We start from the raw sequence: 144,179 nt of genomic DNA, 5'->3' as shown, positions 1-144,179 counted from the left end.
GGGATCCGCCACTACGATGACCCTTTTTTTATTTCTAGGTTTTAACCCTTGCTATATTTTTTATGTTTAATGCAACTAAAAAAGAGGTTTTGGGTGGTCAGACATTTTTGTCTTGAAAAATATTGAAAAACACAAACACAAACATATTTTCAGTTCCACTTCACATTCTTTGTTAGCATTTCACCCTTTAAAACAAGGCGTACATACATTGCCACTCTGTTCACACGTTACTTTTAGTGGTTATATTCAGGGTGCTACAGAAGAATATACATTGTTCTTATGGGTTTTAAGATATATCTGGGCTCACCGGATCCCTTAACCCAAACTACACCACATACCTTTTTAAAAGTATTATTTTTATAAGGTACTATATAACTTATGATTTAAAACAACATGTTGTCACAGAAGAAGATGATGCAGACACCCTATCAAGCTTGTTATCTGGGGACAGCAGAGATGAATACATCCCCTCTTCACTAACATCGTCATCAGAGGATGAGGAAGACTCCTCCGAATACACAACTTAAAGATTCCCGATAACAAAACCATCGAAGACCTTCACAGGAGGCCTTGAAAGCTCCACATCTCAGTTATTAGATTCCCCCCCCCTCAGGAAGTGATCCGGGTGTGCGACACGTCGATGGAAAAAACACCGGAGAACTTCTCCGTAGGCATACAAGAATGCATATCTCAGATTCAAAAACAAGTATCGCCCAATGAGGAAATTTCCAAGTACGACACAACTTATGTCTTCAAACCATCAGAAATCTCGGAACTTCCACAAAACACTGGCCATTTAGAAGAAGAACCTACAATCCAGCCTCAACAGATTTCTAATGGTACAACCGAAACCACAGAACCGACGTCAAAAAGAAGGAAATGGGACAAGAAATATCCCTGCCTTTATTGTAAAAAACTAATATCAAAACTGCCACGTCACTTACGTAGCGCCCATAAAAATGAAAAACTTGTGAAAAAGTTAGTTCTGTTGCCAGATGGCAGTGAAGAACAAAAGAAAATACTAAATGACATTCGGAACAGAGGAAATTATCAGCACAATATTAAAGTAATAACAGACGTAGGTGAAGATGGTGTGCTCATAACAAAAAAGTTGCAACCGAAAATCCTCGGATTGGTAGATAAAAAAAAATTATTTACCCTGCGAACATTGTTTAGGTTTCTTTAAAAGAAAATACCTATACAGACACAACAAAAAATGCATTGGCAGTCATAAAACAAAAAATTGGCCAAACAAAAATATCCAATCACGTAGCGCCTTGTTACTTCCAGCATCCGTTGCTGTTGATAAAGTATTGGCAGAGAAAATTCTATCGAAAATGACTAACGATACCGTCTATAACACCATTCATTCCGATTCACTAATCCTAGACTACGGGAAGAAGCTGTATAAATGACACGGTCATGAAAAACATCTACATCAATTTGTTTCGCAAAAAATGAGGGAAATCGGTCGTTTTGTCCAATGTGCAAAAAATATCAATCATGACGTGAAAAGTTTAACAGAGTTAATTGACAGCAAACATTACAAAACCTGCATAGAAGCAGTTTATCAATTAGCCTCATTCAATTCTGAAAATAACACTTTTCAAGTGCCATCACTTGCTTTGAAAACAGGTCACGCCCTAAGAAAATGTGGGAATATATTGAAAGGGCTACATATTGCCGAAGGAAACGAGATTGGAGTCAAAATGGTGGACAACTTTTTATCTTATTTCAATCTTAACTGGACAGACGATGCGTTAACTCATGCGTTAAGAACACTCGATGAGCGAAAATGGAACGCTCCAAAGCTGCTGCCTCTAGCCGAGGATATGAAGAAATTCTATACTCATATGCGAAACAGAATTTCTCAATTAAAGTCCGAACTTATTGAAAATCCAAACAGGGATACGTGGCATGCACTTTCTAAAGTGACATTAGCGCATTTGGTAACATTCAATAGACGCAGAGTATCCAGAATGGCAGAAACGAACCACAAAGCTTAGGGTATGTTAAGACTAGGAAAAATTATAAAAATGAAGCAAGAGCATCAACATGTGGCAGAAGCTACGGGAGTGTCCAAGGCGTCAGCGAAGTTTGAAGGAACGAAGAACCGCACCTGCGACAGGTCCCAAATTTTCAACACCAAACAAAACGTGGCGTAAAAGAAATAAAAAAACTACTTTTGACGACTTTGAGAAGACCGTAATCAGACAAACTATCCGTGAATTCCATAAGGTTAATTGTCAACGCCCTGCCCTAAAAACTTTTCAACCAGTTTTGAGAGGGATTATCGAGTTTAAAGGAGGTGTATTGGCACTGCAGCAAGTAAGGAGCTTATCTTTAAGTTACGAAAATTTGCCGATAATAGGAAGGTGCTGACTGAAAAACACGAAATAAGAAAACAAAGGGTTCGTTTTATTCTACAAGTTACCCGTTATAGAGAAGAGTGTCGACCCATAATTTACACAGATGAGACATATGTGTATGCTTCCCATACAATATAAAAAAATGAAAAAATGGCTGAAAGAAAAACTGATCCCGAACTTATCCCTAAAATCAGTGCTCGACATTACAACGCATCATACCATAGCAAACAAGTAAACCCTGCTCCAACTAGCAATTCTACAAAAGCAGCATAGTGCGGCGGCTAGTCAACCAAAACATTCCGTTTCATGACAGCATGCTAAAAACAGAATTGTACCAACTTGTAAAACTAAATAAGAACTCTCACAAAACTTTCAAAATTCACTCTCTACTAGCTGAACATGGCCACTCATTCTTGCGCCTTCATCCCTATAATCCCGACCTCAACCCAATAGAAATGATACGGACCCTGATTATAAACCACGTTGCACTAAAGAACGTGAACTTCAAACTGAACGATTGCATACCGGTACAACTTGTACGGGAAAAAGTTCAAGATATTGCACAAGACGACAAGTTTAGTACGTTTTATTTATTTTTTTTTTGTAATTAAATGTTTATTTATATACAGCCCCAAAAATTTGTGTGTTCAGAAGAATTGATTTGTTCTTTAGAATCTAGACTGATGGTTACTGTTGTAATAAACTGATTTTAATATTAGAATAAAATAAATATTATAAGACACTGTTAGAGAACCATTTTAATAAATTGGAAGTTAGTTTACACAACAACTTAATCAGAAGACATTAGAATAACCAGAATTAAATATACAGCGGAATTAAATATTTTTTTATCTCAACACTTCCTCTACAAAGTGACAGATCAAACAAGAAAACTGCTGCTCATCAGTTTTCCCAAGTACTCAAATCGTTGACTAGCCAATGGTTTTGTTAAAATGACTGCCTGCTGAGACTCAGAAGAAACTGTTTCCACAATGATCTGGTCGGACTTGATTTTCTCCCATACAAACTTCGCTCGCACATCAATATGTTTAGTAGGGCTATGAAATGCAGAATGTTTTAGCAACTTAATTACACTGTGATTGCACTATGATTGTCCACATTTAGTTTAATATCCATGTCGTGAATATATGTCCTCTAGTATTTTCTTGAGCCACACTGCTCCCCTACATCCAAACTTGCAGTAATCAACTCAGATTCTTTAGTTGACAATGCTACACATTTCTGCCGTTTACAACACCAGAACACTGAACCAAGCCCCTTTATTTCCTTATCCATCACCTTGGCCCTATGATCCTAGCATGTCACCGCTTCCTTGCACTTAGTAGGCTCTACAACACATATCTGAAGAGCACAATCAGCAAGTTTCAAAGGAGGCTTCAATTTTGATCCGTATCTGAAACTGTATCGCTATCCTTCTTCCTCGGGTAAACTTTTAGTTGTTAAAAGTTGCTTTCACTTGTGGGACACTTTGTTTTGTACCACAGGTGCTGGGATATTCTCATCTTCCAATTCAAAAACTGCGTGGACTGTTTTCTCATATTTGAAAACAACGTCTCGAGATAAAACTACCTCTGAGTTTTCAGGAATCCAAGCACGGTAGCCATCCTTATCTCCGCAATATCCAACAAGATATCCTATTCTGATTTTCTTGTCAAATTTCTTCCTCTTCCCCTTCTGAACATGCACAAAACATTCAGTTCCAACGCTAAAATTATACGCTAATTATTATTAATTGGTAGTTGGAAGGAGATGGAAGGCATAGAAGATTTAGAAGACTTAATTCATGCTGTTTCAGACAAATATCCAGCATGTTCAAGACTGTTAAAAAGCCAGACTAAGGACACAAACCCTAAAAGGTCTACTGCAAAAGATGATGTTAATAGGCCTGTTCCTGTTTGCAACACTGTTAATATACAGTGAAATTGAAGATAGGCTGCTGAAGATCCTGATTTGATCCCAGTAGAAAATGATAGTGAAGATAAAACTACAGACAAGGACAATTTTGAAAATATTGTAGAGGAAGAAGTATTTAATGAAAATGTTGAAAATAATGCAAACCAAGAACAACATTTTACATTTTATAATTAGCGAACCTTAGTAGGCCTACGGTATTGCTTATATTCATGTAGTATTAAATAAATTGATTGATTTTAGTAATGTGGTTACTCTCCAGATACTGATAGCAATCAGGTCGATTTGTGTCACCAAAGGTTTGCTTTACTGGTAGCTTTAAACAATAATGCGGACGTAAATTGAAAAACAATCGACTTCGGTGAATTTCAAATTTTTTGAAAAATTTTATAAAAGTAGGGGGTAAAGGGGAGTTCTGCGCCGGTAAATAGTAGGCACCTTGAGAGTTTAGGACCAGCCGGCCATGTTGAATTTTATTTTTGAAACTGACCAGCTGAGTGATCTTGATGCTAAATAATTAAGTAATAAAAAAGATTTTTGTCAAAATAATTGAAAAGCGAGAGAGAGAGACGTTAAAGAATTTAATAGATATTTTAATGTTTTTATTTTAATAAAAATGTATTAAATGGACACTCAGCTGGACCAGTGACTTTAGGGATCGTATCGCCAGGACATTACCATGATATAGGAGACTGTCGTGGCTGATTGCGGCTGATACCTCGAACTTTGCTACGATATTGGGCATGGGTATATGCCAGTTTCGTTTGCGTTGTGGAATCTCGTGCCATATATCAACATGAACGTGTATCGTTTGAAAAAGGCTGAAAACTAGTATGAGTAAGAGTAAGAGGACAATCAGCGGTGGGCAATGCGGTTACGTTAAAAACAAGTTTGACAAACTGTCTCAAAGTCAAACGTACCGTTGTCCGAACCTGCGATCGTTGCCCCAGACACCGAAGGTAAATTGTGGTTAGCTTGTTCATTTATCGGGTTAAGGTGATACTGGTCTTTAGGACTGCTCACTAAATCGTCAGAAAAAGTCAGTGACTGTTATTGTTCTTTGAAGTGGTCGATAAATGATATTATGAAGCAGAATCTAACTACTACTGTTGTCTTTGAATGAATAGCAGTATAGGCTATGGAAATTAATTATTAGAAAATTACTATTCCAAATACAGTAGTGTGATTTTGGCCACTAACATCTGTAAAAACTATTAAAAGTAAGCAATCAGTGAGTAACGAATAAAAAAAGTACAAAACAAACACAAAAAAGAGTAAAAAAATCTAAAATATTGCTGGGAACTTGGGTTAGCGTGTAAACGCCGCAGCGCGGTGCAGGCCAACGACCTAGCCCGTGATTGATGAGGATTATCAGGTCGATAATGTGATACGTGATATTAGTCCAGGCAACGAAGACAAAAAAATGCCAAATAGGGGAAATAATTCATGTAAGAGCCAAAATTGGTACAGTTGTATGGGAAGGCTCCTTAAACAACATACTAAAAGTACTGACCGGTGGGGGTGGAGCTAAGGGGGGAGGGGGCTCTAAAGGTTCATTTTTTCTGTTTTTTGTAAATAACTCAAAAAACTATGGCCTCTAGGAAAAAGTTGTCATTAGTAAAATTAAACTACGTAAAATTCTCTACAAAAAAGGTCCTATGCACTTTTTTGCTAGGATTAATAATAATGGAGATATAAAGTGGAGAAAATAGGGAAAAATATTCATTGTTCAAAATTACTATAGTTTACTGTTACAAATTCTACTTTTTTTTTTTTTTTTAGGGAGAGGAGGGAAAATGCTTTTACGCACACAGGTAGCCAGCCTGTAGTGTGAGACTCCTGAAAATTATCAGACTACTCACTAAAAAACCCCCTCTACTCTGTTGGACACAGACCTGGAATTGTTTGTCACATTACTTCAAGTCTGGCCAACATGTGACCTAAGCCCTCAGGGCTCGCACCGTTTCTGGCATTTAGATTCTTAATGACCTACACCGCATCCCGGTCAAGGTCGATCTTCTTGGCGCGGAGAATACCCTGGATATAATGTGACACACAGGTCCAATTGTCCTCACCCTCCGTCATAATCGGTATGACCGTGTCCACCGACAGCAGTCCTATTAATTGTTGAGCCTCCAGGCGGGGCCTTTCCCAGCGCTGGCAGTGGAAAAATGTATGTTCCACGTCATCGAGAATGCCTGGGCAGTATATGCAGTCGGGTGACACGGCTTTGCCCATCCTGAACAGGTACGACCGGAAAAAGCCGTGTCCCGTCAGAAATTGGGTGAGGTAGAAGTCCACCTCTCCGTACCGCCGATCAACCCAAGGTTGGACTTGCTGTATCAGTCGCCTGGTCCAGAGTCCCCGTGTCTCCTGTTCCCAGCCGTCCTGCCACAGCTGGTAGGTGCGGGTGCGTTCCTCTGTTCGTGCCTCGTCCTCCCCACGGCGCCGGTAAATTGCCTTTCTCTCCGCCGCCAAAAGTTTGACGGGGATGACTCCAGCAATCACCAGGACGGCGGGCTCGGACACTGTTCGGTAGGCAGATGCTACCCTCAGTGCTGCCTGACGCTGCACTCGTGCGAGCCGCATCCTGTATGCCTCCTTATTTAGTGCGTCTGCCCACACCTCAGCACCGTACAAGAGTACGGACTGGACCGAAGACATTAACAGCCTTCTACGACTGGACCGAGGCCCTCCGACATTGGCCATCAACCGGCTAAGAGAAGAAACCACCCTAGCGGCCTTGTCCGCTGTACGGAAGATCTGATCCCGCCAGCTAAGCTTGCTGTCTACCATGACCCCAAGATACTTGGCAGAACGAACAGTTTGAACCTCGACGGCTCCCACCCTCAACGGCACGATGGTGTCAATCCGTTTTTTTGTCAAAATCACGATCTAGGTTTTGCTCAGAGCAAGCGAGTGACCGTGGTCTGCCATCCATGCGTTTATGGTACGCATAACTCGGTTTAGCTTTAGCTGAGCCAGCTCAACGCTACGTGCAGCTATCAAAGCTGCAACGTCGTCTGCGTACCCAACCAAGACCGTTTCCTCAGGCATTTCAGACCTCAGAAGGCTGTCATAAGCGACGTTCCAGAGGTCTGGGCCGAGTATGGAACCTTGGGCAGCACCAGAAGTGACACTCATCGTCCGCGGGCCCTCCGCAGTGCATACGTTAGGAGGCGAAACCGGAGATAATCCTCTATGATGCGCATGAGGTATGCCGGCACGTGGAAGGTGTTCTCCAGAGCATCCAGCATATCGCACCACCTCGCCGAATTAAATGCATTTCGCACATCGAGCGTTACGAGCAGCACAACCCTGCGAGAGTAGTGGGTAAAATCCTCAGCTCTCATCACGGCTTGCTTCACCTCCTCAATCGCATCAATCGTTGATCGCCCCATCCTGAATCCATACTGACGAGGGGAGAGGTCCCCCGCAGCGACAACGGCTGAATTTAGCCGGGAACGGATCAATTTCTCGAGGACTTTGTGAGCCGTGACTAATTCCACCGGGCGAATGTCACGACTCATGATCAATGGTTCAAGTGTTTTTTTTTATAGTAGGCTAGTTCAGTGTTTCGTTTTTCACTCCACGACCCCGAACAAGGCTGTGGGTTTTTGTTCTTATTACTCCCACCGCCGACGATTCAGAGGCTCCGAGACTTTCGTTAGCGCTGCATCGGCATAAATTTTGCATCGTCTTACATCTTAATTTTGTAGTATGTTTGCGTTGTATTTTTGCCTTTTTCTTACTTGTGTGAAGATATTCTCTACTATGCAGTAAATTAAGAGCGCCCAGCGCGCTTGATGGGGCCCGTGAGGAGGAACATGTAGCAGCCGCATCAGCATTGACGGAGTGGATTCTACTGCTCTTGGCCACCCCTGGATCATGGCCCCCCTCTTCCGTCATGCTCGTTTCCCCCTCCGGTGCTGCTTGCCCAGAACCATTGAACTGAACGCCCTACCGCAAGTTACTTAGACCTAATTTATTGTTACCGCTATGGACTGAGGGATTTTAATTGTTATTTTGTTAATTTGTGCACAGATCTCTATTAATTGTTATTCCTTTTAAATTTTAAATTCTTTAGCCTAGGCTACTTGTTGTTTTTTTTTAGATTTTATAATTTTTTACATATTCTATTAAATTTCAATTTTGGGGCCCCTAAATTTTCTATAGTTACCATGAAATGAATTTATTAAAAGAGTCATTAGATATTTCATTGTTGTAATTTGTTAATTTAAAAGGTTAAAACTGATTAAATTTACTTTGACTGAAATTAGCCTATTTTGAATTTTTTTAAATTAATGTTTGTAAGTGAGTAGGTCAGAGTGGTATCAAAATTTTTTAAAGTTTAATTGAGAGTATTTAATTCATGTATTATTGTTAATTATTGTTGTGTTATTCTTTTAAATGGTTAATTACAGCTCGTTTCTCTCAAATGGCGTGTTGTTCTTGAACCTCCATCCATGGTTCTCATTTTGTTAAGTAAAGTTTTGTGAGCCGCTCCTCGGGCCTGCGCATGGATCACGCTTCCTTTTCGTTAGTCTGGGTGCAGGCGCGAGGGCATGGTTCATCTGGTAGCAGAGCGTGGTTAGTGGGTTGCGTCTTGGGTGCCTTGTCGTGAAACTTGGTTTCATGACTCGGATACTTAGGGATGCGATCACTGTCCACGTTCTATTTTTTGTTTTGTTTGAAGAGCCGTGGATGGATTGGTTTCTTGGAAATGTCTGGCCTGGCAGTTTTGGAAAAGGGCCTTGTTGTGTTGTGGTGGGGCGTAAACACATTTTATTAGGAGCTCGCCCTTTGGCCGAGGCACCGGGTGGAATCCATGGTAATGACTTGCATCCTTCGGGAGCAAGAGTGTCAAAAGCATGGTCATGTGTCAAAAAAAAAAAAAAAAAGGTTTGTGTGTACACCCCATCACACAAGTGTTAGGTGTTGTCTAGTGTATGTATCGGTGTATGTTTGTGTGTGTGTACGTTCGTGGGTCATTTGTTGTTGTTTTTTCTTGCGGTACTTGCGGTATGAATGGGCAGGTTCTTCTTTTGGGCCCCATCAGGTGCGTAGGCATCAACGTCCAGAAGCCTTAGGAATTAAATTTCTGTGTTTGTTTTGTGAAAAAATTTTGTTGGCTGTTATTTTGAGTCAAGTGCTGGTTGAGACTCGGTATGGCGTCAATTGTGCCGGAATATTTGAGGAAGCCGGAGCTGGTGTACGAGGTGCGGTCCCGGGGGGAGACTCCTGGAACTGATGTACGCACTTTGCGTACACAGTTCAGACAAATTGCTAGCATGCCTCAAGCTTGGGTTGAGTCGCTCAGTTTGGATGAGGAACTGGAGGCATGTAAAGAGAGGATGGAAGAGCTAAGTGGGGAAATTGATAGTTGGAGTAGTTTGCCTATGGGCTCAGCTAAGGGTTCGGCTATCACACAGCTGACGCACTGGCGTAAGCGTCTGCTCTTGGTTTCAGGGCAACCTGAAATCCAGGATGAAGACAAGAGTTGGGTGGAGGCCAGAATCCTTGAGCTGGAAGGTATTTTGGAGAGTATTAAGGCAGGAAAGTCTGTCAAAGAGAAAGTCGAAATTTTTGAAGACAACCGTTCTTTGGAAATTTCAAACGAAGTGCCAAAGTCTGTTGTTGAAGTTGTGGCTCCAGTGGGTACCCCCCAGGCTCCGCCTACGCCAAGTACACTGCTCCAGTTGCCTGCAAATGTTCAAATGTCAAATGCAAATGTCACACCGTCCCCCTCTCACACGTCCACCTTGGCTGCGGCTACGATGAATGTCCAGTCCCCATCTCCCTTTCCTTCTCAAGTTCATAGTTCCCCTTCCATCTCTAACTCCTTTGGCAAACTTCCCGATCCCCTTGCCTCTGTCCTGAGTGGTTTCCGGCCGGTGGACGGGTTAGATGTGAATGGTCTTTGTTTTTTTCTGGAGAGTGTTTTGCACATGCGTGAATACCCTGGCATGTCAGACGCAACTTTGATGGAACTCATTGCTCCATACTGTCTGAAACCGTTGGGGGACAGATTGCTTGATTGTTTGCGCAGAGGCGTCACCTTTGATGTTTTTCAAAAAGAAGTTTTGGAGCTTTTCATGCCCCGTCGGGTCATGGAGAAGCTGAAAGTTGAGAGAGTTTTTCGTCCTCAGCAGCCAGCCGAGTCTCTCAGCCAGTACGTGGGGGACATTCGCACGGTGGAAAGGGTCTTGCGTTTGGGGATCAGTGAGCTTGAGCTCATTGACATTGTGCTTCAGGGGTTGAAGCCTGAGGAACGCTCCCGTCTGGTTTTTGCACCACGGCCTTCATCTTTTGCGGATCTGGACAGACTTTCCATCCTTTCGAGATCTGTCCAGGACGCTGATTTTCAGAGAGACCAAGCGGCGGGGCATCTTCCCCTAGCTGGTCATCATGCTGTCGTAGCACCCATGGGAGTGTTGGGTCCTGAACCGCCGCAGTGGCAGAGGCAACCTGTTGTTTGTTTTGGTTGTGGGCAACCAGGTCACATTCGGCGGCATTGCCGTCAAGGTGGAAATTTTGGACGTGGTCCAAAAAACTAGTTTGCTCACAGGAGGAAAAATTGCCCAATCCTTCCTGTGAGGTTGTTGGTGATAATGTAAAGGGCAATAATTTGAATGTTTTTTCAAGTAAGTCAAAGTCTAAGTTAAAGTCAGTTTATGTTTCTGTTGCCTCCCCTTCTGGGAGTGTTGTGCCTGTGACCGAGCCTCTGCTGCGGGGGATTGCGGGCCTTGCTACCATGGGCGTGAAAGCGGCGCGCTCAACTTGCCCACGTCTCAACATCTTCATAGGTTCCACGGTGCAGAAGGCCCTAGTGGATTCTGGGTCAGCCCGTTGCCTCATTTCCTTGTCCCTTTTTGAAAAACTTGAATCGTCTGGGCTTATCAAGCAAGTTGAGCGAAAAACCCCTATCTGCTGGACTGCGTCAAATTCACCCCTTCCCATCATCTATGAAGCCCGTTTCAAGTTCAAAATTGAACATTTTTCTTGGGTTTGGAGTTTTTGGGTGGCTAAGGACCTTTGTTTCCCTGTCATTTTGGGAGCGGATTTTATCAAGCACACTGGCCTAATTTTGGATTTAGGCAGAGGTCAGTGTTTTTTCCGATTTGCGAGGCGGGTATTAATATCTTTTGCTGATGAAATTGGTGGTGGTGCTGCGGTAGTCGAGCCTGAGATACCCAGCAAGCCAACAATTGATCCGTTAGGGCATCTGACTACTTGCGAGGCTGAAGCCATCAGAACCTTGTGTTCTCGTTTCCCAGATGTGCTGACGCCAAAGCTTGGAGTCACTAACCTGTTAGAGTACGAGATTCGTCTAACAGATACCCGTCCCGTTCGCTCTCACCCATACAAATTAGCTCCACCCAAAATGGAAACTCTCAGAAAAATCATTGACGAACTTCTGGAAAATGGTGTCATTGAACCTTCCCGTTCGAGCTACGCTAGTCCAGCTTTTCTCGTCCCAAAACCCAATGGCAAGTCCCGAATGGTTTTGGACAATCGCAAATTGAATGCGCAAATTGAAATCGACTCTGTGCCTCTCCCCGATTTGCATTCTGCGTTTGATTGGTTCGGTAAGGCCAAGTATTTTTCTGTTTTTGATCTGAATCAGGCCTATCATCAGATTCCTTTGAAACCTGAGTCTCGACCTCTCACTGCTTTCTGCGTTCCGTGGAATTTGTATCAGTTCACAAGAGTTCCGATGGGTCTTGCTGTGGGGGCCCAGACTCTCACCAGACTCCTTGATTCCATCTTTCATGATGTCAAGTTCAAGTTTGTGTTCAATTACCTCGACGATCTCTTGGTGTACAGTGAGAGCTTCGAAGATCACCTGATTCATCTTGAAGAAGTCATGAGTAGATTGAATAGGGCTGGCCTTACCGTGAATCCTGACAAGGTTAGTTTTGCAAAGCCGGAAATTTCGTTCCTTGGTCATCTTATCTCTCACAGAGGCGTCTGCATCGACCCCGCTAGAACCCAGGCTATCAGGGAGTTTCCTCCTCCCAGAGATGTCAAGGGTATTGCTAGGTTCATCGGCATGGTAGGTTTTTACCGACGCTTCATACCCAATGTTGCTGAATTGGCGGCTCCTCTCAATGAGCTTCGGAAGAAGGGCGCCAAGTTTGTCTGGGGTGAAGCGCAGCAGACGTCTTTTGACCTTCTCAAGGAGGCTATCATGCAGCCCCCTGTTTTGGCGATGCCGGATTTCAATCAAAACTTTGTCTTGCAAACAGATGCTTCCTCCGTCGCAATTGCGGCTGTGTTGTCACAAGAGGTGGATGGTGTTAGGCAGCCAATTGCGTACGCCTCACGCACTTTGAGTCCCTGCGAAAAGAAAAGCTCTTCTGTGTATGAACTCGAGTGTTTGGCTGTCGTGTTTGGAGTCAATAAATTCAGACGCTTTTTGGAGCACAAGGAGTTTTTATTGGAAACCGACAACCAGGCACTCTCGTGGCTTCTTGCACATCCACGCCAGCTTGGGAAAATTGGTCGTTGGGTTGTCCAAATATCGTCCCTTAAGTTCCAAGTGCAACACGTTCGAGGCACACAGAACGTGATTGCGGACACACTATCTAGGATGTACCATTCACCCGACGATCCTCCTTCTGACCAAGAGCAACCGGGTTGTGCCGTGCTCTTGGAGTTTCCACTCGCCTTTTCTGATTTCATTCCCCATCAGCTGAAGGATCCTGAGCTGGCAAAGATCATTGGTGAGCTTCAAAATGGGGGAGCCCACCCCCCATATTTTCTGTCCCAGGGTGCCCTTTGCTGTCGCGCTCGGCAGCGAGGTAAACCTGAAGTTGTGCTGCCTAGTCTTCTAATCCCTATGGTCTTTGAGTATTTTCATTCTTCTCCTGTGGGTGGGCATCTAGGTATCCACAAGACCATTGCGAAGGTTAGGGAAATGTTCATCTGGAAGGGTATGGATCGGGATCTTGCTGCTAGGGTGCGTTCTTGTCAAACGTGCTCACTGAGCAAGCCCGCTCAAAACTCTAAGTTTGGTTTGTTGTCATCTGAGGTGGCGGAAAGACCTTTGGAGAAGGTTTTCATTGACTATGTAGGGCCTCTCCCGCGTAGCAAGTCAGGAAATAAGTTCCTACTTGTTTGTGTGGATGCCTTCTCCAAGTTTTGTTGGCTTTTCCCCTTAAGGAATGCCACTGCACAGCTCACCGTGCAGGTACTTCGAACACACCTCTTCCAGCATTTTGGAATACCCGCCACCATTGTTTCCGACAACGGAACACAGTTTGTTTCCCATCTGTTCAAAAGAATGTGCTTTGGGCACGGAATCCGCCATGTGACTACTTCCCCTTACTATCCACAGCCTTCTCATGCTGAAAGGTTCAATCGCAATCTTCGTTCCGCTCTCATAGCTTTCCATGCTGACAAGCAGACCACCTGGGATCAGGAACTCCCTTGGCTTCAGTTTGCTTTCAATACTGCTCACCATGAGAGTCACAAGGCGGTCCCTTTCGAGCTGTTTCTAGGCTATCCGCCTAACAACCCGTTAGCGAATGTGTGGGGAATTGGCGACCTTCTGCCACCTCCTGGTGCGGCTGATGTCAAGGCAACTTGGCAAGCGGCCAGGAGAAACTTGATCAGAGCTAGGGAATTGGTCCGGAGGAAGCACAATCGTGGTAGAGTAGACAACCCTTTCCAGGTGGGGGATTTGGTGTTTTGTAAAGCTCATCCGGCCAGTTCGGCTGTGGACAAGAGAGCTGCCAAGTTGTGTCATCGGTGGTCAGGTCCCCACCGCATCCTGAGGTTTTTGACGCCTGTCACGGCGGAGCTTGGAGATCCGCGGACTGGAAAAGTGTTCCGGAGGGCGCACATTTCTCATCTCAAGCCCTTCCGCGGAACTCTTCCGTAGGCAATTTTCTTTCCTCTTGTGTCTGGGTGGGAAGTGCACTGGGCCAGAGAACCTGATCACTTCTCCTGTCCCCTGTGTTCTGCGAAGGAATTTCCCTCACAAAATTTTCCAGCTCTGGCCAGAGCAAACCCTGGGGGTGAGTTTTCCCCTCAGTTTGGAAGTCCCTTGGCGTTCCCCACCACAGACACTTGAGTTGTCTTTCAGGTCAATCTCTTTTCAGGAAGTGGGGGAGAGGCTTGTTTGTTTGTCCCTTTTGGAGAGGAGTGTCCTCTTTTGGGGAGGGAGGTTGAGCCGTGACTAATTCCACCGGGCGAATGTCACGACTCATGATCAATGGTTCAAGTGTTTTTTTTATAGTAGGCTAGTTCAGTGTTTCGTTTTTCACTCCACGACCCCGAACAAGGCTGTGGGTTTTTGTTCTTATTACTCCCACCGCCGACGATTCAGAGGCTCCGAGACTTTCGTTAGCGCTGCATCGGCATAAATTTTGCATCGTCTTACATCTTAATTTTGTAGTATGTTTGCGTTGTATTTTTGCCTTTTTCTTACTTGTGTGAAGATATTCTCTACTATGCAGTAAATTAAGAGCGCCCAGCGCGCTTGATGGGGCCCGTGAGGAGGAACATGTAGCAGCCGCATCAGCATTGACGGAGTGGATTCTACTGCTCTTGGCCACCCCTGGATCATGGCCCCCCTCTTCCGTCATGCTCGTTTCCCCCTCCGGTGCTGCTTGCCCAGAACCATTGAACTGAACGCCCTACCGCAAGTTACTTAGACCTAATTTATTGTTACCGCTATGGACTGAGGGATTTTAATTGTTATTTTGTTAATTTGTGCACAGATCTCTATTAATTGTTATTCCTTTTAAATTTTAAATTCTTTAGCCTAGGCTACTTGTTGTTTTTTTTTAGATTTTATAATTTTTTACATATTCTATTAAATTTCAATTTTGGGGCCCCTAAATTTTCTATAGTTACCATGAAATGAATTTATTAAAAGAGTCATTAGATATTTCATTGTTGTAATTTGTTAATTTAAAAGGTTAAAACTGATTAAATTTACTTTGACTGAAATTAGCCTATTTTGAATTTTTTTAAATTAATGTTTGTAAGTGAGTAGGTCAGAGTGGTATCAAAATTTTTTAAAGTTTAATTGAGAGTATTTAATTCATGTATTATTGTTAATTATTGTTGTGTTATTCTTTTAAATGGTTAATTACAGCTCGTTTCTCTCAAATGGCGTGTTGTTCTTGAACCTCCATCCATGGTTCTCATTTTGTTAAGTAAAGTTTTGTGAGCCGCTCCTCGGGCCTGCGCATGGATCACGCTTCCTTTTCGTTAGTCTGGGTGCAGGCGCGAGGGCATGGTTCATTTGCCAGCCGTATGCAACATACACAGAGGTCTGTAAGAGGATGGCAGATCTGGGTCTCCCTTGCCCTTCCCAACAAGCACAAGCCTAGCTGTCTTCCAGCACAAGGGGAATACCCCTTCAACCAGGCAGGCGTTGTACATGCCCAAAAGGATCAAGGGGTTGGTAGTCAAAACCTTCTTGAGGACTTCACCGGGCACCCCATCGGGACCAGGAGCCTTGTTGTTCTTCAGGGATATGACGGCCGCCACCAGCTCTTCAGGGCTGAAAAGTGGGACGTCGTCCACCCTTCCATAATCCCGCAGTGGGCGCAACGCGTGAACCGGGAAAAGGGACTCGACTATCCTCTCCATAGTGACCCTGTCCATGACGGAAGGTGGTGAGCGGGTTCCAAGTTTCTTGGTTACAAGTTTGTAACCCAGGCCCCACGGGTTGGAATCAACATCGTCCCTTAATTTATCCCAGCAACTGCGTTTACTCCGATTGATGGCTCGACGAAGATACCTCCTAGCCACCCTATAAGCATCCGACTTACGCCGTCTGTCTAGGGGTTCTCTAGCCCTGGTAGCAAGTCTTCTGGCCCTCAATGCCGCTCGACGCAATTCCGCAATCTCGGCAGTCCACCAGTACACAGGACGCTTATTGCACCGGTATCTCCTGCGAGGCATAGACTCATCGCAGGCCGAGACAATCAGTTTCATCGTGGATGCAACTAACGCCTCTGCGTGAGGCACGCCAGTTGCAGGATGAACCACCGGCGTTCTTCGTAGGATGGCTCCGTTGAATTTTGCCACGTCCAGTTTTTTAATGTTCCATCGAACGGGCACTTGACGAAACGCTGCCACTTGTCTCTGATGACCATCCAGGACGTCAAAAATTATGTACTGGTGGTCACTGGCCGTGTAATCCTCCAGGACTCTCCAGGCTTTGATCCTTGGCAAAAGAGACTCAGATGCAAGGGTAATGTCTGGGATCGTTCCCCGCATCCCAGGGCGCCGGAAAGTTGGCGTGTTGCCCTCGTTGACGACAACGAGTCCGGCTCTGGCAGCAAAGTCCAGAATGTACTTGCCCCGGGAATTTGTGAGGGTCATTCCCCATTCGACAGCCCTAGCATTAAAATCCCCACCCACGACGACGTGTCCTGTGGTATTGCGCACGCTCTCTTCTAGGCGGTCTATCTTCTCACGAAAGTCACGGATGGCCTCGTTGGGAGTAAGGTAGACACTGAAGTAAGTGACATCCCTGCACCGAACCCAAACGAAACCTCGGCCATTCGCGTGACCCCGCACTTGTACTTTAGCTGCATTACGAGCCCAGAATGCAGCAGTACCAAGACTATCAGGGAACCATAAAGATGGGTCCCTATCTCGATACTGGTACTGTTCGCTGATTAAGAGAGCGTCGACATCGTGTTCGAGGGCAAACTGACAAGTGCGTCAGCCGTCCTGGATCGCTCCAGATTGCACTGAAGGATTCTTATCTTCGTGGGAGAGATTTCGCTTGCTGTAGAGCAGTTTTAAATACACTACACTGCCCAGACCCAGCTATATGCTCTACATGTTTGTCAGCGAGCCCATTTTCTTTGCAAAGGAAACAGGACTCGACTTTGCAGTCCTTACGGATGTGACCAACCTCCCCGCACCGAAGGCAGTTCTTGCTTCGGTCGGGTCTCTTGCAGTTTCGGGAGGAATGGCCGAAACAGAGGCATTTAAAACACCTCTTCACTTCCACTCTCCGTCTGAGCCTGCAGTTGACCCAGCCGACTCTCAGATGCTGGAGTGCCAGCACCCTAGTGGCAAGCGCGTCTGCCATTTCGGCGATTGCCATCCGCTGCTGACTCCTATTGGGTTTTGTGAGCCAAACCCTTAGGATGGCCGTTTGCCCGGCAAGCTCGGGTACAGCTTTCTTCAGGGCCTCAACAACGTCACTCTCCGTCGACACACAATCAATGTCTCGAACCTCAATTGATGTCTTGGGCTCAAGAGTACGGACGGTGCCCTGGCCTTCAACAGCTGCCTTCAGTTCGGCAGTAAAAGCAGCCTTGTCTTTCGACTTACCCAGTTCAAGGAGAACGTCCCCTTCCCGGGTTTGTCTAATCGACCGTACAACCGTATCGGTCTGCTCCGGTTTAGCTTTGGCCTTTATTACGCCCAAGACCTCGGCAAAAGATCTCCCCCCTGAGGGTTTGACAAGGATTGCCTCCGTCCTGGGCTCTTTGGGCCGCGACCTTTTCGGAGCAGGGACCGAGCCGGGCCCAGTTTGGGCCACGCCAGTTGGCTGTGCCTTCACTGCCTCATTCTTCATAGAGGCGAGCTCCGCCCGCCTCAATTGCCTCTTCTCCTTTTTGGAAAGGCGTTTTTCCCACACAGCCTCAGGTGTCTCCACCACTGACCCCTTTCGGGAACTTCCCTGAAGGGGGGTCGTGGGTTGCTGTGCCTGTCGGCGCCTCGCTGGAGCTGCAGCTACGTCCGAAAAGGATCTGGACACAGCAGACGAGAGGTCCGTCTGAGTCGCCTTGGCCTTAACCGTGGTCTTTTTGGTCTGGACACCTTCTTCTCTTTTTGGAGGACTCTCCGACGTGGAAGGCCTCCGACGTTTCTTAGAAGGCAGCGCTCTTTCATCGGGCAGGGACACTACCTTTTCGGCAATCTTTTCCATGGTCGCCTTGCTTACCAGACGGCAGGCAAAGACAAAGCCAAGGTCATCCTCTAGTTTGGCCATTCCATTTTTGACCACTTGATTTACGGCTCTCTGGGTCCGGAAGGTGTCCAGCATAGCCTTAATGGTCTTTTCCATGTCACGGAGCCGGTTTTCAATGTTACTATCTGCGTCAAGATATTCCTGACGCAGAAGCACAATCTCAGAGCTTTCCGACCGCGACGTCGCTGTGAGGGTTTCCTTCGGCATCCCTACAGCATCTTGAACCATGCCCTCGCGCCTGCACCCAGACTAACGAAAAGGAAGCGTGATCCATGCGCAGGCCCGAGGAGCGGCTCACAAAACTTTACTTAACAAAATGAGAACCATGGATGGAGGCTCAAGAACAACACGCCATTTGAGAGAAACGAGCTGTAATTAACCATTTAAAAGAATAACACAACAACAATAATTAACAATAATACATGAATTAAATACTCTCAATTAAACTTTGAAAAATTTTGATACCCGTTTACCCTACTAACTTACAATTATTTCATTAATCATTTTCAAATAGGCTAAATTTCAAAAATAAATCTTACTAGCTTTTACCTTTCAAAAAAACTTTTAAATTAACAAATTACAACAATGATATATATAATGACTCTTATAATAAATTCATTTTATCTGGTAACTATAGAAACTTTAGGGGCCCCAAATTAGAATTCAATAGAATATTTAATAAAATTATAAAATTTAAAAAAGATCAACAAGTAGCCTAAAGAATTAAAATTTAAAAAGAATAACAATTAATAAACTATGTATAGGCCTATAACAATAATAATTTCAAATAGTCTCTTGGGTTGCTTTTTTTTTTATAAATAAAATCAAAAAACATAACGACAGTGGGTAACTTGCGGTAGTGCGGTTGGGTTTTGGGCCAGGTCTAGAAGTTCAGCACCGGAGGGGGAACCAAGCAGGGCGGAGAGGGCAGCGAGCACATAATAATAATAATAATAGAGAGGACACGGCGATTAACCAAATGCACTGAAAGTGTGGCCAAATCCGCCATCTTGGTCCGTCATACAGCCTGCATCCAAGACCCGCGAGCTCAGTTCGCATTAAAAACCCCGCAACAAATACACGATCATAAACAACATTAATAGTTGACAAACAATTCTGAAATTTTGCACACTTGTAGATATGATACTGAGGAAAACGATGGTGTTAATATAAAATTCTTAGTTATGATAGTAATTGAGTTATAAATATTTTTAATACTTATGTAGTTTAATTTTTCAAATTCAGACATGAAAAAGTTGTATTGCGAGGAATTTTTTTATTTTTTGGTCAGAGAAATTTCGTCAGCGGGAAAGTTGTGGATAAATAACCAAATTTAACTATACGATTCACCAAACATTTTTATCATGTTCGGTTTTTTTAAAAATCAAGTACAAAAGGGAACTATTGCCACTGCTCCGCGCCACGCCCGGTGCGCCGCCGGCCGTCTTCTATACATTTAGCGTGCAGTGTTTTAATGTTTTATACTGTTGTACTGTAATATTGTATATATTAAAGAAGTTTTCAAATATATTGTCTATGTAGAATTTTCAACAGTTTAGCACAACTTTTTTAGGACCAATTAGCTTTCAATATCATCCAAGATAAACTAAAGATAATTCTGCAAGTTAAATTAAACTTCCCAAATATATTTGTAAAATTACACTCAATTTATTGTCCCAGAAAATTAGTTTTATTGAGATGTTGCCTGATTTTATTTTTGTGAAGACTTTCGTTAGCCTACTTATTTTACAGTAGTAGCGAACTCTAACATTGGAATATTTTTGAGCAATAATTTTAATTAGGTACTAAACAAAAATGATTTTTGTCCATATTGTTTCATATCCTGAGAAATGTGTACTATTTGGAAACAAATTTACACCTACACATTGTCCAAGTACTTTGTTCGTCAAGTCCTCAATTACATTGTTTTCCTTTACACTAATATCATTAACTTTATATCTACACTATTCTCATCAAGCATAGCAGACGACTAGCGCGCTGCACACGCCGGGACTACTGTCGGGGAAATAAATATGTGCACTCGAGTTTGAGCCTAAATATCTCTTGAGATGAATTATCAGATTTTGTTGAGACAAAAATTAAATATAATCTGATTTAAATACATTTTACGTGGTAACGATAAAAAATTCCGTTTACCAGAAAAAATTTTATAGTTGAAAGATCCTAAAAAGTACCGATTTTTAAGAAACTCTGCTTTAACACTGAAGTTTAAAATTTAATTGTAAACAAACTACTAAGCCAATCTTTCTGAAATTGTTATGGCTTATTGGTAGGTTTATTGTTAACAGTTCCATGCATTTTAAAATTTTTACACACAATAGTCTTTATGGTGATGTTTATTTTTAAAACGTATGGTAACATCGTTAATAAGACGCTAAAAATGTCGTTCAAAATGCCATCGTGTTTGTCGTGACACAAGAAATAAAATAACACCAATATGACAGATTTATAATGTGAACAAAGATGTTTTTTAAATAGATATATATTTGTAAACAAAAATTACTACCGCGATAAAAAAATCTATTTACTACGGTAAAATCTATCGATTTACTTTAAGACATTTCCAACAATATACTAATACGACAATGTACTTCCAGAAAAACCTAAGTAATTTTTATACAAAAGTATTTTTACATTTAAACAAAGCCTATGTAAACAACACTGACTCGAAGCATAGCAGACGACCAGCGCGTTGCAGACGCCGGGACTAGGCTAGCGCCGCCATCTTTGTCCGTTTCTTCGGCTAGTCAGACTGCCACGCTCCTGCGCTCCGAGTAGCGCTTCTATTTTGTTATGTGTTCGCTGGGAGAGGGGGCCAAGGTCTACGAGGCAGCCATGAGTTACAAATTTCCTCCGCCAAGGTCGAAACGGTCCAGTGCATAGTCCTCCTCACGGGCCCCAAAAGGCGCGCGTGGCGCGATAAATTTACACCATTGCGTAGCAGAACAAAAGTAAAGAACAATTAACAAAACTGCTTTGCAAAAAATAAAGCATAGAAACAGATGTTAAAGGATAAATTTGTTCTGAAAATCCTCTGCGAGGCAAACGGCTCTGACGTCGCTGAACCTATGAGTTGCTGGCGGAAAGAGTAAGAAAAACAAGACTCACAGCCTTGTTCGGGGTCGTGAAAGTGACAACGAAACACTGAACTAGCCTACTATAAAAAAAACACTTGAACCATTGATCATGAGTCGTGACATTCGCCCGGTGGAAATAGTCACGGCTCAACCTCCCTCCCCAAAAGAGGACACTCCTCTCCAAAAGGGACAAACAAACAAGCCTCTCCCCCACTTCCTGAAAAGAGATTGACCTGAAAGACAACTCAAGTGTCTGTGGTGGGGAACGCCAAGGGACTTCCAAACTGAGGGGAAAACTCACCCCCAGGGTTTGCTCTGGCCAGAGCTGGAAAATTTTGTGAGGGAAATTCCTTCGCAGAACACAGGGGACAGGAGAAGTGATCAGGTTCTCTGGCCCAGTGCACTTTCCACCCAGACACAAGAGGAAAGAAAATTTCCTACGGAAGAGTTCCGCGGAAGGGCTTGAGATGAGAAATGTGCGCCCTCCGGAACACTTTTCCAGTCCGCGGATCTCCAAGCTCCGCCGTGACAGGCGTCAAAAACCTCAGGATGCGGTGGGGACCTGACCACCGATGACACAACTTTGCAGCTCTCTTGTCCACAGCCGAACTGGCTGGATGAGCTTTACAAAACACCAAATCCCCCACCTGGAAAGGGTTGTCTACTCTACCACGATTGTGCTTCCTCCGGACCAATTCCCTAGCTCTGATCAAGTTTCTCCTGGCCGCTTGCCAAGTTGCCTTGACATCAGCCGCACCAGGAGGTGGCAGAAGGTCGCCAATTCCCCACACATTCGCTAACGGGTTGTTAGGCGGATAGCCTAGAAACAGCTCGAAAGGGACCGCCTTGTGACTCTCATGGTGAGCAGTATTGAAAGCAAACTGAAGCCAAGGGAGTTCCTGATCCCAGGTGGTCTGCTTGTCAGCATGGAAAGCTATGAGAGCGGAACGAAGATTGCGATTGAACCTTTCAGCATGAGAAGGCTGTGGATAGTAAGGGGAAGTAGTCACATGGCGGATTCCGTGCCCAAAGCACATTCTTTTGAACAGATGGGAAACAAACTGTGTTCCGTTGTCGGAAACAATGGTGGCGGGTATTCCAAAATGTTGGAAGAGGTGTGTTCGAAGTACCTGCACGGTGAGCTGTGCAGTGGCATTCCTTAAGGGAAAAAGCCAACAAAACTTGGAGAAGGCATCCACACAAACAAGTAGGAACTTATTTCCTGACTTGCTACGCGGGAGAGGCCCTACATAGTCAATGAAAACCTTCTCCAAAGGTCTTTCCGCCACCTCAGATGACAACAAACCAAACTTAGAGTTTTGAGCGGGCTTGCTCAGTGAGCACGTTTGACAAGAACGCACCCTAGCAGCAAGATCCCGATCCATACCCTTCCAGATGAACATTTCCCTAACCTTCGCAATGGTCTTTTGGATACCTAGATGCCCACCCACAGGAGAAGAATGAAAATACTCAAAGACCATAGGGATTAGAAGACTAGGCAGCACAAATTTAGGTTTACCTCGCTGCCGAGCGCGACAGCAAAGGGCACCCTGGGACAGAAAATATGGGGGGTGGGCTCCCCCATTTTGAAGCTCACCAATGATCTTTGCCAGCTCAGGATCCTTCAGCTGATGGGGAATGAAATCAGAAAAGGCGAGTGGAAACTCCAAGAGCACGGCACAACCCGGTTGCTCTTGGTCAGAAGGGGGATCGTCGGGTGAATGGTACATCCTAGATAGTGTGTCCGCAATCACATTCTGAGTGCCTCGAACGTGTTGCACTTGGAACTTAAGGGACGATATTTGGACAACCCAACGACCAATTTTCCCAAGCTGGCGTGGATGTGCAAGAAGCCACGAGAGTGCCTGGTTGTCGGTTTCCAATAAAAACTCCTTGTGCTCCAAAAAGCGTCTGAATTTATTGACTCCAAACACGACAGCCAAACACTCGAGTTCATACACCGAAGAGCTTTTCTTTTCGCAGGGACTCAAAGTGCGTGAGGCGTACGCAATTGGCTGCCTAACACCATCCACCTCTTGTGACAACACAGCCGCAATTGCGACGGAGGAAGCATCTGTTTGCAAGACAAAGTTTTGATTGAAATCCGGCATCGCCAAAACAGGGGGCTGCATGATAGCCTCCTTGAGAAGGTCAAAAGACGTCTGCTGCGCTTCACCCCAGACAAACTTGGCGCCCTTCTTCCGAAGCTCATTGAGAGGAGCCGCCAATTCAGCAACATTGGGTATGAAGCGTCGGTAAAAACCTACCATGCCGATGAACCTAGCAATACCCTTGACATCTCTGGGAGGAGGAAACTCCCTGATAGCCTGGGTTCTAGCGGGGTCGATGCAGACGCCTCTATGAGAGATAAGATGACCAAGGAACGAAATTTCCGGCTTTGCAAAACTAACCTTGTCAGGATTCACGGTAAGGCCAGCCCTATTCAATCTACTCATGACTTCTTCAAGATGAATCAGGTGATCTTCGAAGCTCTCACTGTACACCAAGAGATCGTCGAGGTAATTGAACACAAACTTGAACTTGACATCATGAAAGATGGAATCAAGGAGTCTGGTGAGAGTCTGGGCCCCCACAGCAAGACCCATCGGAACTCTTGTGAACTGATACAAATTCCACGGAACGCAGAAAGCAGTGAGAGGTCGAGACTCAGGTTTCAAAGGAATCTGATGATAGGCCTGATTCAGATCAAAAACAGAAAAATACTTGGCCTTACCGAACCAATCAAACGCAGAATGCAAATCGGGGAGAGGCACAGAGTCGATTTCAATTTGCGCATTCAATTTGCGATAGTCCAAAACCATTCGGGACTTGCCATTGGGTTTTGGGACGAGAAAAGCTGGACTAGCGTAGCTCGAACGGGAAGGTTCAATGACACCATTTTCCAGAAGTTCGTCAATGATTTTTCTGAGAGTTTCCATTTTGGGTGGAGCTAATTTGTATGGGTGAGAGCGAACGGGACGGGTATCTGTTAGACGAATCTCGTACTCTAACAGGTTAGTGACTCCAAGCTTTGGCGTCAGCACATCTGGGAAACGAGAACACAAGGTTCTGATGGCTTCAGCCTCGCAAGTAGTCAGATGCCCTAACGGATCAATTGTTGGCTTGCTGGGTATCTCAGGCTCGACTACCGCAGCACCACCACCAATTTCATCAGCAAAAGATATTAATACCCGCCTCGCAAATCGGAAAAAACACTGACCTCTGCCTAAATCCAAAATTAGGCCAGTGTGCTTGATAAAATCCGCTCCCAAAATGACAGGGAAACAAAGGTCCTTAGCCACCCAAAAACTCCAAACCCAAGAAAAATGTTCAATTTTGAACTTGAAACGGGCTTCATAGATGATGGGAAGGGGTGAATTTGACGCAGTCCAGCAGATAGGGGTTTTTCGCTCAACTTGCTTGATAAGCCCAGACGATTCAAGTTTTTCAAAAAGGGACAAGGAAATGAGGCAACGGGCTGACCCAGAATCCACTAGGGCCTTCTGCACCGTGGAACCTATGAAGATGTTGAGACGTGGGCAAGTTGAGCGCGCCGCTTTCACGCCCATGGAAGCAAGGCCCGCAATCCCCCGCAGCAGAGGCTCGGTCACAGGCACAACACTCCCAGAAGGGGAGGCAACAGAAACATTAACTGACTTTAATTTAGACTTTGACTTACTTGAAAAAACATTCAAATTATTGCCCTTTACATTATCACCAACAACCTCACAGGAAGGATTGGGCAATTTTTCCTCCTGTGAGCAAACTAGTTTTTTGGACCACGTCCAAAATTTCCACCTTGACGGCAATGCCGCCGAATGTGACCTGGTTGCCCACAACCAAAACAAACAACAGGTTGCCTCTGCCACTGCGGCGGTTCAGGACCCAACCCCACGGGTGCTACGACAGCATGATGACCAGCTAGGGGAAGATGCCCCGCCGCTTGGTCTCTCTGAAAATCAGCGTCCTGGACAGATCTCGAAAGGATGGAAAGTCTGTCCAGATCCGCAAAAGATGAAGGCCGTGGTGCAAAAACCAGACGGGAGCGTTCCTCAGGCTTCAACCCCTGAAGCACAATGTCAATGAGCTCAAGCTCACTGATCCCCAAACGCAAGACCCTTTCCACCGTGCGAATGTCCCCCACGTACTGGCTGAGAGACTCGGCTGGCTGCTGAGGACGAAAAACTCTCTCAACTTTCAGCTTCTCCATGACCCGACGGGGCATGAAAAGCTCCAAAACTTCTTTTTGAAAAACATCAAAGGTGACGCCTCTGCGCAAACAATCAAGCAATCTGTCCCCCAACGGTTTCAGACAGTATGGAGCAATGAGTTCCATCAAAGTTGCGTCTGACATGCCAGGGTATTCACGCATGCGCAAAACACTCTCCAGAAAAAAACAAAGACCATTCACATCTAACCCGTCCACCGGCCGGAAACCACTCAGGACAGAGGCAAGGGGATGGGGAAGTTTGCCAAAGGAGTTAGAGATGGAAGGGGAACTATGAACTTGAGAAGGAAAGGGAGATGGGGACTGGACATTCAGCGTAGCCGCAGCCAAGGTGGACGTGTGAGAGGGGGACGGTGTGACATTTGCATTTGACATTTGAACATTTGCAGGCAACTGGAGCAGTGTACTTGGCGTAGGCGGAGCCTGGGGGGTACCCACTGGAGCCACAACTTCAACAACAGACCTTGGCACTTCGTTTGAAATTTCCAAAGAACGGTTGTCTTCAAAAATTTCAACTTTCTCTTTGACAGACTTTCCTGCCTTAATACTCTCCAAAATACCTTCCAGCTCAAGGATTCTGGCCTCCACCCAACTCTTGTCTTCATCCTGGATTTCAGGTTGCCCCAAAACCAAGAGTAGACGCTTACGCCAGTGCGTCAGCTGTGTGATAGCCGAACCCTTAGCTGAGCCCATAGGCAAACTACTCCAACTATTAATTTCCCCACTTAGCTCTTCCATCCTCTCTTTACATGCCTCCAGTTCCTCATCCAAACTGAGCGACTCAACCCAAGCTTGAGGCATGCTAGCAATTTGTCTGAACTGTGTACGCAAAGTGCGTACATCAGTTCCAGGAGTCTCCCCCCGGGACCGCACCTCGTACACCAGCTCCGGCTTCCTCAAATATTCCGGCACAATTGACGCCATACCGAGTCTCAACCAGCACTTGACTCAAAATAACAGCCAACAAAATTTTTTCACAAAACAAACACAGAAATTTAATTCCTAAGGCTTCAGGACGTTGATGCCTACGCACCTGATGGGGCCCAAAAGAAGAACCTGCCCATTCATACCGCAAGTACCGCAAGAAAAAACAACAACAAATGACCCACGAACGTACACACACACAAACATACACCGATACATACACTAGACAACACCTAACACTTGTGTGATGGGGTGTACACACAACCTTTTTTTTTTTTTTTTTGACACATGACCATGCTTTTGACACTCTTGCTCCCGAAGGATGCAAGTCATTACCACCGATTCCACCCGGTGCCTCGGCCAAAGGGCGAGCTCCTAATAAAATGTGTTTACGCCCCACCACAACAACAACAAGACCTTTTTCCAAAACTGCCAGGCCAGAACATTTCCAAGAAACCAATCCATCCACGGCTCTTCAAAACAGAACGCGGACAGTGATCGCATCTCTAAGTATCCGAGTCGTGAAACCAAGTTTCACGACAAGGCACCCAGGACGCAACCCACTAACCACGCTCTGCTACCAGATGAACCATGCCCTCGCGCCTGCACCCAGACTAACGAAAAGGAAGCGTGATCCATGCGCAGGCCCGAGGAGCGGCTCACAAAACTTTACTTAACAAAATGAGAACCATGGATGGAGGCTCAAGAACAACACGCCATTTGAGAGAAACGAGCTGTAATTAACCATTTAAAAGAATAACACAACAACAATAATTAACAATAATACATGAATTAAATACTCTCAATTAAACTTTAAAAAATTTTGATACCCGTTTACCCTACTAACTTACAATTATTTCATTAATCATTTTCAAATAGGCTAAATTTCAAAAATAAATCTTACTAGCTTTTACCTTTCAAAAAAACTTTTAAATTAACAAATTACAACAATGATATATATAATGACTCTTATAATAAATTCATTTTATCTGGTAACTATAGAAACTTTAGGGGCCCCAAATTAGAATTCAATAGAATATTTAATAAAATTATAAAATTTAAAAAAGATCAACAAGTAGCCTAAAGAATTAAAATTTAAAAAGAATAACAATTAATAAACTATGTATAGGCCTATAACAATAATAATTTCAAATAGTCTCTTGGGTTGCTTTTTTTTTATAAATAAAATCAAAAAACATAACGACAGTGGGTAACTTGCGGTAGTGCGGTTGGGTTTTGGGCCAGGTCTAGAAGTTCAGCACCGGAGGGGGAACCAAGCAGGGCGGAGAGGGGGCCAAGGTCTACGAGGCAGCCATGAGTTACAAATTTCCTCCGCCAAGGTCGAAACGGTCCAGTGCATAGTCCTCCTCACGGGCCCCAAAAGGCGCGCGTGGCGCGATAAATTTACACCATTGCGTAGCAGAACAAAAGTAAAGAACAATTAACAAAACTGCTTTGCAAAAAATAAAGCATAGAAACAGATGTTAAAGGATAAATTTGTTCTGAAAATCCTCTGCGAGGCAAACGGCTCTGACGTCGCTGAACCTATGAGTTGCTGGCGGAAAGAGTAAGAAAAACAAGACTCACAGCCTTGTTCGGGGTCGTGAAAGTGACAACGAAACACTGAACTAGCCTACTATAAAAAAAACACTTGAACCATTGATCATGAGTCGTGACATTCGCCCGGTGGAAATAGTCACGGCTCAATCTACATCGCCAACATTTTCTGTCCCGTTCCCAGCTCCACTTCCCGAAGGAGATCCTAACGGGGGAATCGTAGAGCACTTGAAAGGTGCAGGTGGCGGAGATGTCCTCACGTTTTTCGGTGGTGGCGACCTCTTAAGTTTGGAGCTTCGGACAAAAGGGCTCTGCTCCACTTCAAACGAATTTACTTGCTCATTTGAGCTCCTCTTCAATGATGTGTTTGGGGTATTTTTATCAAAACTCATCGTGTTTTCTCCAGCGCATCGTGCGGCAAGGAGCGGCCCGGAATCAGTCAGGAACGGGTATACCCTCGGGGACAAAAACCCCTACCCCGGTTCCCCGGGGCCCGACCTCCGTTTGCCCAGCACCGGATACCTGACGTGCCGGGGGTCGCCCGTCGCAATGCAGAGCCCGACCTCTGCATCCATGCCGCACTCCCTGACCAAGGACCGAAGTGGCTGGTTTCTCACGACCCACTGAGAATACCCATCGGCAGTGCAGAGCACACATCAACCCCTGCAACACAACAGGGGCACTCCCAGGGACTCCCAGTGAGTTCGTCGGTCACCCTTTTAGTCGCCTCTTACGACAAGCCCGAGAAGGCTGCGGTCCTATTCTAACCCGGTACCGCACGGGGGTTACAAATTCTACTTATACTACTACAAATAATAATAATACTATGTGGAGTTTTTAATACCGGTTTGTGCGAGTAATCCTAGTGAAGGTATGGAGGGCTGAAAGTCAAGGTCATGGGGCTGTGGAAGGGGAGGGAGAAGACGGCTGGTACGTGGTGGCGTGCTAACCCCCCCCCCCCCGCCATCACCACCACCGCACAGTCACGCCAGTACCTCCCGCCTCCCGCCAGTCAGTAGTCGTCTGTCATTGTAACGGCTTTTGTTTGGTTTTTATTAGAACGATTCAAGTAGTCGCAAGTGTTACAGCTATGCACGTGTTATTAATTACGTGATGGTTAACTAATAATGTTCAGTCTGTCATTGTGGTTATGGCTCAGAAGTGTTTAATTTGTGACGGAGCAGTTGAAAATGATTTGTGTTACGTGCGAGAAAAAGGGATAGTTGGATTATGCAAGGCAAGTGAATTAAGGAAGGATGGTAAAGGATAAGTGTTTAGAAGTGAGACAAGTGGTGTTGTTCATAAATCATGCAGAAGAGATTATGTAAGAAGTGACTTAATAAAGAAGTTTTAAAGGAAGCCCTTTTACATCAGCCTTCAACATCACGTGATGTCCCGTCCTTGTGTTCAGGTCAGCCAAACTTTGAATTTAAAACAAAATGTTTTTTTGCACAGAAACATATGACGAAGAAAAGGAGAGTAAGAAACCTTATTCTAAGCGTAAAACAGTTTTTAATGTTCGCACAACATCTTTTCTAGATTCAATTATTGCTCATGGACAGAAAAGGAACGATAAGTGGGGAATGGTGTAATTCGGCGTATCTACACTGTTGGTGATCTACACGCAGTAGATGCAATATATCATAATGATTGTTACAAAAAGTTCTTTTTGAATGTAAAACCTTCAAAAAGAAAAGTAGGACGCCCTCCAGATAAAGGAATTTCAGAGGTCATGGAAGAAATATATGAATACATTGATGGAAATGATAAGTGCCAATTCTCCATAGACGAGTTGTTGGAACAAGTTACGGTAGAACCACCACATGTGAAGACAGTCAAAGAGAGACTGTTGGAAAAATATGGAGATCGTATTGTTATCAGTACAATACGCACCAGAAAAACTGTAATAACCTTTTGTTCTGTTGGTGATAGAATATTGAGCGATTCCTGGTACACTACAAGGTGTAAAGAAAAACATGCAGAACGTGAGAGAATTGTACGAAAAGCTGCAGAGATTATTTTAGACGACGTTGAAGCAATGCCTTACGACAACGGTTTCTATCCTCCCTCACATTCCTTTTGCAATGAGGCTGAAGATTTAACACCTCAATCTCTTAAAGTATTCTTAGACGGCATTGCAAAGAAAAAGAGGTCGAAAGAGGTAGTCGGAAGAAAGATTACAGCTTTAGCACATGCACTTATTGCTATTATTCGCCCTCGATGCTTTATATCCCCAATTTTGACAAGCATTGCTTTGTTTATATACAGAAAATTTAGATCAAAGCAGTTAGTATCTCTTCTTTATAGTTTGGGATTTTGTGTCTCTTACCACGATGCTCAGCAGCTGGGGTTCTCCAACATCCACCACCCGCAAGAGTCTATCTCAAGTGAATCTCTTTTGTCAGTATATTTTTGACAATGCGGACTTTAACATATCCACTGTTGATGGCTGAAACACCTTCCACAGCATGGGAGGTATCAAATGCGTTACACCAGCTCACACTCATCTTTCATCAAGTAAAGTCAAAAGATTGAAGTAAATTCCCCCCCAGGATGAAGTAGGCCAGCTTGGAGTTCTAGAGCTAGAAGCATTTGATAGTATAGGATGCAACTCGTTGCAACAAATCACCATTGAAGACTTGAGCGAGCTGAATCCCATCCCTTCTGACATATTCAGACCCAGTCTTCAAGACATCCTGTGGATGAGCGGTAAGTGGCTCGGGGAGGTGAGGTCCGCTACGGAGGTTAAACCCATTCCTGAGTGGAAGGCTTTAATGCAATTGACGAGTGAAGACATTAATACAGAAAGAAGTTCGGTCACATTTCTCTCGTTTATCAACTCACCACCTAATGAGTATAGCACTGTTCACACAGCATTACAGTACGCTAGTAAAAGTTGTCAGAGTATAGGGGCCACTTTGTGTTTCGTAACATTCGACCAGACTTTATTTCTAAAGGCAAGAGAAATCACGTCTGGGACAGTTGTTGTGAGACTTGGAGGGTTTCACACCCTTATGTCGTTCATGGGGTGCATTGGTCATGCTATGGCTGGATCTGGATTAAAAGAGGTGCTTTGTCAGGTGTGGTTCAGCTAATTCAGTTGACAAGATGTTAATAGGGCACGCCTACAGCCGAGCTGTTAGAGGTCATTTACTTGTCCAAGTAGTGTTAGCCCAACTTGTTCTAGAAGGCGCAAATGTCTCAGAGGATGAGAAAATGGAGATGTTGATTATGTTGAACAAGATGGATGAACTTACTCCACAAGAAGTTGAGAATAATGGTTTCTTGATGTCAACTATAATCAAGTCTTCTGATTGGGTGTTCGTCTTGTGTAACTGAAGGTATACTTTAGGTTAGTTGAGCTTTAACATCATATGAACGTAGCTGCAGTTAATGGTTAGTTGACAGCAGGCTACCTTAATCTGTTAATAGTGATTTTGTGGTAGCCTTGTGGTCAGTTGAGCGTTGACATCTTGAATTTAGCTGTAGAAAATTTAAAGTAGTCTTCTGATTGGGTGTTCTTCTTGTGTAACTGAAGGTATACTTATGGTTAGTTGAGCTTCAACACTATGAACGTAGCTGCAGTTAATCGAGAGTGGTGGTCTGGCTAGTTGACAGCAGGCACTCTTAATCTGATAATAATGATTTTTTGGTAGCCTTGTGGTCAGTTGAGCGTTGACATCTTGAATTTAGCTGTAGAAAATTTAAAGTAGTCTTCTGATTGGGTGTTCTTCTTGTGTAACTGAAGGTATACTTTAGGTTAGTTGAGCTTTAACACCATATGAACGTAGCTGCAGTTAATGGTTAGTTGACAGCAGGCTACCTTAATCTGTTAATAGTGATTTTGTGGTAGCCTTGTGGCCAGTTGAGCGTTGACATCTTGAATTTAGCTGTCAAAAATTTAAAGTAGTCTTCTGATTGGGTGTTCTTCTTGTGTAACTGAAGGTATACTTTTGGTTAGTTGAGCTTTAACACCATGAATGTAGCTGCAGTTAATGGTTAGTTGACAGCAGGCTACCTTAATCTGTTAATAGTGATTTTGTGGTATCCATGTGGTCAGTTGAGCGTTGACATCTTGAATTTAGCTGTAGAAAATTTAAAGTAGTCTTCTGATTGGGTGTTCTTCTAGTGTAACTGAAGGTATATGTATGGTTAGTTGAACTTCAACACTATGAACGTAGCTGCAGTTAATCGAGAGTGGTGTTCTGGCTAGTTGACAGAAGGCACTCTTAATCTGATAATAATGATTTTGTGGTAGCCTTGTGACCAGTTGAGCGTTGACATCTTGAATTTAGCTGTAGAAAATTTAAAGTAGTCTTCTGATTGGGTGTTCTTCTTGTGTAACTGAAGGTATACTTATGGTTAGTTGAGCTTCAACACTATGAACGTAGCTTCAGTTAATCGAGAGTGGTGTTCTGGCTAGTTGACATCAGGCACCCTTAATCTGATAATAGTGATTTTGTGGTAGCCTTGTGGTCAGTTGAGCGATCTTGAATTTAGCTGTAGAAAATTTAAAGTAGTCTTCTGATTGGGTGTTCTTATTGTGTTCTAGTTGTGTAACTGAAGGTATACTTATGGTTAGTTGAGCTTCAACACTATGAACGTAGCTGCAGTTAATCCAGAAAGGTGTTCTGGCTAGTTGACAGCAGGCACCCTTAATCTGATAATAGTGATTTTGGTGTAGTCTTGTGGTCAATTGAGCGTTGACATCTTGAATATAGCTGTAGAAAATTTAAAGTAGTCTTCTGATTGGGTGTTCTTCTTGTGTAACTGAAGGTATACTTATGGTTAGTTGAGCAACACTATGAACGTAGCTGCAGTTAATCGAGAGTGGTGGTCTGGCTAGTTGACAGCAGGCACTCTTAATCTGATAATAATGATTTTTTGGTAGCCTTGTGGTCAGTTGAGCGTTGACATCTTGAATTTAGCTGTAGAAAATTTAAAGTAGTCTTCTGATTGGGTGTTCTTCTTGTGTAACTGAAGGTATACTTTAGGTTAGTTGAGCTTTAACACCATATGAACGTAGCTGCAGTTAATGGTTAGTTGACAGCAGGCTACCTTAATCTGTTAATAGTGATTTTGTGGTAGCCTTGTGGCCAGTTGAGCGTTGACATCTTGAATTTAGCTGTCAAAAATTTAAAGTAGTCTTCTGATTGGGTGTTCTTCTTGTGTAACTGAAGGTATACTTTTGGTTAGTTGAGCTTTAACACCATGAATGTAGCTGCAGTTAATGGTTAGTTGACAGCAGGCTACCTTAATCTGTTAATAGTGATTTTGTGGTATCCATGTGGTCAGTTGAGCGTTGACATCTTGAATTTAGCTGTAGGAAATTTAAAGTAGTCTTCTGATTGGGTGTTCTTCTAGTGTAACTGAAGGTATACTTATGGTTAGTTGAGCTTCAACACTATGAACGTAGCTGCAGTTAATCCAGAAAGGTGTTCTGGCTAGTTGACAGCAGGCACCCTTAATCTGATAATAGTGATTTTGGTGTAGTCTTGTGGTCAATTGAGCGTTGACATCTTGAATATAGCTGTAGAAAATTTAAAGTAGTCTTCTGATTGGGTGTTCTTCTTGTGTAACTGAAGGTATACTTATGGTTAGTTGAGCTTCAACACTATGAACGTAGCTGCAGTTAATCGAGAGTGGTGGTCTGGCTAGTTGACAGCAGGCACTCTTAATCTGATAATAATGATTTTTTGGTAGCCTTGTGGTCAGTTGAGCGTTGACATCTTGAATTTTGCTGTCAAAAATTTAAAGTAGTCTTCTGATTGGGTGTTCTTCTTGTGTAACTGAAGGTATACTTTAGGTTAGTTGAGCTTTAACACCATATGAACGTAGCTGCAGTTAATGGTTAGTTGACAGCAGGCTACCTTAATCTGTTAATAGTGATTTTGTGGTAGCCTTGTGGTCAGTTGAGCATTGACATCTTGAATTTAGCTGTAGGAAATTTAAAGTAGTCTTCTGATTGGGTGTTCTTCTAGTGTAACTGAAGGTATATGTATGGTTAGTTGAACTTCTACACTATGAACGTAGCTGCAGTTAATCGAGAGTGGTGTTCTTGCTAGTTGACAGAAGGCACTCTTAATCTGATAATAATGATTTTGTGGTAGCCTTGTGACCAGTTGAGCGTTGACATCTTGAATTTAGCTGTAAAAATTTAAAGTAGTCTTCTGATTGGGTGTTCTTCTTGTGTAACTGAAGGTATACTTATGGCTAGTTGAGCTTTAACACTATGAACGTAGCTTCAGTTAATCGAGAGTGGTGTTCTGGCTAGTTGACATCAGGCACCCTTAATCTGATAATAGTGATTTTGTGGTAGCCTTGTGGTCAGTTGAGCGATCTTGAATTTAGCTGTAGAAAATTTAAAGTAGTCTTCTGATTGGGTGTTCTTATTGTGTTCTAGTTGTGTAACTGAAGGTATACTTATGGTTAGTTGAGCTTCAACACTATGAACGTAGCTGCAGTTAATCCAGAAAGGTGTTCTGGCTAGTTGACAGCAGGCACCCTTAATCTGATAATAGTGATTTTGGTGTAGTCTTGTGGTCAATTGAGCGTTGACATCTTGAATATAGCTGTAGAAAATTTAAAGTAGTCTTCTGATTGGGTGTTCTTCTTGTGTAACTGAAGGTATACTTATGGTTAGTTGAGCTTCAACACTATGAACGTAGCTGCAGTTAATCGAGAGTGGTGGTCTGGCTAGTTGACAGCAGGCACTCTTAATCTGATAATAATGATTTTTTGGTAGCCTTGTGGTCAGTTGAGCGTTGACATCTTGAATTTTGCTGTCAAAAATTTAAAGTAGTCTTCTGATTGGGTGTTCTTCTTGTGTAACTGAAGGTATACTTTAGGTTAGTTGAGCTTTAACACCATATGAACGTAGCTGCAGTTAATGGTTAGTTGACAGCAGGCTACCTTAATCTGTTAATAGTGATTTTGTGGTAGCCTTGTGGTCAGTTGAGCATTGACATCTTGAATTTAGCTGTAGGAAATTTAAAGTAGTCTTCTGATTGGGTGTTCTTCTAGTGTAACTGAAGGTATATGTATGGTTAGTTGAACTTCAACACTATGAACGTAGCTGCAGTTAATCGAGAGTGGTGTTCTGGCTAGTTGACAGAAGGCACTCTTAATCTGATAATAATGATTTTGTGGTAGCCTTGTGACCAGTTGAGCGTTGACATCTTGAATTTAGCTGTAGAAAATTTAAAGTAGTCTTCTGATTGGGTGTTCTTCTTGTGTAACTGAAGGTATACTTATGGTTAGTTGAGCTTCAACACTATGAACGTAGCTTCAGTTAATCGAGAGTGGTGTTCTGGCTAGTTGACATCAGGCACCCTTAATCTGATAATAGTGATTTTGTGGTAGCCTTGTGGTCAGTTGAGCGATCTTGAATTTAGCTGTAGAAAATTTAAAGTAGTCTTCTGATTGGGTGTTCTTATTGTGTTCTAGTTGTGTAACTGAAGGTATACTTATGGTTAGTTGAGCTTCAACACTATGAACGTAGCTGCAGTTAATCCAGAAAGGTGTTCTGGCTAGTTGACAGCAGGCACCCTTAATCTGATAATAGTGATTTTGGTGTAGTCTTGTGGTCAATTGAGCGTTGACATCTTGAATATAGCCGTAGAAAATTTAAAGTAGTCTTCTGATTGGGTGTTCTTCTTGTGTAACTGAAGGTATACTTATGGTTAGTTGAGCTTCAACACTATGAACGTAGCTGCAGTTAATCGAGAGTGGTGGTCTGGCTAGTTGACAGCAGGCACTCTTAATCTGATAATAATGATTTTTTGGTAGCCTTGTGGTCAGTTGAGCGTTGACATCTTGAATTTTGCTGTCAAAAATTTAAAGTAGTCTTCTGATTGGGTGTTCTTCTTGTGTAACTGAAGGTATACTTTAGGTTAGTTGAGCTTTAACACCATATGAACGTAGCTGCAGTTAATGGTTAGTTGACAGCAGGCTACCTTAATCTGTTAATAGTGATTTTGTGGTAGCCTTGTGGTCAGTTGAGCATTGACATCTTGAATTTAGCTGTAGGAAATTTAAAGTAGTCTTCTGATTGGGTGTTCTTCTAGTGTAACTGAAGGTATATGTATGGTTAGTTGAACTTCAACACTATGAACGTAGCTGCAGTTAATCGAGAGTGGTGTTCTGGCTAGTTGACAGAAGGCACTCTTAATCTGATAATAATGATTTTGTGGTAGCCTTGTGACCAGTTGAGCGTTGACATCTTGAATTTAGCTGTAGAAAATTTAAAGTAGTCTTCTGATTGGGTGTTCTTCTTGTGTAACTGAAGGTATACTTATGGTTAGTTGAGCTTCAACACTATGAACGTAGCTTCAGTTAATCGAGAGTGGTGTTCTGGCTAGTTGACATCAGGCACCCTTAATCTGATAATAGTGATTTTGTGGTAGCCTTGTGGTCAGTTGAGCGATCTTGAATTTAGCTGTAGAAAATTTAAAGTAGTCTTCTGATTGGGTGTTCTTATTGTGTTCTAGTTGTGTAACTGAAGGTATACTTATGGTTAGTTGAGCTTCAACACTATGAACGTAGCTGCAGTTAATCCAGAAAGGTGTTCTGGCTAGTTGACAGCAGGCACCCTTAATCTGATAATAGTGATTTTGGTGTAGTCTTGTGGTCAATTGAGCGTTGACATCTTGAATATAGCCGTAGAAAATTTAAAGTAGTCTTCTGATTGGGTGTTCTTCTTGTGTAACTGAAGGTATACTTATGGTTAGTTGAGCTTCAACACTATGAACGTAGCTGCAGTTAATCGAGAGTGGTGGTCTGGCTAGTTGACAGCAGGCACTCTTAATCTGATAATAATGATTTTTTGGTAGCCTTGTGGTCAGTTGAGCGTTGACATCTTGAATTTTGCTGTCAAAAATTTAAAGTAGTCTTCTGATTGGGTGTTCTTCTTGTGTAACTGAAGGTATACTTTAGGTTAGTTGAGCTTTAACACCATATGAACGTAGCTGCAGTTAATGGTTAGTTGACAGCAGGCTACCTTAATCTGTTAATAGTGATTTTGTGGTAGCCTTGTGGTCAGTTGAGCATTGACATCTTGAATTTAGCTGTAGGAAATTTAAAGTAGTCTTCTGATTGGGTGTTCTTCTAGTGTAACTGAAGGTATATGTATGGTTAGTTGAACTTCAACACTATGAACGTAGCTGCAGTTAATCGAGAGTGGTGTTCTGGCTAGTTGACAGAAGGCACTCTTAATCTGATAATAATGATTTTGTGGTAGCCTTGTGACCAGTTGAGCGTTGACATCTTGAATTTAGCTGTAGAAAATTTAAAGTAGTCTTCTGATTGGGTGTTCTTCTTGTGTAACTGAAGGTATACTTATGGTTAGTTGAGCTTCAACACTATGAACGTAGCTTCAGTTAATCGAGAGTGGTGTTCTGGCTAGTTGACATCAGGCACCCTTAATCTGATAATAGTGATTTTGTGGTAGCCTTGTGGTCAGTTGAGCGATCTTGAATTTAGCTGTAGAAAATTTAAAGTAGTCTTCTGATTGGGTGTTCTTATTGTGTTCTAGTTGTGTAACTGAAGGTATACTTATGGTTAGTTGAGCTTCAACACTATGAACGTAGCTGCAGTTAATCCAGAAAGGTGTTCTGGCTAGTTGACAGCAGGCACCCTTAATCTGATAATAGTGATTTTGGTGTAGTCTTGTGGTCAATTGAGCGTTGACATCTTGAATATAGCTGTAGAAAATTTAAAGTAGTCTTCTGATTGGGTGTTCTTCTTGTGTAACTGAAGGTATACTTATGGTTAGTTGAGCTTCAACACTATGAACGTAGCTGCAGTTAATCGAGAGTGGTGGTCTGGCTAGTTGACAGCAGGCACTCTTAATCTGATAATAATGATTTTTTGGTAGCCTTGTGGTCAGTTGAGCGTTGACATCTTGAATTTTGCTGTCAAAAATTTAAAGTAGTCTTCTGATTGGGTGTTCTTCTTGTGTAACTGAAGGTATACTTTAGGTTAGTTGAGCTTTAACACCATATGAACGTAGCTGCAGTTAATGGTTAGTTGACAGCAGGCTACCTTAATCTGTTAATAGTGATTTTGTGGTAGCCTTGTGGTCAGTTGAGCATTGACATCTTGAATTTAGCTGTAGGAAATTTAAAGTAGTCTTCTGATTGGGTGTTCTTCTAGTGTAACTGAAGGTATATGTATGGTTAGTTGAACTTCAACACTATGAACGTAGCTGCAGTTAATCGAGAGTGGTGTTCTGGCTAGTTGACAGAAGGCACTCTTAATCTGATAATAATGATTTTGTGGTAGCCTTGTGACCAGTTGAGCGTTGACATCTTGAATTTAGCTGTAGAAAATTTAAAGTAGTCTTCTGATTGGGTGTTCTTCTTGTGTAACTGAAGGTATACTTATGGTTAGTTGAGCTTCAACACTATGAACGTAGCTTCAGTTAATCGAGAGTGGTGTTCTGGCTAGTTGACATCAGGCACCCTTAATCTGATAATAGTGATTTTGTGGTAGCCTTGTGGTCAGTTGAGCGATCTTGAATTTAGCTGTAGAAAATTTAAAGTAGTCTTCTGATTGGGTGTTCTTATTGTGTTCTAGTTGTGTAACTGAAGGTATACTTATGGTTAGTTGAGCTTCAACACTATGAACGTAGCTGCAGTTAATCCAGAAAGGTGTTCTGGCTAGTTGACAGCAGGCACCCTTAATCTGATAATAGTGATTTTGGTGTAGTCTTGTGGTCAATTGAGCGTTGACATCTTGAATATAGCTGTAGAAAATTTAAAGTAGTCTTCTGATTCGGCATTACTCTATCTCTCTTAAGTTTGTTAAGTATTCCACAATCACAGAAAATTAATTTATTAAAGTTGAGCTCCAGTATCCTAAATCTGGATGTATTTGGACCAGAAATGTCTTCTAGGCAGTTAAGACCAAGCACCATAATTCTAATCGTGATGACTCGGGTGGTGTCATTTAGTTAGTTAAGCCTGGCACCCTTAACCTGGCTGTAATGAATCCAGAGTAGTCCTCTGACAGGTCAGTTGGGCACTGACACCTGGAACTCCGCATCTACATATAAGAATTAAAGCTATAATCATTGTAAAAAGAACAATCTGTTGATTTGTCCGATCTTCTAACGAAATTCTTTGACCGTAAGAAGTGAAGGAAACAGGGTAGTGAATGAGTGTGAATAAGTAATTATCAGAGCCTAAAATAAGCAGGGACACTAATTGGGCTTTCAGTCACAAAGCATCTTTATGAAAATATCTGTTTTTAAAATATACAACAGAACTTCATTTAAATTAAAAAAAGAGTTTAATACTTTTCTACCATATTCCAGAAGTCTGGCAAATTTGCTTTAGCGACAACAAATAGGGTTCTTAGAAGTTGTTTTGAGTTTAAATAAACAAACCACAATTTGACAAACAATTTTATTTTAAAACCACTAACGCCTTTAAAACAAGGCTAATTTTACAAAACAAACACGTATTTACAAATGCTTTACAGATTAAATACACCCGTTAATCACTAGTTACATATATATATATATAAATAATATTTAGGTATATATATTTTGTATGAATTTCATTTTAACCAAAGTTGATACACTTTCTTAGACATTTTTAGTGCCAAAAATTAAAGACATAGGCGTTTTTAGTCATGACCATTTTTTAAATGTTTCATTCAAATACAAAGCAACATTTTACCATAACCCACTTCCATTGGGCACATCACATTCTTAAATGTGGGTTTAGTTATGGAAGTGTTTTGTTAGTGTGCTACTGTTGACCACAGAAAAGAAATTCTGGATCATGATGTTTGTCTTTTGATCACCAATTAATTATGATCTCAAAGAAAAGGGACTGTTTTATAGCAACAAAAAGTTTGGACATTGGAAAAAAATTTCATTATATAAAAAAAATAACTCTTACTTATAAATCATTGATTTATAGCTTGGTCCTTTAATATCTGATTGAATTACCATGAACTGTTGATGAGTTGTAAATCAAATGTGACAACTGAGGTATTATTCAGATGCTTTATCTACAGGGATGTCTCCTGGCTGTAGAGGCAAAACCTTAAATCAAAATCACTAACCAGATCTTAGGATTCGCATAAACACTCTTTGTTCATCAACGCAGTAGTAGTATTCAGCTCATACAAAAGAGGCTGAATGATAGTTTAAAAGTTTCAAAACAACTACCAACCAAGGCTATAACTAAAAAAAGTTCATTGCCTCCATTGGTCTCTTAAAAGTTTTATACAAATTTTCAGCTTTGAATAAAATGTTAAAAGTAAATGCATCGTTGGCACTCATGTACAACTTTCTTACAGTTAATTTCATTATAAAATTTAGATAAAGAAGATAGGTTTTTCTGGCTGGCGATTTCAGATGCAACATTTTAAATATCAATGTTGCACGAGTCTTTAAGGTACAGAAATTTCTTTACCAATTTTGGCAGCTAGGAAACCGCTTGTACTTGACCCTTATGTATCCAGTGGGTGCTGATAAAAACCACTGTATTCAGCAGCTAGGAAAACTCGCCTCAACCACTAACAAGTGAATTCAGTCAATCTCATTTGAATAATCGTTATGACCATATCACAAAAGCTACAAAATTAACAGTTTTAACTCTCTACAGTAACTGCATTATATATATTTTTTTTTATTTCTGCATCTACCAAACCATGTAATGAAAATGAAAATTTTGAATCATCTTCAAATCAAACTAGTCCTTAACCACTGCTTTAGGTTCAATAGCAAGAAAATAATTGTACGCTAAATGAGGTAGTTTGTCCATATTCAGGTAAAAATTGCAGTTTAAATGCATTGTACAACTATTTAATAATAATAATATTTTTAACACTTATTTAAACCTACTGTTGAACTTTGTTTGTTGCCTGTATATTGGTCCCTACAGATTTGTACATTTATTTCTTCTGGTTATATATTAGCAAAAAATATAAAGTCATTACTTTTTGTAATTTTTTGACTGAAGACAAGTTAATCAAATGTGGTTGTTCATCAAAGTTGCAAGGGTCAATTTTCATTAGAGGTGATTTTCCTTAGCAAAGTAAGGTCAATTACAATTTGTTAATGCAATGGGTTTATGATGACAACAATTACCGACATAGTATAGTAAGGTACAGCACTATTTCAAGACTGCCGCTAGCATCACTGGGGCAGTGGGTTTGATGTGGTGAGTCGTTGCAGTACCAGAAGTCAGTCTACATCAAGCGCAAGCGTAAGATTTGTGTTAATATCTCTCTCATGAGACTTGAGCAGTCAAGCTAAATAAAATACGTGTAAGAAACAATTACATGAATAATCGAGTAAGGAATTGTATGATAAGTAAGAATTATTACACTCTTCCTTTATCCTATATTTGGCTGTTAGTGAAACTTTATTGTATTATTACTTCATACTATATTTGGCAAGATATCATTTTAATCTTTTTTTTACATTATTTTAAATCCTATACTCTTATATGAGCAATGTGTGCTTGTATGTATGCTTGCACAAAGATCTCGAAAACAGCTTTGACGATTTCCTTCACATGTTTTAAATCATTTATATCTGGCCTAAAAACGTGTTTACTGCAGGTGAAAATGCCAACCAAAATCTAATTGCATAAAAAAGTGAAATTGAAAGTAAATATTTTTTAACATTGGCTTTGTGGGTTGCCAGTAACCATGTTGGTTGAACAAGGTTGAACTAAAAAATAACCAGGAAAAAGTAAACAAAAGACTTGCCACATGTGTTGATAACAAGCTATTTACAATATACTAGCAAATTAAAAAATAAAGTACAAAGGGAAAAACAAGTTAGGCTACTATTGAGCAAAGATTACACTAAAAATTACTCGATATAGGGGTAAAAAGAAAATAAACTACCTAGCTATGGCTTGGTCCCCAGGTACTTTACTATTGTTTAAACAAGCATTAAAGGCAAGTCGCCACTAACCCATATATATGCGGCCGCTGCCGCTTACCGCTTTTGGTCATTGTTGCTATTAATAGCCCAATGCATACACCATCTTAAAACAACTTTACTTGGTTCAGGAAAATTACCCCAAACTGTAATTGCCCTTACAAAGTAGCAACAATCAACTGGAAATAATAATATTTATTTTTAATATACAATAACAACAACTTAATTGTTTGTTATCAATCTAAAATCATTAAAAACTTGGAAAAAATATTTTACAAAAAAAACTGATAATCACCAACTGCTAACTAAAAGTATTTAGTTTAAAAGTGGCATCCATTGTGTAAGATTATAAATGAGCTCAAACAAACTGTAGAGGGTCATTGAAATGAAATCAAAATATTGTACAAACAGAAAAGTCTATTTTTCAGATACTCAGAAATATTGAAAGTATTTTATAGTCAACCTCAATCCAGTAATTCACTGTTAAAAATTGTTTATCTCAACAGCAATGTTTTAGTGGTTCAGAATAATATTACTTGTGAATATTTGAGTTAGTAGCTTTTTGTTTTTTGGAAGTAACACTAATTATTGCAGTTCAACATAGGAGTGGAGTTTCAACCAAGGAAGTTAAGTTTGAATATTTGACTTAGCTGATTTGTTATACCTAACTCCTGTGATGGCTAATCAATACCTTACATGTTTCTTTATTCTAATCCTATTTCATGTTAGAACAAAGAGACTGGTCCCATAAATATGTTAAATCAACCATTAGTAAACCATCTATTAACTGTCACTTTAAAAAAATGACAATATATAGTAATTGTTTCCATGCACCACAAGGAAATGTCCATGAATTTTGAAATGCTTAATTTAGTCTTCTACCATCAACAAACATGGGATGCAATTATACTGTTATAATAATTCAGTGCAGTAACTTTAATCCACAATTCCTGCCACTTGGAACAGTGTTTCCACACTAGCTTTTACTTAAGACCACCACTGTGGTGGAACATGGTGACTTTTTAGTATGTCAGGATCGATTAGCATGGTGTGTGTTATATTCATTCTTGGACCATTGGTAACTGTGCTCAATGATTTTAGAAGTATGAGATTATTTAACGAAATAAAAATTCAATTAAAGACAAAATAATTAGACTCAACGACTCTTAGTGATATGAACAAAATTAAAATTCTCATTCAATCATGGGCGCCCTTGTACAAATTTTGTGAAAATATAACCTCTCAGGAGAGCTTGGCTCAGATTCATAAATGAACAAAGCCCCTCAGAGTGAATCTTGGGCCAGACATTCTCAAGTTGGCTGCTTATCTTCAAGCTCAGCCTTATCATTCAAGTTTTTATTTGTTATATTATTGCCTATTTTGTACCGTACAACCATTGGGGTAGACACACCGAGTCTGACTCGTTGCGCCCGACGTAGTTTGTTGCTTTTCCGATAGATCGCTCTGGCATGTTCATTGACTGTCTTTTAGCTGTATTAGGATATTTAGTTTTGCCTGGTTGGTTATGGGTCCTGTGTCTTGGAAAATAGACGAGTAATCTGTTGCACAGGTGTTGAGTAGAGTGTTCTGTTTGTATTTGTGGTTATGTTTCTTGTGTAAAATTGATAACAGTTTACATAATTATTCTGAATTAGATAAATTATTAGACAGTGACAATGATCTAAGTTTAGATGGTGTTAGTGATAATGGATTTGATTATGAAATTATCCAGCACGAACATAATTATGAAACACCGGTGGATTATCTTAGTGTTGGATACATCTCACATAAGGAAATCGGCCATGTTTTTTTATGACTTTGATGGTAATAATTTTCCTAATTCAGGTAATGAATTAGAATTAGGTAGTCTTCAGAATGAACAAGATATAGAATGTAACAGGCCCGAGAATGAAAATGAGCTAGGCCTAAACCTAGATACTGAAAATGAAAACAAAGCAGATGACTCTGCTTCCCAAAATGTTATTGATGAAGGCCAATCTATTGAACCTGTCCCTAATATTAGTTTTTATGGCCAATCCAATGATCCTGTCCCGAGTACTAGTTTTTATGTACGACCTGAATCAACCGCAGTAAAGAGTAAATTTTCTGAAATTTAAAGTTCTAAGCCTACGGAATGTAGTCAAATTCCTACAAGTAACATTTGCAAACCCAAACCAGCTAGGCCTAAGCCTAAGGTTACTAAGATATGTAATCCAGCCCAAAAAACTAAGCCTGTAAAAACACATAGGTCTATCAAAGTAGTACCAGTACTAAACCACCGAAGGCTAAGAAACAGAAGTTTGAAGACAGCAACTGGCCTTGGGTTGATGAAAAAACATACCCAAAAATATTGATTTCTGTTGGGTACCCTGCATAAATGTGTATTCTTTGCGGGCCCATGGGGAAAATCCATTAGAACTGCAAACCTTTATGCAGTTTGCAGGGGATAAGTTTTGGAACATGCTATGTGTCAAAACTAATGATTATGCGCGTAAGCTTTTAGCAACCCCAGACAGGAAAAAATTCAAGTCTGATGACAAATAGAATGATGTAACTGTAGACGAATTGAAGGTTAATTTCTCATTACATGTGAATATGGGACAGATCAGAAAACCAGATATAAAGCAGTATTGGTCCCATAGGAAAATCATCAAAACTCCTATCTTTTCAAATACCATGTCATGTGAGAGATTTTTGAGTATATCGAGGTTCCTACATTTTTACAATGATTCAGATGAGACCGAAGTCAATCAAGACAAGCTGAAAAAAATCAGGCCTGTGATAAATTACCTAGAAACCAAATTTCGACATAATTATGATTGAGCCAGAAAGAGATGTTGCTCGACGAGACCCTTTTGAAAATGATGGCAAGAATGGGCATAATACAGTACAACCCCAAAAAAGGGCTAGATTTGGTGTACAAATTTATAAGGTATGAGAATCTTCTTCGGGGTATTGTTGCTGTTTCAAAATGTATGTTGTCGAAGATAAGGAGAAGGATGTATTGGCAAGTGAGGCTGTGGTTCTTGATTTGATGCAACCTTTTATGCATACAGGTTACATTGTATATCTTGACAACTGGTATTCTTCCCCTCTCTTATACACCAAATTAGCCCAAAATGACACTCATGCTGTAGGAACAGGAGGTGTATGCCTCAGGCATTCAAGGAAGCTAAACTGGAAAAAGGAGAAGCATCAAACAGTCTGGGTTTTAGCTATCAAATGGAGTGATAGGAAAGATGTCCATATGTTGCCATCTATGCACGAGGACATTGATATGACAGTTTTTAAGAAAGTCAAACAAGGAAATCAGGAAATTGACATAGTAAAACCAAAATGTATCATTGAGTACAATCGATGTATGTTGGGGGTTGACCGGCAGGAACAAGTCCTGTCTAGTTTTACCATAATGCGGCGTACCGTCAAAGCATAAAAGAGGATATTTTTTTTATTTAATGGACATGACCCTGCATTCTGTGTCTATAAGAAAATCAAAGCATGCATTACACTGATTTTCGGTTGAATTTTGTGGAACATATATTGACAACCATGCCAATTCCAGCTAGCGCTCCTATCGCAGCATCACCGTTAAGGCTACAATCAAAACAGTGAGCTCCATGGGAAATTAATTGCTGCTAAAGGTCTTGCGCAAGTTAAAATCAATGGGTTAAAGTAATTATTGTTTCAGTCAGGCTCATGGGTGATTTGTTGTATAATATAGGAATTGTATGATTTACAAAACATTTTTCCATTTCTAGAATTGGTTCAATTGGTTTACACTTCTACCAGTTGAATTTCAATGTAGTTAAAGTTAGATTCATATTATACTTTTGTTACAATATCCACTATTCATAGTGACTTTAGTCTGACAGTGACAGTTAAAAAGAGGTGTTACTGTCTATCTATAAATTTAATATATATACATGCCGCTGATATAGAAATAAATATGCATATGTATTCTTTAAATATTTCTGTAAATAGACTTGACAAAAAATATATAACATTACATTAAATTTCAATATGTCTAGATGTCACTTGGTAGATGACTTACTTATGTGCAATTCACACAACCGAGACTAGCATGTTAAACAAAAAGTCTTTTAACACGTTGTGCAGAAAGCATAACTAAATTCACAAATTTAACTAAAATTGTATCAATTAATAAGCTTTTCGCTTGCGGTTAGTTTTGTCCATCGTCATGAAATGCCAGTAGTACCTAAGCCAACAGTACAGAACGCCCATAGCGCAGTGTACTGAGGTCAACATGAGCGGAAGGAACGGATACTTGGCTGTCAGACCTATCAGAGGAAACACAGCGTACTCTGTGACAAACAGAGCTGCAAGACTAAACACGTAGAGAGACTCGGCGACCGAGAGCAGTGGCAGATGTCGACCCTCGGTGATGTCGAACAGTGAGGAGAGTTTCTGGAATGCGTACACAGAGTGCAGCAGGAACAAAACCACCTTGATGTAGTTCTCCGACGGAGTAAAGAGTAGAGGGAATAGAGAGAAGTGGCCCACAGTGGACAACAGAAGGTAGACTTGAGCCTCCTTACGCCACACCACAGCCAGCAATCTGCGGGACAACACACTCTGTTAATTCTGTCCAAAGCTTTTGAATGTTTAACTTAGGATAAAGTTTGTTTAAGAAATGCTCAATAGGTATAGTATTACGTTCTATAAATACTGGCTAGGTAGAAGAGTTTGTGGTAATGCTCACTTAGTTTTAAGATTGCTAGTTTATACCTAGTTTATACCTGCGAATTATCAATTATGGATATTGCACTCTTAGTTACATTGGACCTTTTACAATAGACATGCATACTTCACAAATTATAGTTACAGTGTCATATTTAGGTGTGTGAATATTCAAAATCTGAATAGTAATTTAATACTACACACCTATTTCAAGGACAATATTTATTTCATCGTTATAAAAGTCACCCTGTCAACCACTGAAAAGACTGTCAACCATTCTTTCCTCAACGTGGTTTGACGTACACCGTACGCAAGGCAAATGCCGTCTGCACTGTGGTTTGACGTACATGGTAGCACAGTGACAGGCCGCCGCGTGCTGCTACCCACGGCAGTTTAGCGAACTGTTTCGTGTCTAGTTTGTGTTTATTGAGCTGTGTTGTAAACTCAGTGTAATTTTAAGTTTTTAGGGGATTAATATATATAAATGACTTATTTTTTAGTAACAATAGCACATTCAAATGAAATTTATAGTTGGATTGATGACGATGAGACACTTTTATCAGATCCAAATGATAATGAAGACTTTGACTTTGCTCAGCAAGAGGTAGGCCTATAATGAGAGCCTAAGGAATGAGGTAATGAGGGGGAGAAATTTGATCTTGACAATGATGATCCTATTGTAAATAATGTTTGTAATATTGAAAATATCATTGAGGATGTAGTGGGAGGTGCAGGTTGAAATTCAGTTAGGGATGACCATTGCACCTTGTCCAAAATTGCGAAACACGCTGGAATAGCGAACACCGCATGTTGTTACACTTCCTAGAATTGAAACAACCAATTTCTGCTGATTTTGCCAGTGCAGTCAAAATTGAAAACTTAACATCGAATGAATAGGAACTAGCTGAGGGCTACACAGTTATTCTAAAGCCCCTAGATAGTGGGACTACATTGGCCTCAAGTAGTTCCTTGCCTACTCTTATATATGTTTTGCCAATTATTGATGGCATAAGCTCAGTTTTAAAGAAGTACATACAAACTGGCAAGAAGGGAGTCATGTTCGCAAAGGCTTTGGAAAAATCAATAAAGACCAGATGTCCAAAAGCTCAATGCCTTTTTTAGGCCCCTGAAACCTGCCTGGAGGGATATCCTATGCACATGGAAGTTGAATGCAGATCGTCGGCTCTCCAACCTGGCAAAAAAACATTTCCCAACTCTCCTAAATGACCTGATGTGTGCTATCATCCCCAATGCTGCTAAAGCATTGCTTCCCCAATGCTGAGGTGTGTGGAATCGTACCCCTAGACCCCCAAGTAGTTTTAGAAAAACTTCCCACCACCACACAACCAGAAACCCCAACGAAGAAAGCCAGAAATTCGGTTGGAGAAGGGGTAATAGAATTACTCTCCAAGCTTGAACTCTTGGCGCAGCCAGAAGAAAGGTAAAAAAAAGGCTTAATGTCGTACCAGGGAAAAGTGTTTCCCAAGACGACGTGCTTGAGAGCTCAAACCCCTCAATTTCTACTGGTGTCGAACATCTGACAGCACCATCTGACTTGTCTCCACCCAGGAAGAGGAAGAGGAAACAGATCGAAGACGAATCGGACTTGAGCTCCAACCCTGATGATGACCTACTTTCGCTGAAGGAATTTTCGGAAGAGTTAAATGAAGATCTACCAGAAGATGAAAAACATTTAGTGTTCAAAGACTCCGAAGTCGGTGATTGGCTGTTAGTTAAGTTCTCCGGGAAAAAATCCCAGAGCATTGTTGTAAGCGAGGTGGGAGAAAAGAGAGTGTTTACTATAGTTCGGCATTGGTTTAACATTAGCATTGGTTTAGCATTAGCGCGCAGGTCGTTTTCTAAGCGGCCGAACTATAGTGTCCTGACTGCCAAGCTGGACTTTGCCTTGTCAACTGATTGAAGGATTACCACACCAAACTTTTCTTTCAATACTTGTCTTTTTCATAACAGCCTTGATACATCGGTCAAAACCTTTTTGAAAAAAAAACAGAAGCTGCTTCTTAGAGCATTATTACTTCTTGCTAACTGCCCTGAACATCCTGATGCAGACAAATTAAGGAATGGTAATGGTAACATCTGGGCTCTATTTTTGCTTCCAAATGTAGTAAAAGTTGTGGCCTACTCTGAGGTTACTACAGGATTACGAAAAACAGAATAAAAGTAACTCGCCTTTGGCTCGTCACCACCCCATTGTGGGGTGGTGGCTAATTAGCAGTAGTTGGTAATTAAATTTTTGCAGATTGAGTTTTATAAAGGTGTTGGTAAAAAATGGAAATAGTAAATGAGGAATTGTGTATGTATTGACGAAAGTAACATTGGTTTAAATTGAAAGTTTTAGTATATAAAGTTAGAGGATTGTAGTAAAAATTCATATGTATTAATAAAATAATATTAATAATATTGTGGGTAGTCGTTACAAGTAACGTTAGCAGATCGAGGTTTTTGTGCAATGAAATTAGTTAAAAGAAGAGTAAAGAAGAATGTAACAATTTTGTATATGAATTTTTGGTATAAATAAATAAATAAACCCTAAGACTTGAAATCACTCATTAATTACCAAACAAAGCAGATAGTAAACAATCCCTTGTTACAACTAAACAAATTAGGATTGCCTGTCCCTGAACATCTAGTCTACATTTATATTTTAATTTACAGTATCTAGTTATGTGTTACCTGTAATAAATATGTATTTAATATAACTATTGGTTGTACTCAAAACGTTTCTGGGAGTACCGTAAACGAAAAGATCAGCGGAACCAGGGAGAACGGCCCGCGGGGCGATTTATAAAGAACCTCTTTGCGTTACTAATTACTCCATTACTCACGACTAGAAAATGTTATTTGAAATTGCTTGGTTATATGCTGAAGATCATCTCATTAGCTACAATTTTGTCGCTTAAAGTTTGTTTCTGACCAAAAAATAAAAAAAATCCTCGCTTAGTAACTTTTTTATGTCAAGGTGTGATATTTGTTTAACATTTTTAGTTGTTAAAATTCAAATTACGACTTAAATAAGACGAGGTGTTAGCCCGTCCTACGTACGGGAATTCAGTAGTCAGTTAAAACCGTGTACAATTCAGATAAGCTAGTTTACACATATAAAGACAAAGTGTCTTGCAGTTTTAATGTGAAAAATCATCTTTAAACAAATGTTGTGTGACCAAATAAGTTTTAATTCCATCATAGGCCTATACAATATGCATTTTAAATCTGATAATTTTACAATAAAACAGCAATTCTGCAATTTTTACAATGTGAAATGCGTTGAAGTGAGATTTGCAGCCGATTCGCACAGACGCACACTGATAATAAGTAGCCTACAGTAGAGAGAGCAATAGCTTTGACTATTAATACAACACTTCTTTATATTATACAACTTCTGTATCCAATAGTCAATGGTAATAGTCAATTGAGAAGTGTATAGACCTAGTCAACGATACTACCTTCCATAGCATACCTTCCTCTTCCATAATTATTATCACCACAATACAACTACTATACACAATTTCCAGTAGGTCTGAATAGAAACGACCTTAAATAAAACGATAATATCCAATAAAATTCACAGTACACATAATTTAACTTTGGTGTCCTAACATCAAAACTAATCGTCACACCTATCCTTTATATCAATTTCACTGCATTGATTACTAAATAAATAAGTGTAAACAAAGAAAAGTAAAAACAATAACAGTTTGTTTTGAAACAGCTGTTTGGTTCAAATAACATTTATTTGAAAAAAAAGAACTGGTAACATGTTGCAGGAATATAAAAAGTAAACACGCTAGTAAAGCTAATGACGTAATTGTCAATGTTTACTATCCATACCGTTATCAGTTCTATCCTTGATAATTACCCACCCTCATTGAATAAATGTACATCGTAATTTCCCATATTAGTTAATTTAAACTACAATATATTCATAGTTGAAATAAAAGTGATATTTTCGTGTTTGGGGGCGCTGATATAGGCACCCCCAAACGTAACCACAACTGAACACGATTTCATAAAAGAATGGTTTGTCTAATTGCAGTATCCTAAGTGAATGTGTTCCATCTATGTCATCCATCTGTTTATCTTTGTATAAAACCCGGCTGAGGTTGTGGTGGTAATTTAAAATCGTGATTCCTGATTATTATTGATCTTCTTTTTATGACATCAATATTTCCGGGCATAATCCAAACAAAGTTAAAGCAGACAAACATTAATTGTAAACAAAAAGCTACCATGAAGAATTAAAACATGTAAACATTGTTATTTTTCTATTCTTTCCTTGAAAAGTGGAGCAGTAAAATAATTTGCATTTATCCTTTTTTATTAAGACTCGTGTACAGAGCCTCGATTTGTACTGTGGTCTAAACTATTTTAAACTGTGGTCTAATTATCTCTACTAATCTTACTTATTTCCTATAATCAATGACAAAATAAGAGTAAATAAAATAACCTCATGGTTCCATAGTTTATATTTAACCAGCTGTTAGTTAAAACAAATTATGTTGCACTAAAACAAACCGAAGATTGCAAAGATTTTTATTTAAGAAATCCTTTGAACATCCTAGTATATTTAAAAAATCTGTCATCCTCTTATCGAAGGATTGAACGTATCAATGATTAGCATTACACATAGTATAAATAAGTCAACCCTAAGTATGTCTTTACATTTTTATCCAAATGCTGAATTTGTGACACAAAAGCTGAATGTTTACAGCTGTTATGTTAAGCAAATTATTTTATGCCAAAAGCTAGTTTAGAATCTTAGCGTCGGCTGCTAGACTTTTTAAAAATTAAAACTTAATTTCTAAAAAACTGGGACCCTAAACTAAAATTATGGCTTTGAGATTCCCTAGTTCTCAAAATTATCTTTCTTTCAACACAAAAATCATGAAAATCCGTCGAGTGGTTGATTCAGAATCGTGAAATAAAAAAACACTGTTTCGTTTTAATATTATAGATTATATTTATACTGTCAGATTCTGCAGCTAATGCAGATTCCGAATATATAACTTCAGTTGCAGTCAACCTATTGTATGCACGGCCAGGAGCGTATTAACAACCGCGTGCACGGCTTGAGGAACTGACATATCTGCATCGAGTCCCCCTTTGTGGTGGGGGAAGGTTGCTGAAACGGCGCGCTTTTTATCCCAAATCTCCTATCTACCAGTTGTGTTATATACTTTGATGGACATGACCCATGGAATAAAGTTAGGCCTTATATCAATGAACTAAATAACAATTTTAGATCACATTTCGTACCCAACCAACATATTTGTATTGAATCACTCATAGGAATGAAAAATAGAGTGACATACATACGGTACATGCCAAACAAAAGGCACTGCCGCTTTGGCCTAAAAAAGTTTGAAATCTGCGATAGTGAGACAAGCTATGTTTTGTATTCAGAATTGTACAGTGGTAAAAAATTCCTATCTGGTGGAGATGATCCCTAGCACAGAAAGTGACCTAGACATCTATTGACCCAGACTAATTTTTTATTTAAGGGATACCATTTATTCACAGATAATTGGTATACAAAAATACTCTAGCTGAAAAACTCCTAGACCGACATACCTAACTGGAACTGTTAGAAAGAACAGCAAAGATCTCTCTAAGAGCCTTTTATCAAAGAACCAACAGCCTACATAAATTGTGTATTTTCGAAAAAAAGATATACTCTTGGTGGGTTTAAAGAAACTAAAAAAAGGAAACCGGTCTATTGCCTTACTACTGCCTGCCATGCGGAAAACCTGCTAGTCAGAAGCAACAGTGGGAATGAAGCTATCAAACCTCCTCTGATCAAAAAGTATAATAAGTACATGGGAGGTGTGGATGTAAAGGACAAATGTATGTACCACAACACCTGTTCAAGAGGCACCAGAAAATACTGGAAAAAATCTTCACAAACTTCATCGACATGTTCCTGCACAATGCCTACATCTTGTACAAGTTCAATACCGACAAACCACTCAGCAGAAGGGAATTCTTAGTTTCCATAGTAACTGATCTTACCAGGCCTCAGGTTGAATCCCCAACTAGAACACATAATCCGAATCATAATGTCCTGTCACCGACTCACCAGCTGACCCTCCTACCTAACAAGAACAATTGCCTTTGCTCTGTTTGTGAATCTAAAGGCATAAAGAAGCGAACCAGTTACTTCTGCCCTGGGTGTAACTGTGGAGTGCACCAAAACTGCTACCACCTTCTGGAACACTACCCTAGGCCTTTGAGAAGCGTTGGACGGAAGCGTGCTAGGGATTCAAGTGATTCGGAGTAAAGTAGGCCTAAACTGAACACACAATGTAGGCCTATCTAGGCCTAGGCCTATTTGTAAATAATGTAAATATGTTGACATCTTTTATTTTATTTGTATGTGTTAGTTTATAGAATAGGCCTATAACTTTAGCAGTTTTATGAAGACTAACAGCATGTAAGTGTATAGTAACTGTTGTGAAGTGTTTTGGGAATCAGGTAAAGTTCGGAGACTGTGTTAGTAGTTCGGGATACAAAAACAATAGCCTACAAACTCATTGTGTAAGTATTAGCTAACTGCCCAGGATAAAAGAACTGCCACAACCTGCATGGACAATATTCTTAGCCACCTATAGTATGAAATCATATCCAAACCAAGAACATGATGTCGAGCGAATCAGAATAATGTTATTGGAGGGATTGTATTTATGTATGTAAGTAAATAAATAACCTTTTGCATGACTTTTTTATTCATTAGCTAATTTCATAAAATTTTAGATATAGGCCCTTTGCACGTGATTGTATGTAATATATTAGTGTATAAGGTGTACGGTTTTGTACATGACCTGGGTTGGATGATTATTTGGTACTAGCACGGGGGTACGGTCAACATAATAATAGGGCTATCAAACAAAATACACAAAATAAGCTATATAAACTATATATTTTTGGAATCAGCACAAAATTTACTACAATTTTACAATTTACCTTATGATGATAAGTCTTACCTGCACTTAGCTACACAGCGGAATATAAACACATTTTATAAAAAAATTAATAATGCCTACAATTCGGAAAAACTAGAAACATTTTTTTGTGGTAACCATGTAAACCACCTATATTATTGTTCTTTGTCTTATTCTGAACAAGATGATATATAATAATCCATAGTTATGTTGCTATTTCTAATTTTTATGATGGTTTATAAATGATATTACATAATCAATAATATCCCTATGCCAGTACAGCGTTACACTGGTGCCAGCTCTAGGGTTAATGGATTATTCATACTTCCAACATATGCTACTTGAGTTTTACAAAAGTAGTGTACCGTTTTGTTTTATGATCTCTTTGTATTTACCAATTTGTATAAATTGTTTTTAATTAAAAACTTGGTTTATTATTATTTTGTCGGAGTCTTACTTTCATCTTTGCTTTATAGGATATCACATTGAATTAGTAGGATATTCAAAATAGAAAATATCAATGAGGGATTTAAACTCCATAGATTGAAATGGAAATATATTGTACAATACTTACTTATACATGTATACTTAAGAGCCAAAATTAGGCCATGGGTAAAATGTAAATATTTGCTCAGTACTATTCCGTATTCGAAAATATTATTTGATTTGATTTGATTTTAACCCAAAAATTGCTATTCGCACACTCCTAGAACTGACTTCTGAGTACCCTCAGTCTAACGAACCCATTATTTTTATTTTCCCATCCTTTTCTATATCAGTGGAGTTGACATACTTACGTTAGAGGTACAATGACAATGAGAATGGCCTTCTCGTGTACGTGCCACCCAAACATAAAGGCTGAGAGAGCGCAGAGCACCAAACACCTGACAAAGTGGAGTGGGTTGCCTGGGCACTTCCACAGCTTCACCAGGCTAGGCTGTGAACATCAGAATCAACTTTTCATTATAAGCAGTAAACATATTATTAATGAGATAAACTTTTCTGGCACACCTGGTGTAAATCCTTGTAATAGGGGAGAGTGGGGGAACTGTGCGCAGCGGGTAATTGGGCGCACCACTTTTTTTTCAAATTTCAAAAAATCGTAGAGTGCTCCAGTCGGTGCTGAAACCTAGCGGAGGGAGTAGGAACTGATATTCCCGCTCACCACGCCGCCATTACAACAGCCAGTGACAGCACGGTATAGGTTATGTTGTTATATTTGTCGCCCATGAAATAAGAAGGTAAGCCTTTGCATTAATCTTTAACTTACTAAATCGTAGTTATTATTAATCTTTAAGTCTTTATGAATACGTAGGTGTGTCTGAAACCCCGGTATACGCGATATTTTCCTTGATATGTCCAAAACTGAATTTCGCGACTGTTTCGGGTAACTGTGCGCAGCGGTGCGCACAATTCCCCCTCATGTGATGCAATGGTAAGCTTGTAACATTCATTTATTTCCTTCCAGATGCCCAGAAACTACGTCAGGAAGACAGAAAAACAATCATATTCTATCGAGACACTAAATAAAGCACTTCACGACATCCGAGAAAATAAAAAAAATACGGGAAGCTGGGAGAACTTACGGAATTCCTGAATCGACCTTAAGGAAACAGCTTTTACTGGGCTTAAATCAAGTGAAAGTTGAACCTCTTGGTCGTAGGCCCCTTTTTCATCCGGAAACTGAACTCCAGCTCAAGGACTACATATTGACACTTTGCAATTTGTTTTATGGCATCACGCCAAAGGAATTGAGGCGTCTCGTATTCAATTATGCAGAATCGAACGAAATTAAACATAATTTCAATAAGGATTTGGGCCTTGCAGGCAAGGATTAATTGTACGGATTTCTAAAGCGTAAACCAGAAATAAAACTAAGACAACCTGAAGGCACTAGCATTAACAGAATTTGTGCTTTTAACAAAGAAGAAGTTGGTTTGTTTTATTCCAACTTAGAATCTGAATTAAAGAAAAATCAATTCCCTCCTCATCGAATTTATAACCAGGACGAGACGGGAATTACCACCGTTCAAAAGAGATGCCCAAAGGTTTTGGGACCCAAGGGGGCAAAGAAGATAGGCGCTGCTACATCAGCTGAAAGAGGCAGAAACATCACCGCTCTATTTGCAGCAAATGCAGCAGGGCAATTCATCCCTCCCCTGATGGTGTACCCGAGGGCAAGAATGTCACCGTTATTGCAGCGAAATGGACCCCTTGGAGCTGTCTATACGTGCACTCCAAACGGCTGGAGTAACGAGGATGTGTTTTTAAAGTGGCTGAATCATTTCAAAGAACATGCTCACCCTACGGAGACTGATCCAATTTTACTTCTCTTGGACAACCACAGTAGCCATATTTTGTTGGAGATTTATGAGTTTTGTAGGAAAAACTTCATCCACGTTGTTTCTCTGCCTCCCCACACCTCTCATAGGCTCCAACCGCTTGATTTGACATTCTTCGGTCCTCTTAAAAACATGCTATATAGAGAGTATGATTTCTATTTAACATCAACTGGCCACACAAAAATCACCGAGTACGATGTTGCCGAGCTGCTAAACAAAGCATTCATGAAAGTTGCCACTATGCAGAATGCCTCCTCTGGCTTTCGATCGGCAGGCATTTATCCGTTCAACCCAAACAAATTTTCTGCAGAGGAGTTTGCAGCATCAAACTATGCAAATAATCAAGAGATTTCTGTTGTGAGCTGTGAGACTTTACAACCTCAAAGTCGAGACTGTAATACTGTGGAAGAAGATGATAGGCCAAATGAAGGCAATAATTCTGAATCTAGTAGGCCTATTGTTACAAGTGGAGTACCATCTGGCACACAAAACCCTGTGCCTTCAACATCAAAAGACACAAAAAACTGTTTTATGGAGTTTTCTCCACTCCCAAAGAATACTAACACCATCAATGAAAAAAAGGGGGAAAAACAACATTCAGAAATCCTTACAGCCACTCCCATGAAAGTAAAACTTGAAGAAGTTGAGAGAAAAAGGAAAATAAATACAATGAAGAAAAAAGAAAGGGACGTGAAAAAATCAGCCAGAATGTTGAACTTGAATGTAGAGAATAGTTTTAATAAATCCAAGGGAAAACAACTTGTAAGGCCTTCTCAATCCAACTCCAGGTGCAAGAAAGGTAGAACTAAAAGCAAAACAGTTGTTGATGACGAGTCTTCTGAAGAATCTGTAAACGAGCCCCTTTGTCAAGAAGACAGCGACTTTGAAGTCAATGATTTTTTGGACCCAAATGCTGTAGACAAGACTTCAACTGACGTTTGTTCCATCTGTGGAGACATTGGAAAAGACAAAGAGATGTGGTACAGATGTGTGTATTGTTCCGGTTGGAGCCATGCTGAGTGCACAGGATGAGACTCCCCTAAGAATTACATCTGTGATTTTTGTAAATTTAGGTTTTAGTTTTTTCACTGAGTCCTTCATGTTTGTTTTTTAACACAGTAACCTAACAATGTAACAATACTACTGCATTCTAATTTCGTTTTCAATGACGTGTAATAATATTATTATATCATTAAACAAACTTTGATGACAACCTTATATTACTGCTCACCCAAAGTTACATCCTATTTCTGCATACCATGCACACAGTTACCCCACCTCATGCGCACAGTTACCCAGCAGTTGGGGAAATGTGCGCTTTTGCATACTTGTACTAATTAATGTATGTAAAAATATTTATTAGACCGATTAGTTTAGAACTTAATCCTCTGAATCCAGAATATACTAGGAATGGTTAGAAAACGTATTTTTTAATTTACCTATAAGTATACATGACTTATAAGAGATTTAGCTTAGGTGCGCACAGTTCCCCCACTCTCCCCTATTCGTAGCCTGGGAAATGATCCAACTGAGCTAGAATGTTTTTATGAATTTTTAGGGGAGGAGTTCTACGAAATGTTATGCATGGAAACCAACCACTGCTGAAAAAACAATTCCTTGATGAAAGCAGTAAAACCCTGAAATCAGAAGTCCAATGGCAACCAGTTTCAAAGGAAGAAATGAAGACGTACAAGTCAAGTTCAGGCTACTGCTCAGTATTCAAAACCTATGTTGGAATGACAAAGTCGATGTTTCTGTCATACTGGACCTCATGCAACGCTTTTTCAAAAAGGATATGTAGTGTTTCTGGATAATTGGTAATCATCACCACTATTATGAAATAGGCTTACCTCTCTTTTGCGTGTTATGCAATGGGAACAGCAATAGCATCCAGTCAATGCATGCCCTGTGTTTGTTTTGCACAGTTTTAGAAACTAGAGAAGAAATGAGGCGATCTGGGTGAGGTTTGTTGGCAATGAAGTGGAAGGACTGCAGAGACGTTCATATATTTCATCAATGCATGATGGAATCGACATGAAGATATCGAAAATTTTAAACATAAGAGACACTGAGGTTAAAATCAAGAAGCCTAATGCAGAAATCGATTATAATAAAGGAATGTTGGGGTTTGATCGCCAAGATCAGCTGCTGGTGTCGTTCCCCATCATGAGGCGCAGTATCAAAGCATACTAGAAAATGTTTTTATATTTGATGGATATAGCCCTCGTCTATAGCTTCTGCATTTTTCGCAAGATTACCAAGAAGAAAATGCATTTTACAGGTTTCCGTCTGAATCTGGTTGATCAAATCATTTTAACTGTCTTCCTGTCACAAAGAACAACTCCCGGTAGAGCACCCATCGCAGATATCCATTTGCGACTACAGGCACAGAAAACATACTACTATAACCCAGAATGCCAACCGCATGGTAAAAAGCATTAAGTGTTTTGAGAGAGCTTTAGCGCCACCAGCGTTGCCATGCACTCAGCTCGCGGGTAACAACGAGAAAGAATGTTGGACCATGTTGGTCAACGGCAACGTTGCTAGGCGTTTGACGCCAACTATAATGGTGCTCTACCCATATGAACGAATACCAGCAGCCATTGCCCAGGCATTTCCTGATGATTGGGCAATATCCAAAAGCGAGTCTGGATGGATGACCTGCGCCACATTTTTCGAATACATAAGTAATGTATTTTACTGCTATATGTAGTTATGTATTTTTTTAGTTGGTGTGCGTGCACTGGAACCACCTTCCCTATAGTTCTGTTTATAGATAGCCACACTTCTCATCTAAGCCTCCACCTTTCAAACTTTTGTTCAGAAAAGCAAATTGAAGTTGTGGCCCTGTACCCATATTCGACCCATCTTCTTCATCTGATGGACGTATCAGTTTTCCGACCTTTGAAAAGTGGATGGAAAAAGGAGTGGACAAATAAAGGAACGATGGGAGAAGGATGAAGATGGAGGCATTTTCCCCTGTCCTCAAAAAAGTAATGGACAAGTGTCTCACGGCAAAAACAATCCAAAGTGGTTTTTTAGGCAACTGGCCTTATGGATTTAAATCCCGACAACGTCCACTATGGGATCTTGGTAGATAAAAATCGACATCATCATCAGTACAGCATAAGCTACCTCGAGAACAAACTGAAGGACCTTACAAACTACCTTCAATACTCTGAGATGAAGATTGGGATTGGAAAAAAATACAGCGATTCAACCAAGGGACACGAACCCTGGAGGGAGGGGAGGGGGGGGGTCTTCCTTCTGAGAGACGAGTCTCTGTACGACTTCTGGAAGGCAGTGAATGAGGACGTGGCTGCCTTCAAAGCAGACATTGCCAAACGGCAGAAGGGCAAAATCCAATCCTCCAATGAGGAAAACCTCCAAACTCCAGCCAATGAGGAATCTGAAGGATCTTTAAACATTGATGATCCAGATCCTACTGATGATGTAATAATATTGTTTATATAATTAGTTGATAGGTTGTTTTTGTTTTAGTGCAAGACGATCCAAAACATGGATAATATCTTGTTGAATAAAGGTTGCTTATGAAAAGTCATGTCCAGAATGAATCAAAGGAACATAACAGCCATAAATAACATTTTAAGTGACCTTAAACATACAGATTTCATCTTACTAATATTAAAATTAATCTACCGGGTGTCCATAAATGAATATCGGGGTTTTAACGCTTTATAATATTAATTACATTAAACTTACAGTTATAAATGATATGTCACATGAAAGAGCAACTCAAACAGTTTTATTCGTTAGCACCAGTGCGCATGCGCGTGAAATGTTTACACCGCGATCCGCTAGAAAGCGGTAGTAGCAAAGATGGCGACTAGTGAACAGAAAGCGTTTTGTGTTTTGCAGTTTGCAAAGACTGAATCTGTAGTTACTGTGCAACGTGCGTTCCGCATTAAGTTCGGGTGTGATCCTCCAAGTGACAATAACATCCGTAGATGGTTTCATCAGTTTGAAGATACAGGCTGCCTTTGTAAAGGGAAGAGCACGGGACGACCAAGAGTTAGCGAAGAGGATGTTGAGCGAGTGAGAGAGTCGTTCACTCGTAGCCCAAAGAAATCAGTTCGGAAGGCTAGTCGTGAATTAGAAATTGCTAAGTCGACTGTTTGGAAAGTTTTAAGGAAACGATTGCAACTACGTCCTTATCGTTTACAGTTGTTACAGGCTCTAAAGCCTGCAGACCATGGTTTACGTGCCAACTTCGCTAACGTAATGCTGTTAAATGACGATGAAGATTTTCTAGATCATGTTGTTTTCAGTGATGAATCGACCTTTCACCTCAGTGGACATGTTAACACTCATAATGTGCGGATATGGGGCTCAAAAAATCCTCATGAGGTCGTACAAGTGCAACGAGACTCCCCTAAAATCAATGTTTTTTGTGCCGTATCCCGGCGGAAAGTTTACGGACCTTTCTTTTTTGGTGAAGCTACTGTTACTGGTACTTCTTACCTTGATACACTAGAGCAATGGCTCTTCCCTCAATTGGAACAATATGAACCAGAGAATTTCATTTTCCAGCAAGATGGCGCGCCACCTCACTGGCATAACGAAGTACGCGGTTGGTTGAACGTAACTTTACCCGACCGCTGGATTGGCCGCAAGGGACCCAATGACAGAGCTTGCTATGCGTGGCCTCCACGTTCACCCGACCTAACGCCATGCGATTTCTACCTTTGGGGTTTCATCAAGGATCGTGTGTATGTGCCTCCATTACCAGCTGACCTCCATGAATTACGAAACAGGATTGAAGCAGCTGTTGCAACAATTACTGAAGACACACTGCTCAACGTTTGGGAAGAACTCAGCTATAGACTTGATGTGTGCCGTGTGACAAATGGTGCTCACATAGAACACTTGTAAGCTTGTATATAAAACTGTTTGAGTTGCTCTTTCATGTGACATATCATTTATAACTGTAAGTTTAATGTAATTAATATTATAAAGAGTTAAAACCCCGATATTCATTTATGGACACCCGGTATACGAGAGCACGCCCCGTGGTCGAAAAATCGACCAAAAGTATGTATTGTACAAATTTCTCTATTTTCATCCCACACTGTAAATAAAACATGTGATTGGAATGTCTTCCATTTGTTTTGATTTTCTGTTTATATTGTGTTGTTATTTTGTCATCACCATAGCAACCCATAAGACCCATGTTAATTTTTTAAAATTTCAAATTCATTTTTTGTGCTTATTTTTGAGCCTATTTTAATTTATAAAGGGATTCTGCACACCTACAGGAAAATAGCTTTCTGACGGTATGCGTAGATTTTCCCTACGATACACATGAGCTGAGAAAAAAGGTTTTAAAGAAACATGCTTGCCTATTAATATATAGATAGATAGATAATTAATACGCCAACACAAAATTTTTCGATTGAACTAATCCGATTTTATCCATTGACGTGTCATTGGAAAGAGCATGTCGCATAGATTTGAAAACTGACCTTACATTTTTGAAAAAAGTCCCTTGAGCTCTGCCCCAGTGGCTTTTAAAGTTCCCATGTTATCCTTATGAAGAAAAAAATTTGTTTACATTTTGATCAGCCGTATAATTTAATTGCTGTTATTTATTTTTCAATGTTGAAATTAAATATTTACTATTTTAATTTAAATTCGTACATATTACAGTGTAAAAAATCGAGAAAGCCTGGACAATTTGATATATTTTACCAAAAAGAAAAATGAATTGACAGGGTACTGTATTTCTTGAGCAATCATTGAAAGAACCGATTTGGTAACCAAGGAAACATAGGAAAGTCATAGAACCGCCACCAAGTAGAAGAAATAGAGATTTTAAAAGACATTTACTATCGTTATCATCCTATATAAAGAAAAACACCTACAATATGAAGATTCCTACTGTCTAAAAGGAAGAAAAGTGATGTGTGGGACTTGTTAACAAAAGAAAATGAAGAAAGCTCTTTTGCTATCTAATATATACAAAAAGCGTTTATCAAGAGGTGGTAAGTCATATACCACATATAACTTGTCTAAACACATTAGAACTTTTCACGCACTCGAATTTTTGAGTCTTAAAACAACAAAGACAGGAAAATTACCAGCTGCTAGGTTATCATGATGAAGATATAGATCAACCTGGTAGGCCTAGTACTAGTCTAGGAACATCTAGGCCTACTTTACTCAACTTTTATGACTACTGCAGTCCCACATGAGTTGTGCCTCATCCACCCAATCCCCCAACAAAGAAAAGCCCTGCTACATATCCTAAATCAATTCCACTGCCTGTTAAAAGGCAAAAAACAATCCAATAACTTTATGATAGAAATAATTTACTAGAAATGACCCAAGGGCTGTTAAGATTGGCAATTTAATAGCTCAAATGATGTGCCTTGACCTACAACCAGTATCTATTGTAGAGGATAAGGGGTTTTTAGGATTGCTAAGTCACTTTGAACCTCGGTACAATGTAACCATTTTTGCAAAAAATTTTGATTTACATGTACGCCTGCTGATTTACATGACCTGCTACATAAAATAAAAGATTATCTCATCTATGTCAAACCTGTAGCCATAACCACAGACATGTGGACCTCTGTGGCGAATTGTGATTTTATGGCTGTAACAGGTCATTTCGTCTGCCCGAAATCAAAAGCAATGGTCCACAAGGGCCTCGAGTGTGTGCCATTTCCTTAAATAAGCCACACAGGAGAGAACATCTCAAACTTCCTAAAAGAAGTTTTTGAAGATTGGGGAATAGAAAACAAAGTGGTGGGTACAGCAAGAGGCAATGGGGCAGATATTACTGCTGCTGTTAACAACAGCAAATATGAGGGATACTCATACAAGGGGCCCACACAGTACAACTTGTCGTAAAGGATGGTTTTTTAAACCATTCAAACGTTGTGAAGAAGGCAAAAAAGGTCGTGGGGAGTTTAAAAATAATCTGCGAAAAACACAAAGGTGCTGAAGAACCTGCAGAAGACTCTCAACCTTCCACAACACCGATTAGTACAAGAGGAGCCAACAAGGTGGAACACTACATATTACACATTGAAACGCCTTGTCGAGCAAAAAGATGCTGTGGTGTTGATATATCTATAATCTAATTGATAGTTATTCCTAGTATAGTACTGATGAGTTTCGTTTCTAGTTGTAAAATTTTTCAAAGACTCCTTAACATCTATTAGACAACAGTAAATATATAGATTAGGCAAAGTCATTATTTGTAATTCTTTGAATATTGGTTTACAAGACTGTCTTTGTGGTTTATTCTTGATTGCTCTCAGTGCCTTTTTTTGCCATCCAAGAGCAGTCTGTGCACTGCAAGAGTTGCCCCATAAGGTTATACCATATCGTAGATGGGAATGAAAAAAAGCATAGTATGCAGTAATCAGCATATCTGCAGTAACACAGTGTCTTAGTTTTCTGAGAAGACAAACCACTCTGGCCAGTTTCTTACACAATTGCTCTAAGTGACTATCCCAACTTAATCTGCTGTCTAAATATATGCCTAGCAACTTCACAGATTTAATATCCTTATAAATAGAGTAGTTAAGATTAAAAATTATATTTTCAGTTTTCTGGTTATTTACAATTAAACTAGTATTGATCTATTACTTAAGCTGTACAATTAATTATGTTATTGTTTTAACTAAGCCTACTCCTAGAAGTTTTATTAGGTAAGGTTAGTTTGTATAGAAATTAAAACTCAAGAATTGGATAGGGGCCTATTAATGATTTTTTAAAGTACGTGGCTAGTATTTTACAATTATTTTATAGTTGTAACGTTGTAATTATGTATTAAATGTGTATGACATTCTAAATTCTACATATAGATAACATGCTCTTGGTAAGCATGTATTGATTTCACAATTTTAAATGCATTCATAAAACATAATTGAATTTGGAATCGGAATCACTTAATGTTCCAAAAATGTTGACAAAATTCCCAATTAGTTGCTGTAAATGCACACTGACAAAACCAATCCTGAATAGTTGCAACAATTTTAGTAATTTGCACTGTGTGAACACCTGGGTAGATATTCTTTATAACTTGATAACTGACAAAACCAATCCTGAATAGTTGCAACAATTTTAGTAATTTGCACTATATGAACACCTGGGTAGATATTCTTTATAGCTTGATAACTGACAAAACCAATCCTGAATAGTTGCAACAATTTTAGTAATTTGCACTGTGTGAACACCTGGGTAGATATTCTTTATAACTTGATAACTGACAAAACCAATTCTGAATAGTTACAACAATTTTTGTAATTCGCACTATGTGAACACCTGGGTGGATATTCTTTATAACTTTATCCAGTCTGTACAAATCTCAAAATAAAAATTAATGTAAAACTTACTGTTATTGAGATGAAAGTAAGGATGAACGTGGCCAAGGGTGGCACAGTTGGCAGAATTGTGTGGTGGAACTCCTGGACCAAACCTCCAGTCATACTTGCTCTCTGGTTGGCAACCTTTATCCCCAAACATTTTGCTAAAATGAAAAATAAATTTTAAGTTCACTAAATATTAAACATGTAAAAAAAAAACTCACACCCCACAGTTCATAAAGTATAAATGTTAGGGTAGAACGGAATAAGAAACATTTGTATTTATAAATTTATGTAGCCTATGTGTTGAAAAATGTGAAAAAATCACACAGGTACCTTGAACCATCCTATATAATATATCATACAAATTTCAAGGTATTCATATATTTTTTAGATACAAAAATCAATATTTAAAGTGGATCCCCTCAAAAACTTTACCTACTGAAAGTCGGGTTTTCTCAAAAATTGTTATTTTTACTAATTTTACTACTGTGTTTACTCATAATCTCTTCAGTAAACATTTTATATTTTAATAGAGCCTCTTAATAAAATGCTTTGTTTTGGTTTTATCTCAATTATATACAGCCTCTATATGTATTATCCTGAATAATGCCCTGTTTCTTATTGCAGTAGACTCTCGCTCATCCGGATCGGCCTTGTTCGAACTCCCGCTAGTCCGGATCGGCAATTGTTTTTTGTCGGCACAGTACTGTTGGAAGTCCGATTATCCCAGCTAAACGGGACCGGGACTACCTCGGATGATAAAAACACGGTTGTAAAAATTATTACCGGTGGAACTGCATTTGCACGGATATCAATACTGTGGACCTTGAACAAAATTGAAAAAAAAAACGGCTATATACAGTACTGTACTTGCTCGACTCTCCATAGTCCGGATTTTTCGTCATCCGGACCGGACGTCCGCCACATTAGTCATTGAATAGTCATTTATTCAGTCTTTAAACAATACATTATTGTAATTGACATCGTCATTATTATTGTAAAAAGATATAAGATGCAATACTTATAATTAATAAAATTTGACATGAAAATTCCAAAATATAGGCTGCCCTTAGTTTAACATTTAACAGGTTTAAAATATATTTTTTTTAAATAGGCAAACTTAACAAACTTAAATTATGAATAATAGTGAATAATAGTGGGTCTTTCTTAAAAAGGCTAATGGTTATCACAGGTGTAACAATGAACATAGAGGGACAAAATTTCTAACATTAGGGTATCACAGATGGAATATGGTAAAAAACATATCAAAATAGTGAACATGAAATATATGAAAATTAATTACAGTAATAAAAATCCTAGCCTAACTTAAAAACAAAATTTCTAACATTATCACAGATGGAATATGGTAAAAAACATATAAAAATAGTGAACATGAAATATATGAAAATTAGTACGGATGAGCGAGAGTCTACTGTAGGCCTACCCCAAATAAACAAATTGGTGGGGTAATAGGAAACATAACTGGTATATATGTAAATACCCCCGCCGCAGCAAACCTGCAGACTAAGCGAATTTCAACTTGTCTGATTACATATTTACTAAAATACTTCCATAAATAAGTCATATTTATTCCCAATTTAAATAACATTAGATATAACGAGTGCTTAGGTTTGCTGCTACGGGGAAGGTAAACAGTGTTTTTTGACCAAACAACAATAGTATAGGATGAAATAAATAAGTTTGCCAAATTTGATCAACATATATCCATAAACAAGTAGGCCTAAACTACAACAGTTTTCATTTTCTCCATAAGAATAACATGGGAATTTTATATTTGCATTTTTTTTAATTTTCTCCGTGACCGTTAGGCATACAACAATGCTTCAATATACTAAATTATTTCTTTTTTTAAGCTCTAGAAAATGGTTGGGAAAGAAATTCAAAAATTTTATGTTTTTAGGGTCAAAAATGGGAAAAACCCATTTTTACCCCATAAAACCCCTCATACACCCCTGTTCCCATGGTCCGATTATGCTGGATCGCGAACTCGTTCGAATAAATGTAGGTTTACATGTTTGTACCAAATTTCATCAAAATTGGATCAATTTTGCTTGAGTTATCGCGCTAACGGACACACACATATATATATATATATATATATGAATTTGAACGGATGGTGTTTTTGGCCTCTAGGGACCTCCTTTAATTGATTTTTCACAGTAAATCTTCTAAATTATTTTGTGCTGAAGACCAACCAGTATGCCAGCGACTGTATCAATGGGCATATACACAACTTAACTGTAAATTCACGCGCCAGAGATTGGAAAAATGTAACCCACCCGGAAATGAAGACCTTCATTGCCACAATTATGAACATGGGTCTGGTAAGAAAGCCGACTATTTAAAACTATTGGTCGACAAAATCTCTTCAAACACCTTGGTTTGGCAAAATGTTTAGTAGGAACAGGTTTGAGTGTCTGTTGCAATTATTCCACATAGTCGACAATAGCACTTTGGCTACACCAGGAGATCCAAATTTTGATCCCTGTGCTAAATGGAACATGCTGACAGGATTTTCAGGACCTATTAGACCTCTCATCGTGAGATTTCAATTGATGAAAGCCTGGTTGGCACTAAGAGTCATTCCCAAATAATGCAATACCTGCCCAACAATCACCTACATCGTTGGGGCATCAAAATGTGGATGTTGTGTGACTCTGTCTCCAGGTATTTTTGTCTTTTTAGCTATAAAGAAATCAAGAACAAGAGAAAATCAACAGGACAGGAAAGGGATCCACTCATCAAGCCTTTAGTTCATTTAGTCAACGCTTCGTTCATTTCAGGATTTTTCTAGAGCAACTCAAAATTTCAAAAGTGGTACCAGTCTTATGGTTTTAGACAGGACAAATCTGACAATACCGCTCTAATCAGTTTCATTGAGTCAGTAATTAAATCCATGGATAAGAAAAACATAGTACCTGGAATTTTTTTGGATTTATCTTAAGCCTTTGACAGCATATCCCGTGGCATAATATTTGAAAAATTAAGTAGTATAGGCGTCAACAACTCATATTTAAATTGGTTTGAAAGTAACCTTCAAAATAGGAGTCAATATGTAGAAATATCAAAAAGAGAAGGAAATCAAGTTATAAAATATCAATCAATTTTGCAACCGATCAAACACGGGGTACCACAAGGGTCAATACTTGGACTTTTATTATGTATTATCTACATCAATAATACGCCAAACTATCTAAGTAAACTTAAAGACATAAAAATCAACTTATACTATATGCAGATGACTCTAATCTTATTATGTCTGCAAAGACTGGCTTGGAAATGGAAATAAATTCATTCATGGAATTAGGCAAACTTCGGGACTTTTTTTCTTCCAATAATCTAATATTACACTGGCAGAAGACTAATTACATTCATTTCACTACAAAACAAAACCAAAACAAGAATGATTTTAAATTTAATAGAAAGGGTAGACACAACAAAATTTTTGGGAGTTTATATTAATAACCATTTTAGTTGGGACCTGCTTACAGACCATCTTTTAGCATAAATAAACTCAGGAGTTTATGTATTTAGATTGTACTATCTTTGTAATTCAAAAGTTATAAAAAATTTCTTTCATGCCCACTTGCAATACCATATATCTTATGGAGTTTGTGTGTATGGAGGTACAACCAAACAAAACCTTTGTGAAATTTTAATTAGTCAATACCCCTGCCTCAGCAAACCTGCAGACTAAGCAAATTTCCATTTGCCTGACCGAATTTCCACTAAAGTATCTCCTTAAAAATATCACATTTATTCCCTATTTAAATAACAATATTTTAACGAGTACTTAGGTTTGCTGCAACAGGGAGGGTAAAAAGGTATTTTTTTTTGTAAAATGTAATAGTTTTGTATGAAATGAATGCATTTTCCTAATTTGATCAAAATATGTTCATAAACAAGCAAACTACAACAGTTTACTTATTCTCCATAAGAATATCATGGGAATTTTAAATTTACAGATTTTTGGAATTTTCTCCGTAACCATTAGGCGCATAACAACGCTTCAATATACTACATTATTTGTTTTTTTAAGCTCTACAAAATAGTTTGGAAAGAAATTGCTACATTTCAAGTTTTTAGGGTCAAAAATGGGAAAAACCAATTTTTACCCCATAAAACCCCTCATAAACCCCTGGTCCCATAGTCCCTACTTGTTTATACAGGGAAAACCTCTCAAGTGACCTGTCCTATTGTACCACCAGACTCTAACAAATCTACAACTATTGTGATCAAACTGATGGAACCGTTGTTAGACAAAGGTCACGTAGTATGGATGGACAATTGGTACAATTCGCCAGAGTTATCAGCATTCCTAAAAAACAGGAAAACGGATACATGTGGGCCACTAAAACTGTCTAGGAAAAATGTCCCACAACAAATAAAGGATGTAAAACTTGAGAAGGGGGAAATTTCGGGGGAGTGGCAACGTCATGGTTCTAAAATGGAAAGACAAGCACTACACAATCATGAAATTAAAGCTAGGACCAACAAATCAGGTGTTCAACAAATGAAACCTATTCTTGTCTATGAATACAACAAACAGATGGGAGGAGTGGATCTCAGGGACCAAATGCTTAACAGTTTTCTGTTGGAGCGAAAACGTGGACTCAAATGGTATGTAAAACTTTTCAAGCGCCTTCTCAACATCCTATATCATCCTATATCATCCTATAACATCCTATAGGTTTTGAGCTCTTATATCATATGGAAAACTCAAAACCCAGATGGTAAACACGTGGATTTTAGGCTTCAGCTAATAAAGGATCTGATCCACAAGTATGGGGCAGAGGTACAAAGGCCGGTGCATGGAAGGCCAGGCACGGAACCTAGGCCTGCCAGGCTTACCGAAAGACACTTCATCGAGAACATTCCAGCAACAGGAAAGAAACAATATCCCCAGAAAAGGTGTGTTGTGTGTTGGAAGCATGGTGTGAGAAAAGATAGTGTGTACTGGTGTCCTGACTGCCAAGCTGGACTTTGCCTCATCAACTGTTTCAAGGATTATCACACCAAACTTGTCTTCTGACAGGTAGGCTTGTCAAATAAATACTGTTAATTTGGAAAATACTTTAGTATGTGTTATTTGTAGAGCAATTATAAACCAGTTAGGTAAAAAATTCTATTAATATGACATATATAGAATAATTAAACTTTTAGCATATGTTGCAAAAATAGTTTGCGACTACCAAAAACCTATCGCGCCCTATTTATGCAAGCTTTCGCTATATAGGGTATTAGGGTAAAAAATAAGTACTCTACAATAAACATACAGTTATGTATACCACCATAATGCTTTTTTTCTCATAAAACTTGTTAGAACGTTTTATTCGGGAGCCACCGAAGTACCTTAAAAATCTCATTATATTACAAGTATTACAAATATTTTTTTTAAATTAAAAATATGTTATCCTGTGTGTTTATTGTAGTGCATGTATTTCTTAACAATTTAGTGAAAAAAATATGTTGTTAGGATACATACAACCAGAGTAATGGATCTTTTTTCAAAGTATTGCACAATTAGGGCCTGCATTGCAAAATAAGTACCGCACGAGGGGCCGGTCATGCCATATTAAGTCCCGCGTTGAAGGGTTAAGGAACTGTGACACTATTTATTGTATTGCTGTACATGAAACAAATAGCCTAAAGAAGTTTTGAATTTGAATAACTGGGAAACAGGAGAAAATTTAAAAACCTAAGAGTCTAACAATTCTGCACCTCTCTGTGACATTTTCAGGAGCCGATTCCTGCCATCCCTAGCAACCCACGGCTCCAGAGAAAATGCCATGTGTGTTTTTGTTGAAATAATGAATAAACCTTTTACAAATTCTAAGGCTTTATTTGAGTAAAAACCAACAAAACAGAACAACACAAATAAACAAGTTAAATTTGCATAGTAACCAGGACAGCTGATCAAAGTTGTAATATCAAGGATATTAGAAATCATCACATTCTCCCCTGGTTAAAATTGTGTGCATAATCTTGTAGGTATTTTGGAAGTCTTTTCTCCCTGAATGGTCTTTGAGAAGTTAATGGTAAATTAGGTACACTTTCACTTGTTTCAATAACATCGGTTGGATTTTCATTTATTTGTACATCATTTTGTGCCTCATCTTGTTCTTCTTGAGAATTTGATGTCTGGGCCATTGCATAGTAACCAGGACAGCTGATCAAAGTTGTAATATCAAGGATATTAGAAATCATCACAGTTTTTATACAAAGAAACTTTGAAAACGACTGACACTTAAATACATGTGCAGAATGGACAAGACGAATTGGAAAATTCATCGTATGTGGACTCCACTCATATTCAATTGTGGAGAAAAGTGATTTTTGGGGATTGTTCAAATGAACAAGTACATGATGCAAAGTTCCTTCTAGGTCAACTTCTTCTAGGAATATTATTCCTAAAATGTTTGACACCCTTAAGAATAATATAATGAATGACCTCTAATCCCTTAACCTGTTGAATCCCATCGACGCGTCCGTGCACTAGCCCCGTTACCAGCCCAGCGACGCGCCGCCGTGTCCGTGGTGCAGTTTAGATTTGCCGCGCTTTCTACATCGATGTAAGAAGAAGTATATTGTGTTTGATACCGTTCTGTTCAGGGAAATCTTGCCTTTCGAGTGGTATATTTCGTTTTGCGCTAACTGTAACGGCATCCCTGCAGCGATCGATAAACAGCAGCTGTGTTTGTAGTACTCGTATTGTATGTTTGTTTATTTACAATGGCGAGTGGTTCGGGTACATCGCGATCACTTCGTGACAAAGAAATTAGTGAATATTTAGACAATGAAAATCTTAGTGATGTCTCGGGAGTGGGTTTTGACATTGGTGAAGATGACTTGAGGATGAGTGACGATGACGTTTTAGTGTTACAAGACGTTTTTGATGAAACACAAGCAGATTCGCCACAAGATATTTTTGACAATACACGAGCAGATTCACCACCACTGCTGAAACCACCATTACCGATCTTACAGACAATATACAAACCCCAATTAATTGTTGTAATTCCTGGGCCTAGTGGTGATGCTTCAAATACAGGTAGGCCTATTGTTGTTGATACAAGTAATGACCCAAGACCTAGGCCTACGAAAAGGAGGAGGGTTCAAAAACCAAAAGCAGCAACCTTTCCTTGGATTCATGACATGGATTTTACCCCTCAAATATTTGATTTTGACAACTCCAATAGTGGAATAAATCCTAATGTGGATTTGACCGAAACTTCAAGTAATTTGAAGTTTTTCTTCAAAATGTTCCCACTCGATCTTGGTTTCCCACATTGTAGAACAAACGAATCTGTATTTCAATGAAGTGGTTTCTCACCTAGAAAACGTTTCTCTAAATGAACTAAATACATGGAAACCAGTCAATGAACATGAAATGCTATGTTTTTTGGCATTGTGTGTTCTAATGTCCCATGTCAGGAAAAATGAAATTAGAGACTATTGGTCCACTGATAAATTAATTGAAACCAAAATCTTCAGGGATATTATGAGCAGGAATAGATTTCAAGCCATACTTTGAATGCTGCATTTCAACAATTCGGTTGTCCCTAACCCTAGACTTCTTGGCAGATTACATAAGATAAACCCCATTCTGTACTCCCTGAACAAACAAATGACCGATAAAATCACACCGTTTGAAAAACTTGCCATTGAAGAGGCTTTGTTTTTATACTTAAAGGTAAACTATCTTTCAGACAGAATATACCCAAAAAAAAGGACAATCAGGTTTGGCATCAAACTATTCGTCCTATAGGACTGTGACACGAGCTTAGTGCTTCACATTTAGCCATATGTTGGAGCAGAGACAAATCTAGGTTTCTCCGGATTAGAGGGCATAGGTATCACGGGACAAGTGGTCCTAACCCTTTTAGAACCCTTCTTTGGCTTAAGCCACAAAGTTTAAATAGACAATTGGTATGTAAGTTCGTATCTAGCAATGGAGCTTTTTAAGCACAATGTAAACATGTTATGAACCGTGCTGCCAGACAGGCAGGGCTTGGCCAAAAAGCTACCGCGGATACCACAAGTAGATGATGTCGATGTTCACCATACGGACAAAATGATGTATGAGAGATGGCAGGATAAGAGGGAGGTCAGGATGTTGACGACCATGCACCAGTCTGAAATTGCGGAAAGTGGCAAAACTAACTGGGAAACCGGACAGAAAATTAAAAATCCGAAGAGCATTTTAGACTATAATGCTAATATGGGAGCAGTTGACATAGGTGATATAGAGTTATCGTTCAATGTGACAGGCAGGAAATCCATCAAATGGTATAAGAAGCTATTTTTCCATCTTCTCGACGTAGCCATTAGGAATTCCCATATTCTAAAGAAAATGAAGACTGGAAGGAATTCCCACCTGTCAGATTTCAGAAAAGAATTGATAAGGGGCATATTGGAAATCTACTGCCCTGCGGGAACCCACCCCTTGGCGGTCGACCTTCTCCCGGTGAAACACCTAGCTGCGCCTGACTCAGCGACATTTTCTAGAGCCAATTCCTGCCATCCCTAGCAACCCACGGCCCCGGAGGAAATGTCATGTGTGTCGTTACACAAAGAGGAGGCATTCAAAGAGGACAGACACATATTACATGTGCGTTCCATGCGCCGATGTCCCACTCTGCATCAGCCCCTGCATGAAAGACAATCATACTCTTCGACAATTCTGAATTGTAAATAGGCTACCCTACATTTTTTTGACTAGGATCTGTTTTAAATTTCATAATCTTTGTCAATTTTGACATGTAAATATATTTGATATTTTTATTTTTGACTAGCCTATTTGTAGTAGGCCTATCTGGTTTTAGACTCTCATAATCTTTGTCAGTTTTGTCTTGTAAATATATTTTCATTTTTCATTTTGACAACTTGTAGGATATATTTTGAATTTAATAATTTTTGTGAGTTTTGACTTGTAAATAGATTTGATTTTATAAAAACGTTTTTATTAGCTCGCTTTCTTGTCCGGTACAAATTTTGCAATCAACTATACTAACTTCCCGATGAGCTAGAGACTTGACACATGAAACATAGCTCACAAATCGATGACAATGCAATATTATATCATTTAATTTTCATATTTCCCTTGGGCTACACCCCATGGGCTTGTTATTAAATTAGCTCGCTTTCCTACAAATTTTAATATAAATTTTAAACAAAGTTCCCGATGAGCTAGAGACTTGAAATTTGTAACATAGCTCACAAATGGATGACAATGCAATATTATATAATTTAATTTTCATATTTCCCTTGGGCTACGCCCCATTGGCTTTGAAATTTGCCATGTTTACATTTTGAAAGAATGTTAAAATATATCAATTAATTTAAGTCAGCTGTAAATACTTAACACGTTGACTGCGCGCACCGATTTTAGTCGGCGTCGCCAGCGCTCCCAGGTGGCGCATGCTGACAACAGTCGGCGTCAGACCACCTGAAATACATTGAGTCAGTGTGAGCTTAGCCGTGGTCGGAGTAGGGTGCTATTGCGTTAGCCACCTGTGTACGTACCGACCTTAGCCCAGTTAGTGCCGTTCCCGGATTCCGTGACTTTTTTATTAGTATCGTTAGTATTACGTCATAGTGAGTTACTGTGAACCCTTAGGTGATTTGTGTTGTACAATAATGGCTAGTGCGTCTCATGAAGATCAGCTTTTGAGTGAGGAGGACATAGCAACAAGTGGCGATGAGAGTTCCGCGGAAAGTGAGGTTGACCTTGACGTCGAGGATGACATCACGGCTGCCAACCAGCCCACGTGGCTCCCCCAAACTGCAGGTTTGCAACATATCCCTTTCACTGGTAACGAAGGTTTTCGCGTGCCTATACCTAATGCAAATCAACCATCTGAATTCTTTTCAATGTTGCGGGACGATGTGTTTTTAGAAATGATTGTTCGCGAAACGAACAAGTATGCCCTTGAATTTTTTTGCGGCAATACTACTATGCCACAGTCACGTATTCACAGATGGAAAGATCTAACTGTGCCTGAATTGAAGGTGTTCATTGGCTTATTGTTTCACACTGGCCATATTAAGCTAAGCCGTCTGGAAGATTATTGGCGAACTGACGACATGTATAACATATCTTTCTTCTGCAAGTACATGAGTAGGGATAGATTTATGCTAATCTTTCGATGCCTACATTTCAGCACCAATAGAGACGATCAGTCAGACAACCGTCTAGCTAAAGTTCAAGATGTTATTGACTATTTCAATAATCAAATGGCAAAGTTGTACTACCCCTGTTGAGAACTAACAATTGATGAGGCAATGGTACTATGGCGGGGACGACTTGTATTCCGGCAGTACATAAAAAATAAACGTCACAAGTACGGTATCAAGTTTTACTGCCTCAATGAACCTCATGGCCTGACTGTCAAAATGAAGATCTATGCAGGCAAGGGCGACAGTACTAGTGGGCCAGGACACGCATCAAAAGTTGTCATGCAACTGATGACCCCCTTTTTACAGAAGGGCCATTCCCTTTACATGGATAATTTTTACAATGGGTTCCCGTTAGCTGCCAAATTGTTGTCCATGCAAACGTACGTGACTGGTACGTTGCGCAAAAACCGGAAGTACTTACCTCAGGAGGTAACCTCGGTTAGACTGAAGAAAGGAGAAACTGTAGCGAGATACGCAGAAGGTGTTCTCATAGCCAAGTGGAAGGACAAGAGAAACGTTCTTTACATGAGCACAGAATTTGAGAACACTATGAGAACAGCAGGAACAAGCGTGGTGAACTACGGGAGAAGCCGGTACCAGTTATACAGTGTAACGGACACATGAAGGAAGTTGACAGATGATGTCGTACTATCCCTGCGAAAGAAAGACAATACGCTGGTACAAGAAGGTGTACGTGCATGTATTGCAAGTGATGATGGTGAATGCCTGGTCAATGTATAACCTTGCGTACATTGACAACAAAATGAAGCTGTATGATTACAGGCACATGGTCATCAAATACCTTCTACCGGCCAGTATCGAATCGCCAGCTAGTATCAGCACCAAGAAGAGACCGAACCACATACTATCGAAGGTACCGCTTGACGTTGCTGGAAAACGCAAAAAGAAACAATGCAGGGTGTGTTCTAAGGAGGGCAAGAGATTGGATGTAGTGTATTTCTGCCCAGCTTGTCCTGATGAACCAGGCTTATGCCCTATTCGGTGCTTTGACAAGTACCACGACTCCATGTAAAGTCAAAACAGAGACTCTGTAATTATTTGTAAATATTTAGTAATAGTGAAAAAAAATAAAAAAAAACATTGTGAAAACTAAAAAAAAAATGAAAAAGTGAAAAAGTGAAAAAATAGTGATGTTTATAGATAAACTGACAAACTATGCGAAGAAATCAGGATTATTGTGCAATTTCTCCGGAGCCGACAAAAAGCTGCGGAAGTGATGACGTCTTAGGACGACCGAAAACTGTGAAAAAGTGAAAAAAATAGTGATGTTGATACATAAACTGACAAACTATGCCAAGAAATCCGGATTATTGTGCAATTTCTCCGGAGCGTCGCACCCTGGTGGCGCACGCCGACAAAAAGCGGCGGTATTGATGACGTCACGGGACGATCGGAAACTTCGTTTTTTTATGACGGCGACCCCGAACCAGACTCACAACACCATTTGGTAAGTGATTTTGACATAAAATATTTTTAGCCACCGGTGATGGTATATACTTATTTTTTGAGCATTCAACGTGTTAAATTTGACAGTTCGAAGAGCAGAGGGTGAAACTTTAAAGGGCCCCAGGGCCTCACTCTCTAATTATTTCCCTAAATAGAAAGATTCCTGCACAACATCACGTTACGCTCTTTCCAACGAGACCAAAAACGTGTTAATCGGTTCAGTAGTTTCGGAGGAGTAATTGTCACAAAAAACCTGCTTGCGTATTAAATAAGTATATAGATAAAGAGATTCTGCAACACTATGTGATGAAGCATAGTCTCAAAGGTGGGAGGCCATCGCTTGGCCAGACTTCAACTGAACGCCAAGCATTTTTGGAACCCATTCCACCCACTGAAAAAATCCAAAGGCCAAGAGGAGACCCAAGAAGAGTCAAGACACCTACACTACATGTGTGTGCCCCCGTGCATTCATCCGTGCATGAAGGAGTTTCACATCCTTCTACACTACTAAAATGTAAGTGTTTTGTATTTATTTACCTGTAATAATACTTACGAACAAAGTTATGCTTGTTTTTATTAAATGGACCTAGCCTAAAAATAATTCCACCAAACTTCGTAACTGTCAATTTCAAGATTTACCGTATATTATTCACAAAGTACCTATTCATATTATTCATAATAATTATTGATATGAAAAAATTATCTGTTTTAACTGTTTAGACACTTTCAGCATGAAAAATAAAGTTTAAAAAAACTACCATATTCCAAATATTACATAAAATATATTTTTCTATTAAATATCTAATAATGCAAAAATCTTAAACTCAGCCCAGGCATGTATATGGCAATATAATTACTAAAAGTTAAACGAAGAGGTTGAAAGGGTTCTAAATTACAGGTGTGGTCCAATGCTAGCTAACCATAAAATGAAACTAAATAGGCCTAATCAATTTTTATTGCTTAAAACACCTTGGTAAAAAAACGTGAATTTGGTAAAACCATACCTACAACAGTAAGCAATTTGTCAGCCATATTGTAGAGAGCCCACAAGTTCGGTGCCCAATAGGCATGGCTGAGACCTCTTTTGAATGGGAACAAACGAGACAAAACCTGCAACATACACAAACTTTTACTAAGCCTTAGCAAAAATAAAAACATAGAACTCCAGAGCCTGGATTTTTTTTGGGAAGCAGGCTTACCTTAAAATGGTAAAAGTGACAGTCAAATATTTCAATATTTGTATATGGTTATTAGATGTTTTGTTACTTGTGTCACTGTGACGTCTTTTCCAACCAGACAAAGTCTGTGATCACAGCAAAACTAGTTTGGTTACAAAATTGAATTATCTATACTATTATAAAGAAGAGGTGGTGTCTGTGTGTGTGTGTTTGTATGAGCTAATCTCAAAAACTACTGAACCTATTGGGCTCAAATTGCACACACATGAAGCTACAGTTCCGAGGATACATATAGAACTATTCCCGCTTCAATATTGTCCTAGGGCTATGCCCCGTGGGCTTTCAAAAATCGGAGGTGAGAGATTTCAAAGTAAATTTTGATTGATGGTATCCATGACAACAAAGAACAAACCTACAAAGTTTAAAAATGTAAACAAGCAGTACTAACTGTCAAATTAATTTTGATTTCACAATTCCATACAGCTGGTTCAAACATTCATTTAAATACTGCATGAATATTAGAACAGAGAGGGTAAGGATCATATTTAAAATAATGATGTCACTATCCTGAATGTAAACATTATTTAACATTACTTAAATGGAGCTGTCAAACCATACGCTAATGTCACTTTATACTTACATGCCAACCCCGTACGAAGGACGGGTACTCTGCTAGTAGTATATATAATAGTAGTGCTGGATTTCTTAATACATCTTTGCCATTGTAGGTTGGAAAAATCAGAGATTTACAAGAACACTCAATTAAATAATTGAAATTGTAAAAACAAACAAATTCTCTATTTAAAATTACCATTAGGTTGCACAATTTTATGTTACTTTTTCAGGGATAATCAATTTTCTCAACCCTTAACCCTAGCAGTGGCCAACCGTCGTCTGGTTACGGTATGACGTTGATGCTTAGAATGGCCAAAGTCGTCTGGTTACGGTATGGGCCGAAATTTTTTTAACGGTAAAAAAAACACTTACAATCAACTCAGATTAGAATAATATATATACCATTCGAAAGATCACATTCTGAACTTTCATTTGATTACATAAACAAACCCTGTAGCAGGTATATAACAATGTCACGACGATTTGAAATCAAATGAAATTTTGGCGCGGTACGACTTTTGCAGCCGACACTTGGGAACTGGCAAAACACGTCTTGTTTGGCATTACCCTGCTCGGGTAATTTTCGTCTTGGGATGTTGCGGGTGATACCACTGGATAGCCATTGATTTTATCTTCATTGTGGTAGTGATATTTATAACTAAATATTGATTGCACAATCGGTACGATTTTATGAAAACAGCTGTTTTCGAAATTTCTAACAAATGGCCAACAGTCGTCTGGTGACAGTATGGAAAATACGAATTATATACAGTGAAAGTTATTATTACTAGTCATATAGTATATCATTTTGAAGAGGAAGAAATTTAGATTCAGAGAGTGGCAGCCCTGCACTCAGGGTTATTTCTGTATGCTCGCATGTAGACAGTGATGTAGACGACGGAAGTGAGTCATTACTGCCACAGTCTGTCAGCTGTCTTGTATTGCCATTGTTTGTTTGTGTTGTTGCCGTAATAGTTTTATCCGCGATTTATTACTAAATATGTTATTAGTTCGTAGTGTTAGTGTAAGTGAAGTGTTGTGTGTGTGTATAACAGTTATCTTCATGCATAAATATTACTGAATTGTGTGGAATAGTGTTCATAAAAGGTTGTATTTTGTTAGCATCATGTCCTAAAATGACGATTCTGACATTCAGAGATTGTTGTACCTATATAATGATATACCCAAGGTGTTATACATTTTTATAAAGGTAAATGAATACACTACAACATGTTTATAATGGTTCGGGGGTAAACAATTTTGTAAAAAAGTTATAGCCTATACTAAATAGGCCTACTACTGTAGGCTATTTTGTTAGCATCATGTCCAAAAAGGACGATTCTGACATTCAGAGGGGTTATAATGATTTACCCAAGGTGTTATACATTTTTATAAAGGTAAATGAATACACTACAACATGTTTATATTGGTTTGGGTGTAAAAAATTTGGTAAAAAATTATATAGGCTACTAAATACTGTACACTCCATTTTCTCGAAATGCGCAAAAAATTCAAAACGTTCTCAAATTGATAGGCCTACATAATCATAGGTGAAAATAACTTTTTACCATCATACTTATGACTTTTTTGGATTCCTTACTTCATTGGCTTTACAAATATGTAGGCTACATATCATCAGCCTACATAATGTTTCACAACACAAGCAAACACTGTAGGCTATAGTTTACACTTATTTGCGGTTTTGCGGTTATTGTATTATTATGTCCCTATTACGTACCTACAAAAAAAATATTTCTAACATGTTATACATTTTTATGTTGGTAATTGAATACACTACAAGATTATTATGTTGGTTTGAAGTAAAAAAATTTGGTACAAAAGTTGTATACTAAGTACTGTGAATTTTGTTTTTCGAGAAATCGCTAAAATATATAAACATTATTTTATATACGTATGTTTATAGGTAAAAAATTATTTTTACCATAAACTTTATGACTTTTTTTGATTCCTTACTTCATTAGCTTTACAAACATGTATATATCATTATTAGTATACACATGTATTATAGAACTTTTTACAACATAAACTAACACTGTACGGTTCTCAATTTTTTCGGTTCTCCGTTTGTCATTATATTTCGCCCCAAAAACTTATAAAAAAAAAATATTTTCCTAACATGTTATATATTTCTATGTAGGGAATTAGATTTTCTACAAAATGTATATAATGAATTTCCCATAAAGAAATCCGTAGAAAAAAAATACCAAGGCCGCTTTTGAAATTTCAAAAAAAAAAATTCAAATTTTTTTATTTTTTTCACTTTATCGATAAAATACACTGTCTAAATCATTATGATATTACTATTTCTAGATTCTCCTGTTCTTTCCGAACAAAATGAATATGAGGTTGGCTAGGTTTACTTGTACGGTTGAATTTTTACGAATTTTCAAAAAAAGGTCTGCAAAATCGCCAAAATGGGTTGGCCATTCCCCACTTCTAACATTGGCCACTGCTAGGGTTAATGGCGCATCAGAAAAGCTTGAAAGTTTGATACTAAATATATCTACTGTAGTTAAAAACATTTAAAAGGGTTACAAAGTCACATAAATAAGTTAAAAAAAAAAATTTAAAGTAGAATTAAAAATTACCTGGCCAAGCTGTCCCATGGCAATAAATGGGCCGAAAGAGATGAGAAAAACAATTGCTACGATGGCAGCAAGCTTGGCAAAGCGTGAAGGAGAGAAGGACCTCCATCTGACAGGTTCACCACTGCCTGAGTGAGTCTGTGGCGTAGAGACGAAGCAGTAGTTACGCAGCAAATACACCCCATAGGCTGGAGCAACATACATGAAAATGTGCTTCAAATTTAGCAACACTGCGAACCAGAAAGCTCCCTCCAGAAATCTGCCCTGCAACATGTAGTGTTGGGGTTGATAATTTGATAAAGGGTTTGCGTAGTACAACTTACACTGTGTTCCATAACAAAGAGGGAAATTCCCAGCACCTAAAGATCTTTCAGTTTGTTGGCAATATTTCAGCATTCAACAATCATCTAATATTTAAATCAGCTGTTTCTGATGCACAATTGGACGGTGTTATGCATCACTATACCAAGCGCCAATTTAATTCAGTATTCCTGCGCATTCTATTGAGAAACAATGCAACTAACCTACAAAAAAATCACCATCCTTGTCCTAGCAACGGTTGCCATGAAATATTTGGAAAACTTAAGTGCCACTTTAGTAATGTTTGATTTTCTGTTTTGCATAACAAAACCAAAAGCCATAATCCCATATTTAGTTTTGCAACAGTAGACCAAGCGCCTTTTACTGGTCTTTGGTCTTGTGATGCCAAACGCATTAGGTGGCATGACTGGTTTACATCTGTTCACAATCATAACAAAACAAACTACATCAGCTGTATGTGTTGTGTACCACTAACCTAGTTTTGTTGTAAGCGTATATTTGTGATGAGAGTGTTGCCATTATTTGTTATTTTGTTCTCTGTAATTTAATTATGGATAGTTTGAAAAAAAGAACGAAGAAAATTATTGCAAATGCAACAAGGATTTCAACTGAATCTCAAGCTCTAAAGGTAAGAAATCACAAGTTTCTTTCGTATGTAAACTTCTTTAAAACAACTTATAATAGACTTCTTTTATAACTTGTACCTTTAATGAAATGTTAGTAATGCTTGATGACTAAACTAGGCCTATGTAACGGATTAATGTTTGAAAGGAAAAATAGCCTACAACCTTAACCTAAGCCAAAGCCTATTTTCGGGGTTTGTTTCACAAACAGTTTGAGTAATATGTATCAATACTTTTTTACTTTGATACTATTGATATTATAACCGAATGGGGTTAAAGTATTTTATAATTATAGCCTTGGTATTTTTATAAATATTTTATTTTGACATTTTGGTACTTTCCTGTTAAAGGGAACATTCATTATTATCGATGATTTTTTCGCTATATATCGATATTTTTGTTTTCCGATCCGTTAAACAAATTGACAACTGATCTTGTTTAGGCTAAAATAGTCTATTATATGGATTAAGAAATGAAACTGTTCTAAGCTAACCTAACATAACCAAACAAACTTGCTGTTAAAAACGGAGTTTTTAAATGTTACACAGCAAGTTTGGTTAGTTATGTTAGGTTATTTTTTTATAACATTTTCATTTCATTATCGTTTGTTGATACTGTACTGAACAATATTTATCGTAGTTGTCAGCTCCAGCTGATATGTTTCTCAATTTGTTAATATCGATATATCGAGAAAAAATCATCGATAATAATGAATGTTCCCTTTAACAGGAAAGTACCGACATTTTCCCTACAAGTAGGCTTACAAGTTTGAGAGCAACCTCCAGCGGTGAAATGTTGTTGCTTTGCGAGTGCCAACTTACACAATATGCTGCAGCGATTATAGGTTAGGTTATTGCTGGAAAACCTATCACAACCGTTATATCAACTGTAACATATTGGTAGGCCTAGTAAGCCTATCGAAATAAAAAATATTGATAAAATTAAATGCAAGTTACTTGAACTGCTTATGAAACCGAACCCCTATTTGCATGAAACTTTAATTTTGTTGTTTCAGAAAGAAGATACATGTTTCCTGACTGAAGAGAATCGCAACCTATCTTCTCAAGTACCGATATTGGAGTGTATACAAACTAATGGTAGCTGTTCGTCTTCAAGCTCAGACATTAAAAGTAGGCCTACAGATCCGCTACTCCCAAAGGATGTGGATCTTACAGAGTTAGTACCTGTTAACTTGGAGTCACCAGGTAACATATTTTCATCGTCGTTTAATGACACATCACTAGATTTGCCAAGAACTTTTTTTGATGAGTCTATCCCTACAGTTGATGCCAATAATTCAGAAGAATTAGGTTTATTTACCAATCAAACAGATACTGAACACAGTTATTGCTTTGACGATCAAGAAAAAAACTGTGAAATTATTGAACTGCCTTCTGAGCAGTTGCACTCCACACCACTTAAGACAAGTACTTATCATAATAATTTAACACACATTAGCAATGGTTTGAATGCAGGTGTAGTGGTGGGTAAGGAAATCAATGATGAGCCATTCTCTAATTTGACTTTTTATGAAAATGAATGTGGCAGGCCTAGCAGTGACCAAGCAGAAGACATTCTACAACAGCCTTCAAGTGATGATGTGGAAAATACCATCCCTGAAACAGTTGAAGTTGTGGAAAATACCATCCCTGAAACAGTTGAAGATGTGGAAAATACCATCCCTGAAACAGTTGAAGATGTGGAAAATACCAACCCTGATACAGTTGAAGATGTGGAAAACACCAACCCTGAAATAGGTGAAAATCGATTACCGGTACTGGAAGGAAGGCCAAAAAGAGGAAGAAAACTTAAGTATGAAAACCAAAACCTAGAAACTAGAAAAAGACTGTGCATCCAAAACAACGATTATTTTACACAAAGAAATGTGTTCAAAGAATCCAAAGATTTCCGGCGTTATATTTGCCCGTGTAAATGTTTGGAAAGAGTTAGTGAGGAAAATGCCAAAAAGGAATTTGACAAGTTTTATAGTGTTGATTCGCATGATGCTCAGCGTGCATTGATTTGCTCTATGGTTCAGGAGTTTAGACATAAAACGAAAAAGAGTGAAAACATCAAACAAAAGGAAATGTAGTAGGTTGTACAAAATTTGTGGAATGATTGTATGTAAAACTTTTTTTTTGCAGACTTTAAGAATATCCAGTTGCAAAGTAAATAGTGCTCTGAAAAGTATGAAGCGCTCAGAAGGAGTTCGTGATTGTCGTGGCGTCAGTGGTGGAAAAAATCAAATTGATGATTCTCGAGTGAAAGAAGTAATCGGGCACATACAAAAATTCCTCAAATATAAGTCACATTATAGAAGAGCAAATACAGAAAGGGACACAGACTAGTCCCGGTGCAACAATAAAACGAATGCAATAAGGCTGAAAGTCGCGTGGCCTGTCACGTGACTCTCGCCCCGCCTACTACTCAAGTTTCATCTGCCTTCTTTACTCAGTCTGCCCCTGGCGTCTGTTCTAAGTAGTTGTCGTTTTGTCTGTGCGTCGGAAAAATGTTAAGTGTACAAAAAGAACAGCGTGTTAACATCAAATTTCTTTTCAAACTTGGAAAATCTGCAAGTGAAACATTTGTAATGTTACAACAAGTGTACGGGGATGATTGTTTATCGCGAACACAAGTGTTTGAGTGGTTTAGGAGATTTAAAGATGGCCGCGAAGACACAAGTGATGACACTCGTACTGGCAGACCATTGTCAGCAAAAACTGATGCAAACATTGAAAAAATCGGTAAACTTGTTCGACAAGATTGCCGTTTAACAATCAGAGCAATGTCTGAGTTGACAGGAATTGACAAGGAAAGTGTTAGGCAGATTCTTCATGAAAGTTTCAACATGAACAAAGTGTGTTCAAAAATGGTTCCAAAGTGTCTCACAATTGAACAGAAAGAACGCCGAAGATTTGTTCTGACATCCTAGAAAACATTGAAAGTGATCCCACCTTCTTACAAAATGTTATTACTTGTGATGAATCGTGGTTTTTTACTTACGATCCCGAAACCAAACGCCAATCGATGCATTGGAAATCTCCTGCTTCTCCACGACAAAAAAAGCACGAATGTCAAAATCGAAATTCAAGGCAATGATGATTGTTTTTTTTTTATATCAAAGGGATTGTGCACATTGATTATGTACCAGAGGGACAAACAGTGAATCAGCATTACTACATTAGTGTCCTGACTACCCTACGTGAGCGAGTACGGAGAAAACGGAATGATTTGTGGAAAACAAAGTCATGGATTCTGCACCAAGACAATGCCCCAGCTCACAATGCGTCGTCAGTGAAGACGTTTTTAGCCAATCACAACATTCCCATCTTAGGCCATCCACCCTACTCACCTGATTTGGCCCCCTGTGACTTCTTTCTTTTCCCTTAAGTCAAGTCAGCTTTGAAAGGAACTAGATTTGAGAGTGTTGAAGCAGTAAAAGAAAAAGCGACAGAAGTAATGTATGGACTTACTGAAAATGATCTGCAGCATTGCTATGAACAGTGGAAAATTCGTATGGAGCGGTGTAGAGACCAAGGAGGAGAGTACATTGAAGGAGATAACATCAAATTGTAAATAATTGTAAATAAATTTTTTTTCTGCATCAGTCCGGTTTTTTTCTAGCCACACCTTGTATAGTGAATTCGAAGACTTCAAAGAACTTGATCTTTCACCTGCTAAAAGACGTGGAAGACCATGCTTACCGAGTATAGAACAGACGCTTCCCTATCCCAATAGCTTTAATTAATAGTACTGTATACTGTATACTGTAATCAATTACAATAGAATTAATAGTACATAGATAGACTTAGTTAAATATATATTTTATAAAAAGACTATTATCAAATTGCAATGTAGCCTATGGAGTAGAAATAGATTTTATAGATTTTTTTACAGTTATCTTAAATTAGGCTATATTTTGATATATTTTTATGTTATTATCCTCTCACTTGTATACTTTGAAAATGAATTACCTTTTGTTAATGATATTGATGAAAACATAAATTTTAAGTTATGCCAATGGACTATACAAGAAGAGAGAATCATCTAATGTAAAGTGAAATATGTGAAAAGAACTGTTAAAGACAAACAAATGGTAAAACTTAACCCTTAGAGCCCCAAGCGCCGATATATCGGAGTTGTTCTGAGAATGAAAACCATATTGGTAGGCGCGTCACCTGTTGCCGATACTGTACCAGCTGTCATCACGACCATTTTACTGTTGTGTATTTGGTTTGGTTATGTTTTCTGCTCTACTGATGAAATTTCACTTAATGTAGTGGCGTCTAGTGATGTTTTAGAAGATATATTTTAGTTTATTGTGTGTTTCTACTGAACAAAATGAGTAGAAAAGGAGATTGTGCTGAATCTCCAGTCAGTGAAAACGAAAACACTCTGATGACTAACATTCAAGAGGCAGGTTTGTATATTCTGCCAACAACAACAGTGATGACTCTGACTTCAGTGATAATATTGTAAGTTCTGATGCTGAATCATCTTCCTCAGAACCAGTTGACCACACATATGAAGACCCAACATATAGCTCGAAAATAGTGGTAGGCCTAGACTAGATCTTTTGCAAAGACCGAACAGATCGCCTCATATGTTTTTCTCTGATGAAGAAGACATTGATGATGTCCTTCCTCTGGCAGATTTACCTCAAGAAGTCATTGATTTGAATTTAGGCCTACCATCAACTAATACTGACACTAGGTCCATCCTAGATATGCCTACAGAAGAAGCTACTGATGCTATACCTGATTTGCCAACAGATACTCAAACTGCTAAGGATTGTGCTAGGCCTAGGCCTAGGGGCAGTGGTTAACGCAGAGGGAGAGGATGAAGCACAACAAATATTCTTTTTGGTAGAGGAAGAAGTCAAACTCAAGGAAATCGTAGGCGAAGACCTGTTGAACCTGAATCCAGTGACTGGGATGAAATCGAGGAGGATAATAATCCGGGTTACCAGCATAACTTCACGTACAATGAAATCCCAAAGCATTGCCCACCCAGAAACTCCTCACCAATAACCTATTTCTATCTATTTTTTACAACTGATTTGATAACAAAATTTGTGGTAGAGAAAAACAGATACACTACAAATTACTTGCGACCTGCTGAACACGGCTCGTCACCCCAGAGTACATTGAGATCTTGGGTAAGTTTAACCTCTGAGGAATTCAAAGGCTTCCTTGCTGTCATTATAAACATGGGCATAATCCGGAAGCCATCGTCCCTGTCTACTGCTTGGTTTCCAAAAATGTTCTCTCGAACCCGATTTGAACTTTCTTTAAATTTCTTTCATTTGGTTGATGGCAGCAAACTAGTGAAACATGGCGGACCAGGCTATGGCCCATGCGCAAGATTTCAACCACTCATCGATCATCTTAACTGGTTAGCCAAGTTTTAAGTACCCTACCAGAAACTATCTGTCAATGAGTCGTTAGTGGGGACAAAAAAGAGGATTGGCTTGACCCAATACCTACCAAAAAAAATCACAGGTGGGGAGTGAAACTGTGGGTACTGTGTGACGCTCTAACCCATTACTGCATGGCACTTTTTTGCTACAAAGGTGCCAAATACAGAGAAAATGACGAAAAAACCACTGAGCATGCCACTGAGGCCATGGCCTGGCATTCTCTGTATGCAACTAACTACTGAAAATCACTAACTGTTTGAACAAATGCTTCCATCTATTTTTAGATAATTTGTTCTCCTCTCTACGCCTAACTAGATACCTATATTTTAAATTAACTTGGCTGATAGGAACTGTTGACAGAGTAGGTGTGCGCAATGTTTTACGGGGGAAATACGCTGTTGGTAAAAAAAATACATTTTGTATGTCCCGCCTTGTACATGGTCTACCGAGAGAAACCGACCAACAAATCCCAGTATATTCTGTTATCAACAGATAGCAAGGCAGAAAATGTCAGATACACAAAAATGAGAAGTAGGAAAATAATTGTAAAGACTAAGTATTGAAAGAAACTAACTTGCTCACTGTCGATTTACAATCACATGGTTTATAATTAATTAAATCATGTGTATGTTCCGACAACGGAACCCAGTTTGTCTCCCATCTGTTCAAAAGAATGTGCTTTGGGCAGGTATTCACCAGGTGACTAATGCTGGGGCTTTTAAAGCAATACCTTGCCTTGCCCATACAATTGATTATAAAAGATGGGCTTTAGGCCAGAGATGTATTGCAAACCTTTCTGCGGTTTGTAGGAAAACAGTCGGGCATTTCAAGCACTCTGCAAAAGCAATAAAAGCACTCAAAGCGGCACAAGCAACATTGGGCCTACCGAAACACAAACTCATACAAGATGAACCCACCCGTTGGAATTCCACCAAACACATGATGGATAGACTGATAGAACAACGACGGGCAATATCTCTAGCAGCACCAGACTTAACCTACCGACTGAAATCACTACACCTGATTGGGAGCTAATGGCTAATGTTGTGAAAGTGATGAAGATTTTTGATGATGCCACCTTCCAGTCAAGTTCTTCGCTCACTACAATATCAGAAGTGATACCGATTGTGAAGGAGTCAGCTATCTGCAGTGAGTGGAATTGTCCATTGTTCAGTTATAAGGATTCAATATTTTAAAGTATCTAGTGAATTACAAGGTTAAATTTTACATGTATGCAGTAAAAACATTGGGAAGTACTATTCTAGTTACTGAATAATCAATCTTTTATTCTATTTTTGTAAATAGTGTGATATTTAAGAATTAAAGTACTCACTTTTCAGTACCTATGTAGAAAAGCACATGTTTTGAAGATCATATTTAACTGTATAGAACATCATTATGGGCACTGCACCAGTAAAGTTAGAGTAAAATATATAATTTTTACTTGTAAATAAATAAGTTGAAAACTTAAAAGTGATATTATTTTACTCAGAAAGACTCTGTAAAAACAATAAATATTAGTCAGTTTGGTTAGAGTAGTAATTTCCTGGAGAAACATTAAAAACAAACTGATCTTTTTCACGGCAACTATACATCTTATCAGTTGTGGCAACTACAGACTACAAAGTTCAGGCCTGTTATCCGAGCTGGACTACATAAACTGACAAGATTATAGATTATAGCTTATCGTTACTGACTACCTGTAAAGTCGAGTTATTCATGATTATAGTAATTAATTTTTGAGCTAGAGCTCAACATTGTTGCCATTTTCAAAACAAGGATATTTAGTTTTTCTGAGAGTAAACCAATCAATACAAATCAAAGAAAATTAATTAAAATGCATGACAAAAATTAAAATAATGTATGAAAATGTATGAACAACTAAAAAAAAATTCATTCGTTTTAAAAATATAGTAGCATACATGTTTTGAAGTATAAATAAAATAAATTAATGTTTTAAAAAAAATTAAAATAAGCTTATTCAGCAGACAAAAATGACCAAAAACCCATGTGGAATTTGTAAAAGAGGGGCAGGGTCAGGCTCCGTTTTTTGCAAAGGTTTCTGTGGTTATTGGTACCATAAAAGATGTATGAAGGATATGACGGATGTGCAATTCCGTGAAATCTGCAAAGAGGGTACTCAACACAAATGGAAATGTTATAACTGTAAGAAATCTGAAACTAATCAGGAAAACATGACAATGAATAAATGTTGTAAAAGAAACAATCAAAAATCTTGATATAAACAGCAACTCAAATGAGGACCTGGAACGCTCACTTACAATTGCACCAGAGGGTGGCAGAACTCAGAACAGTTCTAGACCTCATTTTAAAAGATTAGGGATTTTAACCATCACAAGTATGTACATTTTTGAAATGATTAATCTATTAATTAACAATATAGATAATTTTGAAGAGTTTAAATTTACACATAACTATTCCACACGTCAGAAACATTTATATCAATTCCCAATACATAGACTAACTCTTTTTGAACGTACACCAAAGTACATGGCTATACAAATTTTTAATAAACTTCCAAAAAGAATCACCAACAATCCAAAAAACATACTCCTAGAAAAATTACATGAGTTATTAATTGAAAAGGCATATTATAAAATAGAAGATTTCTATTCTGATGTTTTCTAAACGGACAAGAATTGGGTTAATTTTGTAAACTAAATTCACTTTGAATACATACCTGATAGCTTTCATTGATTTTAGCAGGATTTTATCTTATTTGTTGTTTTTTATAAGGGTAACTTTTACTTGATGTCAGTAGTAATAATTTTGAGTTGTGTAAATTTATTAGTTATAGTATTTTTTTTTAATTTTTTTTTTTACGACACTCCTGTCTTTGTACGTTGTACTATGTAAGATGTTATGAGTGAATAAAGAATTTGAATTTGTGAAGGGTGCAATCAAAGAACTTGAAAACTTGATGCAGGTACCAGGAATAAAAGCATTTGCTACAAAACTGGTGCAACCTATTAACACTAGATATGCTGATGAGAATGTAAAGGAATATACTATTGCAACATTGTTGGATCCCAGATTGAAGGCTACAGTGTTTATTTCACCCGACAATTTAAGGAAGGCGAAAAGGGATTTGTTGGAAGAAACTGAGCTTCTTTCACCAAGCGATAGATGTTCTGCCAAACTCCAACCACAGGTAAGTAAAATATTTCACCGATTATTTTTTTTGCTTTTACAAATCATAATAAGGCCTATAGGCCCTAATAAAAATTGGATGTTTTTAAATAGTTTTTAAAGTTTAATTTTTTTTTATTTATCTCTATCAATGCTTAAGAAACCAAATTAAACTTAAATTATAAATTACAGCTTAATTTTTTTCTCCCAATCAAAGGTAGGCTAACTTTATTACTAGCCTACCTTATTCAATTTAGGCCTATCTCTATCAATCCTTAACAATTGATATCTATCAATCCTTAAAAATTTATGTCTATCAATGCTTAATAAACCAAATTAAACTTAAATTTTAAATTACAGTAGAACTTGGATAATTTGAAAACTTTGGAACCACACAGCTGCAACATATGGAATTTTTGGAAGATGTTTTGGAAGAAGTATTCGTCCTTTCCAGGGCTTGGGGATCTTGCAATCAAATATTTGTCAGCTCCACCAGCTACAGTCTTCTCAGAGAGACTATTTTCAACTTCTGGGATAATTTGTGACAGGAAAAGGAACCGTTTGGATCCTCATTGTATCCAAATACTCGTATTTTTGAACAAAAATGTTAAAATCAAATAAACTGAGGTACCGTACCTAGGTTAAGTATTTGCTTCGTAACCAACTATCATGAAGGAACTTTAAATACTTTGATACAAATTGGTTGGTTTGAGATCTAACCTAAGTAAAATTTACATTCTTGTAAATAACAACCTACTTACGTTAAATTTTATTTTTTTAAGACTTTGTAAATGTACATACGGTATATGATCATGATTACTGTAGGCTATAATTTATGTTTGTGTGTTTTTTGTGTTTGCAAATAATGTGTTTTTTTTTTCAACTCAGAAATTACACTCAACTAAATATGAGTTTACCAAATTTGCTTAGAAAATAACCAGTTATCACAGAACTGCAGATATACTTTGTTAAAGATTTGTCGATTTGTGGTCAGTTTGAGATCTATCAATATTTTTGCAAAACTCTCATTCTTTTAAATAAAAACCTACCTAGCCTACAGTACTTTAATTTTAATTTTTGAGATTTTGTAAGTTGGCATACATTTATTTTTTTAATTCCCGAAATTATTGTCACATAGTTTGAAAACAGCCCTTTGGTGGTACAAGTTACAGTTTTTTCCCAAAACTCTCACAAAATGTAAAAAGGGTTCAGAGGTTTTGGCTATTACTTTCAATCGGGTGGCTAGAGTTTTCCTCTGTCACAAAAAATGTTTTTATTATTTTTGTCAGCATCCAAAGGTTTAACATTAGTAACCAAACTTGCCTGTAGAATTCTGGCGACAGACAGAAGCAACACACCAAAAAGGAAGCCATTGTATTGGAAATGGATGTGGTCTACGATGATGAGGCCAGCATTTCCAAGCAACAGAAGCTGCAAGATAGCTGCTGGCGAGCCCCAGCGTAAACCCCAGCGACTGCTCTTGCGTACTCCACTACCACTGAGATACTGGCAACATCTACACATTGTGAATAAATTAACCAAGAGACAGCAAAACAATCACAGGATATAGTTATCTCCCTACTGTAACTAATTGAAACTTGATATTATTACTTTAAGGGTGATTATCAAATTGAGGGACAATTCATGTCCCAAGAAAAAAAAGTTACAAACTTAATACAAACACATATTGCTGTTGTTTATTTATGTCGATTATATCTCATTCCATCCTTATTTGTAGCATAAACGATGAATAAACCAGTTTTAAATAAGTTAAAAGTAAATTTTCGTCAGTTTCGTTACTGTCCCCAGAGGATTCAATATCATGAAACTCTATAAAAATGTAGAATCAATATGAAGTACATAAAATATGTATGAAACATAATCGTTCAAATGAGTATATATTTTAAACACATTTAAACTCTCAATAATATTTGTATATATAAAGAAAAAACAAAAAACAGAATGTCCCCAACCTTTGTAATCGTTTGCCAAGCTATTTAAATTTCGCGCTACAGACAGGATTGGCCGATATCCCACCCAACCATACTAATGTGGCAAAGTGATTGAAATAAGTTACCGGCATAAGTGTTCTAAGTGAATCGTTTTATTGTTAATTGTAACGAAATTAAAGAAAACAGGATCCCTTTATTTCACATCAGTTTTGTTACACGTGTTTAAAGAAAACTACTAGTATTACGTTTATTCAAATCAAGGTTTAGCAGAAGACACCATGGCCAGCCAAAACATAACCTATGATTCGTTGCTCACTTCAGTGATGCTTGACGCAAACTGGCAACAAAAAATGTCATGATTGTCAGTTTTGTTATGGTCATTTTCTTTCTGTTACCAAAGTACCTCAAGGTTTCGTAACGTGATGAAACTGACAAAATCATGATGGAACTGACGAAACGTGATGTAAATTACGATCTTTGAATTCCACAAACATAACTGATCGTTTTTATAATTCTAGCTTTCAACATGCTATTTAAGAACACGTAAATTAATTTACTGGACAATATTAATCCGTTTAGCAAACTGTGAATTTGTTGTCGCAACCAAATTTATTGTCCCTTTTTAATTTTTCCCTCTCTTGTCTTTATCCCTGATGTTTTCTTGTTTTTATTTTCTATATCATACTATATAGGCTATGTCATTTTATCTTTATATTTTTAGGATGTAATTTAATGTAGGATTTTTTGGTTGTGGAACTGGTAGACGAAAATGGGGAAAAAATCAAAGAGCAATAAAATTTCAGAAAAATGTGTAAGGCAAAATAAACTAGCTGCCAGTTGTCAGAAAAAATACAGAGATAAAATGTCAGAGGACCAAATGGCAGAATATAGGAGGAAGGCGAGAGAAAGATACCAAAAGAGGAAAGCTGAAAAAAGTGCTTAAGATCAAAAATGGAAAAAAGACTTAAAGAAGTACTGCTATAAAAAGAAAGCACTAGAGAAGGCATTTCCAGTCTGAAGATGAAGAAGTTAATGAAGTTGTACCTCAACCCGTTTCAAGACAGCACACCAGTGCCAGAATGAAAGTGAGGCAAAGATAAACTAAAAAATAAGATGAAAAAATAATCAATCTGGAAAGAAAACGAGAAACGTCTAAAAGGCAACTGCAAAGATGTGATAGGCAAAGATAATGTATCCCCACAAGTAAGAAAACGATTGTTCGTTGGATTCGCATTAGAAAAACAATTAAAAACCCTGTTGAAAAGGGTGAATCCAAAAACTAAAGAGAGGAAAATAATACAAAAAGTAGTCGGCATGAAGATCCTACGAAAATATACTCGTAGATTGCAAAACAACACATAATTCCCTACAAAAGCAATAAATAGGATTCCGAAAAGGTAAATGTAGATTATTTAAAAAAAATTACAGGACTATTAAAATTAAAAATTCTAAAATAGGTACTTCAAACTTTTTTTAAGATGACAGTGTATCTAGAATGTGTCCTGGAAAGAAAGATGTCGTGAAGAAAGGTAAAATAAAGAAACAACGACGTTTCCTTTTGGACACTGAAGAATCTTTATTCAAGATTTGTTACAGAATTTGGGCAAAGAATTTCATACTACACATTCACTAGTGTGAGACCGTTTTGGGTTCAGCAAAGAAAGACAACGTGCGCATGCATAGTTCACAAAAACATGCAACTTTTAGAGAACAATTTGAACCTTTGAATATAATTCAGTTTTCAAACATTAATGATGTTGTTGATTGTGAATCCAAAGAAGTAGACTTCATTTCTGATCATATAATAGAAAATGTTAAATTCCATCAATGGAAAACTGCATTTGAAACTAAAATTATCAAGGGGGTCTAAAGATGTTGTGAAAAAAGGTAAAATAAAGAGACAACTACGTATCCTTTTGGACTTTGGACACTATGAAGAATCTTTATTCAAGATTTGTTACAGAATTCGGGCAAAGAATTTTTTACTCCACATTCACTTGTGTGAAACCGTTTTGAAACCCAATACAATACAATACCTAATTGAATACGGCCAATACAAAAGGTAAAATAAATTTAATAGCTTTATAAACATCTCTACGTTCTCAAGGATTGTGTTTGTAAAAGTTCTTCTCAAAATCTTTTCAATGCCAAGATCTTTTTTTGCACAAAACTAGCAGTGATTTTATACTCATAAATATAGAGGTTTTCTATTATCTTTTTACATTAAATGGATAAGCTATTCAAATACATAATTTTATACTCGGTTGCTGAGAGATTAATTCGTTGTTTTTCTTTCAGGTGCACTAAAAGAAAAAACTACAGAAAATGTTTCCTGTGCCTCAACTAATATAGACCTGGACAGCTCCCATCTTAAAGACAAGCAAGTTGAAGTTGAGGATTTCGCAAATTATGATACCTCTCATTTAATAATTCTTTTATTGATGAAGTTGTTTTAAGTGCTTCAAGTGTGATTGAAGAAAGCCAACAATCGCATAGGAAAAGAAAGAGATATAAAAATTACTTATTCTCTTATGAGGAATTTGAGTTAAGTGCTTCTAGTGTGACTGAATAATGCCCAGAAAGCCAACAAATGACTAAAAAAGGAAAGAGTTATGAACATGACTTATTCTCTGATAAGGAACCAAACCCCAATGACCATGATTATTTGCCAATCAAGATTTGTTACAGAATTTGGGCAAAGAATTTCGTACTCTACATTCACTTGTGTGAAACCGTTTTGGGTTCAGCCTCCCAAAAAACATGGGACATGGTTTTCAGTATTAGCAACTTGTACCCCAAGACAAGAAAGGCAAGAAAGTACCCCTTCACATCTGTCTGAGTACCTTGATTTTACGTTTTTTCGTGACTTCTCACAAAAAGAAACAACGACCTACGAATCGATTCGGCCTGGTAAAAAACTAGGGAATCCCAAAGTTACTGCCCTGCCAGCCTTAAGGTACAATCCTAATGGAACCATCGACTACAAACTCAATTTGAACGATGACTATACACCCTTGCCTGTAAGAGCAAAACCAATCTCTGGGTGTGTTAACTTTCCCCAGTTGAACAGCTCAAGACTGAAAATCAAGAAATCAAAATGGGACCATCTACAAGAGTCACATCCCAACAGATTGTCATGACTATTACGACAATATTCCATTTGTTTCAAGTTAGATCATCAAAACGTGTAAGGAATAGATTTTTTATCATTTTACTAAGTTGAACTGGCCCAACTTAACTCTTTAATTATGTTAAAAGCGGCATTTTTGGACAGGGTTAGGCTATCGATATAAGTTTTAAAATACTTTTTAATTAAGGTACAAATCTTTACAATTTTACCATGTTTATTTTATTGTCGCTTCTGTCCAAATCGCTCCCTAACCGAAAACTGGCTGAGACTGGACGGAGCGGACTGGACGGAGCGGACTGAACTGAGCGGACCCAGTGTGCGGCTCTACATTTGAATAGGTACATGGTCTTCAAAATTAGCGGAAGGGACTGAACTGAGTGGACTCAGTGTGCGACGTGCCTTAAACAAAATATTCGTCGCTTAAGAAACAACACCGCCTAAGTGACATTTTTTCCAAAAATGAGATTTTCATTTCCAAGGTTTCTGCACTGCTTTAGGTCAGCTGTGAAGACTTAGTTTAGTTGAATTCCACCAGAATGTGCAGTTATTCACTGTTTTTCAAACACCGCCTATCTGCTGCTTAAGAACCAACACCACCTATCTCCTTTAGTTCAGCATTGTGTCTAATGGGTGAAAGAGCATCACTGTTGCTAAGCTTGAGATTTTGGTAAGTTAACAAAGTTTATTTATTAGGATAGTTGTTGTTTCTACCTTATAATTGAAGTTTGATTGTTTGACTATCTATTGGTGTTATTGCTTTAAGAGTGTGATTTATTTTAATATTTGTTTAATGCTTTTAAATTTGGCTTTGGACATAGGCGGAGTTGTTACTTAAAAGTTTAGCAAATCTGTTGGACATAGGCGGAGTTTCTAATGTTACAACTAGGCCTACACGGTAAAGTATTTCTGCCAGTCCCAACAAGTTAAAATTATTGTGTTTAATTTATTATTTTTAACTAGGGGGAGGGTGGGATGAAAACTTGTTTTTACTTATTATGATGGAAAATGCCCGCAATAATCCCATACCATAACCAAAAATGAACTTCAAACAAAGAAGTTATTATTACTAGCCTACTTTACTTTTAAAACTTTTCCCTGTCAATGAAACTTAAAAATTAGCAGGTTAGGTCTCCATGATTGAAATAAAGTATGACTGTTTCTGCATGTAATGTGTTGTGTTGCAGGTAACACAATCGGTGACTCAAGTGAAGGTGATGATGAGCTCGAAGACTTTTTTACAAGCAAGGAAATTCTGCGTGAAATGGGCTTCACCAGCAGCCTAATCGAAAGAACCATGCTAGATGGAAAAATAGAAATGCAGACCAAGAGTGTCTCTTCAGGTAACCTATTCTTAGACCATAGGCACTAGTAGCTCCATTATTTTGAATTTTAAATTTGAAAATTGCCTGTAATTTTATGTTATCCCTTTATTTTTGACCATACATACATGTGGCGTAGGCATACTTTATTTTAGTAGTAAAATAAAGATTAGTAAACTAATTGGTTTTTTACAGATATATCAACCGGAAATGCAGCTTGCAGCAGCAGCTCAAGTGATATCAACATACCAAGATCTAGAAAAATGCCTACGCCCTCTATTTATGAAGATGATCCTTTATTTAGCGATGTGTCAGATCCTGATGACCCTGACTACGCACCAGATATGGACGTCAATGATGTACAGGAGATGGATGCTGGAGATTTTCTTGATGATACACCTAACTCAGAAAATAATAATGACCCAGAAAATGAACATAGAACAACACAAGACATGGACATGGACATTGAACAAAGGACAAATAGTACTGCACAAGAAAATGAAATTAGTAACAATCCAGTAGACCAAAGTGGGCTTGCTCTGGACAATGAAGAAGACAACCAAGAAAACCAAAATAGACCAGCTAAGCTCAGAAATAAAAACAATAAACAAAATTGGAGCAAAGTTCAAAATTACGATAAGAGGCAAAAAGGAGAAGCTTACCTTGGATACAGAAGTTAACCCTGGGAAAATTGCTCATGACGTGCCAAGGGAAGCAAAGGTGATTGGACCTCGCTGCCAATCAAGAGCGTGTGTACGTTCTAAGCTCAGAGCATGCCCAAAGATAACGGAAGAAGAGAGACAAAGTATGTTTAACAGATTTTGGAAAACAATGAGTTGGGACCAGAGGAGAGTTTATATCGTCAGTCTGGTAGATAAGACTGTTATTTCCCGAAGTAAAACAGAACCTGAGATGTCTAGAAGAACTGAAACCTTGAAATATCATCTTGTTATAAATAATGAACGTCTCCAAGTATGCCGACTTACATTTTTGAATACATTTGGTATAAAGAAATGGACCGTTCGCTACTGGTTGTATGGCGACGGAAAACAAACTCCAAATCTCTATGTAAGTGAAAAAAAAAACTGTGCATTCATCGTCAATAACACGGGAGTCAAAAAAAGGACAGCCAAAGAAAAGGGAAGATATTGATTTTCTGAAGAAGAAGTTTTTTAACATGATATTTATGATATTTATTCTCAATTGACAACTGTGATCTCTTCTGTGATATAGGCTAAGTTTTACATGTATGTTACATAAGGTCTACTGTGATAATGTTCATGACTCTGTTACATTTTCTAGTTTATAGTTTTCTTTGACAATGTCTATTGCACAACCGTGTCTAATGACAATAAAGCATTCTTATTCTTATTCTTATTCTTAAGTCTTTGCCAAAGCTTCCCTCCCACTATTGTAGGAGTAACTCTACCAAGCTGTACCTACATAGAACCTACATTCGATTCAATATCAAAGTTTATGTGTTATACCAGGATGAATGTAACAAGATTGGAAAAAAGGTCTTGAGTAGATTTACTTTTGATAAGGTTTTTGATAAGGAAAGTCTGTCAATTTTTCAGCCTAAAAAAGATGTCTGTGATTTGTGTAACAGTTTCAAGATAAAAAGTCGAACGGTATCTCAACAACAATACGAAGAGCACATCTTACAGAAAGACAGAGCTCGAGAAGAGAAGAAAAGGGACACAGAAAAAGCAAAGGCCAAAGAAATTCATATGTATACTCAGGATACTCAAGCTGTGAAACTTGCCCCGTGTGTTAATGCATCGTCGATGTATTATAAAACGAAATTCTGTGTACATAACTTTACCATGTTTAATAATGGTACAGAGGACGCGATGACCTATTGGTGGGAGGAAAGTCAAAGTGACCTTAGCGCATCGTCTTTTGCTTCTTGTGTTGTTGATAACCTAAAACACACACTTAATGATGATCTAAAAAGTGTAGTGGTGTGGTCCGACGGTTGCTGTAATCAAACCCAAGCGCTACTATGTCCAATGCACTGTTACACCTATCCATGGAAAAGAAGTAATCATAGAACAAACATATTTAGTTAAGGGGCACACAATGATGGAGTGTGACAGTGTGCACTCCACAATTGATACGGTCCTAAATCCCAAGAGAAGGACAAAAAATAAAAAAACCGTCAAGGAAATATTCCTCCCAAGCCAGAATGCCGAATATGCTTAGGATGCCAGGAAGAAACCCTTCCCATATAGGTCTAAATACTTGGATTTTTCTTTTTTTCGTGATTTTTCTAAAAAATAAACGATGATGTATGACTCAATACGTCCTGGCAAAAAAGTTGGAGACCTCAAAGTTCAGGACCTCAGGGCTTTAAAATACAGCCCTAATGGTTTGATAGAATACTAAGTGAGCTTTGATGATGATTACAAAAAATTGCCTGTGAGACAAAACAAAACGGCGTCTCGCGTTTTTCCTCGTCTACACAATAGCAGATTAAAGATTAAAAAATCAAAATGGGACCATCTGCAAGAACTTAAGGCCCATATTCCACGAGGTTGCCATGACTACTATGACAACATTCCGTTTGATAGCTAAGCAAAAGAGATGAAAGACTTTCCTCCAGAGGATTCGAGCTGTAGCCCCAGTGAGGTTCAGAGCCCGCCTGACGCCTTCCACCCAACAACAGACAATAACGTTCACAAAAGGCAAGTGACCTGTGAACATTCTTTTGCATTTTTGTTTTTCAAGTGATTACACCATTCGCCTTTTTGTTCCCTGGTCCCTCTAAGTTTTAACTCTTTGAACATTTTGCAACATTCGCCTCTTTGTTTCCTGATCCCTCTTAGTTTTGACCCTTTGAACAATTTATGAACACGTAAAAAATAGATTTTAGAAGTGACCTGTGGACATTCTTTCGCATTTTTTCAAGTGATTTCACCATTCGCCTTTTTGTTCCCTGGTCCCTCTTAGTTTTAACTCTTTGAACATTTTGCAGCATTCGCAACAATTTATCAACTCGTAAAAAAATAGATTTTAGTTAAATATTGATTGTGAATTTTATTTATGAAAATATTATAACAACCTATTAATCTTTGTTTAATCTCATATTATTTATGACTACCTATGCCTATAATACCCATAGATCCAAAAAGAAACAGACATCACCGCCTATCTTTAACTTATAACACCGCCTATCTTTAACTTATAACACCCCCTATCTCCGTTACCAAAAATAAAAACCGCCAACACCGCCTATCTCCAATAAAACTTTTATATAAAGTACGGTAATTATTTATATTCAAAAGAATACCATCAGCAACAGACATAAAAAACAAAAAAAACATATCATATAGTATATTTCTATAAAATTAAAACGTTTTTTGCTTCCCCTGAAAAATTACAGCAATGTCACTTGGGCGGTGTTGTTTCTTAAGCGACGATATGTTGCTATAAACCATTGGTTTCACACTTTCAACACCGCCTATCTCCAAAAATCTAAAATAGGCCTAAATAAGGACAACACCGCCTATCTCCATTATTTTATTATAATTTGATTGAATGCCGAAATCATGTCTATTATCATTAACAATGGCCTTAACCCATAAAAAAAAACAAATTATATGATTCTCATTGTAATATGACAATTTTTGTAACGTTTTTACTTCCTCCTGTAAAATCTGGGAAATGTCACTTAGGCGGAGTTGTTTCTTAGGCGACGATATAATAGATGATGTTAAATTCCATCAATGGAAAACTGTGTTTGAAACTAAATTTATCAAAGGGGTCTAGAGGAAAATGAGAAAAACAGTAAAGTGTGAAGTGTCTGAGCCAGTATCAAAAGTTAAACAAATTTGTTTAAGTCCCCAGACATTAAAAAAAACACGTTGCCAATCTAAGATATCAAGCCAGAACCTTCAGGCAGCTGAAGAAAAATCTTAAGGACGGGGTTTTGGTTTTACACATAGACTTTTCCCAGAACTATGTAGCAAAGTATGCAACCGAAATCCAGGATAGACATTTTGGAGCCTCCAAACGTCAGATATCGTTGCATACAGGGCTGATGTATTATTCCAATGGTGACGAAACAATGTTACATGGCACTGCACTTCAATTATAATTCCGATTTATTTTTAGTTTTAGTTTAGTTCAGTATAATTATTGCTTGAGAAAAATTCACTGTTCCGTTGGAGTTCAGATGCACAACACTGACTGCTTTTTATTCTGCACTGCACATGCGCGGCACCTCCGTTCCTTCTGTCACTTCTGTCCAAATCGCTCCGTAACCGAAAACTGGATGAGACGGACGGAGCGGACTGAACTGAGCGGACCCAGTGTGCGGCTCTACATTTGAATAGGTACATGGTATTCAAAATTAATGGAAGGGACTTAACTGAGCGGACTCAGTGTGCGACGTGCTTTAAACAAAATATTGTATTCTGTTTAAATATAGACCTGTGTACTTATAATGCTTATTATTTAACCACCTGACTTATGCAAATAGTTGTTGACACTATCATATGCCTACTTTAAGTATACCTGTGTCATTGACTAAGAAACAGTGTTATTAACTGATCAATATGCACCTATTTTCTTTCATTCAAAGAAAAAAAGTACCAAATTTAGTAATTTAAAAACATGTCTTTATTATATTAGTATGGTAAACACGATAAGATTTCAAACCTAACTATTCTACTTAGATCTTCCTACAACAAACTGTTACCATCAAACAAATTGTCATAGTTTGAGCAAATGGTTGAGGAGCCACAGTAATTCCTTAAACTGTCATTCACTAGGTAGTTTAACTTATAGTATAAACACGGCTTGGCATCAAAACAACACTCTTTTTTCGGGTGGTTTCCTAACTAATTCTATAAATATCACATAGATTAAGAAAAAGATTTTACTTACTCTTTAATTCCATAGGCGAACACTAAATCAGTCACGATAACTGTTAGTCTTTGAAAAACTACAGTCTCATATGATGCATAGTTTAAATTTTTGACTTGCAGCATTTTGGGATCAAAGAAAACCGCAATTTGAGAAAGGATGAATTCAAACCAAGCGAAAAGAGGGGGATAGTCCAGGGTCCATTCCGATGTAGCTTCATTATACCACTGGCGCAACGGCAAACTGTGGGTGATTGCCAGCCAGTTACGGTGGACTTCAAAATCTGTTGATCGGCTATACCAAGAAAAAAAAAATCATTAGAATTAATTGGGATAAGCACGTCTAAACAGATTAACAATTCAAAACTCTTGGTAACATATTCACGTTTTATTAAGCAGTAAATAGAAGCTTAGGCTCATTTACCTAAAGACTAGATTACTGGTAGCCTATATTTGCATTAAAATAATTATTCTATCTATCTATATATTAATAGGAAAGCATGTTTCTTTAAAACCTTTTTTCTCAGCTCGTGTGCATCGCAGGCAAAATCTACTCATACTGTTAGAAAGATATTTTCCTGTAGATGTGCAGAATCCCTTTAAAAATTCAAATAGGCTAAAAAATAAGCACAAAAAATGAATTTGAAATTTTAAAAAATTAACATGGGTTTTATGGGTTGCCATGCTGGTGACGAAATAACAAACAACGAATCATAAACAGAAAATCAAAACAAATGTAAGAAATTCCAATCACATGTTTTATTTACAGTGTGGGGTGAAAATAAAGAAGACTGTAAATAACATATTTTTGGTCGAGTTTTCGACCACGGGACGACCTCTAGTTATCATTAATATGAATCGTAGTCGCCATTGACATAAACGGGTATAGGAAAATATTTATTCTGAATGATTATTCAGATTATCTACTCAAATTATCAATCGATTACAACTACTGACTTAACACTCACAAGCACCAAGGTAAATGTTATTATTGAATTGGGGCAGCCCTGGGAGATTGGTAGAACTAATCCACCACAGTAGTTGTATCTAATCTACTAATTTACCACTCGAACTTAGTCACTAACAAGACTACAAGATCGTGCCACTCATCCTACACTCATCCTTCACTCATATTTGGGTTAAAATACGCACATAGTGGTGTCCCCATCTTAAATAGTTGATTGATTGATAGTTTCTAACCCTCCCCTTCCATGTGGTGTGGTTATCAGTTGGTTCAGCTTTAGAGTTTGACCTTTTTATATATCGTTGTTTGAAATCATAGTGGTCTGCCTGACCGTAGTGATCTGGTTACCATTTTTTTGTGACAATCTTGTAGGTGTTTCATTTACAGTATTTAATGGCTTGTGAAACCGGTGTTTCAATTTATGATTTTCTATCTATGCTTTAATTGGTAAAAATAGGTGAAATGGCTCGTAAAAATGATAAAAAGGATCCTGATTTAAATTATAGAATTCGAGACCTTTTATCATGAATCACATTGGAAATTCAATTAAGTTACCGTACTGACAAAATTGATGATTCGTACACAGTTTCAATCTGAAGAGGAACATAGTCAAGCTGTCTCATTAGAATCAGATAAAGATAACAACCTCGGATAAAGAATATAATGACAATCCCATGGAAATCACAGAAAATTACAACCTGCCAGCGTATTTTGTCAAAAGGAGGAAGAAAAGAAATCTGGCCAATCGCATGGGAGTGTATTTGTAAAGCTCCTCCAAATCAGGTCAAATTAATGTATTTTCCAAATTTTATCAAAACATGTTCATAAACAAGCAAACTACAACAGTTGACTTATTCTCCATAAGATTAACATGGAAATTTTAAATTTAAAATTTTCTGCATAACTATTAGGCGCACAATAACGCTTCAAATATACCAAATTATTTGTTTTTTTATGCTCTTCAATATGGTTTGAAAGAAATTGTGATATCTTGTGTTTATAGGGTCAAAAATGGGAAAACCCTATGGCCCTTATTAAACGAGGCAGCCAAGTTGCGCAGCCAGCCGGGCAGCCAGTTGGCCAGCCAGTCACTCGGCATTGGTTCTTATGGAGCTTATTACACGAGGGCAGCCAGTTGCGCAGCCACTGTTTGGCTGCCGGCTGGTTGCCGAGCCCGGCGACCGCACCACTGGCTGCTCGGTCTGGTCGCGCTCCTGTGTAGCTTACGGATCTTATTACACTGGGCAGCCAGTCGCCCGCTGCCACACATCAGTAGTCAGTAGTAGATCATCACTCGTGGTCGTGGAAGTGCGCTCATCTCTGCCGGTCACATCATTGTGTGTTGTTTTCCTCAGTATTCTTTTGGTGAACAATGTCGTCTGATTGTGAAGTGAGTGTGAATGTTGTAGCAAACAACGAGAATAGTGAAGTGAGTGTGGTTGGAAGTTGCAATAAATCTAAAAAGAAGAAACAGGGAGATGGCTCTAAAATTACTGCACCAAAAAGGTGTCTCTCCCCAACAGAAACTGTTCCACCAACACTGTTCCACCAACACTGTTCCACCAACACTGTTCCACTGTCAACAAGAGACTGGCCTAGTTGGTAATTTTGTGGCTGCCCTGTGGCTGCTCTACTGGTTGCTACGCTAGGCAGCCAGACAGGCGACTGGCTGCCCGGCTGGTTGCGCAACTTGGCTGCCTCGTCTAATAAGAGCCTATTTCTCCGGTAAACCGCCGTTGTTCCCAGAGTCCAATCATGCTAAATTCGCAAACTCGTTTGAATAAATGTAGGTTTACACGTTCATACCAAATTTCATCAAAATCGTATCATTTTTGCTCAAGTTATTGTGCTAACGGACACATAGATATATATATAAATATATATATGAATTTGAACGGGTGGTGTTTTTGGCCTTTAGGAACCTCAAGACAAAAAAGTTAATCGGTCCAGGGTCTAGGTCTTACCATGAGTACTACGGTGATAGCTTATTCCCTATATGGGAAATTCGCTAAAACGAGATTTTCAAGAGACTTGACAGAAGTGACAGGCTTAGGCTACCAATCTAGCTAACGAATATGGAGTCGGCCGAGATTTTATCCATGATAACCATGTAATATTAAACTATTCTGTGAAAGCTGTGACAATGTGAAAAGTTTAAGGAGAACTTTGAAGAAGAACGAGTTTCCTCAGGTTGAGGATAATCTAAATATTTGTGGTTCATGCAAGAGCAAACACAGGCACACCTCAATATCAGGAGAATTTCTAAAATAAAAGGCAAACATATTATATGAAAAGATAATGGGGAAAGATGATTTTAAAGCATGACAGGTGATAAACTATATCGTAATGTTGCTGCAGCCAACCCAAGATTTAGAAAAGTTTAAGGAAATCATCGAGGAGCTGAGAGTAACACCTGACTAAGTTTACAATCAGATGAAAGTGGGTTATTTTACCGTCTTTTACTAGGACCATGTGGATGCACAAACACTAGTTCAGTGTCTTCATCTTCATCTGAAGAAAAACAAACAACCAAAAGAACCTCACAAGAAAAAAGTACCAATGGCCAGATCCCAAGCTAAATCTTTACAACATCTTAAAGAAAACCTTTCTCCCAATGATTTAAGTATAACTTACGGACTTTAGTGAGAACTATTCTTTTGTGATTCAAAATGAAATTCAGAGCTATCACTGGTCAAGACGCGGTTGTACACTTCATCCTATATGCGTTTATTGGGCGAGTGAGAGGGAACTCAAGGTTGCAAATCACTGTTTTATTAGTGATAACTTGGATCATGATGTCTCTTTTGTTAATGATGTCCAAAGAGAAATGATGAAATGGCTGAAAGACAGTTTTCCATCAGTCACAAAGGAGCACTATTTTACGGATAGATGTGCCGGGCAATATAAAAACAGGAAAAACTTTAAAAATATTTGTGAGCATGAAAACGATTTTGGGATTTATGCTGAGCACTCCTTTAATGCCACAAGCCGGTAAGTCAACCTGCAATGGTCTTGGAGGTACCATAAAACACACACCTTGAAAAGCAAGCCTTCAACGAATTGATCATGAACAAATGACTATTGCAGGTTACTTAAATACCCCCGCCACAGCAAACCTGCAGACTAAGCGAATTTCCATTTGACTGATTGGATTTACACTGAAATGTCTACTTAAAAATATAACATTTATTCTCTATTTAAATAGAATTAGTTTAACTAGTACTTAGGTTTGCTGCATCAGGGAGAGTAAAACTGTTTTTTTTTTGTAAAACGTTAATAGTTAGTAAGAAATAAAAACATTTTCCAAATTTGATCAAAATATGTTCATAAACAAGCAAACTACAACAATTTACTTATTCTCCATAAGAATAACATGGGAATTTTAAATTTACAATTTTTTGGAATTTTCTCCGTAACCATTAGGCGCATAATAACGCTTCAATATACTAAATTATTTGTTTTTATAAGCTCTACAAAATGGTTTGGAAAGAAATTGCTAAATTTTATGTTTTTTGGGTCAAAAATGGCAAAAACCTATTTTTACCCCATAAAACCCCCCTTAAACCCCCGTTCCCATGGTCCGATCATGCTGGATCGCGAACTCGTTCGAATAAACGTAGGTTTACACGTTTGTACCAAATTTCATCAAAATCGGATCATTTTTGCTCGAGTTATCGTGCTAACGGACACATATATATAAATATATAAATATATATATATATATATATATGAATTTGAAAGGATGGTGTTTTTGGCCTCTAGGGACCTCAAAATGAAAAAAAAAATCGGTCCCGCGTCCAGGTCTTACCATGAGTACTACGGTAATAGCTTATTCCCTATATGGGAAATTCGCTAAAAAGAAGGAAGTGCCTAATCCAGAAAGAAGGAAGTGTCCAAGAGTTGTAAATCAAGCCAAAAAGCTTGATATAATACAAAAACTTGTACCATTGATGCCCCCAAATAGGCGTTCATTTTGGTCACAAGTGAAGAACCAGATCTCATCACAGAGTTGGATGTAGAATAAGTTCTCAAAAGTGTTAACTATTGACCAGTGATTTTTGCCTGCTATGTATTTTAAGATTATTGTCTCATCACACTAAACTTAAAATTTACAAAACTATCATAAGACCTGTCCTTCTCTATGGAGCTGAAACCTGGATTATCGATAAAAACACAGAGAAAAAACTTATTACTTTTGAAAATAAAGTCCTGCGCAAAATCTTTGGCCCTACTAAAGAAGGATATGTGTGGAGAATTAAACGTAATCAGGAACTAAGAAACCTGTTCAAGGAGCCAGATATAATTGCAGAGGCTAAAAGCAGGAGGCTTCGCTGGACGGGCCACATCATTAGAAGAGAGGAAGCTAGCACACTTTATCAAATATGGAAAAGTGGCCCACTGGGGAGGAGACCACGAGGGAGACCGAGGAAACGCTGGACGGATGAAGTAAAGAAAGATATGACCAGAATGGAAGTTAATGAAGATACCGCAAGAGACAGGGCGGCGTGGAGGCAGTGTGTTGGTGAGGCAAGTACCACTTGGGGTACAAATGGCCATGGGAGTAAAAGTAAGTAAGTATGTATTTTAACCTAAAACCTAGCCTTTTTAGCCTATTTTATTTGATTTTTAATCAATGTACTATAAAAAAAACTGAAAAAGTGTTGATATAGCATTAAAAACACCTTATGTAATAATACAAATTTGTCATGACACAATACATTGATTTTTGTTATTTATAAGTGTTTTAATTATTGGGTCCCTAGGTTTAGAATGGTATTTTTTATCAGATTGCTACTTGACTTGCTGCCACCTTCATGATATTACATGACTTAAATTTGTCTTTTCCACCTAGCTAAAAAACAGTAGCCTATGTGTAGTTACTGTTTTTTTGGCTCAGCATTTTGTAATGCAAATTGTATTTTTCACTAAGCCAAAAAACAGTAGGTATGTGCAGTTGCTGTGTTTTTTCATAGCATTTTGTAACGGACAACACAGTAAGTGCAAGTATTTTAAAACGTTTTTATTAGCTCACTTTCTTGTCCGGTACAAATTTTGCAATTTTATACTAACTTCCCGATGAGCTAGAGACTTGAAACTTGAAACATAGCTCACAAATGGATGACAATGCAATATTATACCATTTAATTTTCATATTTCCCTTTGGCCACGCCCCATGGGCTTGTTTTTATTAGCTCGCTTTCCTACAAATTTTGATATAAATTTCAAACAAAGTTCCTGATGAGCTAGAGACTTGAAATTTGAAACTTAGCTCACAAATGGATGACAATCTATATAATTAATACGCTACATGAAACTTTGTCGGTTGAACTCCTCCGCCATTTCTTAACCGATTTTATCCATTGACGTCTCATTGGAAAGAGCGTGCCGCGTAGATTTGCAAACTGGCCTTAAATTTTAGAAAAGTCCCTTGGGCTCTGCCCCAGTGGCTTTGAAAGTTTCCATGTTATCCTTATGAAGAACATAATTGTATACATTTTGATCAGCTGTATAATTTAATTGCAGTTATTTACTTTTCAATTCAATGAAACGCATTGAGTACATTTATTTAATACTAGCTGTTTGCCCGTTCTACGTACGGGAATCTTGTGCAATATTATATCATTTAATTTTCATATTTCCCTTGGGCTACGCCCCATGGGCTACCGAATTTTCTATGTTTACATTTTGAAAGAATGTGAATATATCAAATAATTTTAGTCAGCTGTAAATACTTAAATTTGACAGTTCGAAGAGCAGAAGTAAAGAGGTACAGATTATACTCCTGAGAGATTAAATTATTGAAGTAAATAAGTATGACTGAGCACCCTGAATATTATATTTTTAAAAAGAAGTGACATGTTTCGGACATAAGTCCATTTTCAAACTTCAAATACATTAAATACTTAACTGTTGTTTATATTGTTTGTTTGTAAATAAATATAATTTATATATATACAGATAAATAAATCCTGAGAGATTGTTATTGATACATTATGTACATGTATGCATGTATTTGTGTTATGTATACATTATGTGAAGGTAATTGTAAATTATCTGTTGCATGCACCCCACGTTTTTCGTTTTAAATCTTACAAGTATTTATACTCTCCACATATTTATAAATTATTTTCTACTTTTTAGGGTGTTTAAAAACGTTTTTTTATAAAAAAGTTTTTTATTAATAAATTATTAATTAAAAACACATTTTACCTTGTTAAAAAGTTGTTACCTAGTTGAATTCTAGAGCAAAAATTACATCATATTGAAACAAAAATCATTGAAAAATCTTTATTCAGTTTGGTAATGTCCAAAATAGAAAACCTTGAATATCTTAAAACTACCTAACCTGCAGTTACTGTCTTTTAACTTAGGAGGAAAGAGCTGCTGTTTGATTTTTGTAAATCAAACATTAAGAAAATCACTATATATCTTTCACTATATATCAAAGGCTGTAAATGATGAATAGCGGATCAAGCTGGAAGAGAAATTTTTCACTAACAGGAACTAGAAGTTTTCACTACTATAAACCGATTTCTAGTGATTCCTTAGAAATTAGAACGGTAACAGTGGCCAAAGATACGGATTTGATTTTTTCATTTACCGAGGACAATTTGTGGCATTCATCTTCAAAGCCCACACCAAACTCATACATGTTGCTGCAGTGTATGATTGCCATTGGTACTATGCTCTTGTGAGGAATACTTCAAATGAAGATGAAGACGCTGAACTAGTGTTCATGCATCCACATGGACCTAGTAAATCATTTACTGGCCAAAAGAGAAGATTCCTGTTTCATCCCGTTTGATAACAATTTAGGCTATGTTCAGTTGGTGTTCCACAACTGGCTGAATCAAACCAAATGGCGTACTAGTCAGGAAGGACTTTGAAATTATGCCAAATCAAAATAACTCAAAATAATGTATGTGTGTAATTTCTCATGTCATAAAATTTTCTCAAATTGTAAATTAGCCAATAAGTTACATTCAACTATTTTGTTACAACCATTTCAAATTAAACCGCTAAAATCTTTTAGCTTTAAATTTGTTTGAGGAAATATCAAGTAATCTTCAAAATTGTAATTTAATATTGTCAAAGAACTACAGAACTTAGGTAAATTTTTAAGCTTTCAAAACTGCAAACTCGTATAAGTATTTTTTGTTATAAGATTCAAGATATATTTTACTACATTTCTTTTGTTAGTTAATATGTTCATAACACTTTTTATCCAATATCTGTATATATAAAAAACCACTAATATCTATATATTTTCAAACAGGTCATAGCTTAAAGGAAAATTCTGCAAAACAAATAATTGTTCTAGCTGGTCGGACAAAAAAGTTATAGCAGTTTTTCACAATCCATGACGGTCACATTTGTAAAAAAAAATTAAATAATATATAGTAATTTTTAAATTGTTTTTTATACTCTAGAGTGACAAGTTATATCATTGGCTATTGGATACTGAAGTAGAATTCTCATCTATATGGACCAGCTGCAGCCAATTTTTTATTAAAAAAGAACGTAGTTGTGTGAGCCAATAACAGAATGCGCTATAATCTAAAATTATATTTTATACCTTATCTTTTTTTGCTGACCAGGTTGATGGCACATAACAGTTGCTATAACTTATCATAAGTCATCCCTAAAGTTTGTTTAACTTTGTAAAAAATATTGTGTATTTGACAGAATTAAGTAATTTAAATCAGCGCAATCCATAGGTGGCTTACAGTCAGTCAGGCCAACTTTGCAACGCTGGTTAACTTTGACCCCCTTACCACATGTTAAGATTTTACTTCATTGAGGCCTCAATTTTTTTTTAGTGTGTGGGTAAAAAATAGTCTGCTGTAAGCTTTTAGCGAATTTCCCTATAGGGAAGTAGCTATTACCGTAGGTCTCATGGTAAGACCTAGGCCCGGGACCGATTTACTTTTTCATTTTGATGTCCCCAGAGGCCAAAAACACCATTCGTTCAAATTTTTATATATCTATATATAGAGATATATATATATATATGTGTCCATCCGCACGATAACTTGAGTAATTTTTGTCCGATTTTGATAAAATTTGGTTTGAAGGTGTAAGGCGGGATAAACTCGAACGAGTTCGCGAACCAGCATGATCGGACTATGGGAACGGGGGTTTACGGGGGGTTTTATGGGGTAAAAATAGGTTTTTCCCATTTTTTACCCAAAAAAAAAACAAATTTTGCAAAATCTTTTCAAACCATTTTGTAGAGCTTAAAAAAACAAATAATTTAGTATATTGAAGTGTTACTATGCGCCTAATGGTTACGGAGAAAATTCCAAAAAAATGTAAATTTTAAATTCCCATGTAATTCTTATGGAGAATGAGTAAACTGTTGTAGTTTGCTTGTTTATGAACATATTTTGATCAAATTTGGAAATTGTTTTTATTTCTTACTAACTATTAACATTTTACAAAAAAAGTTTTAACCTCCCTGATGCAGCAAACCTAAGTACCTGTTAAAATAATTCTATTTAAATAGGAAATAAATGTTAAATTTTTAAGTAGACATTTTAGTGTAAATCCAATCAGACATATGGAAATTCGCTTAGTCTGCAGGTTTGCTGCGGCGGGGGTATTATCATGTGGCTACTTTTTTCAGAGGACACTTTCTTATACTTCTCTCAGATTTGGAGGGAAATGTCATTGAAATAACTCAGTGCACAGAGTCTCTGTGGCTATTCAGTTAGAGTTAGTTAGTTTAGAGTTGGTTTTTCATTGTTTCCTTGTTAAATTTAGTTGGAATTGATGGTACAGTATATATGTTCAAAAATGGAAATTGATGAAAATCAGGTAAAATATATTTAAGTTATTTTCTTAAAATAAGGGTTTCAGTAACTCCAACCTGTATTTACAATATTCAGTGAAACATTGACCCTAGGATCAAAGGCCTGAATCAATCTTAGCCATAGATTCTATGTTTTTGGAAAATTAACTTTAAAAAATGTAGGTACTTGACACTATTAAAAATTACTTATTTAAAATTACTTATTTAAAACTACTAATTTAGGCTACTTATTTAAAATTAATCTAGCCTATAGGACTAAATTTTAGGTTGCTTATAAAAAAAGTACTCAGTAGGGCCTGTATTTGAGTTTTATTTTGCTCAACTAATTCCATTTTCTAACAAGTAGGTTAAATGACAAGTTTTAAAAAATAAAAAAGGTTGACTTATTTTTTATTTAGTTTCCACCTGTTAATTTTGAGCTGTACTAATTTTATGGTTTTTTCTAGGCTCAGAACAACCAGACGATTGCTAAGCCCAGGAAGAAATCAAAGAAGCGATCTAGGCCTTCTGCTCCGGGTACCCGCCAGTATGAGACAAAATCAAGGTATACGGAGGAGCAACTCAACCTGGCGTTAATTGGGATAAAAAAATGGGAAAAAAGCCATTAAAGAAGCTGTAAGGGCTTATGGTATCCCAAGGACTACATTGAAGAATAAGTTAAGAAGCCAGCACAGCAAACTTGTTGGTAGGCCTCTACAGTTTACCCCACTTGAAGAAAACATTTTCAAAGAACACGTTTTGACTATAAGTGTAATGGGACAAGCATTCACAATGTACGACTTGCATTGTGTTGTGAAAAACTACCTTGACAGACAGCAAAGAACCATTAGTGTCTCCAATAACAATATACCAGGTTGGGATTGGGGCGATGGTTTTTTGGGACGCCATCCTGAACTAAAAAACTGTTTTGGTAGAAACATTTCCCGTAAAAGAGCCCAACTAGATGCCGATTCAAACACATTTTACGAACACTTAGAAGCAGAGATGGAAGGAGTACCCCCACAAAATGTGTTCAATTATGATGAAACTGGGTTTCATGATGAACCAAAAAAAAAACCAAGCACCTTTTTTGCCGTTCAACGAAACACCCTGAGATAATAAGGAACAGCAAAAATCATGCTATACTGTCATGTTTTGTTGCAACGCAGCTGGCCACTTGTTACCGCCTTACTTTGTGTTCAAGGGAAAAACCAAAATGTCTAATTGGATCCTTGGTGCCCCAGAAGGGTCCAGAATGAATGTTTCAAAATCTGGGTGGATGGACATGAGCGTATTTGAAGATTGGTTTCAAAGCCATTTTCTTCCTTTTGCAAAAAAACTAGAAGGTAAAAAACTTTTGATCGGAGAAATCTGTCTGCACATCGTGTCAATGTGCTTAAACTATGCAAAGAGCATAACATTTCTTTTGTTTTTTTGGTACCGAATTCTCATTTACGTCAGCCGCTCGATGTTGCCCTTTTCGCTCAAATGAAAATCCAATGGCGACTGTTGCTTAAAAAGTGGCGAGATTCACCCCAAGGAAAGGTGAGTGTATCTTTGCCAAACAGATGCTTCTGCAGATTAAATCCAAAAAGGATTTGAATGTACTGGAATTGTTCCCATCGACAGAGACAGAGTTTTAAAAAAGTTGCCAAAATACTCCGAACCATCACCAGAGGATGTTTCTAAACTTGTTGGTGAAGAGTTTCAAGCGTACCTGAACAACATCCGAGCAGAGGATTTGGTTCCAAACCGAGGGAAAAAATACCAGATGCCTGTCACACCTGGGAAGAGTGTTTCCCTTGAAGAAGTAGATAAATATGTGAGGGAACGAGAAGAATCAAAAAAGAAGAAGAAAACAAAACAGAAGAAATGTGTCTCAAGTAATAAAGAAAAAGAAAAGCAGACTTAAGTTAAAAGAAAGAAGAAGTTCACGATGAAACAAAAACCAAGCAAGACAAAGAACATTGAAATCAATGACTCGGTTAACTTTCATATTGATTTAGGCAGTGGATTTGATTTGCCTTTTATAGTTCGGCCGCTTAGAAAACGACCTGCACGCTAATGCTAAACCAATGCTGGAGGAGGTCGCTTTCTAAGCGGCCGAACTATAGTGATTTAATCTCAGAGGCGGATATTGATCAAGTACTGGACGATGCTTTAAATAATGCTAACGAAAATTTCATTGATAACCCTGTCAATCCAAAAGTTAATGAAAATTCAATAGAAGAATTTAGATTTTTTGAACAAGCGACTATGTGATTGTTCACTATGAAGGGTCATATTTCATAGGAACAATCATTGAATTCAATGAATCTAATCCTGAGAAAATTAAAATGAAAGTAAATGCAATGACTTTAAATGGCAAAAACTGGAGGTGGCCTACACCGAAAGATGAAATCTTTTATGAGGAGGAAGATGTTGTCAAGAAAATAGACAGTTCTTGTGTCTTTCCAGCTAATTCACGTGTTGACTTAGCCTGAAGCCTGACACGCTGACACAACCTTTTCTGGTAGTGGTTCTAATGTAAATAGTCTTGTATTACTGACTATTTAGAAATCTTAGAAAACTTAGAAATCTTGTTCCTAAGCCATATCTAAAAATATCTTATTATGCTTTTTTAATGGCATCTTGAGTTATGGTCTGTTATTGTGGGGAGCAGAGAGTTGATGCAGCATTGCAATTTCAGCAATTTTTCGATGATGAAGGGGATGGTTTATTTGACCGAATAGTGACCGGAGATGAAACATGGATTCATCATTAGACTCCCGAAACAAAAAACAGAGCATGGTGTGGAAAGCAAAAGATGAGGCTGCACCAAAAAAAGCAAAAGTCGTGCAATCTGCAGGAAAAGTTATGGCAACCGTCTTTTGGGATTCAAAGGTGTTTTACTGATTGACTACCTGCCTCATGGGACCACAATTACCGCAGAACGTTATTGTGAGGTGTTAAAAAACTTAGGAAGGGCAATACAAAACAAAAGAAGAGGGAAGTTGACAAAAAAGTTTTTTTGTTCCATGACAACGCTCGCCCACATGCTGCCAGACGAACACAAGACCTGCTTGAAGAGTTTCGGTGGGATGTTTTTGGACATCCGCCTTATTCCCCTAACCTCGCACCAAGCGACTATCATCTCTTTAAACAGCTGAAGCAACATCTTGGGGGAAAACGCTTGGCAAACAACGAAGACCTAAAGCAAGAAGTTGAAAGTTGGCTAAACAGTATGGCGGCAGATTGGTATGAAGCTGGTTTAGAAAGACTTTTGCCAAGGTACCAAAAATGCATTGAAAACCAAGGCAACTATGTAGAAAAATATATTTTGAGTGTACCTTTAAAAATATGTCCTTTACAAAGTTTTTCTGGAGTTTTTTGTTACCTTTTTAAAAGAGTGTAACTTACTTTTGGAACAACCCTCGTATATTAGCCTAGTTTATTTAAGTTTTACAGTAGATTGGTGATAGTTTATGTTTATAACCTTGCATCTGGCAGTTAAAAGTCTCTGAATTTGCAGGCCATTTTTACTGTAGGCCTATGCACGTAGGTTACTTTAGAGCTGTATTGCTTGTGCTCTACCATACAAAAGTATGTAGGCCTTACTATTATATTTTCTTTATCAGGACATTACAAGGAACAAACTTAAACCATTGACAGATCCCAAAAATGGCGTAGAACTGTTTACTTGTAAGAACAAAAAAATGGGCCTGTAACATTTTTCCAAAGTAGAGGCTTGGAAAAAGTAGGCCTACAAAAGATTTTTTTACTAGAAATCCAAGATAGAAAACTTTTAGAAATTGGTTCTTTACATGAAAAAAGTCATATTTATTATAATTTGTATGTAAAAAATATGAGAGAGAATGTTACGTCACACTGAGCTAAACACGCAGTAGCGTCATTCTAAGTTTTTATTCTCAACTTTCAAAATATTGTTACATCATGGTAACTAAAAAAAACTAAGTAGCCTATCAAAATAAACAATTAATAGCCTAGAATATCCTGTGTAAAATTATATAAAAAAATATCTAAGACAGTGAATGTTTTCTGTTCAAACTTAGCAGTAAAACAAACTGATGCTCAAACGACTATTTACTAGTCATTTTCCAGTGTATTAGCGACTAGTCACAGTCGTTTGCCAGATGCAGGGTTAAAATGAAGAAAATAATAGACTAGTAAGTGGTATAGACTTATATTTTGTATTCATTTACTCGGAATAGGATATAGAGAGCAGTTATTTTGAAAATGAGGAGACAAAGCTCATATGTATTTTTTTAGAAATAATCTGTATTAAAATAATAAATAATAAAAGTTACTTGAAACCTTTTACTGTTTTGTGGCACAGTGCAATCCGAGGGAGGAATAGGGTTTCTATATGGTAATTTGTGAAAAAGGGGAGATTTTAGCTGGTGACCCCCACTAGGCCTACAGTAAGTAAAAATGTATGGGCTAGCAAAATTGTATACCTACATAGCACAAATACAACAGACGTGAATAGGACAAGGACTGGGAGCAATGAAAAAGACGATATACTAAGGACGTTACTACTGGCCAAAGTGAAACTAAGGAATAAAAACAACTTTAATAGAGAGTACAAGAGTTGCATTTTTCAGTCATTGCATAACAATATTTTGTGATACTAACATTTATTCCAAAAGTACCATTATACAATGTATTTAATAGAGATTAAAAAAAGAGGAGATTTTTCACTTTTTCCAGAAATCCCCCCGGAGCTAAATTTTGAACATCAAAATCCGGTAATCTCCGGGGAAATCCGGGGATATGGCAACCATAGGGAGGAACCAAGAAGATTTGGTAATTGCCTACTATGCATTTCTAAAATGTTACAGAGACACCAAGAAAGTTGTTTTGTGGCTAGATAATTGTAGCGCACAAAACAAAAACTGGTGCTTACTCAGTTTTTTCGTAAGAGTGGTCAACTCGCCAGAGTTTGCTTTAACAGAGCTAGAGGTGTTTTACTTTGAACCTGGGCATACATTCATGAGCGCTGATAGCATTCATCATCAAGTAGAGCTATCACTTAAAGCCCAAAAGAAAACCTATGATTTTGACAATTTCTGCAAAGCTGTTTGTAATGCCTGTAGCGCTGAAAGGAATAATCCCAGAAAACAGAAAATAATTTTGGGAAGAATTGCCGCTGCCAACAGCCTAAAATTGTAAGATTAGCCCAAAATAAAAATGTCTGTTAAAACTTTTGTTTTTTTCCTCTTCCTGTTAGTACCTACTTAAACTTTTTCATAGCCTATATTTACTATTTTGGTAATTAAGATTAGATAGGCCTAAAAAAATATGCTTCAGATTTTTAGGCAACTAATTCTAGGCTACATATTATGGTTTTTTCCCATCAAACGGCTTTAAAAATGTCCTTATTGGCTTTTAAATGATTAAGTATTAAAACGTGCAAATTACAATAAATTCAAACTTTGCAGCCGATTATGTATTTTATTTTCAACAAAAATTAATTAGGTTTTTAATGCTACGACATTTTAGGCTTGATTGACGTTATACTCCCCGCCAAAGCTGGTGGCGGCTGAGGGATTAGGACGGCCAGGTTGGTGAGCAGGTCCGACCTATGTAGTTCTACCTGGCGGTCCTAATCCCTCAGCCGCCACCAGCTTTGGCGCGGAGTATAGTTGGTTATAAAAATAAGCCAACACAAGAAATCAAAAGTTGTTAGTAGGCCTAAATTAATTGTAGTTTTAACTCAGGTTAGGGTGTAAGTGTTACACTTACAGTAAGTGCTTTGTTAGTGAGATTATCACTAAGCAAAAGGGCAGTTTCTGTCACTTGCGGCCCTTTTGCTTAGTATTTCACTACTTCAAAAAGCAGCAAGTGTAAGTAATTTATAGTTTAAAATTTATTTTAAAATTTTGTATGTTAAAAACATATCATTTAACTTATAAACTCATCACAATAAAGCTTATGAACTCCAAAAATTATTATTGTCTACAAATTATAAAAGTTGAAACTTTGGACGCGAAATGCAGATACTGCCTTTTTCCTTAGCAGGGCAGTACAAATGTTTGGACATCAAGGAATAACACTGCTTATAAAACCATAACAAGCAAATTTTACAACAATAAGAGTTTGTTAGAGTTAAAAGAGCCTTTTTTGGCTGCCTTTGTGTCCCTCGTTAAGAGTCCTTGGAGCCTAGACGTTCTAACTCTTATAACAATTGAAGAAATACAAAGAAAATTTCTAATCCCACAGTATACTAAATATTTAAATAACAATCACTTTGGTGTCTGAAAAAATATTTTTGGACGGTAAACAACTCATCAGCGGCTGTTCGGAATTAACATTGCTCTTATTGCGGGCACATCCAAGATGGCCATTAACTTCCTTGAACTCCCTGGAGAACAATTCAAAACTACAAAGAACATTTCTTATCCCACAGTATACTAGATATTTAAAATATTATCACTTTGGTGTTTGAAAAAATATTTTTGGACAGTAAATAACTCTTCAGCAGCTGTTTGAAATCATCCAAGATGGCCGCTAGCCTCCAAGGACTCTTAAAGCACCAGATTTGTTAACTAGTGAACAGTAGGATGTTCTCACTGACTGTTATTACGTGGTATTAGAAGGTTTTCATGCTATGACTAAAAAAAATTTGGCAGACAACGGCCGATGTCTAACTGATCTGAATTTGTTAAAGAGATTAAAAGCACAGGTTATGGCAGCACTGGTAAAATTTTAGTTTTGGATTAACTAAGTATTAAAAAAAAAAAAAAAAATGTCTTTAGGTTAAGCGTATAACCCTCCGAGTGTCCATAGTTTAGGCCTTAATGTCCACCTATTTTTGGCCCCTTTGCAAGGTTTTATTAAAACGGATCTGAGAAGCTTAAAACAATGTTAATTCTAATGTTCTATATACCATTTTGTTTGGAAAATCATGGGCTTCAATATTACAGGGTGTATACTATTTTATTAGAGTGAAATTCCAGGTTTTTTCCAGGTTTTTTCCTGGTTTTTCGAAGTTTTTCCAGGTTCCCGCGTATTTGTTTGGTTCCACTTAAACTATAATCAAATTAAGACTTGCAGCCTAAGTATACAATGTAACCTTACATTAAATTTGTTTCAAAGTCCAGTGAGCTAGTGATGAAAAAGTAATAATCCTTATTATAGTAATAATTTTCATTATCATCATTACTTAAGTCCACAGAAACATCGTCTCTCCCGATAGCAGCAAAATCATGAATATTATCTTCATTTTTTATGAACAAATTATCAACGGCGGCTAAATCCTGAATATTTCCTGCGGTCGTGTGGTCGCTTCTCACGGTGACGTAAACGTCATCACAGTCTTACGTTACCATAGAAAAATCCTGGACATCTCCCGCGGTATGTATACATTATCGCCATCTCTCGCGATCACGAAAACGTAATCATCGTCATCCACGATCGCGGCAAAATCACGAAAATCTTCCGCGGCCGTGTAGACATCATCTTTGATCCTGCGGTTACGTAAAAGTCCTCGTTGGTGTCCGCGATCGCGGCTAAATCATGAACATCTGCGGCCGTGTAGACAAAATCATCGTCGTCATTCGCGGTCACGGCAAATCACGAATATCTTCCGCGCCCGTGTGGACATCATCATAGCCTCTCGCAGATATGAAAACATCATCGCCGTCGTCCGCGATCTCGGTAAAATCATAAACATCTGCGGCCGTGTAGACATAATCATCGTCGTCTCCCGCGGTCACGGAAACGTCATCGTCTTCTCCCGCGGTCACGGAAACGTCATCGTCGTCTCCCGCGGTCACGAAAACGTCATCGTCGTCTCCCGCGGTCACGGAAACGTCATCGTCTTCTCCCGCGGTCACGGAAACGTCATCGTCGTCTCCCGCAGTCACTGAAACGTCATCGTCGTCATCGTCCGCGATCTCGGTAAAATCATGAATATTTCCCGCGGCCGTGTCTACATCACCGTCGTCTCCCGCGGCCACGGAAACGTCATCGTCGTTTCCCGCGGTCACGGAAACGTCATCGTCGTCGGCCGCAATCACGGCAAAATCAATGAGCATATCACGTGGCCGTGTAGAAATCATCATCGTTGTCTTTCGCGGTCACGGCAAATCACGAAAATCTTCCGCGGTCGTATAGACATCATCATTGCCTCTCGCAGATATGAAAACATCATCGCCGTCGTCCGCGATCTCGGTAAAATCATAAACATCTGCGGCCGTGTAGACATAATCATCGTCGTCTCCCGCGGTCACGGAAACGTCATCGTCTTCTCCCGCGGTCACGGAAACGTCATCGTCGTCTCCCGCGGTCACGAAAACGTCATCGTCGTCTCCCGCGGTCACGGAAACGTCATCGTCGTCTCCCGCGGTCACGGAAACGTCATCGTCGTCTCCCGCGGTCACGGAAACGTCATCGTCGTAGATCGCAATTGCGGCAAAATCATGAGTATTTCTCGCGGCCGTGTAGAAATCATCGTTGATCCCGCCGTAACGGAAACGTCATCGTCGTCTCCCGCGGTCACGGAAACGTCATCGTCGTCTCCCGCGGTCACGGAAACGTCATCTTCGTTTCCCGCGGTCACGGAAACGTCATTGTTTTCGGCCGCAATCACGGCAAAATCATGAACATATCACGCGGCCGTGTAGAAATCATCATCGTCGTCATTCGCGGTCACGGCAAATCATGAAAATCTTCCGCGGCCGTGTAGACATCATCATTGCCTCCAGCGGTTAGGGAAACGTAATCGTCGAAGTACGCGATCGCGGTAAAATCATGAATATTTACCGCAGCCATGTAAAGATCATCGTCGTCTCCCGCGGTCACGGAAACATCATCGTCGTCTCCCGCGGTCACGGAAACGTCATGGTCGTCTCCCGCGGTCACGGAAACGTCATCGTCGTCTCCCGCGGTCACGAAAACGTCATCGTCGTCGCCCGCAATCGCGGCAAGACGCATTTTACGACTACAATCTTCTACCGGGGCTAAAATAAAAATCCCGGATTCGGTCCAAAAATCCCGGTTTTTTCCCGGTTTTTTCCAGGTCCCTTCAAATTCAAGGTTATTTCCCGGTTCTCCCGGTTTTCCCGGTTGGTATACACCCTGTATATATAAAACATAAGGAACATTTTTTAAAAAAAAAAATTTTTAGGTAAAAAAAAATATAATTTCGAAAATTTTCAAAAAAAAAATAAGTTCGCGCTCAATGAAATTGTATAAATTATAGGCCTATAAATATTTGAAAATAGCCACTTTGTTCTAAATTTAATGAGGATTACAAATATATAATCATATAGCGAGGTAAGTTATCAAATAAATAAGTTATGAGCGAAAAACGGATTTCAGTACATAGCGTTTAGCTAAGAATGCATAGCCTAACCATAGCTAGGAATCTGGCTGATAATTTACATCAATATCACTACCTACTTCTTCAGGATCATCAACCAGCACTTCAAAACCACTTAAATCTTCTTATAATGCACCACGTATATCACTACTTTTGATTTTTAACACTAAAACAATGATAAACGTAATAAAACACATCAGTCATCGGTCCGGGGGAACCTAGCTGTTTACAAATACACGCACGTCAGCTGTCTGCTACAATATTTTCGGAACTAAAATGAATAGCGCTTAGAGACAGACCTCTGGAGAAAGCTTAGAATATTACGGAAAGAACGATACCTAACTCGATCCAGTTCAATCCCATTCAGTCAGTCATAGAGCCTTCGCCGTAAACGATGTTTGTGCGTCATAAAAGTGACGCGTGACCCTACACAAAGTGTGTTGTGCGTCATTTTTATGACGCGTGACACTCGGAGGGATAATGCGTGATCATGGACACCACTTAGGAATGTAGTAGTTAAAGTGAAGAAGTCACTGCCATTTAACCGCAAGAAAAAAAACAGCAGTAATCCGGCAATTTTTGAGAGATGAAAAATTAATCCACTCAGCCATAGAACAACGAAACACCATACCCAGAACAAGGTTTAGTGAGGATATAAAACAACAAGTTTTAAAATGGTTTGATAGTGATATCAGCTGGCAAGCCCAAGGGAAAAGGGACTATGTAAAAATATAAGACCCTGAATCCAAAATGAAAATTCAGAAACACGTAGACGAAGCCAGAGTATTGTTTCAAGAAAATTATAATGTATCTGTTTCCTGTTCTAAGTTTTTTGAATTGCGACCGAAACATGTTCTACCAGTAGCTAACACACCACACAATGTCTGTGTGTGTGTGTCAAACATGCCAATTTTTCTTTATTGGTAGAGGGGTTAAAGATTGCTGCTAGTTTGAAATTTAATTTAACCATCGCAGTTTGTTAAATTCAGTATGCTGCAATACGAAGAGCGAGAGTTGCATGACAAATAGTTGTGAGAATTGCACTTAAGACATCAAAACTGTTTTGAAAGATATTTTGGATTACTCAGCAATGACAAAGTGGAAAGCTTGGCAGAAAAATTAAGGAAAATACCAGGTGGTAGAAAAAACAACCCTCGTTACAAACAGTTGTAAAATAAATTAATGAGCTGTTACAAACTTTTAAATTTCATTGCTTGGTTTAAAAGGTGCAATCAGCACACTTTGATGATGTTAAGTTAAACAAGTGTACCGGTACAGCTGTAAACTTTTCTCTAACGCCTCAAGATGAGTTCCAGAGTGCACATTGGGGCCATAAACAAGTTAGGCCTACTTTATTCACAGCTTGTAAGTATTTGGTACGAGAATGGAGTCAAGTACTATGTTGTAATAAGTGATGTTTTGACTCATTATATAAGGAATCAAGTTGGGTTTTTTTTTTAACTGTTGTTAGCCATTTCAAGGAATTTTATTATGAAGAGTTGAGAAACTTGTTAATATTCTCAGATAACTGTTCTGCTCAATTTAAGAGCAAATTCACTATTTCAAACATCTGTTTCCTTGCCAACAATTTGAATGTGGTGAATGTTGAGTGGAGCTCATTTAAACCTAAAATCGGCGGCCAACTCAAGCGACAGATCTGGATTAAGATCAAATCCCGCTCTGTGATCATAAACACAGCACAAGAGTTTTTTTATGCCTGTGTTTAATCTGTGAATCAGTCCAAGTTTGACCCAAAACAAGACGTAGCAGACTGGAAAAATGCCACAACAATGGGAGAACAACACAACAACACAATTTTAGCAGGATGTTCATGAACTACAGTAGTCTCTTCAACTACAGTAGTCTCTTCACAATTGAGATATGACAAAATAACTTAATTTTTCATTTGTTGATTAATTTGTAAAAGGTTGCTGATTAAGGTTACAAACAAACTTCTACTCCTGATTAAGGCAACCCCTATGTAACTGCAAGTCTTAAAATAGATCATCAATAATATTTGAAAACAATATTAATATTTTTATAGTGAAAATGTAACATCCAGCACATTGGCACATACAGATTGGCTGGCCTCTGGATTACTTAACCCTTTGAGTGCCAACGTCCGGGGAACCGGACGTTTTTAAAACGAGCCAAAAGTGCCAACGTCCGGCCGACCGGACGTTTTTAGAACGAGCCAAAAGTGCCAACGTCCGGCTGACCGGACGTTTCGTAATGATCGAACAGCTGTCATAACAACCGAATAAATACTCGGATTCTTTTAACCCATATATTAACATTGAGTCGAAAGTTGCTAGATGCGATACATCGATTTTCGTTGGTCGAAATATCGAAAATTCGATTTTTACGAAATTTTAACCTAAAAATCGCCAGATCGCGCTCGGCATTTTTAGCGCGACCTTCGGGAAAAATCATCGGCATTTTTTGAGCGTTACTTTTATTTCTCGCCTGGCACTCTAAGGGTTAAGTATAATTGCTAATTGTAAGGGTTTTACCATAGATAAAACATGTGTTGCTAAGTGTATGATTTTACCTTTGCAATCCTAGCCTAATATTTTTGACCCATTATTAAATTCAAACCTGAAGGTTCATCCTCAGTCGGAGACTAGGTCAGCCATAAACTATACAGGTTTGTAAAAACCCATCAGGTGGATACCGGTACTACCTTTGACTATTGATGCAACAACACTACCGACTATGAAATTGCTAAGGTTAGCCATCAAAACCAGTATGAAAAATTGTCAAAGTTTGAGGTTGGCACTTGCCGATGGAGTGGAAATGTAAGCCTTTTTTAAACATTCTAAAATTATTAAGGCCTACTTGCACATATTTTATATGCATTTTTAAGGCTAAATATAACAAAGGAAGGTTCAAATAACAAGATATGATAGTATATAGGCCCAAAAGAGTGATAAGCCGTGGTTACACTAGCCCCCTGGTTACTCTTACCCCACTTCACCCTATTGATGATTTTCAATCGATAGGTCTATATCGATATTAACGAATTGATACCTATCAGCTGACAACTATGATTAGGCCTAGTAAATATTGATCAGTATAAAAAAAAAATATTGAAATGAAACTGTTCCAAAACAACCTAACAAAACTTGCTGTAACATTTAAAAATTCTGTTTAATATTCACCACATGCCTTTTCTAAGTTATAATCAAACGGAATTTTTAAAATGGTACGGTACAGCAAGTTTGGTTGGTTATGTTAGGTTAGCTTAATCCATAGATTTTAGCCTAAACAAGATCAGTTGTCATTTTGTAATGGATCGTAAAGGGAAACAAAAATATCGATATAAGTTATCGATTAAAAATCGTCGATAATAATGAATGTTCCCTTTAACAGGAAAGTAACCTAAAAAGTCTAGGCCTGCCTGTAAAAATGGGTTTCTTTGAGCTTAAAATCTTTACAAAATTATGTTAAATTAACTTATATAGGCCTAGGCTAGGTAGGCCTGCCTTAAGTTAGAATTAGGCTAGACTGTAGAAATTAATGTTAACTCACTATGCAGGTATGAGAAGCAATTTTATACATGATACCATAAACACCAATGTCCAAAACATTTTAATTGAACTAGGCCAAAGCCTAGATTTCCAAACGTTACAAATTATTACAGTAATCTAGGATTTTGAGCTGTAAGAAGTCATGACTACTACACAGACACGAACTTAACAATTTAACCTAACTGTTGGATTGCAAGTAAACTGCAACTTGCCAAGGATGCAATGCAAATAAGCAAATTAAATAGCTACAGCTTAGCTTTAGCATACGTGCAAGCGTGTATACCGCATGAACGCATGGCGATGGCGCAAAAAAGGCGCATTCATTCAACGAATCTATAATACACACAGAGACAAACACATCACAACCACAACAGACAGACAACGAGACAAGAGACCAAGAGACGGGTCTGACTTAGGGGAGGTACGAATGAGGCATTAGTTCAAAATTCCTCCGTGAACAGCGCTGTAGTAGAGAGCACTTTGGCAATGAAGGTTTACTAATACTAATCGCAAAAATCGTTCTGTTCATAAAATAAAATTATAAATGCCTCAAATTCAATTTTATAATTTTTAAAATATAAAATTAAACTATCATAACCTAACCGAACTAACCAAACTTGCTGATAATTAAATAATATAACAAATGTTTAGTTATGAAAAAAATTCTGTTTATTAAATAAAACTAGAAATTGCTAAATTAAAATTTTATAATGACTTATAATAAAATTAAACTGTCATAACCGAACCAAACTTGCTGACAATGAAAATATCTTGGACAAAAAGTTAGTTCTACCAGCGGGATTCGAACCCGGGACCTTCAGCATATCAGGCCGGCACGCTGACCACTAGACCACCGAGGCCGATGGCCACTGACCGTATTGGTTCGGTAATGGCGTTCCTTCAGCTAATACGAAGTCCACAGCTGTCATCGTAGCCTCTTCTGTACCTCCCCTGAGTAAATACCCCAAGAGACCAAGAGACAAAGACCAAAAAGACGAACATCCAATGACGCCAATGACAACATAGAATAGAATAAAGAATACCAACCTAATAGTGTTTATACTATTTCCATGTACACTACAAACTTGACACTAACACTATGTAATATACCATTGACTACTTACTTCATCTTACATTAATATACTATGTAATATACTTCATGGTGGACTTCATCTTACTTTACTTTACTTTTTAGACTTTATAATGAAAAGGCGACCATACAAAGTAGGTATTTTAAGCCGAGTATGAATGGGGATGAGTGTAGGATGAGTGGCGCGATCCTCATTTAAAAATCAAATAATTAGGGTCTAAGAGTTTTTGATGTAATCAAAATCATAAAACTAGAATAATATCATGAATAAATCGCAAACTACTCACTAAAAAAAAACAATAAAAGTTACTGTAGGTGACAGGCATGTGCATATAGTGGTGATGTTATAGTGCATAATCTCATAGTTGAACTGTCTTACAGGGCCTAATACCGATTTGGTTGCATATTGCATATAAGTCTCATAGTAAAAATGTCTTATAGTGCATAATCTCATAGTGCAACTGTGTTATAGTGCCTAATTCCGACTAATCGGCAAAATTCCTATGGTGCACAACGGAAAGGGGAGTGTTCCGCTTAGTGGAACAGCCAAGTGACAGCTGACTCCAGCCGAAAGCAGGAACATCAACTATTGAACTTTTAATTACAGAGCGGGCACGAGCACACCATTCTCAGTTCCAGCTCGCCGGAGGCTGATAATGGAAGTTGCAGGCAGCAACAGAGACGACGCCCATGAAGACAGCGTTGAAGAACTTATCCCCCTCGAGGATATGGAACATTCAAACTGTAGTCGATTGGACGCCAATGACCTTACACTCGAAGGACCTATCCCACTAGAAGACATGACCAATATTTGCAATGACACTCCAGTGCCACTTTCTGTAACAGGTCGCCGGATCGTTGACTTGGCACCGTTTTATTGGCAAATCAAAGAAATTGACAATCACAACAAAGTGATGGGTTGTTCCATTAGTAACTGCAACATAATAAAGGGAAAATGTTACGGGCTGCGGTCAAAATTTACTTTGAAGTGCAACATGTGCAATATGCAATTCATATTGTCTACTGAGGACGATAGGCGGGAAACAATGGGCATAAATACCGCGAGTGTTGCTGGTGCAATGTGTATTGAAATTGGCCATTCCCAGCTACAAGAACTCCTCTCTTCAATGGAAATTCCAGCAATGTCTGCAGTGTCATATTCTGGATACCACGTCACGCTTTCTAAGGGATGGGAAGAAACTGCGCTCGAAGAGATGAAGTCAGCGGCAACGGAAGAAATAGCGCACGCCATCGCCGAAGGTCAAGTTACTCCGGACGGAACGCCGATCTTGACCGTCGTGGCCGACGGGAGCTGGGCGAAGCGGTCCTACCGGACAAATTACAACTCTCTGTCTGGAGTGGTAAGTTATTGTCATAAAAATTACTGTCTTCTAACTTTCAATGACTTTAACATTGAATTAACTTAAACTTTGAACATTACATTTTAACTACTTAATTTAATTTTTAGCGAATTTCCCATATAGGGAATAAGCTATTACCGTAGTACTCATGGTAAGACCTGGACGCGGGACCGATTTTTTTTTCGTTTTGAGGTCCCTAGAGGCCAAAAACACCATCCGTTCATATATATATATATATATATATTTATATATTTATATATATTAATAAATGAAATAATAATTAAACATTTAGAACCCTTTTTTAAGTTATTAATTTATTGAATAAACTTACATGTTTCGGCTCTTAGGCCATGATCACAGATATATATATGTGTGTCCGTCAGCACGATAACTCGAGCAAACATGATCCGATTTTGATGAAATTTGGTACAAACGTGTAAACGTACGTTTATTCGAACGAGTTCGCGATCCAGCATGATCGGACCATGGGAACGGGGGTTTACGGGGGGTTTTATGGGGTAAAAATAGGTTTTTCCCATTTTTGATCCAAAAAACATAAAATTTAGCAATTTCTTTCCAAACCATTTTGTAGAGCTTAAAAAAACAAATAATGTAGTATATTGAAGCGTTATTATGCGCCTAATGGTTACGGAGAAAATTCCAAAAAATTGTAAATTTAAAATTCCCATGTTATTCTTGTGGAGAATAAGTAAACTGTTTTAGTTTGCTTGTTAGTGAACATATTTTGATCAAATTTGGAAAATGCTTTTAATTCTTACTTTTATCTATTCACATTTTACAAAAAAAAAACAGTTTCACCCTCCCTGATGCAGCAAACCTAAGTACTTGTTAAACTAATTCTATTTAAATCAAGAATAAATGTTATATTTTTAAGTAGACATTTCAGTGTAAATCCAATCAGTCAAATGGAAATTCGCTTAATCTGCAGGTTTGCTGCGGCGGGGGTACTATAACTATTTAACAGTTTTAATTATTTAATTTAAGCAACATGTTTACAAACACTTGTAATACTTTAAAAAAGTAAATTATCAAAAATTCGCCAAATATCACAAATTATTTTTTATATTAAATTAAAGGAAATTAAAGGGAAGATTTAAAATGTGTGTGCACTATTTTTCATAGTTCACAAAATATAAAAAGTTGTATTCAGTCGAATCAGTATTAAAGTTAATTGTGTTACAATAAATCTTTATAGTAAACAATATACGGTTGAATCAAAACTATCGCATTTATTATATTAAAATTAAACATGTCATGCTAAGATAAAACACAAACACTCGAAATGGTTGTATAAAGTATGAAAATAGTTCGAAAATCATAGAACTCTTTTTAGCGTCCAATTTATGAATTATGAAACTAACAATTGAAGGGCGTGAAACTAGTTGGTCTGGAATATGCTCTAGAAAAAAAATCCAGAAAAAATGTCTCTAGATTGTACAAACATTATAGATGCCCTTAGAGCATTGTAGATCATTCAGGAGTGTTTTTATTACTATATAAGTAGGTCTTGAATAGTATAAAATATTCCTCCCACTAATGATGTTATAACCACCATTGTATTTTGATACGGGTATCGCGGGGTTTGCTGCTAGTCTTTTAAAAACGTTGTCATTAAATTATAGAGCAATTTAAATTTTTTATGCAATAATACAAAAATTAAATATAAGCTAATCGTTTACTTTGTAGCAAACCTACTTGTTGCCTCACTCGAGAAACCACTCGCGTAGGTCAATTGCTCACTTTTCTCACTAGTTGCACAAACAACTAATTCCATATATGTTTTATTTTTAATTGACATAAAACTATTACCGTATGCGAAATCCCTATGAAAAGAACTAGAAATAATCTCAATTTCTGAAGAAGTGGTACCGCAATAGAACAATTATCTGCAATTGGTTTTTATTTTATAGTTTGCCAACGATTTGTTTTCCCAAATCACCACCATCACTTATTACTTAATAATTTATTGTATATTTTTATTTGGTCATATTTTACCTTCCCTCTTCCCCTCCCTAGTCCCTACACTGCTGTGGTCAAAACATTTTTAGTTATATATAAGGGGGGCGCTGCTTTGGGGTTTGCCCAGGGCGCAACTGATCCTTAACGCGGCCCTGTAATAAACTAGATTTATTGTACGGTACTTTTGCGTTTTAATTCATTGTTCGACTGTGGCCCTTTATTTGGGCCACAGTGGAACACCTACATAGGTTTTGTAAAACAGTTCATAAAAATCAGGTGGTATTTTCAAATTTATTATTCTCTTTTAGATTGAAAGTCAAACACGTGTAGGCGTATTATTAAATTGCTTATACAGGCCTGCAGTTTGCATGTGATGCGCTATGAGCCCAAAAGATAATTGTGCCGCTTGCACCTACCTTGTGGGGTAATATTTCTATTCCTTGTGCCACAAATAGACCTAACTAATCCTTCTTGCGCCCCCGATTCCGGAAACATTTATCAAAGCGGCTCTGGCATACAGCAATGTTTCTACCACAGCTTGAATAAAGTTCATGCATAACCATTAATTGCAATTGTGAAAGTAAAATAATAAGAATTTGATTAGCATATAAATGTTTCTAAAAAAATATTATTTTATTAATCACAAATACCAAAAGGCTTAAGCCAGGAATCAAATGGGTGTGTTGCTACCCTAGTGTTAGCGTCTTGGACTTACCCGTGAGGAGGGGAAAGATTCACCGGAACATCCACAACACACAAGGTTCGAACCACTTTCCCTAAATGCGTTTTAGTACTTTCATCAATAACTAATCAAGCTGCTGATGTACAAAAGAAAAAAGTATATGGCTATCATCAGCTTTAGCAGGCTATCCCTCTGTACTTGGAATACCTGTTATAATCTGAAATATTCATAGAAGTATCTGAACCCTGAAAGAAAGAGAATTGGGAAGAGAATCAGCTGTATAATGGTTGTTTGTATAATTTATTGGTGGCTGTAAAACATCTGGTTCTTATTTATAGTGACTGTGTTGATTTTTGCTCTGTGAATAATTAGATTTTTCACGTATTTTGAGCTCGGACTCTCTTTAAAGTTGTTACAAGTTTAATTCTGTGTTTGTTCTTTGTACTTGTTTCAAAGTATCGCGGACATAGTTCAATTAAACCATAAAACTTTGTTCAAACACAAATTTAACCTACAAGTTCCATCGGTTACAAGAATGTCAACGTCTACTGTAAACAAAGCTAAGTATAATGTACAACAAACAAAAAATCTCCTTGCTATGCCTTTTGATGAAAATGTAAGTGATTCTGATGATGATTTTGTCTTTCCAAAACGTAAACTTACCTTTTCTTCCTATGTTTCTCAACCAAAACGATATGTTTAAGATTCCAGTGAACTATGTTAAGACTAAAATATCAAATTCTATCTGAACATTCATATAGTTTTAATTAAATTATCAATTAATTTCAATTTTTTGATAATTTAATTAGAACTATAAGAATGTTCAGATAGAATTTGGTAATGGCAATGACGTGGATCAATCACACGAGATGGATGATTCTACGTTGTAAAATCAAGTAAATGACCCAAAGTTAAAAATCCCTCCTATATTTTTGCACAACGTAAACAACCACCAAGAAATAATAAAAGATGTCCAAAATATGGTAAAGACAACTATTTCGACTCAAGTTCGAGGGCAGTCCCTTTCAGTAAACTTGTCTAATATTGATGACTTTCGAAATTTGACAGCCTTTTATAATTCTTCCAACATTAAATATCATACTTTTCAACCCCTGCATGACAAAAAACTAGAAGTGATTGTCAGGAACGTTCCTACATCATTATCTGAGGATGAAATTATAACTGAGCTAACAGATTAAAACTATCCTGTCATTAGAGTCACTAGGTTAATCAACAAAAACAAACTTCCACTCCCTCTTTGTGCAGTAGACTTAGAAAACAACGACGACGGAAAAGCTATCTTTAATTTAACAACAATCTGTTTTGCAGTTGTAAGTGTCAAAATGAAAAGAAAATCTAGGCAAATTTCCCAATGCACTCGATGTCAACGCTATGGGCACACGAAGAACTTTTGTAAGCTGGACCCAAGGTGCGTGCGGTGCATTGGTCAACATCACTACTCTGAATGTCCTAAACAAAAAAAAACTGAAGCCTCAATGTGTTAATTGTGGTGAAAGCCACACAGCTAACTACAGAGCTTGTCAAGTATACCAGAAAATAACCAACAAAGATCACAATCGGGGTAGTCCTCGCAATCGCCCTCAAAACGCTACTGAGAAAAAATAAATTACTCCTTCTCCTCCTGATTTGAATTCTACTACTCATTTTCCTGAGATTCATACAAACTTTTCGCCTCAGGAACCTTCTACCTCACGAGTTTAATTTGCTAAAGTTGCTGATACGAGCCGCCGCAACACTAATAATTCATTCTCACAAGAACAGTCTGATGACACTCCTGATACGTCTGTTGTTTCAAAACTTTGAACAAATAATCCTAGATGTGGTGAAATCGTTCACTCCTACTAAAAGATAATAAGTAATGTGATAAGCTCTATTCTCTCAAATTTATCAGATAAATTATTTTCAAATTAACAATTAAACCCTCACTAACTAGAATGCCAATGGGTTTTGAGATAAACGTGCTACTTTTATCGCGTTTATGGTTAGACAAAGGCATCGATAGTGCGTGTATTACTGAGACACACCTGACCAATGTGGAAAATTTCAAAATTAATGGGTATTCTATATACAGGGAAGATAGGCCTAATCCAATAGCTTCAGGTGGCGTTGCAATTTTTGTGCGAAAAACTTCAGACCATCTTAATATATTTTTACCTCGTTTGTCTTCGGTAGAAGCTGTTTAGTCCAGTCAATTCGTCGTGGAAATCTACCTCGCGTTAAAAAAATAACTGTTACGAGTTTTTTTTCTTAACTTTATGTTTTTTTGGGGCGCTGAATCGAAATCTGAAGAGATCCAACAAAAATTCCTTGAGCGTTTTGAGCTAGACGCAAAAAAAAGTAAAACTTTTCGCACTTATTTCAGTTTCTTGCTTATTACTCGGAAACTATGCATTCTACTAAATTTTACTAAATGTAAAAATGAAAGATCATGAAATTTCCTACAAAATACATACATATTGTTCTTTATCAAACGCACATTAGCCCACTAGAGCGCCGCTCAAAAAAGAAAAAAAATATCACATTTTCGTAAAAAAAAACCAGTTTTTTTGCAAGAATTTTTTACATTTATTATTGAAAGTACGCGTTTATTGAAGGTAGACTATGTAAGTAAATTAAGTTTAAATTACAGGGTGACACAAAGGAACCGGACGTTTTTTAAACAGCTGTCCCATTGTTGTCGTACGTTGTAGGAAGATTGAGGTTATGTCATTACCTTCAGTGAGTCTTGCCATTTTTGTTGAAATGGCTTAGTGGACCCTAGACCATCGCGTTTTCGCATACGAAACTTCGGTCCAAAATGGTGAATCCGTCGTCAAAACCCAGTGGGCGACATTTTAATATTGAACGCCATGGAACGGTTTCAAGCCGAAATACGCTATTAAGGTGTGTTTCAGGGTTCCGAACAACTGGAAATTTAACAAGAAAGAAACCACCAGGCTTCTAGAACTTCGAGGGTTAGAACTTCGAGAACACACGAAAACGTCGCCAGAGTGAGTGCAGTATTGAATAAATGTTTCCTAACAAGGTGATTTCTCTCTTTGGTGACATACCGTGGCCGCCAAGGTCACCTGACTTGTCCTTTAGTGATTACTTCCTTTGGGGGTTTCTTAAGGATCGTTTTTTATACTCACTAACCACGCACTCTAGAGGATTTGAAGTTGGGAATCACAGAAGATATCAATGGCATTGAACAAGACCTCCTGACCGGAGTTACAGATGATTTTCAGACCAGAATGAACATTTGTAGAGAAGTACATGGCCACCATATGCATGACGTCATTTTCAAAAAATGACTGTTTTGTAACAAATGGCAAAATGTTTACCTCACTATGTACAGCATCAAAAACCATTTTATTCCATTTAACTACTGCGTACTACTTATTTAAAAAACGTCCGGTTCCTTTGTGTCACCCTGTACTTTACATGTAAGCCCAAATTAGTGTACAATTAAAAAAATATTGAAATTGTTTTCAGAACAAATAGGAGCAAAGGACAATATTTTTTTCGGTTACTTTTTCCACTGCATTGGAAGGCCCCTGCTTGGAGTCCTCCAAATGCGGTTGGTGTTCTTCCTTAGTTTGTACGATACGGTTCAGGAATATTTTTGCTTCTACTTGTGGTTGGTGCGCTGATAGCTGGGTAGTTATTAATGAGATTAATTTAATGATGACTTTGATGAAGAACAGGAAGTGTTATTAGAGCAATACATAGTTTCTGGTTCTCAAATGAACTATGGGACTGACGTATCGGCATATTCGAAAACTTGCGTTTGAATATGCAGTTCACCTTAATCAATGCCCGGAAAAATGGAAGGAAAATGAAATGGCTGGAGTGGACTGGATGAAGGGGTATATGAAGAGACATAGTTCTCTTTCCTCCGGAAGCCAGAGAACACAAGCTGGCGAGAACTCTAGGATTTAATAAGCAGATGGTAGAAGAGTTCCAAACAAATTTGGCAGATGTCTATTCAAAAGTTAAATTTGATCCTGACCGAATCTATAATTTAGACGAAACGGGCATAAAAACTGTTGTCCAAGCTCCAATGTTGTCGCCAAAAAAGGTTTAAAGCAAGTTGGACAGGTTGTGTCAGGCGAGAGGGGTAATATGGTCACAATGTGTGTTGCTGTGAACGCCGCAGGTAATTACTATACCTCCAGTCTTTATATTTCCGCGTGCAAGAATGCACGATACCCTCATGGTTGGATCTTTAGCAGGGAGTTTGGGATTGGTCAATTCACCAACAAGTGGGTGGATAAATGGAACTCTATTTTTTGAAAGTGCTACAACACTTTGCTAAACACACACAGTGTTCGAAGGAATTAATCACCAGTTCTTTTATTAATGGACAATCATGAATCGCATTGCACGCTTGATGCAATTTTGTTTGCCAGAAAAAATGGCATTATTATCTTAACAATCCCTCCTCATTGCAGCCACCGTCTCCAGCCACTGGACGTAATCCATTTTAGGACCCTTTAAGAGACAACTAGCTGTGGTACAAAATGACTGGCTAGTAAACAATCAAGGGAGAAAAATCACTATTCATGACTTGGCGGCCCATGCATCACAAGCCTTTGACTTAGCATTCACTCGTAAAAATATCACAGAAGGTTTTAAAAAATGTGGAATTTTTTCCTTTCTCAACCACAGTGTTCACAGACGAAGATTTCGTGACAGTAACAACAGAAATAAGTAGGCCTAGGCCTGAAGATTCGCCAGTAACTGAAAGTGTAACAGTTACGCCTACCAATCAACAGCAGGTTGACTTAAACAGAGCTAATCCTCAGCCTACTCCGTCTACCAGCAATAATGAACTTAATTCCGCTCAGAGCTCTCCAGGACTGAAATCTGCTTTGCTACCTAAAACAACAGTGTCTCCTGGACCTGAAGTTGTGCGGGCCTTTACCAACACTGTCAACATTAACTCTTACAAAAACAGGCAAGATTTCTAAAAGAGAGAAAGGGAAATCTCGAGTCTTAACCTGTACGCCAGAAAAAAAAACCGAATAGAGCAGGAGGCAGCAAGAAAAGAAGAAATGAAAAAGCTAAAAGAAGAAAAGAAAATGGCACGAGAGAAAGCAATTAAGAGGAAAACTTGAAATGCCTAAAGGAAAATGGGGGTTAAATTCTAAACAAAAATCCAAGAAATATGAGAGTGATTCAGCAAGTGAAAATGAAGATGATATTTTTTTACATGGAAAGTGAAGATTCTTCAAGAGATGATGTGTTTTCTGATGCCGATTCAGAACCTGATCTCCAAGACATGAAATCAAAGATTAATCCTTTGCTGGAACATTATTATGCTGTGTTTTATGACTTGACGTGGTACATTGGAAGGGTTATTGACTTTCCAGATGAGGGACTTGTTAAAATGAAGTTTTTATGTCGAGGGCTTGGCGAATTGTACTACGAATGGCCTAAACATGACGACATTCAAGTAATTGAAAATAAGTATGTATTTTATGGCCCCATTAGACTAACAGGTTCCGGACCATTCCAGATCGACGACAAGTGCAAGAGAAGAATTACAATGAAATATAAGTCCTTAAAAAAATAAGTGTTTTCAATTGACCAGACTTAGGAACCAATGTTTGTGGTTTTATTAAAAACTATTTGTTACTTTAATTAATGTGAATTAACCCATTAGTGCATAACGTCCCATAAAAAGGACGCTGAAAAAAAAAAGTCTAGGAGGGATATTTTATGTTTGGTGTGGTATACGTTGGCATCACTTGTTCCTGTAGGTGCTAGTGGTGGGAGACAGCACATTGTTCTTCACTGCTAACATAACCTCACTTCTGCACATGTGAAAATGTCAAGCTCTAATTTTCGTGTTACGCATGAGGGGTAAGTACATTTTATTGTGTTTTATGTGCGGTAATAAAATAGTTATAAACTATGCTTTTACATTCTAAACAAGTTGTTGATTACTTTTGTACTTTGGTTTAGTAGTTTCAGCAACTTCAACAGTTTCTATAGTCATGTTTTCTTAAGCGTCCCATATTTGGGACGCTATGCGCCTAGACAACAATGTGTTGCTAATAGACCTTAGTTTTTAAGTTTATTTCTTACGAAAAAACAAACAAATAAATGCCTTTCCGGGGGACAGTATAGTATGCGGCCTAGAGTGGAAATGGATTGTGTTTAAAAATACTTAATAATACCTAACCTAACGTAATCTATCCGTTAGAATTTCGGCTACAGTATGGTATGCGGCCTACATCAGGTACGTGTCTGATCTTTGACAGATAGGTTAGGGTAGGGTATGTTAGGGTAGGGTAGGGTAGGTTTGGTTAGTTTGGGTTAGGTTACATCCCCAACACTTAATCCGTTCGTGAGTTATAATCAAAAAACTTATTTTTTTACTAAGAATATCATGGGAGAAAGTTTGTGCCATATGTTGGTACCATTTATTTTATACAGGTACTCAGTCAACGAAATCTTAGAAGAGTTGGAGGCTTACAATGATGGTTTGCAGCGTCTCATCTACGTCGTTCCACCAAATGATGGGGCCGACACCGACGCTGATAGTGACAAGTCCGATGATGAACACGAAGGAAACCTTAACCATCTTGGGCGAAACCTGTTGAACAGTGTTTGCGAGGTACAGACTGCCATTAAAGATGACAACGATACAGGTTTGCAGGATGCGAAAGGACCACAATACGAAGTTCAGACTGTCCCTACGGATAGTAATGTCGTAGGTTTGGATGAAGCCGAGGAACCACAACCAAGTACGTCTACTTTAATTACTAGTTCAGACAATAAAATCTCACTGAGACCTCTTCGAAGGAAAGTCAATAGGAAAACCCCCCCTATTGTGTTTAGTGACACAGATGATGACCCTGATGACCCTGCACCGCCCCCCAAAAATAAAAATAAAAAGGTAGGCCTAAGTGATACTGATTATGTCCCTGCACCGCCCCCCAAAAATAAAAATAAAAAGGTAGGCCTAAGTGATACTGATTATGTCCCTGAACCGCCCTCCAAAAAAAAAAATAAAAAGGTCCCTGCATCAACCACCAACACGATCAAAAATAATGAAAACCAACAGAATGGTAAAAAAAAGACAAAGAAACAATTGGCTGAAGAACTAAAGCAGGCTCGTGTAAACCAATGGAAAATAGATGAGCCTGCTTTTATGCAAAACATAACATGTGAACCACTGCCATGCTCAGATGAGGCAATGGAATGCGAAAGTCCTTTGGAATTTTTTTCGTTGTTTTTTTCTGATGAAGTGATTGAATTTATATGTGAGCAAAGCAACTTGTATGCATCACAAAAAAATGTTAACCTAAATCTAACAAAAGAGGAACTATTAGTAGTTTTTGGTGGAATGCTTATGTCAGGATATGCAAAATATCCTAACAAAAGGATGTTTTGGTCAAGAGAAGATGATGTTCCAAAACTACTGTCTGAGAGCATGCGCTGTAACAGATTTGAACAAATACTCCGCTTTATTCACTTAAATGACAATACCACTTTGAATCCAGATGATAAGCTTTATAAGTTGAGGCCCATAATTGATGCACTAAACACATCCTTTGCGAATCACGGAGGATTAGATGAGAAGCTATCTGTCGATGAAAGTATGATCCCATACTATGGGAAACACTATGCCAAACAGTTTATTAGGGGCAAACCAATACGCTTTGGGTTTAAAAACTGGGCAATATGCTCTTCGAGTGGTTACCTCATCTCTTTCGACATATACTGTGGAAAGAACCCTGACCGTGAAAATTTGTTTGGGCTTGGAGGTGATGTTGTTGTACAGCTACTCAAACAGGCTGAAATCCCGAGTAACAATGGTTACAAAATTTTCATTGACAACTTTTTCACTTCGGTACCTCTAATAAGACACCTGGCTGAACAAGGTTATTGTGCCACGGGAACATTGAGATCAGACCGGGTGCAGTATTGCCCCTTAAAAAACCAAAAGGAATTGCAGGAAGAAGGTAGAGGATCATTTGATTTTCGTACGGCTGAAAATGTCATGTTAGTTAGGTGGGCTGACAACAGTGTAGTAACAGCTGCTACAAATTTTGAAAACATGTCTGTTGGAACAGTTAAAAGATGGTCGAGGGAAAAAAAAGCTAGAGTCCAAGTACCCCAACCCACTTTGTTCGCATCGTACAACAAAGGGATGGGAGGAGTTGACATTATGGATCAAAATGTAGCAGCGTACAGAACTAGAATGCGCCAAAGAAAATGGTGGTGGCCAATCTTTGTCTACCTTTTTGACGTAAGTGTGTCAAACGCTTGGATTTTGAATAAAAAACTTCTTCCCCCTGACACTGCTATTGGCCAACTTTTAAGGTTCAGGAGAAATTTGGCTTTGACGCTTCTAAGGAAGTATGGAACACCATCAAGCCAGGGAAGATCATACCCAAAGCCACTTCAAGATGTGCGTAGAGATAACCTGAACCACTGGCCTGTTGAGATTGCCACCCAAAGAAGATGTGCTAACTGTAAAAAGAAGGCAAAATGTGTCTGTTCAAAGTGCAACGTGGGGCTTCACCCGAAGTGTTTCATGGAGTACCACTCAAACAATCAGGGATAAACATAAGCCAGAAGAACTCAGGTTTCAACAATAAAGGACTTTTTGGTTAACTATATAGACTTCACTATTTTCAAAAATTTGAAATAAATTAAATGTTATAAAGACATTTTATGCTGCTTTCAAAGGCAAATAACTACTTTGTAAAATAGTTTTTGTATTTTTATAACACAAAATAAACAAAACATATTGATAAAAAATTTACTACATGTTTCTTTTTACCTTAACTGTCATAAAGATGTAAACAGCACTGTAGAGATACAAAATGCAAAGAGACATCAGGATAGCCTCTGGGCATAGCGTCCCATATATGGGACGGCCTTTATTTTGCAAATTTTACATGGGATATTTTTTTGAATATTTTTTACATGTTATTTAGCATCTAACAAACAACATTCATGAAAATAAAAGTTGTTTTTCAAAAGTTGAAACTTTATGCACTAATGGGTTAAGTAGCCTTTATAACTATGCCATTTTTATAGTTGAAATTACATAATAAAGTGTGTGTTCAAAACTACCCCTGGTTTGTTCAAATCTGCCCCCGGGATGTTCAAAGGTACCCCCAGGTGGGGTACATTTGAACACTTTGCAAGGGTTAAAAAATTATTTTTTTTCCCTTAGAAAATATTATTATATTTATTTGTACAACCAATATTAGATGTATGAAACCTTGAACTATATGTACAACCAGTTGTTGATGTCAAATGACCTTTTTTTAAAAATACAAAAAAAAATTCTGAAAACCGTTCAAATGTACCCCCCTCTCCCCTAGAGATTACTTCCTGCACCGAAAGGGTGCTAATATATTTCAAAATGTTCATTCTGACAACCTAGATGATGATGCTGTTGCATGTGAAAGATTCGTAAAAAAATTAGAAAGGTTATAAGCGAGAAAAAAGTTACTTTTAATGGTCACCTGAGTGATGATCAACAAAAGTCAAGCGTTCCACCAGAACTTCGTGCTCTTGTGTGTAATTTACTCCATGGTTACACTTCATCAGAAAATACAGCTAGAGAAACTCAGTCTGCTCTGACTATTAGTCAGTTAATAGTTTTTAACCACAGTGAAAAAGTTCCAAAAGGCAAAACTGTTCGTCACAAGAAAAGTCATGAAACACCGATTCCGTTATACCTAGGTCTGTCAGTGTTTGGAAGAACGATAAATAATACAATTATAGACGCCATGCACGAAAGAGGCCTGTCAATATCATCCAACAGAATCAGGGAGATAACAGCTGATCTTGCTCATTTGGAGATCCTTAGAGCTCAAAAAGAAGGCGTTGTATGCCCCTCAAATTTACGTCATGGTCTTTTCGTCATGGGCGCATACGACAACATTGATCATAACTACAGCAGCACCACCTCAGAATCTTCTTTTCATGGAACTGCAATTTCAATCTTTCAAATACCCAGCAAAGGAGAAGTTGGTGAGCCTCGTGAAGTCATCCCAAGCATTTCTTTTGTTGGTCAAAGGAACAAAAAAATACCAGAACTTCCTGACAAGCTACAGTGTTGTGAAGCCTGTAACACTGCCCTCTAAGGAGCCACCGGTGCCAAAAGCAAACCAACATACGTCCTCTGAAATAACTATTTCTGAATTTGGATCTCAGTGGAAAATGGAACGGGAATGGCTAAATCATATCCTTACTGACAGAACCAATGGGCCTCTAGATCTATCCTGGGCAGCGTTCCATGCTTCGAACACTCCACCATTTGAATTAACACGTAGTTCTCTATTGCCGCTTTTCAATGAAAGTTCATCTTCGCCATCAATGATGAAGCATGCTATGGAACTAATCAAACAAATTACTGAATTTTTGAATCCAGGGCAAATTCCCGTCATATGTGTGGACCAGCCTTTATTTGCTTTGGCTAAATCCATCCAGTGGAACTGGCCTGATTTGTACAGCGAATCTAAGTTTGTAACCATGTTTGGAGCCTTTCATATTGAGCAGGCATTTTTGAAAGTGCTTGGCCAGATACTTGAAGGTAGTGGCTGGACTAATTTGGTGGCAAACTCTGGAATCAAGACAGAGGCAGGAGCGGAAGCGTGCCTTAAAGTTACTCACGTCACAAAGGCAAGAGCAATTCATGTGAAGACTGCTGCGGTTTTATACAGTCTGCTGCATGACGCTTTTTCACAAGAAACCACAGACATTTCATTCGAAGAATGGATTGAAGAAAGATGTTCAAATTGCCCAACTTTTCGATTCTGGCTTCTAGTGCTAGACTTAGAGGTACTTCTCCTCTCCTTTGTTCGGTCGATCAGAAATAGTAACTACGGACTGTTCACACAAACTCTGAAGAAGCTAGCACCTTGGTTTTTCCTGATGGACCATCCCCACTATGCTCGTTGGTTGCCAATTCATATCAAAGACTTAGAAGAACTAAAAGAAACAGCACCAAATGTACACGAATATTTCAATAAAGGTCAATTTTCCATCCATAAAACCAACAATCCTTTTTCTGCACTCGCTGTGGATCAAGCTCACGAGCAAAACAACGCTCTCATAAAAGGAAATGGAAGTGCTGTAGGCTTATTACAAGATTCAGCTATGTTAAGAAGATGGATGTTGTTTGGGCCACAATTGGTTAGTATTCTAGATGAGTTCGAGTCTACAAAGGACATTGAGAGTGTTAACATGGCAGTTCACCATGAACAATATGCTGCTTACCAGTACAAGTTTCAAGACCAAAAAGCACATTTAAAGAGAAGTTTTCTTGAGTTCGGAAACCCTTTTGAGGAAAACTCATGTGATCTTGTTGTATGGGATACAAAGGTTATAATGGATCAAGATCGAGTTAAAGCTGTGATTGGTGCTGAAGAAAAGGCCTTACAACTGTACAACAATTATGTAGAAACACGTCTGAGTAATGTGGCAAATGTAAGTGTATTTGCTCCTATAAAAAAAATCGGACCAAGTTTTTTGGCTTTGCTCGAAAAAAGAGTTCACACCCCATTATTACTGACCTAAAAAATGATGTTGAACTATTCTCTAGGGCTTTTATTGTAAGCCAAAACAGACGGCTGGATTTGGAAAACTTTTTTGAACACGAAAATACCAGTGCACCACCATCGCTTTCTTCAAATGGCGTTCTTAGATCATGTCAGAAATCTCAGCTTCTGAAAATCCTTGAAGAAACCGTTCACCAACCACAATTTGAAGGATTTGGAGATACAATTATTTTTGATGGAGCAGCACTGGTACATGCTATTCCACCAAAAACATCACGCACCTTTGGAGAATACTGCAATTCAGAATTTAAAAACAGAATTTTCAATGATGCTGAGAGGTTCCATGTAAATAGAATACATATTTCATGGGATACTTACTCAAAAGCCTGCCTTAAGAAAGTTGTGAGAAGTAAGAGAGGCGTTGGTATTCGTCGGCAAGTGTCACAAGGAAATGTGCTACCAACCAATTGGAACGATTTTCTCCGCTGCGATAAAAATAAGACCGAACTCTTCAAGTTACTTGGAGAACATGCACATTCAAATTTTCATAGGACACATATCATCACTGAGATCGATGGCATTATTCGTGCGGCTCGGCCTGAAGAATCTTCAATTGATGGAGTCACATGCAAGCAACAGGAAGAAGCTGACAGCAGGATTTTCCTCCACGCCAAAGACAGTGTCGAACATGGAGCAAAAAAGGTCATTATTTTCACAGTAGATACTGATGTTGTTTTGGCAATATCTTTTTTCCACATCCTCAAAACCGCTGGACTTCAGGAGATGTGGATTCTCTTCGGTGCTGGGAAGAGTCAAAGATTTATAAATGTTAATGCAATATTTGAGAGTATGGGTGAACACAAAGCCGTTGCGTTGAGAGGATTTCATGTATTCACAGGATCAGATGTCACTTCATCATTTGCAATGAAAGGAAAACTGACAGCTTGGACTGTGTGGAAATCATTTCCTGAAGCTACTACAGCCTTTCATGCAATCTCTCTACCACAAGAGTCAATTTCTGACGAAACTTTACAAATCCTGGGGAAGTTTACCGTCTTGCTTTACTACAAAGATGCTGAAGATTTCTCAGTTAATCACGTTAGAAAGTTTCTCTTTACTTCAAAGAATCGGGATTTACAAAGTCTACCCCCAACTAGAGAGGCACTAAGGCAGCATTGCCTTCGATCAGCATACCTCGCAGGCCAGGTTTGGGGTCGTGCATGCTCAGTGATGGAATACACTCCAGAGCCAGACGGATGGGGATGGACCAGGGTTGCTGAGGAGTGGAGTCCTGTTTGGTCTTCTCTTCCCCCAATTATGGCAGCCTGCAGAGAATTAGTTAAGTGTAGTTGCACTGAATGCCATACAAGATGCTCCTGTTTGAAGGCTAAGGTTCCATGCACGCTACTTTGCAAGAACTGCTCTGGGGGTCGACACTGTATGAATAAGTATAATGAAAGCTATGATGAAGTGGAAGATGAATAAGATGACTACGTGATCTGAAATGATAAAGAAACACTCAATTTACATGTGGACTCTTTCTTGATTTTTATTGTTTTTTTTTTTATCATAATAGTTTGTTACCTCCTTTTAATTTCTGCTTTATTTTTTTGTAAAATATGTGATTTTTCTAAAACTAAGTATCTCTTTATATTTACCTAATGCTTTACATGCCCCTTTTTAATTTTAAGATGAGTTCTTAGCACAACTATAATGTTACTTACCAAAACTTTCATAAATTTTCTTTTTTTTTAGTTTTTATAAAGATTCAGCAGATCGCTTAGGTTTTACAGATATATGTTAAATATAAAAAAGTTTCCTCTACAAAACAGCTTTAATATAAAAAAAAAATATTGAAATCAGGCCATTAGAAGCTGAGATACAACAAATATTGTGCAACAGTACGTGGGCATAAGGCGGCCATCTTTAATGGCCGCCATTTTGGTGTCCTACACGGAATTTGATGTGGCTCCCTATCTGAAAAGTTACCTTTTGGTATCAGGTATGACCACTGAAAGTGCCATATCTCAATCAAAAAGTGCAGCTTTTCCCCATATATGGCCCTGTACACAACGTACTATGGGCTTCGCTAAGTTTTCTGATCTGAGGTAAAAAATACTTCATACTGATTTGATTATTAACACGTTACCCAACAGTTAGTACTGTACAGTATGTATATTAAAATATACATACATAGTAACATGAAGGGATTATGAATAGGGTTTTCTCATATCAACCAATTAAACAGGGCTTACACTTTTAGTTAGAATTTTAAATCAACAATATTGATGTTCCTAATTATAATGATAATGATATTGATCTTCTTATCCATTCTGGTCGCTAGTTTGAGCACACCTGAATTTCCACAACGTTTTTCACGCAGTCTCAGGAGCCAACCCACCAGATTTTACACTGCCTAATTTCATGGAAGACTTAATTCCTGTGGCATAACGTGAGTTAGTGGAACCGGACACACAGCGGAAAGTTTCGCACCGCACTTTGAAAATTCTGCAGTCTGTGGAACCATAGTTTAAGGCTGAAAATAAATACAAGAGTGTTATAAGAAAAATTTAGTGAGGAGGAGGTTCCTGAAACGAAATATAGAAGAGAGTGAAGACCATGACTACAGCACAGGAGGATTTTTAAGTTAAATAAAGGTTGGTTGTTTTTAACATATGTTTACCGTACGTAGCTCAGCACACATAGGTACCATTATCTCAAAAACTAAATGAGCTAACGTCTATAAATATTTTATGGATGTTCAGTGAAGTATGTTTCTTAAAATACTCTAACCGTTTATAGCATAAAGTGTCCTCATAAATGTTTTCCTCAAATATAATATTAAAAATAAAAACACCTATATATTTTTTATAGAAAAAATTAACTTTATATAAGTAATTTTAAAGTATAATATTACTTAACCAAATATTTCAGATTTGCTGTGTAAAGATTGCGTCAAATTATCAACAATGGTTCATTAGATTTATGTGTACACCTAACTTAAACATTGATTCCCCATTTGAAGTGCATTGCGATGACCAAGTGGCGCTTCCCCTTAAATACCAGTAAAAATGTGTAAGAATATCACGAGGCAAGAGTAGGGCACTTGCTGACATTCCCAGCTAGACCTACGTTGCGGAAATGTAGTTGTGCTCAAACTAGCGACGAGAATGGATAGGAAGATCATTATCATTATTATTAGGAACATCAATATTGTTGATGATGTAGATCTTTGTCTTTATTAGTGTCATAGTGATCGAAATGATATTTTTAAGAATCGGGACAGCGAATGAGCTAACAACATACTCGTCCGTAAACAATAGGTAGACAACGAAACAAAGTTTAAGCGGTACTTCCATGTGTCGAAAGCCCCATTTTTCTTTTTATATGATGTCATAAAAGATTACTTACCTGCCAATCCTATTAATCGAGACAAACAACCTTTGAATGCCGAGATTAAACTAGCGGTCACATTAAGGTATGTACTAAAATTGAGCATGATTGTTATTTATTTAACTTATTAGGAATTACTTAGGGGTTTCAATACCGGTATCCCGTGCAATACTTGCTACCCAAACATCCTGGAGCAAATGGAGCCTTTGTTCAAATGTACCCTTTATGGAAAATAGAAATATATCAAGGAAAACTAAGTTGCCATTTTGTAATGCAAATGTCAAGTCTGTTTTAGTGACAGTGACACGGCCATTGCAAGTATTTGTAAATCGCTGTCTTAAAAGAATTTTGAACATTTTGTGGCCAGAGGTGATTTTA

General features: G+C 38.2%; 2 protein-coding genes across 2 annotated transcripts; one reads left to right on the top strand and one right to left on the bottom strand.

Moving 5' to 3' along the window:
* Window positions 1-45,923: 45,923 nt before the first annotated feature.
* On the bottom strand, window positions 45,924-124,033 carry LOC128981987 (probable dolichyl pyrophosphate Glc1Man9GlcNAc2 alpha-1,3-glucosyltransferase). Its single transcript, XM_054401017.1, has 8 exons — window positions 123,763-124,033; window positions 101,174-101,446; window positions 91,206-91,398; window positions 80,373-80,633; window positions 76,975-77,080; window positions 64,331-64,464; window positions 54,420-54,559; window positions 45,924-46,544 (listed from the first exon to the last, which is right to left on the bottom strand). The coding sequence occupies exons 1-8, from the start codon at window positions 123,819-123,821 to the stop codon at window positions 46,127-46,129; spliced, it is 1,584 nt and encodes a 527-aa protein (XP_054256992.1). The 5' UTR covers window positions 123,822-124,033; the 3' UTR covers window positions 45,924-46,126.
* A 10,615-nt stretch (window positions 124,034-134,648) lies between these two features.
* LOC128981997 (piggyBac transposable element-derived protein 3-like) lies at window positions 134,649-137,632 on the top strand. The gene is made up of 2 exons (XM_054401027.1): window positions 134,649-134,742; window positions 135,319-137,632. Exons 1-2 carry the CDS (start codon window positions 134,708-134,710, stop codon window positions 137,453-137,455), a joined length of 2,172 nt encoding a protein of 723 aa, XP_054257002.1. The 5' UTR covers window positions 134,649-134,707; the 3' UTR covers window positions 137,456-137,632.
* Window positions 137,633-144,179: the final 6,547 nt, after the last annotated feature.

Source organism: Macrosteles quadrilineatus, unplaced genomic scaffold (assembly GCF_028750875.1).
Source record: "Macrosteles quadrilineatus isolate MER2022 unplaced genomic scaffold, UCM_ALF_1.0 Scaffold_74__1_contigs__length_567022, whole genome shotgun sequence".
In the NCBI taxonomy this organism is placed as follows: Eukaryota; Metazoa; Arthropoda; class Insecta; order Hemiptera; family Cicadellidae; genus Macrosteles; species Macrosteles quadrilineatus.
Note: the sequence above shows the minus strand (reverse complement) of the source record. Positions and strands in the feature narration are given on the sequence as shown.

Excerpts from the sequence above, each read along its gene's own strand:
- LOC128981987 (XM_054401017.1), bottom strand. The coding sequence starts at position 123,821 with ATGTTTTGGACATTGGTGTTTATGGTATCATGTATAAAATTGCTTCTC. Across the intron at positions 64,465-76,974 it reads CAAATTGCTTACTGTTGTAG|CAAAATGTTTGGGGATAAAG; the intron begins GTATGGTTTTAC and ends TTTTCATTTTAG. Across the intron at positions 54,560-64,330 it reads TTACTTTCATCTCAATAACA|CCTAGCCTGGTGAAGCTGTG; the intron begins GTAAGTTTTACA and ends TGATGTTCACAG.
- LOC128981997 (XM_054401027.1), top strand. The coding sequence starts at position 134,708 with ATGTCAAGCTCTAATTTTCGTGTTACGCATGAGGG. Across the intron at positions 134,743-135,318 it reads TTTCGTGTTACGCATGAGGG|GTACTCAGTCAACGAAATCT; the intron begins GTAAGTACATTT and ends TATTTTATACAG.